This window comes from Eleutherodactylus coqui, chromosome 4 (assembly GCF_035609145.1).
Source record: "Eleutherodactylus coqui strain aEleCoq1 chromosome 4, aEleCoq1.hap1, whole genome shotgun sequence".
Lineage (NCBI taxonomy): Eukaryota > Metazoa > Chordata > Amphibia > Anura > Eleutherodactylidae > Eleutherodactylus > Eleutherodactylus coqui.
The window spans coordinates 77,190,062-77,334,240 of NC_089840.1; the positions used below are offsets into that span (position 1 = coordinate 77,190,062).

Consider the following 144,179-nt stretch of genomic DNA (forward strand, 5'->3'; position numbering starts at 1 on the left):
TTGCAAGGCCTGTTATAAACTTAGCAAGTGATGCTATGGAGGGATTATTTAATGGAACATTTGCATATAATTCTCTCAGGCAGCATTGCATAAGACTCGCTACAACCTTGTAGTATTTTCTCCTGTGGTGCTCTCTATGCAGAGAAACATTATCCCCCTGTTGCAGGTAGTGGGTTGCGATGCAGGTTTCAGGATACAATGCACAAAACGGACATACAAAAAAGTATTTTTAACAAATAAATGAAAAATAAAAGTAGTATAATAACAAAAGAAAAGAAAAACAACTTTTGCAACAAAGTTCCTCAACCCTAACTACAGCTAACTAAATTCTAGAAGTCATACTTGATGCACAATGAGCAACAACAATATTTAGCACTTAGTACAACATAATAACACTGGCAGAATATAGTATCAATAATGCAGTTTCGGACATTAGCACGGTGTAACAAAATAACAATTCATGGATCAGTTCACACAGTTCGTTTCTAGAGAAATCACTCTCTGCTGCTTGCGGATTCAGGAACTCAGTTTGCAGAATCTCTAACAATACTGTCTACAAGCGTCTAGGCTTGATTCTGGTTAATGTTCTGATAGTAGTCCAGTCCTGACTGCTCAAGTCCAGAATTCATCAGTACTATTACTAGCATTCAAATACTCACTGAAATCGCAATACTGGCTCACAACTGGCCTGCTCACCGACCACTTTGTCTTTAGTGGTGTGCATACATACAGCTTTTATTGAGGCTAGCCTCATTTACAGGTTGTTGCCGATAAACTTTACAATGTCCTCCTTGACCTCAATGCAATGCTCTTGAGCACACTCTGCTCTCCCTTTGGTCTTCACAAAGCTCCGGTACCCGGGTCTCCTTGCTCACCCGATCTATCCAGCAACAGCCCCTTAAACAGCCTCCTTGGCAATCTGTGGCACTCTGCATTCTATTACAACCTTCTAGCAGCTCCTTGGTTACAGGCTTACTCTAGTAGCACCTCTGCTATACACACACAAGACCCTGCTGCTCTGCCACACACTGTGGCGTGCCACTGTGTCCTTTACATGGTGCCAGGGACATCCAAAAGTTTCTGGCCGATTCTCTGCACTTTGGGGGCAGCACTTAACACAGGAATGTCACTGGGGCACGGCTTAGCTGTGGCAGCCAGGCCACTTAACTGTAGTAAGTAGGGAGTGGGCAGCGCTCTCTTCTCTCATACCCCACCCCAAGACTCGCAATGACAACCACTCAACTAGCCAAAAAAACCTAAGCAAAACCTCAACTAACATGGGCCAGGATAATGGGGTGGTTAGATATCATCCAACAGGATCTCAGGATCAATATCTCTAGTGTGGCATACTGGAAGGACCCAATTCCACTCTCAAAGACCAGGCTGGATGCTTTTTGTGAGTCCCAGCCACTGTCATGTAATTGTAACAGGTTGTTGGTAATGTCCAGTGTTATGGGATGCAAGATGGTGTGATGGTGATAGATGGCGACTTAGGCAGCACGTGTTTTTAAAAAAATAAACTTTACTTAATATTAGCAGGAAAAACATTATTACGTTCCATAGGAGGACTTGCGTACTTTAACGTTGCATAATAACTTGTGGCGTAAACTCTCTTAAAATGACAGTGCCCTAAATATTGACTGAGACACAAAACATTCCTTTCTGCAACTGATATCTCTTGCCGATATAAACATCTCCTACTTGTCTTTCTTCTGGTAGCGGCAAGGCACATGACTACACACAAGTATCAGTGTCTTCTGCAACTTTTCTTGTCTGCAGCATAGTAATTTCAATACATCAACTTTGGCCATAGGCACCAACCTAAAACGCACTGTAGGAGCAGCATCTTCATATTGCCAGCGGTCATCACAAATTATTCACAACTGAGTCCCCAAGTCACATTTTTACATTAAACCATACTACTGCTCTATGCCATATGTCTCACTATGCCCTTACACATTCTTCGTCATGAACACTCCATATACATTAAACATCAATATACCATTTTACATAACATCACATCACACTGAATCTTTACCAAACAACATTGCTTTCATCAGCCCTCAATTAGCCTGCAGGATCTTGCACTAACCCATGGAACCATGATTAACTCTCTACACTAGCATCACATAATCACAGTCCTGTGAGTCCTTCTCCCCCACCCTGGCATTTGTGGTGGTGCAGGGCAGGGATGGCTTTTTGAGCAAAGAAATGGCAGCTGAGTATCTGGTAGTGTGGGTTAGCATGGAGCATTACTTTGTGGAAGGTGTCTGTTTCCAATAGCCTAAAGGGCAGCATTTCCATTGCAAGCAGCTGTGCAATACGAGTTTTCCTGTATGTATGGCCGTCCGTTAGTAGGATCACCGCACAGAGGTACTTTATTGACTAAGCCTTTTTGAATAAGTGTTCTTGTCAGAGTATATGCGGAATGACCCCCTATCCTCCACCAGAGTGCTCCCAACCCAGGACCAGTGACATATACATAACGTGAACTATAGGGCTGTATTGATCCTGTGTATCCTCCCTACCTCTGAGTTCTAGCCTGTCTTTCTGCTAAAAGTGAATTGTACCTGTAATACCTGTTATTCAAGTTTATTTCAAGTAAAACCATTCCTAAGGACCCGAGGTACTACACACAAGTCTCAGTGCTTATTATTCCGCCACATAGAATAACAGTGTGTGGGAACAGTGGCATCACGAGTGATATCTACTACAACCCCCCTCATCCCCTTTATTGGCACTCCCAGCCAAAGGAATGTCGAAGCCTGCCTTACACTGGCCTTGGCAGCATGTCATCCCTCCGGGACCAGAACATGGTAAGTGCCACCGTGACACGTCAGCACTTAACCCTCCCAGCTCTTGACATTAGCCAGGTGCCCAGGGTCACCCCTCTGGGGTGTTGCAGAGGCAGCTACAACAGTGGAAGAGGGGGCAGGATGAGGCTGACCCTTTGCCCTCTGGCCCAGGTGGGCTCTCCCAGGCAGCGGCTAGTGGGAGTTCAGGTGTCTGTTTAAACATAATATATTAAGGTTGTTTACATTATGAACAATCTTTAAACACTTACCACAGATCTTACAGATGATGTCTCTTCTATCAACCCAAGCGGTTTCAAAGAATACCCAGGCTGCGCAAGTCCTTTGTGCAGACGTAGCTGTGGGCCTGATGTTGGGTATGAGTACTAACATCATTTCTTTGTTATAGGGAAGAGGGAGAAAGAAATTATAGGACTACAGCAGTGAAGGAGCATTACAGTGAGATAGAAAGGGCAGGGGCAAGGACTAGAGATGAGCGAGCACACTCGTCCGAGCTTGATGCTCGTTCCAGCATTAGGGTACTCGAGATGGTTGTTACTCGAGACGAACACCACGCGGTACTCGAGTCAATTGCATTTCCTTCTCCGCATGTTTAGCGCCATTTTCTAGCCAATAGACATGCGGGGAAGACATTACCACTTCCTGCTGTGACGTGCCAGCCCCCCCCCCCCCCCCCCCCCCAGTAGTGAGTGGCTGGCGAGATCAGGTGACCGCCGAGTACCTAAACTGGTCCCGCCTGCAGCTCGCCTCAGACGCATGCTGGCGGAGGTTAGGGAAAGTGCTGCTGCTGATATAGGAAAAGTGTTAGAGTAGGATCCTGTCTTCAAGAACCCCAATGGTGGTTCTTAGGGCTACTCATCATAGTGTGCATTACTGTTGTGGCTGGCTGGGAGCAGTAGTGCACCAATTTTTGTATTACGTATCAAAGCCAGTTCCCAGCCTTTCAGTAATAGCGTTCTCAGGCTGCAGTGCTTTTTTTAAAGCATCTCGGGCTGTGGAGGCCATTTCAGCTATACTGTTCTGTGTCTGCAATGCCATGGGCAGAGTTAAGGGAAAGAGCTGCTTATATAGGGAAAGTGTTAGAGTAGGATCCTGTCTTCAAGAACCCCAACAGTCCTTCTTAGGGCTACATCTGACCCTGTGCATTATAGCTGTGGCTGGCTGGAAGTAGTAATGCATCAATTTTTGTATTACGTATCAAAGCCAGTTCCCAGCCTTTCAGTAATAGCGTTCTCAGCCTGCAGTGCTGTACAACCAGCTCTCACTGTGAAATTGCTCTCTAATATTTCCTAGCCTACTGCAAACGACTTCAGTTATACCGTTCTGTGTCTGCAGTGCATAACACAAAGTGTAGGGACACAGCCACTTCTATAGGGAAAGTTATACACTATACTGTTTTGATCCTCCGTGCAAGAACCCCAACGCTCCTTCTTAGGGCTACATCTGACCATGTGCATTATAGTTGTGCCTGGCTGGGAGTAGTAGTGCATCAATTTTTGTATTACGCATCTAGGCCTGTTCCCAGCCTTTCAGTAATAGCATTCTCAGCCTGGAGTGCCGTACAACCAGCTCTCACCGTGAAACTGCTCTCTAATATTTCCTAGCCTACTGCAAACGACTTCAGTTATACCGTTCTGTGTCTGCAGTGCATTAGAGAGCGGTCTCACCGCTAAACAGTACTGTAATATTACCTGGGCCACGCAAAGTATTTCAGCTCTTTCTCTGTGCAGAGCGTCTCACAATACCCTTTCCTTGGTGGTGTTGAGATAGCCGCAGTTACCAGCACTATCCACTGGCTTTAGAGTCTTCTCCCACTCCATACAGCCTCTCTTATCTACAAGTCTCTGCGAGCATTAAATTACCCCTAGGTATCAGCACAAGACAGCGGGTTAATTTTTTCAAGTCACAGCATAGAGCCTCTGCTATCTACAAGTCTCTGTGTGCTGTGAATTAAGCCACAGTTGTCAGTTCTGTACAGTGGGGTAATTTATTTGGGTCCCGCTCTATTCTTAATCCGCCATAATGAGGAGTAGGGGTAAGGGTCGAGGACGCGGACGTCCAAGTGAGGGTGTGGGCATAGGCCGAGTTCCTGGGCATGGTGAATCACAGCCGGCTGCGGCAGGATTAGGAGAGAGGCAAGTTTCTGGGCTCCCCAGCTTCATATCACAATTTACAGGTCCGCGTGGTAGACCTTATTACAAACAGAGCAGTGCGAGCAGGTCCTGTCTTGGATGGCAGAAAATGCCTCCGGCAATGTATCGACCACCCAGTCTTCTACGCAGTCCACTACTCTCGGCCTAGGGACTGCAACTCTGAATCCTCTGGCTGCTGCTCCTCCTTCCTCCCAGCCTCCTCACTCCATGAAAATGACATATTCTGAGCAGGCAGACTCCCAGGAACTGTTCTCGGGTCCCTGCCATGGGTGTGAAAAAATGGTTCGTCTCTCTCACTTGAGGAGTTTGTCGTGACCGATGCCCAACCTTTGGAAAGTTCCTGGAGTCCGGGTAATGAGACTGGGGACTTCCCGTAACTGTCTCAAGAGCTTTTTGTGGATGAGGATGATGAGACACAGTTGTCTGTCAGTGAGGTAGTAGTAAGAGCAGTAAGTCCGAGGGAGGAGCGCACAGAGGATTCGGGGGAAGAGCAGCTGGATGATGAGCTGACTGACCCCACCTGGTTTGCTAAGCCTACTGAGGACAGGGCTTTAGAGGGGGAGGCAAGTGCTGCAGCAGGACAGGTTGGAAGAGGCAGTGGAGTGGCCAGGGGTAGAGGCAGGGCCAGAGCGAAGAATCCCCCAACTGTTTCCCAAAGCACCCCTCACGGCAAGCCTCTGTGCAGAGGGCTAGGTGTTCAAAGGTGTGGATGTTTTTTAGTGAGAGCACGGACGACCGATGAACAGTGGTGTGCAACCTGTGTCGCACCAAGATCAGCCGGGGAGCCACCACTACCAGCCTCACCACCACCAGCATGCGCAAGCATATGATGCCCAAGCACCCCACAAGGTGGGACGAAGGCCATTCACCGCCTCCGGGTCACACCACTGCCTCGTCCCCTGTGCCCCCAACCTGCCACACAGATCCAATCCCCCTCCCAGGACACAGGCACGAACGCCTCCAGGCCTGCACCCACACCCTCACCTCCACCATCCTCCACTCCATCCAGCAATGTCTCTCAGTGCAGCGTTCAGCTGTGGTTAACACAAGCGTGGGAGCGAAAGCGCAAATACGCCGCCACCCACCCGCATGCACAAGCTTTAAACATGCACATTGCCAAATTAATCAGCCTGGAGATGCTGCCGTACAGGCTTGTGGAAACAGAGGCTTTCAAAACATGATGGCGGCGGCGGTCCCGCGCTACTCGGTCCACAGTCGCCACTATTTTTCCCAGTGTGCCGTCCCAGCCCTACACCAGCACGTCTCCTGCAACATAAATTGTGCCCTCACCAACGCGGTTACTGGGAAGATCCACTTAACCACAGACACATGGACAAGTACTGGCGGGCAGGGCCACTATATCTCCCTGACGGCACATTGGGTGAACTTGGTGGAGGCTGGGACCGAGTCAGAACCTGAGACCGCTCACGTCCTACCCACACCCAGAATAGCGGGTCCTACCTCGGTGCTGGTATCTGCGGCGTTTTATGCCATCTCCTCCAAACCCTCCCCCTCCTCCTCCTCTGCCACCTCTACCTCTCAATTAAGAAGTGTGAGCACGTCGCCAGCAGTCGGTATCGTGCGGCAGCACAGCTTTGGGCAAGCATCAGAAAGCCATGCTGAAACTAATCAGCTTAGGTGACAAGAGACACACGGCCCCTAAACTGTTGCAGGGTCTGACAGAGCAGACCGACCTCTGGCTTTCGCCGCTGAGCCTCCAACCGGGCATGGTCGTGTGTGACAACGGCCGTAACCTGGTGGCGGCTCTGCAGCTCGGCAGCCTCACACACGTGCCATGCCTGGCCCACGTCTTCAATCTGGTGGTTCAGTGGTTTCTGAAAAACTACCCCCACGTGTCTGACCTGCTCGGCAAGGTGCTCCACGTCTGCGCACATTTCCGCAAGTCCACCACGGACGCTGCCACCCTGAGGACCCTGCAACGTCGGTTTCAGCTGCCAGAGCACCGACTGCTGTGCGACGTGCCCACATGCTGGAATTCTATGCTGCATATATTGGCCAGGCTGTACGAGCAGCATAGAGCAATAGTGGAATACCAGCTGCAACATGGGCGGCGGAGTGGTAGTCAGCCTCTGCAATTCTTTACTGAGGAGTGGGCATGGATGGCAGATATCTGCCAGGTCCTCAGAAACTTTGAGGAGTCTACCCAGATGGTGAGCGGTGATGCGGCAATCATTAGCATTACCATCCCGCTGCTTTGCCTGCTGAGAAGTTTGCAGCTAAGCATAAAGGCCGACACTTTGCAGTTGGAACAGGAGACGGGGGATCACAGTATGTCGCTTGATAGCCAGACCACCCTCATGTCTATATCTCAGCGCGTTTTGGATGTGGAGGAGGAGGGGAAAGAGACAGCTGGCCACACTGCAGAGGGTACCCATGCTGCTTGCCTCTCATCTGTTCAGCGTGTATGGGCTGAAGAGGAGGAGCAGGAGGAGGATCCTGAAATCCATCTTTCTAGTGAGGACAGCAAAGTGTTGCGTACTGGTACCCTGGCACACATGGCTGTCTTCATGTTAGGCTGCCTTTCCCGTGACCCTCGCGTTAGACGCATTCTGGCCAACACGGATTACTGGGTGTACACAGTTCTCGACCCACAGTATAGGGAGAACCGTTCCACTCTTATTCCCGAAGAGGAAAGGGGTACGAGAGTGATGCAATACCACAGGGCCCTGGTGGAAAAAGTGATGCTAAGGTTCCCATCTGACAGCGCTAGTGGCAGAAGACGCAGTTCAGAGGGCGAAGCAGCAGGGAAGGAGCGGGGATCAGGCAGCATGTCCAGCGCAGGCAGGGGAACACTCTCCAAGGCCTTTGCCAGCTTTATGGCTCCCCAGCAAGACTGTGTCACCACTCCCCAGTCAAGGCTGAGTCGGAGGGAGCACTGTAAAAAGATGGTGAGGGAGTACGTAGCCAATCGCACCACCGTCCTCCGTGATGCCTCTGCTCCATACAACTATTGGGTGTCAAAGCTGGACACGCTGTACGCCCTGGAGGTGCTGGCCTGCCCTGCCACTAGTGTCTTGTCAGAGAGGGTGCTTAGTTCAGCTGGGGGAATCATCACGGATAAGCGTACCCGCCTGTCAACTGCCGGTGCCGACATGCTTACACTCATAAAGATGAACAGAGGCTGGATTTCCCCAGACTTCTCTTCTCCACCGGCGGAAAGCAGCGGAACCTAATGATTCTTTCCGCTGCAACAGGAGTAAAATGCATCCTCTATCACCACAAAAAAGGGGGAATTAGCTTTGTCAATCACTCTCGGATATTATTACTCCTACTACTACTACTACTCCTCCTAAAACAGCATGTCATCACACTGAACTGCCATTTTTTCTGTGGCCCAAAAGGCTCTGTTTAAAAGTTTTTTAAATTTTTCAACGTTTCAAAAGTATTGATACATTAACAGACCCCAATTTTTTTCACAGGGCTGCCTCCAGGCTCTGTTACAAATTAAGCAACAGTGAACTGTATCTTTAAAAAATGTTTAAGGTTTTCACCTGCCCTCGCGGTTGAGCAATTTTTTAGGGGTGCACTTGTACTCTTGGTACACCAATTTTTCTGGCCCTCGCCTATACTGTTATCTAACTATTTTTTACGGCCTTTGCCTACACTCTTGGTAAACAAATTTGTTCATGGGTTCGCCTATACTCTTGGTACACCAATGTTTCAGGGGTTCACCTACACTCTTGCTACAGAAATTTTACAAAGGTCTGCCTATACTTTTGCTACAGAAATGTTACTGTGGTCCTCCTATACTCTTGGTACACCAATGTTTAAGGGGTTCGCCCACACTCTTGCAACAAAAATGTTACAGGGGTCTGCCTATACTTTTGCTACAGAAATGTTACTGGGGTCCGCCTATGCAGTTTCTACTGAATGCTTTGAGGGGTTCGCCTATACTTTTGCTGCAGAAATGTTACTGGGGTCTGCCTATACTCTTGCTACAGAAATGTTACTGGGGTCCGCCTATACTCTTGCTACAGAAATGTTACTGGGGTCTGCCTATGCAGTTTCAACTGAATGGTTTGGGGGGTTCACCTATACTTTTGCTACGGAAATGTTACTGGGGTCCGCCTATACTCTTGCTACAGAAATGTTACTGGGGTCCGCCTATACTCTTGCTACAGAAATGTTACTGGGGTCTACCTATACCTTTTCTACTGAACGGTTTGAGTTGTTCGCCTATATTCTTGCTACAGAAATGTTACTGGGGTCCGCCTATACGATTGCTACAGAAATGTTACAGGGGTCCGCCTATACTTTTGCTACAGAAATGTAACTGGGGTCCGCCCATGCAGTTTCAACTGAATAGTTTGAGGGGTTCATCTATACTATTGCTACAGAAATGTTACTTGGGTCTGCCTATACTCCTGCTACAGAAATGTTACTGGGGTCTGCCTATACTCTTGCTACAGAAATGTTACTGGGGTCTGCCTATACCTTTTCTACTGAATGGTTTGAGGGGTTCGCCTATTCTTTTGCTACGGAAATGTTACTGGGGTCCGCCTATACTCTTGCTACAGAAATGTTACTGGGGTCCGCCTATACTCTTGCTACAGAAATGTTACTGGCGTCTGCCTATACCTTTTCCACTGAATGGTTTGAGGGGTTCTCCTATACTCTTGCTACGGAAATATTACTGGAGTCCGCCTATACTCTTGCTACAGAAATGTTACAGGGGTCTGCCTATAATTTTGCTACAGAAATGTGCCATGTTTGGGCACTTTGATTTCTTCCAGTGTAATACCTTTTTTGTGCACCCACAGCATAGGCGAGCCCAAGGAACTCAAAGACTTCCCATTGCGTTGTTGAGCTATCTGACACCTACACAGAATGAAGTGTGTGGGTACCCATGGATTTCCCATAGCTATTTAACTCACGGCACCTTGGGTCACACAAGTTGGAGGCTGGGACCGAGCCTGACCCAGGGCCCGCTCACGTACTTCCCACACAGAGTATTGTGGGTCCTACCTCGGTCATGGTTTCTCGGCCTTATTATGCCACCTCCTCCTCCTGCTTGGGGTCTGGGGATCAGCGCTGGGCAACATGTATTTTCTCTCGTGTTACCACAGTTATCTGAGACACTGGTTTGGGCAAAACAAAAGGAGCGTTACTGCATTAATGGAACGTTCACAGCTGCACAAGCATCTGAGTCCACTTTATGCCCATGATTAATAAAAGTGTGAGCCGAGGCCATGGTCCTTGGCAGGGTGAAACTGCCATGTTTGGGCGCTCTGATTTCTTTATGTGTAATACCTTCTTTAAGTTTCTTGGGCCCGCCTATGCTGTGGGTGCACAAAGACTTCTCATTGCGGTGTTTTACCTGTCTGGCACAAATACACTGACTGACTAGGGTAGAAATGTGGGCCGAGGTCCTTGGCGGGGTGAAACTCTGCCATGTTTGGGCGCTCTGATTTTTTTTTGTGTAATACCATCTTTAAGTTCCTTGGGCTCGCCTATGCTGTGGGTGCACAAAGACTTCCCATAGGGGTGTTTTACCTGTCTGGCACAAATACACTGACTGACTAGGGTAGAAATGTGGGCCGAGATCCTTGGCGGGGTGAAACTCGGTCATAGGCGAGCCCAAGGAACTCAAAGACTTGCCATTGCGGTGTTGAGCTATCTGACACCTAAACAGAATGAATTGTGTGGGGACACATGGATTTCCCATTGCTATGTAACTCACGGCACCTTGGGTCACACAAGGTGGAGGCTGCGACCGAGCCTGACCCTGGGCTCGTTCACGTGCTTCCCACACAGAGTATTGCTGCATTGTGGAGATGTGTAGAAGTGCTGGCACCTGAGTCCCCTTTATGCCCCTGTTTGCGGCTCCTGACAATTTTGTGACGCAGGTGGCACGTGATTGGAATGATGATCGTACGTCAATTTATCATCAATTCTCAACAGCATCGTGGGCTATCACCCACACTTTCAAAGAGGGTCGCTGCCTGGCCCTTCCAACCCTCTGCAGTGTGTGCCTCCGGTTCCTTCTTATCCAGTACGCACTAATAAATAGACATGAGGGTGGTGTGGCTATGAAGCGAGCGTGTGGCATGCGGGCAGCTGAACGCTGCACATGGAAACTTTTATGTGCGCTGTGGACACAGGGTCATGCGGGGGGTTTGGACAGCAATGCCAGCATGTAACCCAGAAGAAGAGGCAGCGGTGTCACCCGCAGGCAGTGATTGTCCTTGGTTGCAGGAAGTGTGGTGCTTAGCTAAGATGTGCCAGCGCGTGTGCCCTGCTAATGAGGGTTTGTCCCAAGTAAATTGTTAGGAGGGTGATGCCAGACTCTTGCCCCCATTTTGGCTTAATAGTGGGACCTGGGAGCCTCAGATGCAGCCATGCATGCTGCCCTTCCCTATCCATTTCTGTGGTGTTTCCATAACTTTCTGATGCTTCCTGGTGTTTGACAAGTCATCAGCTATGGTGCCATACAAAAATGCTCGAGTCCCCCATTGACTTCAATGGGGTTTGTTAATCGAAATAAACTTTACGAAAAGTTCTACTCGAACAACGAGCACCCAAGCATTTTGGTGCTCGCTCATCTCTACCAAGGACTAAGCTAATAATATCAGGAATAAAAGAAGGGAAAAAAGAGTAATGTAAATCTGTATTAAGACAAAATCATATAACGTACCCAAGAAAAAGTCAAGTCATTGTCTATATTCATCTTAGAGTTAAGCAAAGTGAATGTGCGGCGTCCTAGCGGAGGCGAGCCAGCTGCGGGGGACACCGCGGGCATAAAACAAAATGGCAGTCACAAGTGGCTCTGCGATCTCTCTCCACAAAATGGCTGTGATGGGGCCTCACCAGGTCATGTGCTATGGCTGTTTAACTCGATTTGGGACTTAGCTCAACTAATGTCGAGGGGTGTTGTCACGGGTGGCGCCAGTACCTTTAGGTTGTGAACTCTTGGCAGGTGAGGCAAAAAAAAACAAGTCCACAGTTTTTCTGTTGCAAATCGAAGGTGCCCAGTTTACTAACAGTCTCTTTTAAGAGCAAATGTGCGAGGCAAAGCAAATACAGGTTTTCTTGTTTTTACATAGGACAATATGCTGAATTTAGTATTTTCCAAGAACAGTTAACAGAGTTCTCTTCAATGCTCTCTCTGTCTGCCTGTTTAAGACTATTTGTAAGCCAGATCCCCATCAGTCCCAGTTATCTGCGGGTGGTGCTCAATGACATCTGTGTCTGTAATGGAGGCTGAGATGAGACTGCGTTTTCCTGTTTTTTTCCAGTGTAACAGGGGCTTGTGACACTGTTTTTGTAGTGGGATCCCAACCTATTCACCTCAATACTGCACTAGTATTGAGAAGCTTCAGGAGGTTCTTTGCTTCCAACTACGTCTCTCCTTCTCCTCAGACTGTGACTATACTTCTCCTCAGACTCTCACAGACTGACTTTCTCTGACTGAACAACTCACTGGCTGAATGCAACTTCTCTGCACCTCACTCTCCCTCTGACTGACTTCCCGCTCAAACTACTGACTGAAAAACGGTCTAACTCCTCCCCGACTTGCACTGATCTCTTTTCCCAGGCTTGGATCCCCTCTACCAATCAGAAGACAGATGACAGTTAAGGACGTTGTCTGTGAGGAAAGGGTATTTCTGACAGACAACCCTAGAAATTTCTCCTAAGGAGTACACAAATGGGAGTTTTTAAGAACCAGTGACTGTGTGACATCCTGTAGGACCTTCTGGGCTACTATAGTTCCCCCCCTGTTTAAAACACAGCTGTCCCTGGCGTGAACTAAGATCCAAAGAATGGAGAAGTATGCCCACTAAGTGTTGTGACAGCACAATATTTTTAGATTAGAACACTTGCAAGTGTTTTTTTAAAAAATACGTTGGGTAAGGCAGAGTCCAAAATCCAAAATGTATGGGGCCCTTTCGTTACTCTTCTCCCCACATTCAGATGACAATTACTTATAAGATTTTAAATACAGAAAATAACATTACATTACTTATGTACCGTGCAGTAGGCAACCTGAAGGGATGGAATTCGCAAGTTGGATGATAAACACACATAATTTTTTTTTCCTGAGTCTTTTTCAAAGTCCATATGCATGAAGTAACCTGAAAGAAAACATGCAATATGACTGTGGTTTTAGGTTTCGCAAACCTTCTGGATAAGTGGTCTGTCACAACAGGTAGAAAACAAGTCCATTGGTACAGATGAGCAAATATCCAAAAGTTCAGGATGTACCCTTAGGTACAAGAGTCCAATGTCTCTGTAAACGACAAGGGGAAGGTAAGCAACAGAATTATGCAAAAACAACTATAAAAATTTTTGTAGAACTCATCAAGTAGTCTCTTGAGGCACTTATGATTGAACGTTACGGAACGTCTCTGAAAAGCCCTTCGGGCCACGAACCTTGGTAATAAATATTGCAATATATAAAAAGTATTTGATGGTCTATAAAGTGTGATGCGGACGTGAATAAATTAATCCTGATAACGAAGAGGAACTTGTCCACGTGTGCTCCTAGTGAAACGTCTTGGGACAGGTATTCCTGGGAATCTTCTTCGTGACAAAGGAGGTGAAGAAATTGGTGGTGAATTCGGTGGTTGTGGAACTGTTGGTGGCGGAACGAATAATAATCTTCAAAAAAGATTCTGATACCACTGTATTTGGTTGTTAAGATCAAAGGGTGATGGGCATTCCGTGATTTTCTTAAATTCCATCTTTTCTGCTTCTTAATCAGAGTCAATGTCCTCAGTTCCTGAGTCTGTACAGATTCTGATGAAGACTGAATGGTTAGGCAAATTTTCAAATGATTACGATGTACTACTTGGGCACGTCCATTAGGCTGTGAAATACGGTACAGTCCTTTTTCTGGCGACAGTACAGCAGTAACAGTATAGGGTTTTAATTATCACCTGGGGTTAATTTTCCAGTACGGTGTTCTGTCTTAAGCCATACTCGTTCTGATTGCAAAATGGTTGCATAGGCATTTTTGTTAAAGTCCTAGCTTTGTTTTTCACGGACTCCTTCTAGGCAAGTTTGGGCTTCTTTTAGGTGATGGTCTTGAACCCATTCAGTGTTAGGCAAAGGGTTTCTGTTGTCAGAGTCTTGTACACCCAGTTTCAAATCTGTGGGTTACTTTCCTTGTCTTCTGAATATGAGGAAGTACGGAGTATAACCAGTGCAGCAGTGTGGAGTGTTATTATACATAAAGATCAATTTGGGCAATAGGTTTGACCAATGAGCACGCTGATGCTGAGGAATGGTCTTTAATAGAGATGAGCGAATGTACTCGTCCGAGCTTGATACTCGTTCGAGTATTAGCGTGTTCGAGATGCTCGTTATTCGAAACGAGCACCACGCGATGTTCGAGTTACTTTCACTTTCATCTCTGAGACGTTAGCGCGCTTTTCTGGCCAATAGAAAGACAGGGAAGGCATTACAACTTCCCCCTGCGACGTTCAAGCCCTATACCACCCCCCTGCAGTGAGTGGCTGGCGAGATCAGGTGTCACCCGAGTATATAAATTGGCCCCTCCCGCGGCTCGCCACAGATGCATTCTGACAGAGATCAGGGAAAGTGCTGCTGATGCCGGAGCTGCTATAGGGAGAGTGTTAGGATTGATTTTAGGCTTCAAGAACCCCAACGGTCCTTCTCAGGGCCACATCTGACCGTGTGCAGTACTGTTGAGGCTGCTTTTCGCAGTGTTGCACTTTTTATTTTATTTTTTGTATATCGGCCGTGCAGAGCATTGCGTCTAGAGCATTGCGTCCTGCAGTAATTTTACATAGTCCAGGGCCAGTAGTGGTGAGGCAGGGACAGTGAAAGTGATTATACAGTCTATATAGGCAGTGGGCTTTTCCAAAAAATTTTGGGAAAAAAAATCTATTTGGGCTGCCTGTGACTGTCCTCAGTGTACTGCGCCTCTGCTGGGGGTAGTTGTCCTAATTCATACGCAGCCAGCTAAGTGTTACAGCAGGCTTGCGCAAAATTCTTTCCTGGCTCTGCTGTGCGTTCCGTAAGCGAAGTCAGCCTCCAACCACAGGCCAATAAGCGGCACATTTAATTACAGCGTTCTGTTTCTGCACTACTGGTAATACACCATGCTGAGGGGTAGGGGTAGGCCTAGAGGACGTGGACGTGGACGAGGACGCTGAGGCCCAAGTGAGGGTGTGGGCACAGGCCGAGCTCCTGATCCAGGTGTATTGCAGCCGACTGCTGCGGGATTAGGAGAGAGGCACGTTTCTGGCGTCCCCACATTCATCTCAGAATTAATGGGTCCACGCGGTAGACCTTTATTAGAAAATGAGCAGTGTGAGCAGGTCCTGTCGTGGATGGCAGAAAGTGCATACAGCAATCTATCGACCACCCAGAGTTCTGCGCTGTCCACTGCTGCAACTCTGAATCCTCTGGCTGCTGCTCCTCCTTCCTCCCAGCCTCCTCACTCCATTACAATGACACATTCTGAGGAGCAGGCAGACTCTCAGGAACTGTTCTCGGGCCCCTGCCCAGAATGGGCAGCAATGGTTCCTCTCCCACCGGAGGAGTTTGTCGTGACCGATGCCCAACCTTTGGAAAGTTCCCGGGGTCCGGGGGATGAGGCTGGGGACTTCCGGAAAGTGTCTCAAGAGCATTCAGTGGGTGAGGAGGACGATGACGATGAGACACAGTTGTCTATCAGTCAGGTAGTAGTAAGGGCAGTAAGTCCGAGGGAGGAGCGCACAGAGGATTTGGAGGAAGAGCAGCTGGACGATGAGGTGACTGACCCCACCTGGTTTGCTAAGCCTACTGAGGACAGGTCTTCAGAGGGGGAGGCAAGTGCAGCAGCAGGGCAGGTTGGAAGAGGCAGTGCGGTGGCCAGGGGTAGAGGCAGGGCCAGACCGAATAATCCACCAACTGTTTCCCAAAGCGCCCCCTCGCGCCATGCCACCCTGCAGAGGCCGAAGTGCTCAAAGGTCTGGCAGTTTTTCACTGAGAGTGCAGACGACCAGCGAACAGTGGTGTGCATACGTTTTCGCGCCAGGATCAGCCGGGGAGCCACCACCACCAGCCTCACCACCACCAGCATGCGCAGGCATATGATGGCCAAGCACCCCACAAGGTGGGACGAAGGCCGTTAAGCGCCTCCGGTTTGCACCACTGCCTCTCCCCCAGTGCCCCAACCTGCCACCGAGATCCAACCCCCCTCTCAGGACACAGGCACTACTGTCTCCTGGCCTGCACCCACACCCTCACCTCCGCTGTCCTCGGCCCCATCCACCAATGTCTGTCAGCGCACCGTCCAGCCGTCGCTAGCACAAGTGTTTGAGCGCAAGCGCAAGTACGCCGCCACGCACCCGCACGCTCAAGCGTTAAACGTGCACATAGCCAAATTTATCAGCCTGGAGATGCTGCCGTAAAGGGTTGTGGAAACGGTGGCTTTCAAACACATGATGGCGGCGGCGGCGGCCCCGCGCTACTCGGTTCCCAGTCGCCACTACTTTTCCCGATGTGCCGTCCCAGCCCTGCACGACCACGTCTCCCGCAACATTGTACGCACCCTCACCAACGCGGTTACTGCCAAGGTCCACTTAACAACGGACACGTGGACAAGCACAGGCAGGCAGGTCATCTCCCTGACAGCACATTGGGTGAATTTAGTGGAGGCTGGGACCGAGTCAGAGCCTGGGACCGCTCACGTCCTACCCACCCCCCAGAATTGCAGGCCCCAGCTCGGTGCTGGTATCTGCGACGGTGTATGCTTCCTCCACTAAACCACCCTCCTCCTCCCCCTCCAACGCAACCTCTGTCTCGCAATCAAGATGTGTCAGCAGCACGTCGCCAGCAGTCGGTGTCGCGCGGCACGGCAGCACAGCGGTGGGCAAGCGTCAGCAGGCCATGCTGAAACTACTCAGCTTAGGAGAGAAGAGGCACACGACCCACGAACTGCTGCAGGGTCTGACAGAGCAGACCCTGCTCTGGCTTGCGCCGCTGAGCCTCCAACCGGGCATGGTCGTGTGTGACAACAGCCGTAACCTGGTGGCGGCTCTGCAGCTCGGCAGCCTCACGCACATGCCATGCCTCGCCCACGTCTTTAATTTGGTGGTTCAGCGGTTTCTGAAAAGCTACCCACGCTTGTCAGACCTGCTCGGAAAGGTGCGCCAGCTCTGCGCACATTTCCGCAAGTCCCACACAGACGCTGCCACCCTGCGCACCCTGCAACATCGGTTTCATCTGCCAGTGCACCGACTGCTGTGCGACGTGCCCACACGGTGGAACTCTACGCTCCACATGTTGGCCAGGCTCTATGAGCAGCGTAGAGCTATAGTGGAATACCAACTCCAACATGGGCTGCGCAGTGGCAGTCAGCCTCCTCAATTCTTTACAGAAGAGTGGGCCTGGTTGGCAGACATCTGCCAGGTCCTTGAAAACTTTGAGGAGTCTACCCAGATGGTGAGCGGCGATGCTGCAATCACTAGCGTCACCATTCCTCTGCTATGCCTCTTGAGAAGTTCCCTGCAAAGCATAAAGGCAGAGGCTTTGCGCTCGGAAACAGAGGCGGGGGAAGACAGTATGTCGCTGGATAGTTAGAGCACCCTCCTGTCTATATCTCAGCGCGTTGAGGAGGAGGAGGAGGAGGAGCATGAGGAGGATGAGGAGGAGGGGGAAGAGACAGCTTGGCCCACTGCTGAGGGTACCCATGCTGCTTGCCTGTCATCCTTTCAGCGTGTATGGCCTGAGGAGGAGGAGGATCCTGAAAGTGATCTTCCTAGTGAGGACAGCCATGTGTTGCGTACAGGTACCCTGGCACACATGGCTGACTTTATGTTAGGATGCCTTTCTCGTGACCCTCGCCTTACACGCATTCTGGCCACTACGGATTACTGGGTGTACACACTGCTCAACCCACGGTATAAGGAGAACCTTTCCTCTCTCATACCCGAAGAGGAAAGGGGTTCGAGAGTGATGCTATACCACAGGACCCTGGCGGACAACCTGATGGTAAAATTCCCATCCGACAGCGCTAGTGGCAGAAGGCGCAGTTCCGAGGGCCAGGTAGCAGGGGAGGCGCGGAGATCAGGCAGCATGTACAGCACAGGCAGGGGAACACTCTCTAAGGCCTTTGACAGCTTTCTGGCTCCCCAGCAAGACTGTGTCACCGCTCCCCAGTCAAGGCTGAGTTGGCGGGAGCACCGTAAAAGGATGGTGAGGGAGTACGTAGCCGATCGCATGACCGTCCTCCGTGACGCCTCTGTCCCCTACAACTACTGGGTGTCGAAGCTGGACACGTGGCCTGAACCCGCGCTGTATGCCCTGGAGGTGCTTGCTTGTCCTGCGGCTAGCGTCTTGTCAGAGAGGGTGTTTAGTGCGGCTGGGGGAATCATCACAGATAAGTGTACCCGCCTGTCAACCGACAGTGCTGAGAGGCTTACACTCATCAAGATGAACAAAGCCTGGATTTCCCCAGACTTCTCTTCTCCACCAGCGGACAGCAGCGATACCTAAACAATACGTAGGCTGCACCCGCGGATGGAAGCATTGTTCTCTATCACCATCAAAAATGTGGACCTTTTAGCTTCATCAATCTGTGTATAATATTCATCCTCCTCCTCCTGCTCCTCCTCCTGAAACCTCACGTAATCACGCCGAACGGGCCCACAAGGCTCAGTCATATAATTTTTGTAAACAATTTTTAGACGTTTCAATGCTCATTAAAGTGTTGAAACTTTCACCTGAACCAATTTTTATTTTAACTGGGCTGCCTCCAGGCCTAATTACAAATTAAGCCACATTAACCAAAGCGATTAATGGGTTTCACCTGCCCTCTTGGTTGGGCATGGGCAATTTTTCTGAGGTACATTAGTACTGTTGGTACACCAATTTTTTGGGGCCCTCGCCTACAGTGTAATCCAATTAATTTTTTGCCCACCTGCATTAAAGCTGACGTTACATCAGCTGTGCTGGGCAATGCAATGGGATATATTTATGTACCGCCGGTGGGTTCCAGGGAGCCACCCATGCTGTCGGTTCACACGGAGTTGTAACTGCATGTGTCCACTTCTAAAGATCCCCAGTCTGACTGGGGCATGCAGTGTGGGCCGAAGCCCACCTGCATTAAACATGACATTACCTCAGCTATGCTGGGCACTGCAATGGGATATATTTATGTACCGCCGGTGGCTTCCTGGGAGCCTCCCATGCTGTCAGTCCACACGGACTTCACAATAGGGAGTTGTACCTGCCTGTGTCTACTTATAAAGAACCCCAGTCTGACTGGGGCATGCAGTGTGGGCCGAAGCCCACCTGCATTTAATCTGACGTTAGCTCTGCTGTCCAGGGCACTGCAATGGGATACATTTATGTACAGCCGGTGGGTTCCAGGGAGCCACCCATGCTGTTGGTCCACACGGAGTTGTAACTGCATGTGTCCACTTCTAAAGAACCCCAGTCTGACTGGGGCATGCAGTGTGGGCCGAAGCCCACCTGCATTAAACATGACATTACCTCAGCTGTGCTGGGCACTGCAATGGGATATATTTATGTACCGCCGGTGGGTTCCAGGGAGCCACCCATGCTGTCGGTCCACACAGAGTTGTAACTGCATGTGTCCACTTCTAAAGAACCTCAGTCTGACTGGGGCATGCAGTGTGGGCCGAAGCCCACCTGCATTAAACATGACATTACCTCAGCTGTGTTGGGCAATGCAATGGGATTTATTTATGTACCGCCGGTAGCTTCCTGGCACCCACCCATGCTGTCGGTCCACAGGGACTTCACAATAGGGAGTTGTACCTGCCTGTGTCTATGAATTAAAAACCCCGGTCAGGTTGGGGCATGCAGTGTGGGCCGAAGCCCACCTGCATTTAATCTGACGTTAGCTCTGCTGTCCAAGGCACTGCAATGGGATACATTTATGTACAGCCGGTGGGTTCCAGGGAGCCACCCATGCTGTGGGTGCACACGGAATTCCCATTGCGGAGTCGTACCTGCCTGTGACTATTTATTAAAAAACGCGGTCTGACTGGGGCATGCAGACACCTTGACAGAATGAATAGTGTGTGGCACATAGGTTCCCCATTGCTATGCCCACGTGTGCAGCTCCTGATGGCGGTGGCACAGGATTATATTTCTCATTGCTTCTGTACAGCATTGTGGGCTATCGCCCCACCCCTTTTAAAGAGGGTCGCTGCCTAGCCGTGCCAACCCTCTGCAGTGTGTGCCTGCGGTTCCTCCTCATGGCAGACGCACTTATAAATAGACATGAGGGTGGTGTGGCATGAGGGCAGCTGAAGGCTGCGCAGGGACACTTTGGTGTGCGCTGTGGACACTGGGTCGTGCGGGGGGGTTGGGCAGCATGTAACCCAGGAGAAGTGGCAGCGGAGTGTCATGCAGGCAGTGATTGTGCTTTGTTGGAGGTAGTGTGGTGCTTAGCTAAGGTATGCATTGCTAATGAGGGCTTTTCAGAAGTAAAAATTGTTGGGAGGGGGGGGGGCATTCTTGCCGCTATTGTGGCTTAATAGTGGGACCTGGGAACTTGAGATGCAGCTCAACATGTAGCCCCTCGCCTGCCCTATCCGTTGCTGTGTCGTTCCCATCACTTTCTTGAATTGCCCAGATTTTCACAAATGGAAACCTTAGTGAGCATCGGCGATATACAAAAATGCTGGGGTCGCCCATTGACTTCAATGGGGTTCGTTATTCGAAACGAACCCTCGAGCATCGCGAAAATTTCGTCCCGAGTAACGAGCACCCGAGCATTTTGGTGCTCGCTCATCTCTAGTCTTTAACAATTTGAGAATTGATTGGCTTTTTCACAAAGTCCATTACTTTGAGGATGATATGCCGTGGTTCTTAGTTTCTTGCAATTATATACATCACACAGTTCACGAAATAATTGCGATTCAATGGCTAAACCTCTATCTGACAAAATCTTGTCGGGGCATCCGTAGGGCAAAATAAATTGTTTCTAGACAATGGCAGCAGTGGTTCGTACATTAAGGTCCTTGACAGGGACTGCTACTGTAAATTTTGTATCATAGTGAAGAACGGTAAGTACATAACTATGGCCCGATAAACTGGTTTCTACTTTTAAATGATCCATGGCCAAAATGTCGAGGGGTTTGGTGGCGACAATTGGATGGATGGCAGCTTTTTGGTTATTTTTAGACTTTCAACGAATTTCGCATATTTGGCATTTCTGACACCACTTTTCTATGTCATTGCACATACCAATCCAATAGAAGCTCTGGCAGATTGTGGCCTCAGTATTGTGCACGCCAAAATGTCCTGGCTGATCGTGGTATGCGGATAGCACTTGATTTGCATCCCTGCAGGGAATTAGGATCTGGTGAACTTGATTTCCAGAAGCAGGGTCAGTAGAACTCCTTAGGCCGCCTGCACACGAGCGGGTCGGATCCGGCAGCGAGAATTCTCGCCGCGGGACCCGACCCGAGAGGCTGCAGGGACGAGCACGTACTCTCCCGCACCTGGCGGCCCCAGCTCTTTCATGTGCCGGCTGCCGCGCAGCCGGCGCATGCGCAGACCGGAGCCGGCGGCCGGGTGAGTGCGTGCCCCGCAGAAAAATAGGACATGCCGCGGTTTGTTTCCCGCCGCGAGACTTCGCGCGGCCAAACCGCGGCCGTCTGCATAGGAGTGCGTATTGTAATGCACTCCTATGCAGACTTTCAGCGGCGGAAATCCCGCGGGAAATCCCGCGGTGGGATTTCCGCCCGTGTGCAGGCGGCCTTTAGATGAGGTTTTTCCTAAGGAATAGTTTTTTTTCTTTGCCTCCATAGACGTTACAATTCTGGATTAGATGATTTGAGCAGGATTCCTTTGGGGATAGCTCCGGACAACAGACGTTCCTGCAGTTCTCTAAATATTCGGCTTTCTTGTTGGAGCAAGAGCCATCTTTGTTGAGTATCATTAGTATCATTCATATTAGAGGGAGAAATGGTGGCAACATAACAGAGTTGTTGAGCCTGACAGACTCAGGCATTTTGATTTCTTCCCATTGTTCCACCTCATGAGAATAGTCTATTGCTTGGGGTAGTTGAGAGAGTGCGTCAGTGTTGGTGTTGGCTTTTCCTGCTCTATACTTGACAGTGAAATTGAAATTGGCAAGTCTAGAGAGCCATCTCTGTTCTAGAGCTTCAGGTTTCGCAGAATTCAGATGTGCCACCGGATTGCTGTCAGTGTAGGCAGTGAACGTGGCAGCAGCCAGGTAGTCTTTGAACTTTTCTGTCTTGGCCCAGACTAGTGCAAGCAATTCAAACTTAAACGAACTATAGTTTTGATTTTTACGCTCTGTGCCTTTCAAGGAGTGGCTAGCATATTCCACTACTCTTTCTTTCCCTTCCTGCACCTGACTGAGTACTGTACCTAGTCCGTTAAAACTAGCGTCTGTGTACAAGTTAAAAGGTAAAGTGTAGTCTGGATAGGCTAAGATTGGACGGGTCACAAGTTTCTCTTTAAGCATTTGAAATGCCTGTACCTGCTCTGTCTCACAGTTGTAAGGCAAGGGCCATTTATGCAATTCCTTAGAGTGCCCTCTTAAAACTTCCTGAAATGGGGCGGCTATACGAGCAAAATTGGGAATGAAGTGCTGATAATAGCCTATGAACCCTAAGAAGCTTTGCACGTCTTTAACAGATTTGGGAATGGGCCAATTCTTTACCGCATCTGTTTTATCAGGATCAGGATACACACCATCGGCACTAACTATGTGACCCAGGTAACGTACCTGTGTTTTCAATAAGTGGAATTTTGAGGGTTTTATCTTTAGACCGTGGTTTATCAGGATTTGGAATACTTCCTTTAGATGTATTAAATGATCTTCCTAGGTTTTTGAATACACAATTACATCGTCCAGATACAGGAGGACACTCTCAAAGTTTCAATGTCCCAAACACCTTTCCATCAATCTTTGAATTGTGCCAGGGCATTACAAAGACCAAAGGGCATACAATTGAATTGAAATAGGCCCATAGGGGTGGTGAATGTTGTCTTTTCCCTATCCAGCATATCCATAGGGACTTGTCAATAGCCGCTGGTTAAATCTAGAGTTGAGAAGTAAGTGGCAGACCCCAGGGCTGTAAGGGACTCCTCTATATGGGGCAAGGGGTAAGCGTCTTTGTGCTTGATATTATGTAGTTTACGGTAATCCACGCAAAATCTTATGCCACCGTCTTTTTCTTTTAGAAGTACAATTTGGGCAGCCCAGGGGCTCTAACTCTCCCTGATGATTTGGTTGTATTTCATTTCTTGTATCATAGCCTTTACTAGGGGGGTATAGGATGGTACCTCTCTTTAATGGGGGCATGGCCATTAGTCGGAATGGAGTGAAAGATGCCTTTTACACGACCAAAATCCATCCTGTGCTTACTAAAGACTTCTTGCTTCTCTGCGGCCACATGTCTAACACCTTGCACCAGTTTTTTAGAGGTCTGATCATCCCCAATATGCAGTTCAGCAACCCAGGACTGCAAACTACCCAGATCAGAACTGACTTGTTGTGCCCCCTGCTGGATGTTATTCTCCTCACAGCCTAACACATCCTCAAGAGCTAACAAAGAGATCTGTGCCACTACTATATATTTTTCTAAGGAGATAGGGACAGTTCCGACATTTATTAAACGGATCAGGACTCTTCAATCCAAAACGGTGACCAAGCTTCTGGCTGCCATGAAAAAGTGGTGACTGTCTATTGGTATGGGCTCTACCAATGCCTCATACTCACGTCCTTGTAAACTGAGACGAGTCTGACACCACAACAAAAATTTGGATTCCGGTGAGATTACTGCGGTCTGGATATGCTTGATCCGAGCTTTTCGGGTTTGCAAACTCACTGAGCTTGTGATACAGTTGGTATGGAGCTCTGTAGTGCTTCCAGCATCTCAGCATAGCAATTGCGGAGAACGTTCATGCTGAAGGTAACCACAGGGGCATTGTGGTTAGTGGTCACCTGTGTCTATCAAGGCAGGCAATGGGACATCGTCCGCATAAATAGTGACCTCGCGACGTGGGCTAACATATTTAGAAAACTTGTCGGTGGTTTGTGGACCTAATCGTTGTCCACCCGGGGGGTGGTCCTTCTGCCCAGGAGACAATAGTTTAAAGCCCAGCATGCATTTTCCTGGTGCCAATACTTGCAGCAATAATTACAGAAGGGGCAGGGTACAGGCGGGCTCAGGCGGCAACCTGCGTCCGGTGGAGACCGGCGGTTGAGGAGTTAGGTGCTGGCTCTCAAGGTCCCCCAATTTTTTACAAAGGGTGGTGACACAACGAGTCAATTCGGCAATCTGTTTTTGCATTTCCAGCATAGGCTTCTCAGCGGGTACGCTGGCCTTTGCAGCCTGTCAGCACATGTCACGTTTACAGGGGTGGGGCAACTGATTCTCCCCGTGAGACTTAGGCAGGATTTTGAATCAGCCAACTCATCGGTCTGGGGCTCTGTATCCAACACTTGGATGGCTAATTCCATAAAGGACAGAAATGTACTATCAGGGCATACTTGCGGAGAGATTTACTGGGTTTTTGCTTTTTTATTAAAAAAAATCTCTTTTTAATTTCTGACATGGTGTGCACCTCAAAGTTTCTTTGCAACCGTTTTCCTGTGTTCTGGCGGCCATGTCTTAACTTCTCTCGCTGCAGCTCTTTCCAGTTGACCTACTAATATGTCAACTTTCTGCTCTACTGCCAACGGATAGAGTCTAAACACCACTCCCATCTTTTCCCTAAAGTCTCTTAAAATGTGCTTTCCCCCATTATATCAGGGTAACCATGGAGCACCTAAACACTAAGGCATCGTTGATGGCGCGAAGCCTGCGGCACTAGTGGTGGACAAAGCAGCATCACCCTGCACAGTGTCAACTGGAGCAGCAGCAAGCGCGGGGTTAGGAGCGACTACTGGAGCTTCGTTGTCAGACATGTTTTCCAAGCGATTAGGAACACTTTTTAAACTTTTTGAATTTTCCCACTTTTTTGGGCGCTGGCTCTTTAAATGTCCGGTGGTAATGCAGCAATGTGTTTGCGGTCACAGAGGCAACTGATCTTGTTCATGACGCCAAGCTTAATGTTACCTTCAGTAACAATTCGGACCAAAGATAAAATGCAACGCGTTTCGACACAATTACATGTCCTTGTGAAGCATAAAACAGAAATAGAAGCACTGAGATAAATAGAGATAACTATCTAATAAACCATCAGCTAGAGTTTGGATTCTATGGAATTCATTCTTTGTTGAAAGACTGTCAAGGCCCACAACACGAGCGCTGGAGGAAGTCTTTTATTTAATTTCCTTGTGCACATTTCCCAATTTTTGGTTATCCAATTTTGGGGTATTCCTGTCTGCTGCTCTTCTGTAACAAGGATCGTTAGAGGACCTAAAGTACCTATTGAAAGCGTGCCAGCATCTCTGGTGCGAGCGTGTACCTGCTCTCTGAGGGGTCTCACTCTGCACCAGGTGAGTCCATTCATTATCATCTTGTGTATAGTACGTATTTGGAAGCATGGATCGCCTTACACTGTTTTTGTAGTGGGATCCCAACCTATTCTCCTCGACACTGCACTGGTATTGAGACATTTCAGGAGCTTCTATCCTTTCAACTACGTCTCCTCTTCTCCTCAGACTCTCACTAACTGACTTTCTCTCACTGACTAAATGCAACTTCTCTTCTCCTCACTCTCCCTCTGAATGATCTCCCGCTCAAACTGCTGACTGAAAAACTGTGTAACTCCACCCCATATCCCAACTTGCACTGATCTATTTTCCTGGGCTTGGATCTCCTCTACCAATTAATGATCTGAGTGACAGTAACCAATCAGGAGACAGACGTTGCTGGTCAGATTAGGATGTCATCTGTGATGAAAGGGGGAAATTGGGGTATTTCTGACAGACAACCCCAGAAATGATTCCTAAGGAGTACATAAATGGAAGTTTTTAAGAACTAGTGACTGTGTGACATCCTGTAGGACTTTCTGGGCCACTACGAATGCATGTTTCTGTCTCAAAATGGAAGAACTCTCCCTTCAATAAAATGTTCATCTGTTTGCACCTACAATCCTGACTCACGAAGTTTCTCCCCACCGACCCAACATCTGCACTGAAGTACCACACTACGCGCTCCAGGAAAAAGGGTCTAAATCCCCTTTCAGTTTATGTCTCCCATTTTTATAATTATTAATTTTGTTGAACCGGGTCCCTACCCATATATGGACGGGCATCACGACAAATCACCATTTTACCCTACCTGACTCCACGATTAGCATTCAACTGGGAATTACCATCTTGCCCTACCTGACTCGATGGGTAGCACCCCAGGGAGCACTGCTAAGGTGTGACCTAAATTTACCACTGTACTACGCAGATGCCAGGCCACATTTCATCTGTTTGCATCGGTATGTTCATTTCTGCATCATCCCACTCCAAGCTGAACTGCTGCTATCTCCCTCTGCTTAAATCCTCTGTGCTGCTTGCTTGCTGTGAATTGTGTATTTTGCATTTCATCTGTTTGCATCGGTAAATGAAACTTTACTTTTAGTCATTTCTGCCATCCACCTCCCCCAAATGGCATCTTTCACCCATCCTTGCTGAGATGCTTTCCTTATCTAAGGAGAGCAATAAATTTCACCGGTAGGTAGGCCACAAACTCTGCCTAAATACTTTACACTTCAAAGGTATCGCTAATGCTGTCATCTCTGTTCTCATTCTTGGTCTCAGTTTCAGAACTTCTTTCAAGTGCCAACCTCTGGGGCGCTCTATTCACATTAGCCCCTCTCTCCTGTCCTCACCTATGCACAGCTCGCATGCACTTTTTACCTTCTTGCTTAGCCTCAAACCCCCCAATGTCACTAACAAAAATAACAGTCATCCTCATAAATCTCCTAGCCATCTGCTAACCCTCTCTATCCTGCTGCTACTAGCTGCTGGGGATATCTCTCCCAATCCTGGCCCACCCTCCACTGCTCCTAGCTATCACCCCCTACCTGACTCACTAAGAAAATCCCCAAGCCCAACTGCTAGCCCATGCATAGCCTCCCCTGACTCCTTTAAATATGCACTCTGGAACTGCCAGTCAGCATGTAACAAACTCCCCACCATCCACGACTTTTTTACTGTTAAATCTTTAAGTCTGCTCGCTCTCACAGAAACGTGGATACAGCAGTCTGACACGGCCTCCCCTGCTGCACTGTCTTACAATGGCCTGCAGTCCTCCCATACCCCGAGACCAGATGACAGGCGTGGCGGAGGAGTAGGTGCTCTTCTTTCCCCGAAATGCACCTACCAGGTCATCCCCCCTGTACCCTCACTCACTTTTCCATAATTTGAAGTACATATGCTACAGCTTTTCCGTCCACTGTCCATGCGAGTGGCAGTTATCTACCGCCCCCCAGGTGCCCTTGGCTGTTTTTGGACCACTTTGCCGCCTGGCTCCCCCACTTTCTATCCTGTGAAATTCCAACCCTCATCTTAGGTGATTTTAACATCCCCACTAATGACCCTATCTCCCCATCTGCCTCTAAGCTTCTTTCGCTCACCTCCTCCCTTGGTCTCTCTCAACTCACAGCCTCTCCCACTCACAGGGATGGCAACACTCTTGATCTGGTCTTCTTCCGTCTCTGCTCTGTTTCCAACTTCACTAACTCCCCTCTCCCGCTCTCAGATCATAACTTCCTCTCTTTCTCTGTCACGCTCCCTAACATCTCTCCAGACCCACCCACCTACCGTACCTACAGGAACCTTAAGGCCATTCACACCCAGGACTTTGCTGAATCCCTACAGTCCTCTCTGTCCCCTATCTCTCTCCTCGCCTGCCCCAACCTGGCTGCCGCTCACTACAACACCGCTCTCAAACAAGCCCTGGATGAAGCGGCGCCCCCCAGAACCCGAGCCATTCGATGTAGAACACGGCAACCCTGGCTCACACCTCAAACGCGCTTCATCCGGCGGTGCTCTAGAAGTGCTGAACGGCTGTGGAGGAAATCGCAAACGTCCGCAGAGTTCCTCCACTACAAATTCATGCTCAGAACCTACAACCTCGCCCTCCACCATGCCAAACAAGTCTACTTCACCTCTCTAGTCTCCTCATTATCGCACAACCCTAAACGGCTCTTTGATACTTTTCACTCCCTTCTCAGCCCAAAACCGCAGCCCCTGTGACGGATCTCAGTGCTGTAGAGTTGGCTGCTTACTTCAAAAAGAAAATAGACGACATCCGTCAGGAAATAACTTCCCAATCCCAGACTAGCCCTGACCCTAGTCTTGTCAGCACTGCATCTAGCTCCTGCTCACTGTCTGTACTCAGACCAGCGACAGAGGAAGAAGTCTCCAAATTGCTCTTCTCTGCTCGCCCCACCACCTGCGCTAGCGACCCTCTCCCCTCACACCTCCTCCGTTCCTTCTCCCCGGTGGTCATCTCCCATCTCACCACTATATTCAACCTCTCACTGACCTCTGGCATCTTTCCCTCTTCTTTCAAACATGTCATCATATCCCCACTGCTAAAGAAGCCGACTCTGGACGCGACCGATGCGGCCAACTACCGTCCCATCTCAAACCTCCCCTTCATCTCCAAACTACTAGAACGCCTGGTTTACTCCCGCCTTGTAAGCTATTTATCAGAGAACTCTCTCCTAGACCCCCTACAGTCTGGCTTCCGACCTCAGCACTCGACAGAAACTGCCCTTACTAGGGTATCCAATGACCTACTGACAGCCAAATCGAGGGGCGATTACTCCCTACTGATCCTCCTCGACCTTTCTGCAGCGTTTGACACTGTTGACTACAAACTCCTCCTTAGTATGCTTTGCTCCATCGGCCTAAAGGACATTGCCCTCTCCTGGTTCTCCTCTTACCTATCTGACCGCTCTTTCAGTGTCTCCTTTGCTGGCTCTACCTCCCCTCCTCTTCCCCTTGCTGTTGGGGTCCCCCAGGGCTCGGTCCTCGGCCCCCTTCTCTTCTCTATCTGCACAGCCCCTATTGGACAAACCATCAGGAGTTTTGGCCTCCAATACCACCTGTACGCTGATGACACCCAGCTATACACCTCTGCCCGTGACATCTCTGCACCCTTCCTCCAAAACATCACCGACTGTCTGTCCGCTGTCTCTAACACCATGTCCTCTCTCTACCTAAAACTAAACCTCTCTAAAATTGACTTACTGGCATTTCCGCCCTCCACTAACCGACCTCATCCTGATATCTCCATCTCAGTGTGTGGCGCCACCATAACTCCTAGACAACACGCCCGCTGCCTTGGGGTCATATTTGACTCTGATCTCTCTTTTGCCCCCTACAGCCAATCTCTGGCCCGAACATGTCAGCTGCACCTCAAGAACATCGCAAGAATCCGCTCTTTTCTCACTGTGGAGACGTTAAAAATGCTTACTGTCGCCCTCATCCACTCCCGGCTCGATTATTGCAACTCGTTGCTGATCAGCCTCCCCTGCACCAGACTCTACCCTCTCCAATCCATCCTGAATGCGGCAGCCAGGCTCATCTTTCTGTCCAGCCGCTACTCGGACGCCTCTGCCCTGTGCCAGTCACTGCACTGGCTGCCCGTTAAATACAGTATTCAATTCAAACTCGCTACCTTCATCCACAAAGCCCTGCACAGCACAGCGCCACCCTATATCGCCTCCCTCATCTCAATCCATCAACCAGCCCGGGCTCTCCGCTCTGCTAATGAAACCAGACTGAGTGCCCCTTTCATTCGAACTTCTCATTCCCGCCTCCACGACTTCTCCAGAGCAGCACCTGTCCTCTGGAACGCACTACCAAAGGCTACCCGAGCAATCCAGGACTCGCAGAACTTCAGGCGTGCTCTAAAAACGCACCTCTTCAAGGAGGCATACCGCATTCCCTAAACAAACCTCTCTGTACTCCGCCTGATAACATGCTCTCTGCCCTAGTGACTGAAATCCCTGCTAGCCATCATAAACCGCTCCTGCAGTCACACCGTTTCTGCCGTCACACGGCTAAATGTCTGACCATTGTCTATGTGTATAACATCGCTCACACTTCGCCATACCATGCATATCTCCAGCCCCTTTATCTTCTGTATCACCCCACCATTCGTAGAATGTAAGCTCGTTGGAGCAGGACCCTCACCCCTATTGTTTCCATCAACTGATTACTATATGTAACCGTGGTTCTGTAATGTTTGTATTTTGTCTTTCTGTATTCCCCCTGTCCATGTAAGCGCTGCGGAATATGTTGGCGCTATACAAATAAAATTTATTATTATTATTATTTTCATTGGAGAGGGGAAGCGGTGCCACTGTGACTACCATCATTTTACAGCCATCGCCCTCTCCGTGGTCTGGCCCGCTGAAGTTTTCTTTGATTGATTCCATCTTTCCCTCCACACACTGCAGGTTTCCAATGCCGGAGAAAGCAAAACAGCTGTAATGCATCACCAAGCCACCGCCATGCTTCGCTGTAGGCAAGGTACTCTTTTCAGCGGATACTTCATTTTTCCTACTTCAGACATAGCGCTAATCCATAGGCCCAAAAATTTACAGTCTTGCTTCACTGCTCCACAGAACAGAATCGCAAAACTTTTGTGGCTCATATGGTTTTGAGTATAGTGAAGCCGACTTTTCTTGTGCTGGAGTTTGGACATACAGATCTTCAGCATTTAGTATGCGCCTTACTGTGCAAATGAAATCTTAGTGCCTGCTGCTACCAAATCTGCAGGTCTTTTGTAGTCACTCAATGGTTTTTAACCACCAGCCTCATCAGGAATCTGGTGGCATCTAATGATATCTGCCTCAGTCTGCCACATCCAGGTAATGTAGCCAGTGTTTCTTTAACTTGTGGACTATGCTTCTAACTGTATCTCCGGGAAGATTCAGTGACTTTGCTATCTTTTTATTTCCTTTTCCTTGCTTGTGCAATGCAGTGATCTATTTTCTTAACTTTTTAGATCACTGTCATATTTCTAGCATGCAATCAAACATCATAGTTAGAAAAAGCCCTAGACAGTCTAGGTATTTGATGTGTTTTATCCCAAGCATACCCATTGCAACTAATCAAGGGTTTCATTAGTTGCACCAGGTGTGCTTGGGATAAAACACATCAAATACCTGGACTGTCAACACCTGATTTGCAAATGTGTGCTGATATGAGGGATTCTATTCAGGGAGTGAATAATTCTAAGGCTGCATTCCCACGTCCGTATATCGGCTCGGTTTTCACGCCGAGACGATATACGTTGTCCTCATGTGCAGGAGGGGGAGGATGGAAGAGCCAGGAGCAGGAACTGAGCTCCCACCCCCTCTCTGCCGCCTCTCCACCCCTCTGAACTATTTGCAATGAAAGGAGGTGGGACGGGGGCGGGGCTAAGTTCCGATAATTAGCCCCACCCCGTTCCGCCTCTCCCCATTGCAAATAGTGCAGAGGGGCGGAGAGGAGGCAGAGAGGGGGCGGGAGCTCAGTTCCTGCTCCTGGCTCTTCCATCCTCCCCCCTGCACATGAGGATGACATATATCGGCTCGGCGTGAAAACCGAGCCGATATACTTCGTGGGAATGCAGCCTAAGACTGCAGTAGTCATTAAAAGTCGCATTTTGTGTTGAATTTGGAGAAACCACTTGTTATATTAGTTATGTTGGGGTATTTAAATTGTTCTTGTTTTTTTTTTTTGCAAAAAGCTGCAATTTTGTTAATTTGGTAAACAAACCTAATTTGCAACAGGGGTTGAGTAATTTTGATTGCAACCAAGAAGCTCAGATGGATAAACAGACAGAGGGATAAAGTATAAGCCCATAGCTTAAATAAACTATGACTCTGTATTCATGTCATCTGTACCTACAGAACATAGATGGAGAGGTTTTGTCTTGTTTGTTTTTTTAGCAAAACATCTTGTTTTATTGCCTCACAGAATTATAACTTTTGCACCCTCATGTCAATGTATACCACAGATCTCCCCAACCAGGACATGCCAATTATAGCACTGTTAACTAGAAAGGCTTTTAGGGGCCCTCGGTCATCTACAGACTTTAGATTGAGTGTGGCAGTTTTTTCTGCCCCCCCCCCCCCCCCCCCCATACTGATACAGCAATGCAGCTAGATTATATTAGGTTCCTAAATTCTCTCTATGGAAATTGCCTTTAATGCTAGCTTACATGGGTAAGCGTTATCCCTTTGCCTTGAATTTTCCAAAGCCTACACAGTGCTGTGCTACATGCAGGGTAATATGGCTGATATGCCATTTTTAAGAGGTTTTTTAAAGCAATTGTTATAAATAAATATCTATTGTATTCGTTCAGCATAATTCAGTAAAACACACAGGACAATATTCAAAATGATTAAAAAGCTGGTTGAGCTAGAATTGTTCTTCAAATCCAGCTATTCATGGAAACAATGCTATGATAATAAAGAAAATCCAATACTCCCTGTAAACTGTAAGTAGAGATACAATAGCAGGAGTCAAAATGGTAAACTCATTGGAGGCTTGTGCTTTGTCAAGATCAGTCCTTGTGCTGCCATCTTGTGGTAACAAGGATTAAGCTCATCATAGAACATAGAAATCCCATAATGACTGTATGGTGTCCTATTTGTAAAATGAGTCCACAATAAAAATATTTAACAGAAATACTTCCAAAAATATACAATATACACAGTGACATAACTATAGCAGATATTTGGGGGCTCAAAGACCTTTCCACTACAAGATAGGCTAAACGTAAATTGGCGTTACAAAGGTGTGATAATTAAAGGAGGGGTTCAATTGGAGCTGTGCCTACAATTACCAACCAAGGCTGAATGATGCTGTCAGATCTGTTTCTGTCCCAACTAACAGCTGGTCAAATATCAGCTGATCACCAGGGGTCCTGGACAGCAGACCCCCGCTAGTCAACTATTGATGATGGATAAATCATTAAAGGGGTTGTCCCGCGGCAGCAAGTGGGTCTATACACTTCTGTATGGCCATAATAATGCACTTTGTAATGTACATTGTGCATTAATTATGAGCCATACAGAAGTTATAAAAAGTTTTTCACTTACCTGCTCCGCTGCTGGCGTCCTCGTCTCCATGGTTGCCGTCTAATTTTCGCTGTCTAAAATGGCCTAATGGCCAAATTAGATGCGCTTGCGCAGTCCAGGTCTTCTCCTGTTCTCTATGGGGCTCCGTGTAGCTCCGTGTAGCTCCGCCCCGTCACGTGCCGATTCCAGCCAATCAGGAGGCTGGAATCGGCAATGGACCGCACAGAAGAGCTGCGGTCCACGGAGGTAGAGGATCCCGGCGGCCATCTTCAACCGGTAAGTATAGAAGTCACCGGAGCGCGGGGATTCAGGTAAGCGCTGTGCTGTTCTTTTTTTCAGTCCCTGCATCGGGGTTGTCTCGCGCCGAACGGGGGGGGTGTTGAAAAAAAAAAAAACCCGTTTCGGCGCGGGACAACCCCTTTAATAGTAAAGTCTCTGAAAATCCCTGAACAGTAAACAAAAGTGTGATATAGAGATATTGATAAAGTGTCCCCCAACTATCCATAGCAACTTGCTGCTCAGGATACTGGGAAAGATTAATTCAATGTTCTACTCCCCCTTTCCTCCCTCACATTCTTGACATGCATTCTTCCTCAGGAAGTCTTTTGATCATGATTGCAATAAAGTTAAGGCAGTGACAGGTAGATGTTAATCAACCCCTTGCCGGTGAGGGTCCACACTCGGATATTTCTCGTAGATGTGCTGGCACTGCGACTGCTAGTGTCTGTATCAAAGGATAATTTAATATTGGAGATTATGGGTCAGACGGAGGCCCCAGCTCAACGTCAGGTACATTTTCACAACCAATAGGAGACTACGGACCTGGTGCAGTTACTCCCATCTGTGCACGACCCACAGAACCCCCAGAATTGCCATTAGGCATAGCCGATCCTCTGTTCCCTGTCATGCTTAATATCTATGGATAGGTAAATTCCTGACATTAAATATAACTGTCCTATCTTCCCCATTGGAGCACCTTCCGGGGAAATATGCCTGAAATATTAAATCGGGGTTTCCTACGGATCTTCCCCGCATATACTCAACCTGCCTTGACGATGTCAGAAAAAAGCTGATCGGGGTGTTGTTCTGTGGAGGCTTAAAACTAAATGGGTTCCTTATCCAAATTGCCAGACCACGGAGGTATGCTGCAGCATATGAACTGTCCTGTTTTGTTTCCAGGAATTCTGCCAATCAGAACCTTGGGCCAGAAATCCCAAATCTGGTATCTTTCATATATTTTTCTCCCTGTCTTATTTTAAAATACTGTTTTGTTGTGTATACCTGTATATCCTTATACTCCCATGTAACAACCTTTTTTGTATATCCTTTATAATATATATATATATATATATATATATATATATGCACTGCTAGTTTTTTAAAGAATATATTTGCAATTTATTAGTCAGCCTTGTCCATTTTAAAACATACCATAACTCTGAAGATTGTGTTCATAATTCACAGTCTTTCCTGAGCAGCTGGTGATGGTAGCGTGTGTGTGCGTGGGTATTGCAGGGCGCTGGGCCATTATAATGAAACATGAGTGGATTTGAGCTTTTGCTCTGCATATGTGCAGGAGCCTGGGACAGTTGGTTACAAGTCCATCTATATTCTAATGACTCTGTGCTAGAGTGATTGATCGAGGCTCTGCTATGACAATTGGTAGTGGCGGGAGCGCTCGGATTAGTCAATCCATAAGAAACAGACGACAGAGGTGGGATCGGATCGGGTGTACTCCCCTCCCTCTCCATTACAAAAAGTATTAAATTATATATGAGTGCAACCATTCCTTATGAGTGCAACCATTCCTTATGTGGGAAGGTTAACACCCCCTCATCTTTCTGCTTCGGAAGGTGGCTACACCCAGGTGTCAACTAAATGGAGCGGTGACTGTGCATATCCTGTAGTTACTGTACATCATAAATACCTAAGACAGGAAGCCACACCGAGTATAATGTAATGTGTAGTGCTCCTTAATATGTTTTATATATAGTATATGTGGTAACAATATTATTAAATTAGCATAGCCAGGTGATTTGTCTCTGTGGGTCTTGTCACAAAATTTCTTCTCGAGTTCAGGTACCTATAAACATAGCATATTTTACTGTGCAGGCGGGAACTGTGCAGAAAAAAAAATTACATTGTTTAAAGTGAGTTGATGAGTTTTTATATGCTTTACCTGCATTGGCTGTGCAGCTGAAAACTACATTGCAAAGCCATGTGTCGTATTTTTTGTTATCAGTCATGAGGCGAACAACTGCTACATGTATGGCCAGCCTAAGACAACTACTGTAGTTGCTTAGCAGAGTTGTCCTCCTCTCTGAGCTCCAGGAGACCAAGACTGACAGTGACCATGGAGCAATAAGGATTTATTCACACATGGTGTTTTTATTGCAGTTTTGAATTGCGGTTCTTCTACTATTAAAAACCACCATTAAAAAAGCAGATGAAGGCCATCGAGTATTAATGAGTCATGTGTTTTGTTAGCATGCTATGGTTGATAAGGATTTGTTTAAAATGTTTATTTCTGAGTTCTGTTTTGAGCCCTGAGTTAGGTACAAGTTAGGTGGTCTAATAAAAGATCATTTTATAATTAAACCCCTTGTGCTGGACTTTTACTGGAAGCTCTTGGATGTTTCTCTACACCTACTCATCCATGAGCAGTCCATGCATTGCCCTTATACCAGTCCACAGCAGCAGATGCAATCTACTCCATGGGTGAGCTGTTTCCTTAGATGTATTTTATGAGAGGGTTAAGGCATTTTCTTAAGTAGTTATTGACGATGTGGTAATGAATTATTTTATTAGGGAACTTGTCTTGGATCATGGCATTGTACTTCAAATTTCTAATGTTATGGTGTGGCCAGAGTGAATGCCCCACCATGGTCCCATTGTAGCCTATGATGTGATGGTCTATGTGAAAAAAATAGCTGCAGGTCCTATTCTCAGACGAGAATAGTGTATCCAATGTACAGTTCCTGTGCAGATCCGACAGCATATGGATAAGACCGTGTGCTGTCTAACGCGAGTTGCACCTTGGGTGTAACTCGCCATTAGGTCATGTGAATCTAGTTTTAGGCCGGCTGCACACGGCGCCCCCCAGAGACCCCAATACTTACCTGCGGATACGGTGTCCTACGTCCCGCATGACGCTTCAGCGTGACGCGCCACAGTGTCATGTGACACGCGGGCCACGTCCCATGACACGCCCACAGCGTCACATGACGCGGCCGGCCGTGTCATATGACGGGCCGGCCGCGTCATATGATGCGGCGTCGGTAGGTGGGGAAGTGGTTTCACGCTATCTTCCGCTGAGCTACAGCGGAAGATAGCGTGACGGACGGCTTCCACTTGTGAGGGTATATGTATATATTGCCATATGTTCTTTATACTTTTATACCTATATGCAAGTTCTATTCAATTCCAAATGAAAAAAACTTATATGTCGCCTTACATCAGATATGCCAAAGGCCTTGCCAGGCGAAGACAAAATGTATTTTAAAACACAGCAAAGAAGAATGTCCAAAGGAACCAGACGAAGGATGAAGGTTAAAGTGGAGAGATATGGAGAATGCATGCTTGGCCGTTTTCTTAGAATTGAGTGGGTGATTCTTTGCACTGGAGTTAATTGAATACGTGATTTTCTGTACATAAGCCAGAGGCGCCGTAGCAAGATAACGACTGTTTTCACTGTCTCAGGCCGGAAATCCAGACTTCCCATATATGGTTATGAGCCCATCACCCCTTGCTGGTGATGAGACAAAGGGTATAAGATCTCATGTAATCTGTAATAAAGCACAGCGAGAGCCATGTCCCGTGTGAGAAACTATACCAGACCTCCGTGTGGTGTTTTCTTCTTATCGCCGGCAGCGGGGCAAGTGGGGTGGGCCTGATTGGTGCTGTACTTAGAATATTTTACCCTGACAAATGGCGCAACCAACTGGGGCGACAAAACCGGAGCCGTACAACGCATTCCACCCGGATCCACGCCGCGGAGAAGCCGTCCTGCTGCAAACCGAGCCTGATCAACTCACTTAGAACTCCAGGTAAGACCAGCATATATTTATGTTGTGTTTTACACTGCGAGTCTTGCAGCAGGACTGACTATCTGTGGTTTGTGACCGGACGGGTTGGGTTAAGAGTTCTACACGGTAACTCGTGTGGGCTCTGCGTTTGTCGTCATGGACCACTGACCGTGATATGCGCACCAATAGGTCACCCAGAAACTAGTCTGTAGTTTATTTGTTGTTGAAGTTCGTAGTGTTTTAACAATAGTGAAAGTTGTTTGTTGTATCTGCAGAAGTTTTTTTTTTTTTTTCTCTTTCTTTTCATTTAGTCTCACAAGAGAAGGGACCCTCGGTTGTTTTTCCAGTATATAAGGGGCTAACAATTTGAAAATTAAGAGGGATGCATTTTGTGAGACAGGCTTCATAGGAGAAGGGACTCTCGGTTGTTTTGCCTTATATATGGGGCTAGCGATTTGATTTCAGAGAGATGCATTTTATGGGGCTGGTTCCATAGGAGAAGGGACCCTCGGTTGTTTTGCCGGTATATAAGGGGCTGACAATTTGAAAATTAAGAGGGATGCATTCTATGGAGCGTGTTATTATTATTATTGTTGTTGTTATTGTAATATGCGTAAGACCTTATTAAAGAAGATAGAGCCCCTCAAGGGCTGCCGCCGTGTGGATGAATTTGTAGACTGTAAGAAAACTTTTATGAAAATGTGTGACATCGACCCGCACGGTAGATTACAAAATGGTGTCTGGGAGGAAGTCTTTAGGACCAAGAGGCGCCTTGAAAGACCAAGGTTTGCTAGGAGGAGAGAGAGAGACAGTCAGAGAAAGTTGTATGTACACATTATTTGTTTAAGAAAGTATCCGTAAGTGAAATGTTGAAAAGTACAGTAAGTGATCAAGAGGGCGTCAGGAGAGTGTCTATTGAAGGTTATATTGGCAGTTAGGTAGGGGAGAGAGAAGTATGAGGAACAAGCAAGTCGAGAAGAAAGTTACAATGCATGTGATTTGTTGGCAAAGAAAGAAGAAAATGTGTATAATACAAGATAGATAATAGATATGGATATATATGTGTGTATATATATGTATATACTGTATGTGCAAATAGTTAACTGAGCTTGCTTTTAGGGGAGAAGGGTTTGTTGACATGTAGCTGCGAGCTTGTGTTCAGTCTTCAAGGTCAAGAGATAACGAAGCGAGAGAAAATGCAATAATAACCCTGGATAATATCTCTGCTTGCTGTAAAGGAATGAAGGCTTGAAATGAATTTAATTAATTATACCGTCTTAGTAGTCAGGAAACCTAGCAATTTCTAAGGTATATTCTTACTTATACAGGGGTTGAAAATGAATGTTGCAAGGTCCCAGCATATGTGTTAATTATGAGTTCAAATGCAGGCAATAGTTTAAGCTAAAACAATTCAGTCTGTGTTTCATATTCGTAGAGAGATAACAGTTTGTTTTGAAAAGGTGGGGGCTTTCAGACTTCACTTTTAGTTCAGGGTCAAATACAGAGAAGTACAGAGAAAGAAAGACAAGGGGGGCTGAAAAATACCCACGTATTTTAAAATACTTCAGCGTTTAATACAGCATACAATAGCTTCAGTAAATAAGAAATATAGAATGTCTCAGTCACTCAGCAAGCTTTTTTCACATAATTTGTCAAAGATAGCGCTCATTCACAATCTCATCTCAATAGAATCATGTACTTTATAAAATTATAGCACTCACCTCGGTGTTTTTCAGCTGATGTATGTATGTTTGTCAAACTTTTTTTGTCTGTGCATCTGCATGTACTGGGACACCTTCAATAGGGGGTGACGGAGCAGACTTGAGAGCATGGATGGATGAGAGTTAGTGACCCGTGTTCGGGCTGTGGTGAGTGTGTGATGCAGGTAATGACTGGGGATAGAAAGTTCCTCCCCATGCATGGGACTTTGCTTGGTTGAGATGTGGACGTGTAGACTGTTAAGCTGAAATGAAGTTCTGAAAAAAGACGCACGGAGCCAATATCGAAGGGGTGGAGCTAGATGATGTAATAGTACGTAATGTTTCATCCCTCTTCTCGACAAGGGAGGGGGTGAGGAGCTTGAGCAGCTAGTAAAAAGTTTTTGTTTTGTTTTTTCTCCTGTCTCAGATTTGATAAGACATTGCAGGCAGGAACAGACTAATAAGGAATTCACTTAAAGGAATATCACATTTCCAATATTAGTAGATGTTTTGTAGATTATTCTGCCCCGGTGTAACTCATGTCTCTGTTTGGTGCTAACATTTTACAGGCCTTATCTGCATCCATCAAATCTTTTTACAATGTTATACTACCTTGAAACCGGGTACTATTGTTCCAATTGCGTACCCGGGTTCAAAGGGGGGGAGGAGAAGGCATAGGTGATCTAGGTATTGCAAATCAGCCATTTTTAAATTTTTTGCAAGCCATTTTTAAATTTTTAAATTTTTTGCAACAAGATTCTGATCTTTTTCAAATAGAATAGCAGCCTGATTGTCTAGCAGTGATGCAACAAGAAAATTTAAGTTTTAAAAAGTTACTGAAAGCCCTTGTTAATAATGCATATTTTGAGTTGTTTTTTATAGATGGTACCCAGGGTGATTGACAACTCCACTCCGGTTATGCAGTCGTAACACAACATGACACGGTAAAAGCAGAACCTCTGCCTCCGCATGTCGCAGTACAAGAAGCGGAACTAAAGGCACTCACTGAGGCGTGTAGAGTGGAGGAAGGTAAGACGGCAAACATTTACACTGACTCCCGGTATGCATTTGGCATAGCTCATGATTACGGCCCAAAATGGAAGGCCAGACAGTTTTTTACCTCAGCAGGACAGCCAATTGAAGAATGATGCAGCGGTGCAGTCTCATGGAGACCCTACTTCTACCTGACAAGGTGGAAAGCTCACACCAATTCCTACACCGGAGAAGCAAGAGGCAATGCCATCACAGGCCACACAGCAAAGGCAGCGGCCCTCAAGCCGTGGAAGAAAAGAAGAAAAGAAGAATTTGATAATAACTTTGGACTTTGATAAAAATTTGGACTTTGATATGCTAAAGACTTTACAGTTACAAGCCAGCAAGGAAGAAAAAGACAAATGGACTAAAAAGGGACGGCGTATGGTGAACAGTCAACAGAACTTGCTTACCATGGTCCCTGTGCCTCATGATGGCCCAGCTGATGCACGGAAAGACACACCTCTCGAAGCAGCAATGATGTCGACGCTTGAACGAGGACGGGTGGCTCCTTGGTTTTCTGTAGCTGCTGCATCATTTGTCCAATTTTGCATGATCTTTGCCGTAAGCAACAGGGCAGAAGTAAATTTGCCACATAACACTTGCCGAGACCACTCTGCCCATTTCAGGGATTGCAAATTGGTTACACTCAGCTCCCACTTGTTGGGAAGCATGAATATGTGCTTGTTGTTGTTGATGTCTTTTCAGGTTGGAGACCTACTCTGTTACCAAAGTAAATAATAAGCAGGTAACCGCACAGAAGCTCATGAATGAGGTAATCTGCAGATACGGGGCACCGGAAGTGATTGAGTCAAACAAAGGTACACACTTTACAGGTGAAATAATGCAACACATCATGTCTGCTTTGGGTATATTTCAGGCTTTTCACATACCCTACCATCCGCGGAGTAGTGGGAAAGTAGATACAAAAGGCAATGAAGGAAATGGGCAAATTTTGAATTGAGTGTCTTCTATTAGTTTTTTTCCCGGAGGGTACATGCCACAGTATCAGAGTTTGGGGAATGATTTTCTTGTTAATTTTGTCATAGGCCTCTCCAAGGAATTGTCAATAATGCATTTTGCAGTCTCTGCTTTTCTCCCAGGTCCTACAGATGAGTGTCACAATCTGAAACCAGGTGACAGGGTCTATGTGAAAAAGTTTGAGCGAGAAACCCAGTTTAAAAGTCCTTACCAGATGTTGCTCACCACCCCAACTGCAGTCAAGCTCGAAGGAAAGCCCACTTGGATCCACACTTCGCACTGAAAAAAATCATGATCCTGCATATCCTTTACATGCTATAATGTGGTACAATTCCTCTAACACACACCTTTGACTACTGTACACTAGCCCCCTGTTTCAGAACAAATTAATACAATCAAATGTGCAATATGAAGACTACACTGAGGGTGAGAATTTGACGCTCCAGGTGACAGGTTTGATCCACATGTATACATAGATGCAATAGGAGTGCCAAGGGGGGTGCCAGATGAATTCAATTCTAGAGATCAGGTTAAAGCAGGTTTTGAGTCCTTATTTGCTATTGTCACTGTTAATAATAATGTAGATTGGATGAATTATATCTATTACAATCAGCAGAGGTTTGTAAACTACACTAGAGATGCTTTTGCAAGGGTTAGCTGACCAGTTAGGGCCCACTGCATCCATGGCGTTCCAAAATAGAGTAGCCCTGGATATGATTTTAGCAGAAAGAGGTGGGGTATGTAATTTCCTGTATGTGTTATTATCCCTTTGATCAAAGAGTATGAGTAAGGGACTGGACAATGTGACACCAACGTTTCCCTTGTTTGAAAAAGATGAAGAGCCAGTTCCGATAATGCCAACCACGTACGTTACCAGAAGAATGGAGAAATGTACTAGTACTGCGCCGCCCCGGTCTCATAAGATGGACTGTCAGTGGAATTCCCATTTGCCTAGGGAAAGTGCAGAAGACCTTAGGTTCCGGCGAGGGCACACCCTGCGGGGTGTTAACTCGTACAGATAGAGGGTATGGATGCCCGGAAATAAGCCCAGGGAATCCATGGCCTCCTTCTGAGGTGAGGTAGGGATCCCTCCCTTTTAGGAGTAGGGACTTACGGGCAGTGGAGAAACCCTGACGCAAGGGAGAGACGACCGAGGAAGAGTGCAAGGTCTGGTACTTGATCTCCATATAAGTTTTTTAGGGGGGTTTGTGAGGGTATATGTATATATTGCCATATGTTCTTTATACTTTTATACCTATATGCAAGTTCTATTCAATTCCAAATGAAAAAAACTTATATGTCGCCTTACATCAGATATGCCAAAGGCCTTGCCAGGCGAAGACAAAATGTATTTTAAAACACAGCAAAGAAGAATGTCCAAAGGAACCAGACGAAGGATGAAGGTTAAAGTGGAGAGATATGGAGAATGCATGCTTGGCCGTTTTCTTAGAATTGAGTGGGTGATTCTTTGCACTGGAGTTAATTGAATACGTGATTTTCTGTACATAAGCCAGAGGCGCCGTAGCAAGATAACGACTGTTTTCACTGTCTCAGGCCGGAAATCCGGACTTCCCATATATGGTTATGAGCCCATCACCCCTTGCTGGTGATGAGACAAAGGGTATAAGATCTCATGTAATCTGTAATAAAGCACAGCGAGAGCCATGTCCCGTGTGAGAAACTATACCAGACCTCCGTGTGGTGTTTTCTTCTTATCGCCGGCAGCGGGGCAAGTGGGGTGGGCCTGATTGGTGCTGTACTTAGAATATTTTACCCTGACACACTGACTGCAATGGAAGCTGTCCGCGCGTACACCCGCGGCAAATAGAGCATGCCGCAGGTGAGGTCGGGTGATTTCACGGTGCAGAATTCCGCGGTGGAATTCCGCACCGTTAGCATTGAGCTATTAGGTTCAATAGAACCTAATAGCTGCGGGCAACACAGCGGATTTCCGCCGCGTAATACGCGGCAGAAATCCGTCCGTGGGAAGGAGCCCTTAGGGTCATAAGAGTTCCAGAGTTTAGCAGAAGGGCTTCTTATAGCCACTAATAATATCCCCCTATGACAATAAACATGCACACCTGACTACCATATTTAGTTAGCAGTTAAAGGAGGCAAATGGAGCTCTGAGCCCTAATAGTAATGTTACTAAAACCAGTTTAATCATCTTATATGCCATATACAATGTACTGCCTTTGACATCCACCCACTCTCTCCTCTGTTTGCATTGGTGCCATGAATGATGAAACTGGACTGCTATGTTGTGGAACCGAGTTGTCTTCAGCGACAAATCCAGGTTTAGTTTGGGCGCTGATGATCACCATGTTTATGTCTGGAGACCAAAGGGTGAGCGCCTCAATCCTGCCTTTGCTGTGGATTGGCACACTGCCTCCTGCTGGTGTGATGGTCTGGGGGACCATCGCATACAGCAGTCAGTCACCCCTAGTAGTGATAAGAGGGACAATGACAGCTCAGCTCATGTGTTCAGGACATCCAGCAGCCACATGTGTTCCTCTCTTAGCAGGGATTCCAAGAGACATTTTCTAGCAGGATAATGCTCAGCCACACACAGCAAGGATGTCACAGGAATGTCTCACAACATTGTCACATTTCTATGGCTGCCTGGTCGGCAGATTTATCGCCACTACAATATGTATGGGACCATCTGGGATGACAACTTCAACAGCCTATCAGTTTGCATGATCTAGAGACTAAGTTACAACAAATGGGGCAATATGTCACAGGATACTATACGGAATCTGTATGCCTCCATGCCCGCCCATATCACATCTTGTATCCAAGCTAGAGGTGGTAAAACATGGTACTAGAGCCTCCATGCCTGCCCATATCAAATTTTGTATCCAAGCTAGAGGCGGTAAAACGGGGTATTAGAGCCTCCATGCCCACTCGTATCACATCTTGCATCCAAATTAGAGGCGGCCCAACAGGGTGGTAGAGCCTACATGCACCGCCCATATCACATCTTGTATCAAAGCTAGACGCGGTACAACAGGGTACTAGAGCCTCCATGCCCACTTATATCACATCTTGTATCCAAGCTAGAGGCAGTACAACAGGGTACTAGAGCTTCCATGCCCACCTGTATCACATCTTGCATCCAAACTAGAGGTGGCCCATCAGGGTACTAGAGCCTCCCTTCCAGTGTTCAGATTTACGCAATAAATTATCCTATTGCTCCGATATTGTAATCACTTACTTATATCAATGTTACAATCACAGAGAAAGTTTAATTTGATTCCGACAACCCTTTCTAAGGGAGACATTATTTTTTTACAATGAGTATATCATAAAAGTTACATTGTTCGAGATATACTTTCTTTTCATGCTGTTCGGAGGGCTTGATGGACATGATTGTTGGAGACCCTAAGACCTTAATTACACTGACAGATGATCGCTCAAAGACGGTTTGAGTGCCAGTTTTGATCGATCATCTTTGTATAATCTATAGTAGCTAAGTAGCTACTAAAGAGCTACGCAGGCAGAGTAGGACACTGCCGCTATCACTCGGTGAACAATACAGCTGTTCTGCATAAGCAAACAGCTGTATTGTTTTTCGTGATTATAACCAGCATCCCACTGTGAACTACCAGCGGGATACGGGCTGTAAGAATCCTATCAGCGCTGCCGACTGTGATAACAGCCTGCACCGCTGATAAGAGTTCATCACTCAATTCAAGAAAACTACAATTGAGCGAGGAACAGCTCGTGCACGCAAACTGCACGATGTCTTCGCATTTAGACCCAACAATTCTCGCTCAAAAGACGGCTTTGAGCGAGAATCGTTGGGTCTAAATGGGCTCTAAGTGGTGGAGGCACCTGAGCAATTGTCCAATTTGTATAATCCCTCCTTGTGTAACATGTTAGCACTTTGCCCTCCCCATTGAGATCAATTTCTCCTGCAAGGTCTATAGTCTACAGACACATTAGATCAGTATTCCACAAAGAAAATAAAACTTCTTACCTACCTGATTTCCTAGATATAGGGTCCCAACCAAAGTGCTTTCCCAGGGGCCTCCAGCAACCTTGATTCCTGCCATGATTTTTTAAATTGATGTTCCTAATAGTAATACCCATTGCTTCTAAATGGATGATAAACCCACAGCCCTTGAAAATGACTATTTCATCTCAAGAAGACAGACAATTAAACTTGGGAAATGTGTGAATAAGCCGCATCCCTGACAGTGCAGGCTGATTTATAGATGCTAGTACTAACCTGCAACTGCTATGAAGCCCTATAATAAAAGCAATGGGTGAGTCATCCTTTGATAAGCACATATTGTTTACATGCAGCATATACAATGTAAAATGCAAATGAGATTACAGGCATAATATTAGCATAACTCACTTATCCACGTCAGCCCATTTATCCAGTAATTACTGATCCTTGAACAAATTAGAAACAAATTGAAAGGTTTGTCATATCTTTCACATCCCTGCACAGTTTTGTGGCTGTATCTTTTCTGTTTTATATGCTTTTCTAACCTGTGGTGATTTTATTAAATAATTGCCTATTATTCAAAGTGCTGTGTGTTGCCAGTAGGGGGCGTTTCATCTGAAGTACCCTCCTATGCTAGCTGTATATAAAATATATTCAGGTCTTCTCTATAAATTTTCTGAACTAATTCAATTGAGTACAATTCATCAAATCTTTGAAGATAAGGGATAGGGAGAAACTCTACAAAGATGCATGCGGCAGTTCCAGCATGCAAGACCATTAATTCCAGCCATAAAATGGAAAAAAATCTATATAGAAAAGGTAACAAATATACCACTCTGTGTTAAAGCTTGAATGTAATGTAACTGTGCAGCTGGGGGCTTGTAATCTTTCTTGCCTGTGCCAATCCTTTGGTATGATGAAAGTTGAAGCACAAGCTTACCCTAGGGCAACAAAAAACAATTTGGTCATGACCCCCACGAATAAAGTATAAAACTTAACCTTTAATTATAATATTACAATCTTTACATGCATCTGAAAGATTAAAACTACAAGATCCCTACTGGCTAGGTATTAGCTTATAATATATACCCAACTGTTGCTGTTTATTGCACCGTTTCCTATACCAACAGGCAGTAGAATGCCAATTATGGTTCTCGTGCAATGATCACGTCTGCAGATTGGGATCCCAATATCAGAAGAGTAATTGGCAATTGGTCTTGACCTAAAACCTAAATCGACCCTTCCCCCCCCCCCCCCCCCCCCCCCCCCCACACACACATGTTACACCCAAGCAGGATAGGATAGGGTTATAACTGTCCTATCTGGTGTAAATGGCCAGATGAAGATGCCGGTCCAGCGTGTTGCCTTGTGTCAACAAACGTGCTGCTGTTTAATACACTACTGGTCCTCCATTCAACGCGCATGGTTTAATTCTTGACTGCTCTTGTTTACTATAAGACTGAGTTTCTTCAGAGAAGACTCCTATTTTCAACCAACATCTGTGGAGCTAATTACCCCTGGCCAGAGGCCGGTTTCACATCTGCATCGGACCCTCCGGATGGAGGGTTCTTCACAGAACCGTCTCAAAATAATGCAGGACAACCCCATGATAGTCAATGGAGTCCGACCAGTGCTGTTCAGTTCCGTCCACAGACAAAACCATTCGGGTGTTGGGATTCCCCTTTCCTGCTCCCTGAACAGAGCAGGAAAGCGGAATTCCCAGTCCTGGTGTGAAAACACCCTAAGCCATTTATTGACTGTGGTAATTCTATTTCTGTGAGGGTATATGTATATATTGTCATATGTTTTTTGTGCTTTTATACCTGTATGCAAGTTCTATGCAATGCTATAATGCAAAAAACTTAATATGTAGCCTTAAAAATCATATCAGATATGCCAAGGCTTTGCAAGGCAGAGAGATATGTGTCCAGGGACTGAGTGATGGTGAAGGAGGACTGGATACAAAGACCGCGTGCTTGGCTGATTTCCCAGAAGCGCCTTATCTAGATAGCGACTGCTTATATGACTAACACTGCCTCAGGCGGAACTGCGGACATCACATATATGGTTATGCGGTGGATTTGTCTCATGATTTTTAGGCAGCTCAAGAGGAACCATAACCAGACCTTCGTGTGTGGTTGTTTTTTCTTTACCGCCGGCAACGGGGCATTGGGGTGGACCTGATTGATGCTGTAAGTGGTGTTACCCTGAGATTTCTAGTTCACAATATTAAGGATACCCTATTCATCAGATACAGACTGAATTATAGCATTGATCCAAAGGTAATAAACATTTTTAATTATATCCAAATAATAGTGTTGTATGTTATTGCCATATTATTCTTTATCATACACGCAGTAAAGCATTGCTTGTTCAACTGCACTGGTATAAAGCTTCTCCATGAATGGTGTCATATTCTGCACCTGCAACCCATTTCAAGTACAGAATTATACACCATGTTTAGGGTTATTGCAAATGACCTTTCTGATTTGAGACCCTTATAACCCATGTTTACTGACACTGATACATGAATTTGATATCAATGGAAACAGAAACCTAAAAAATGTTGTTACATAATATCAAAAATGTTTTCCCCATCAGAGGTGTTCAATGTGAGCCACCTTTATCACTCAACACACAAGCCTGTAGTCAAGTTTCCGCCATACACGTTTTAGCGTATCATGATTGATTGATGCAATGGCTTCAGGGATGTGTACTCACAGATCACGTGTGGTGGCTGGTAGGGGTGGCATGTAGACTCTATCTTTTATACTCCCCCAGAGAAAAAAGTCACAGAGTGTAAGGTCCAGAAACATGGTAGCCAAGGAACAAGTTCACTATTGTTGCGGCCCGCACGACCAATCCATCTGCTTGGTAGTAGCCTTTTGAGCTCACGTCCAACTTCATTATGAAAATGAGGGATCGAGGGGTGGGTACCCCATCCTGTTCCACCTGTGATGGAAGCCATATCTGTAGTGTCCAGGTATGAAATCATCGGGATTGTTTCCTCATGGAGAGAGAAGGAGTTGTACACTTTCCTACAGGTTATAGCGCACAACACATTCATCTTGGAGGAGTCTCACATATGTTCCACGTAGCCATGTGGGTACCGCTTGTAACAACAAATACAGCTCCTATTGATTTCAGTGAGACCCCAGCCTGCAATTACAAGTGCCAGGGGTCAGAGTAGCAGCTTACACTCCAACCACAGTGTATTGGTGGCACTGTCAGTTGGCACACAATTAGCTGATTAGTCGGGGCCCTGAGCACCAGATCCCAGCCAATCAACTATTAATGACCTATCACGAGGATAGGTCATCAATAGCATTATCGCTGGAAAACTCCTTTTAATGTTTTCATCTTGTGCCATTTGCCTGCATGCTGTGCCAAAGTAGCTACTGTACATATGGGGCAGATATAGCAGTGTGGGGCACAGGGAAGCAAAAGGCAATGCAAGCATGTTGGGGAAATAAGAAATGGAACATGGAATCAGTGGTACATTCCCTTGAACTTTACACACAGTTTAGAATAGAATTGCGTCACAATTTAGAACACTTCATCAACTCTGCCACTTCCACAGATATGAAGTCACCTAGCTGCACTGCAACCGGTTTAGTTACATACAGTTTCCTGAACGTTCTTCGGCTTTTTTGAAATATACATACTCTCCGTTTCCCAATAGTTCTCAAGCCTTCTCTCAATACACATTTGTTAGTTACTAGCAGGCCCCACGTGGATCCTTTTGGAACTCTATATGTTAAACAATTGTTGAACTCTCACAGTTCTCATGGCCAAGGGCCGTTTCACCCAATTCAGCAACATAGCGGAAGTGACCAGAGATACCTCAGCTAACAATGGCTGACAGTTTGGCACCCAATACCAGATGGGAGGCTCTAGGAACTTCTTCCATAGCTCACACAACTCTGGTCCAAAACTCTCACACAGGCTTCTAGTGCCTTCACAGCCAACTTTGGTCTGCCCACACATACTGCTCAGACTCCTCACCACCATGGCACTCCACAAAAACAACCAGCTGCTGTAGAAGTTGATGACTACACATTTTCAATAACTCAACTTGGCTCTCCTTGCACGTACACCCCACTTTTATACCTCACTCAGCACCACCCCGCAGGACATAAAGTGTTCTCTAATTGATGCAGGCCATTAAACAAAGCAGGCACCTTATTAGATGATCTTATAAATAGAAGAACTACAGTTCTACAATTATTTGGCTTTTGCTTTTACTGCACCCACCATGCGGCAGAAAATTTATTCTGTGGGTCAGTACGATTACAGCAATATCAAATTTATGTTTTACTACTTTTGCCCATTACCATTTCACTGAGAAATGTATATAATTACTGCTTGTTTCACAGCACTTGACATAATCATTTTGAAGGTCTAGACTTTTTAGACTATTATCAATAAAAGTCATGTTTTAAGTTTCACATTTTTCAGTGATTGTGTAGTTTTGTACATTAAAACAGTTAACAAAATGCTGCCATGTTCTGAGACCCATAACTTTTTTATTTTTCCATTGATGGAGTTGTCTGACAGCTTGATTTCTTGCAATGTGAACTTTGTTTCTTATTTGCACCATTTACATGTTTAGCCTATGTATTAGGCGCGTGTTTCTTGTGTGCATAGTATGATTGCTTTTTGGGAGGTGAGGTAACCAAAAAACAGCAATACTGGCACAGTATTTTTTACAATAATATAGAGTCTAATAAACTTCCTTGCAAGCCGCCATTGCAACCCATTGGCACCCCATGATCTGAAGGAAATTCCCTGCCTCTGTCTAACCACTTAGATGCTGTATCTGCTATCATAAAATTACTTCTGGTCACTGTTTGCGTGACACAGATTACTGCCACTGCGAACTTCATTTATGTATTTTTTGGTTTACTGTGTGTTTGTAAGGGTAAGTAATGCTCGCTCTTCCCCTTATAGTGCAGCGGCTGCACTAGGCTTCGACACCCCGGGCCGAAGACTCAGCCGGGCAGAGGGGGAAAGCAGTGAAGGCACTCAGAGTGCCAGTTGTAAGCCCAGCTTCACTGCCAGAGAGCAGCATCAGGGAGTGGGGAGAAAAAGTATTGTTGAGAAGCACTAGTCAGCGTGAGGATGGAGTCTCCATCCAGCAGCGACATAGTGGGGACACGGCTAGGGTGTCACTGGCCAGTTCAGCCTTAATGTAGGGAACTCCGTCACCAATGAAGCAGCAATGATGCGACTAGTGCGTCAGCACTGTGGAGAAACAGTCCTTTGGTAGGGCTAGTGTGAGAGGAAGGGAGGTCCTGCCTATTTCCTTCAGGAACGAGCCCGAAGGTTTTCATAAAGTGCTTTCAGAGGTGCCATATGAAAGAACTAAAGCTGTGCTACAGGGGTGAACACAACAGTGTGTGCATGAAAGAAGCCTTAATGTCACAGTGGTTGGGAGAGACACAACAGCAGCCAGGAGCTGCTGAAGTGGCGGAGGCCGTTGTCTGCTGATGTAGCACTGTCCCAAAACTGGGGAGTAGTGAGGGATTAATGAACACGCCCTGATGACTAAGGACCAATGGCAGAGGAACAAAAGGACTCTGGTAGTCAGATGTCAAAGTTGGAGCCCAAGAGAAAGCAGAATAACTGTGATCCCAACCTGGAGGGGCAGTTGGAACGTTAGTATGAGGAGGAGCAGCACACGTGTTCAAGGTCATACCTCCTGCCTCGAGATGTGAGTGGGGCCCCCAACATTAGCTGTACACAGCGTTAAGAACTTCTGCAGTTAGTAAGGCCTGCTGAGTGTTAGGACAGAGACAAGTATTTTGGTGTGAGTTGAGCCTGGGGTTTTAGAGACACTGTTAAACTATGCCTAAAGTGCATTTTGGAGCTACTGCAACATTGGGAATTGAGTGTTAATCTTGTGTGATGACATTTAACCCATTGTAGTTATAATGTAATGTTCAGAGAGGAAGCATAGGAACTGCTGATTAATCATGTGTTCGTGATGCAACGTTGCAGCAAGACTACTGTATTTGGAGAGAAAAATTGGTATCGTATGTGAGACCCCACGATTAATGACATCTACAATGACGTGCATCTTGGTGTGAGGACATGGTTCCTACTGGGCAGAGGAGATCGAGTTACTGGAAGTGAGGACAGTGTCAGACTCAGGTTCGGAAGGCCAGAGTAATTTACAGATGTCTTGCTGCTACCAAATACAAGTGTAAAGTATTGCTAATGCTTATAGTGGATGTGAGGGCGCAACAAACGTCTGATGCATCAACAAGAACGTATGCTGTAGCATGGTAGACCTGAGTTGAATTGGTAAATGAACATCAATGACATTAGGCGTCTTCTGAATAAAGACACAGCTCTAACGAGGAGGTATAGGTGGAGGCTAGAGATAGTGAAGTGGGTATTGTACACATGCAGCAAATACCTGAAGTTCGGTCAGGTGACTTGTTGCCGCCAGGTTCGATAGATGATTTAAAGACGATTTACCGAAATATTATTTGTAATGCTGTGCAATGTTTTATGCAACATTCAATTACAAGTGCCGTCATCCCTTATCACCCTGCATCTCGGCTCCTTTTGCAAAGAGCTTTGGCAGATTTGTCGACAGCAGCCTATGCAAATTGTGGTACACGGATGAGGTCTCCTCAAACCTTGGTAAATAGAGGCGCACTGGTCCTCATGCCTAGCAGGGCTTTCAATGGACAACATCATTGTGGCACTTTTCTATGTATGGCACTTGGGTGATAAAAAAACACACACATTTCAATCCCTTGACCAAAAGAAGAAACGGCGTGTCAGTAAACCCCGACTCTATTCACTAATCTTATGTCGTAGGAGCCCTTTATGACCAATTGCTCTTGCTGAAACAATACAAGACTAACTGCTAGAACATCAGCACCCAAACAACATTACAGATTTCCTTTTAGCTATTTACCCATAAGAAGTTATAAGACATATAATTGAAGGACTTGAAGAAAGAAGGTTCAAAGTCCACTTTTACTGAAAATTGATCATTTTAATTTGAAAGTTTCAAAACTCGTCAAGCCCAACGTATACAATGAACAAGAATACTGAACACAGTAATACATGCATGAAACATTTCTAAAGCTGAAAATATGACTGAAAATTATATAAGAAAAAGAAAAACTTTTATCTTTCCCTTATTCATTATCTGGAACATTGCCCGATGGTTGTGGCAAATTGTTATAGTAATCATGGTATTCCAATAGCACAAAAGTCTGCAAATCGTTGTTCTTCCAACAACGGTATTTTCTTCTCTGGATTGGATTATGATCAATTTTAATTTATCTGCTTTCACCAAGACATTCTACAGCATTAACCCTTTCCAATCCCCTGTCTGACCTCTGAAGACATGATTTAAGGCTGTACAGCTCCAATGTTGGAAGTCGTCCGTTGGGGTTCTTATACTGTATATTGCCAGCCTCTCTGCTGTCAGAGCCTATCCACTGTGTCACCTCGTGCAGTATTGGCTTTAGCCAGCAGATAGCGGTTTTGTATAACAGTAAAAGAGTATGCCCCCTAGGAAAACCAGGCTACAAATTGGATTGGAAAGGGTTAATCTTCAAAATGGCAGGTTCTGTGCAAAAACACAAAAAAGTGGACTCTGATCATCCTTTCACTGAGCCCTTCAATGGTACTAAATAATAATCTCAATAACAAGATGTGAAGCTCAAGAAAGGTAGGTGTATGCTCACCTTATTGGTCCAACATAAAAGTGGTCATCCTTTGGAAGACAGATTAGACAGAAAGTATAAAGTCCAAATAGCAAAGTTGGGTCTGTATTCCTTTTCCAAAAACTGAAAATGTAATATATAATAATCACCTAAAATATATTTCCCTTTTGTACAGAAGCACTATGAAATCCATTACATCCAAACCTGTGATTTAGTGCACGTTGAAAGAGACGTCCTCTAACTAAATATTGCATTTAAATGCCTGCATGAGTCACTCAGCTGTCCCACTCGTATAAAGGACACGTCTCTGGGCAACGCATACCTTGCCATTCTCCGCTGTAGGAGAGAAGGCAGAGAAGAAGTCAAAAGCACTGAGATTTTAGAAAAGCAAGTGACAGCTGATGTGTCGGAATAGGGACAATATTAAATAGGTGCGAACACAAATTATAGAGATACGACACCATTGAAATGCATGAAAAGCTTTATCCTGCAGAGTGTATTCACGGGTGTCCAGTTCTTATATAGATGTGATAAGTATAAAATAGGAATTGTACACCTATGAAAAATAAATGCTATTTGCCAATACAAGGTTCAGAGAAGTAGATGATTATCTGATGAGGCAATGTACAGTAAATAAATGGTATATCCATGCAAATGGGAAAATGGCAGTGTATATAAATGATGTGGACCTTCTTGCACATGCTATCCAATGAAACAACAAAAGAAATAACAGGATCAGCCCAAAACTACCTTAAGTGAATCCCCCATAAATATGCATATTCAACTATGCAATTTTGTTTACTGGCATAAGGAGAGAAGTATTAGCTGCTGCCAAACACCTCTAGAGCTGCTTATCTCCTCGGGAAACAAAGAACCGGGCATGTTAAAATCTAGCATACCTGTTCCTTGTTTTCCTTCCAACGGCCGACAGGATTGCCAATCGCCCATAAACTCGCAGTCTGTAGACGTAGAGGACTTTGGCCAGTGGTTACAATAAAACAAAAGCTATACATCCATGATGTTTTCGAAGCTGGAGGAGCTTGTACAGGTTATTATGATTGTACAGTATATCATAGTATACGGAGTCAATGTGCATTAGTATTCTGAGCTGTAGCTATACAATATACTACATATAATCTTTTTGACTTATTTTTGCTTTTTCTTATTCACCAGTAGCACTTTTGGCTTCCCTGATTTACTTGTCTACAACAAAACAGGAGATTGAGAACCTTGCCGGCAGACTCTAAGAACAGTCATATGGCTCCAAGACACATTAGATTGTCGGGAAATCCCAGATTAACAGTCCTGAGTCCTAAAAGAGGACAACAGAATAAAGCATGTCTCTTCGCTGTCCTCATGGAGCAGTGAATGAGAAAGCTTTTCTAGGCTATTATGATTAGAACATCTAGAAGCATGCATCTTGATAAAGTACATCCTAGGCTGTTTAATACATAACCAGTATAATTATTTCTTCATGCAAAAGAATTGAGGTGTTGCAGGGAGCACTACAAAGGAACAGCGGTGCAATAGTGTGTGGGGATAGAGGGAATGATAGTGGGCACTGAACTGAGGAATCAGAGCCTGTCCGCTGTCAGGAGAACAGAAGGAGAGATTGTGCTTCAGAGCCATGGCTGGACACTCGACAGGACACCCAAGAGTTTATTAGTAGCAATGTGTAAGTGAGGCTGGCCTCAGCAAAACTGCGTAGTGTGCACATTACAGCCAAAAAGGCTAGCCAGCAGTCTTGCTTCAAACAAGGACAAAGACATTTGTAGGCAGTTGTGTGATCGCTACAGATTCTGTGCTGGAGCATAAGAGACTGGATTCTAAAAGTAGCATTAAAGGGGTTGTCCAGTTGCAAATGATTGATGGCCTATTCTTAGGACAGACCATCAAAAGTAGAGTGGTGCTCGTCTGCTGCCCAGGAGTCCTCCTGATGAGCTGTACACCACGCTGGTATGTGCATGCACTGAGCTGATTTCTGCAAAAAGTAGACAGCTCCATTCTCACTGCAGTGGCCAGGCTTGGTATTACAGGCATAGTTTCCATTCACTTCAGGGGGAACTTTAGCTGCAATACCAAGCTTGGTCACTGCAGCAAGAACAAAGCCTACAGAAATCAGCTAATTGCACAAGAACACCAACCCAATGAACTGCTGATCAGCAGGGGTTCTTGGCAGCAAAACCCAGCTGAACCCTTTTAAGCAAAGCTGCGTATGAGATTTTATAAACCTAGTTATTAGAGTTCATTCAACCTGCCTTCCTGATTTACGGCATTGTAGGATGTGAAGGATTAACCCCTTTTTGAGATAAACTGTGTATTACACTTCGTGGTTAGTATTTCTTTTTTCTTTAATATGACTAATTCTCATATAGTATTGTTGATAACACTCTGCCAGTATTATTCTGCATTGTGCATAAAGTAATATTGATCCTAGGATTTAGTTAACCGTAGTTAGTGTTAGTAAAAAAATCTACGATACAAGTTGGTACAAGTTAAACTGATTACTTGTTATTATAACATTATCCACTTTTACTGCTTTGTTCATAAATGAATATTGTATTGTAACTCCTTCTGCTGCACCGTATCCTGAATCTACGTCACAATATTACCACCTGCAACAGTTGTTTTACCAAAACTACAGAATTAATTTATAAAAATACAACCTTTTTGCCAAATGACAGATACTGAGTAATGACTAACAGTTACCATGACCATTAGGATGCCAATAGATCCATCAAATAGCAATCCAATAGCTTTCTTTAGGAAAGCAGGAATAAATGAAATATGGTGGATAAGAGGGTGCTAATTTCTAAAAGATATATATAATATTAGGCCGGGCTCACACCAGCGTTTGGTATTACGCTGCATTATACACATAGCACTTTACCGCTATGTGAGCCGGCGGTGAGCAGGCGTATCACCACGTATCACAGCGATTTTTCACTGCGCATGACAGCGTATCTCACACATTATGTCATGTGCAGTCTTCCTGGTTTCCTTTTTTCTTCCAATTTCCTACATACGCGATGTAATTGTGTATGCACAGTGTTTATTACACGCCCATAGAGAACAATAGGGCATTCTTTTTTACGCGATTATTATATGCAAGTGTGAATGGATCCATATAATTTTATGGACTCTATTCACTATGTATTACGCGTGTGTATATCACATGCGTAATATGCAATGGAATAACGCTTGTGTGAGCTTGCCCTTATATTTTTTTTAACCCAAGTTTATTATTTTAACTTGTTTTTGCTTTTCACACATTTTCCAAATCAGACAGAAAATAACAAGTCCTTTATTATAGTTCTTCTCTTGTTATACAAGAAAAGAACAGTGATAAAGCTCCCAGCCAGGAGGGATTGCAAGAATGATTTAAGTCAATACCCATTTATCACTTTCACATATTGCATCCTGAGATACAACTCTGCCCTACGATCCAGTATATTTCTCAAGGAAAAAAGATGTCTACATGTCAGCAGCAACTTCAATAATGTCAGTGCAGGTATATATACTGCATACAGTTCAGATATTCTGCATCTATATCTCTTTACTTTTATTCATTTTATATCCCAAAGAGTAGAGAAAACAGCAGTGCATGGAAATGAATGCCGACATTACACAGCAGCGCCAATTATAGGTGATATATATGGTTTTATATTCAGAAGACTCAAATATCACAACATATGAAGTCCTCGCACTTGCTTATTTTTATCTGTTTTCGAGGACTGGGTGAGAAAAGCTGTAAGATTTTTCATTCTCCATTTTACCTGGTAACCTGCTCTTCCTAGCTGTTTCTCTGTCTCTCCTTTAGCACATATTATTATTTCTATCACAGGAATGTAAGGCCATTTTTCAAGGTCATTTACTGAAGTCTCATGAGAAACAGCTTCAATCGGCATGAGAAAAGTGCTCCCTCTAGACTCTATGGGGCACTTACTGAGTTTATAATAACCAATGACCCTAAATGAATTATAAATTTATAATAAATCATAATTATTACAAGTGAGTTGCATTCTAGCCTTGTTTCCAAAGTCTTTAAATATCTCTTCCTATATACTTCCTATCACAATACTGTGTTTGATTTGTAAGCTTCCTTGTGCTCAAGCATAAACACTTAATCTAGCCACCCGAAAACATACAAAGTAGTGAATATTTTGCTAACAAATTTGGCGCTCAACGTGAAGCATGACCAGAATATCTCACTCCAGATCTCAGGGAAGAATTCAGTGATTTTCTTTTCTCCGGGAAGGACAGACAGAGTGCTCTATAAATAACAGGTAAGAAACTTCATTTCTTACAAAATTATCTGTACTTCCCTGAGACTGTGATTGCCCCTCTTCGCTGGCCAAAGAGGGCACTACTGTCGTTCTTTGAGATCCGTGTCAAAGAATCCAACAGACAGTATATTTTTAGGTAAGAAATCTGAATGTAAATAGTGAACTGGTGTGTGTGTAGTGTCAACCTGTCACAAAAGGAAATTTTTGTGCATTATCGTCCGGACCCTGTAAATGTCCATGATCTTCAGGCTACCACAAAGGCTACAGCAGAAATTGAATGAATCTCGGAGTTAGAGATGGAGGTGCTTGGTAAAAATAATTGTGTATATTGCTGTTTAAAGGTAAGAAAAGTTTGCTGCATCATCAATATTGTTCATCATGGTTTAATGTGTACTAAATCTATGTTATATGTTGTTTTACAAATAGTTTAAAAAGTTTGTGTCTTTGGTTTCTTTTGTCCGTCAAGAGAGGTTGGAAGCATCATTCTACCAGGTGGTAAGGGGGATGGTTTGTTCTTTGTTCAACCAGGGAGATAGAGACATCTCTCTGACCCCTCCCTTTGACATTCCTGAGGAGGGGGCCAAGTGCACTGAATTGTGCTCATTGTCCAAAAAGTAATTTGCCAGATCCAGATGGGAGTTGTAGTAATGCAAAATTGTTTACATAAGAGGTTGTACAAATTGTGTGTGTAGTGTGGTGATCGCTAGTGGGCTATACAGTTATTTTTATTTGCTGGTCAAAGGAAAGATTTCCCTACCGCACATTTCCGCAAAGTACTGTGTGTCCACATTAAAGATGTATACACATTCGACATTCGTTGTGGTATGCATACCTATTCATTGTGGTAAAGGGCTGGCTTAAGAGTTGTTCACCTGCTTATAGTAGGCCAAATGAACTGTTAAAGAGATAAATATCTCTGAGGACAGGACTGTGCTGTAAGGGCAGGTCGTGGAATGCTCAACGATAGTTATGGGAAACTCACAGGGAAATCGTTGGGGGCAGGGCAGAGGCGTAACTTGAAGCTCCCGGGCCCCGATGCAAAACTTGTAACAGGGCCCCCAACTATAATGCTTTACTCATAGTACTGGGTTCCCTATATGGAGAAGAGAGGCCTTATGGGCCCCCTAAGGCACCTGGGCCTGGGTGCAACCGCATCCCCTGCACCCTCTATAGTTACGCCCCTGGGGCAGGGTGTTATTCAGAAAACTGCTAGATAGATTGTTGAAGAGCGTGAAAGCAGTGTGGTTGTTAAAGGATGCCAAGCAATGTTAAAAAGAGCTGGTGTGAATCCAGAAGGATGCTTGGACAGTTCTGCAAGTGGGAATTGGCCATGTGTTGGCTTCTGAGGATCGTCAACAGCATTTGGTGACCAATAGGGGGCAGACATGTCAAACCACATAAGACTTTCTTACCTATGTCTGTACACTGTCGTCCGTACCTTGTAATTACAGACTCAGTTTCTACTTGTAAAGCCATGCTTTTTAGTCTAAGTAAGAATGAATAACTGTTTGTGTAGTGAGGATTTACAGTTTGAAAGCATATTAAGGGAAATACAGTAGATGGAAAGTAAAATGTATAACAGATTGTGATGGAAAAAACTGAAGTGAATTAAAGTGTCTCAGCAAGTGTGTGCAAAAGGTTACAAGAAAGTGGAATTGAAAAAATGTTTATGTACAGTGATTTAAAAGTTGTCTCTGCAATCTGAATTGAAAACGTGTTTTTTTGCTGAACAAGAGAATTACAATGTAATACTTGATTCTGCCCATAAGTACAGTGGATCTGTTTTGTGATTTTGTTTGTGTGTGTGTGTGTGTGTGTGAGTGTCAATGGCCTCTGTATGTGTTATATGTGCACTGCTGGACTGTTAGACTTAGGTGTTTAAAAGGCACTTAAACAGGGAGCCAACCAACAAGGGGTGGAACTAGGTGATGTAAGGAAAGTGAGGGAAAAAAAGAGACGTGTTTGTTATAAACATTAGAGATGAGCTAGCATGCTCGGATAAGTCAGTTACTCAAGCGAGCCTCGCTCTTCTCAAGTAACTGCATTCTTGTCCGAGCGTGCAAGGGGGAGCGCCGGGGGTGAGCAAGGGGCGGCGGGTGGTAGTGGGGGGGGGAGAGAGATCCCTCTCACTCTCTTCCCAGCTACCCACCGCTATCCCTCGTCACTCCCCCCCCCCCCCCGAACACGCTCAGACAAGAATGCAGTTACTCGAGAAGAGCGAGGCTCGCTCGAGTAATTGACCTATCTGAGCGTGCTTGCTTATCTCTAATAAATATATATGTTCTAGATGCGTACAGCATAAGTACACAATTTATTCAAAATATTGGGTTCCAGTTATTTGAATACTATTGGAGTATGATGCTAAAATAGATAATTATGTACTTGACAAACCTGATGAGTGCATTGCAAACAGAATAAAGTATAGAACAAAAATTGACGTAAAGGGTATCATATTTCCAATGGGGGCAGATTTATGATGTCAGAGACCTGCCCAGTAAACCTCTTAGGATAGATATACTTACAGTGATACAAGCAGAAATTCAATATACCTGAAACGTTGTTAGAGTTACTAGGTCTTTAATGAACCAGCAGTTACCCACCATTTGTGCAGTTCTTTTGGTTATAGATTGTGAATTCTTCCCTCTATCTGCAACAAGCTTTTGTGCAGGTACATGAGGTGTTATGGTCTTTCCTGCAGGCATGGGAATACTGCATGCTCAATGCTTAAAAATCCTTCAGCTACCGGACTCACTAAGTATGGGACCGCCCTGCTAGCATACCACCCTCACATCACGATAGTTATGAATACAGCTTCATTTCGTCTGCTTAATTTGGCAAGGGGGGGACAGGGGTGGCAGGGGCAGACCATGACATTGAATTTCAAGCATGTGATTGTCTAGAATTAATAGATGTGAAACTAGGGATTTTGAAAATGTTGTTTAAACTCCCATTCCTAATGCAGATATCAACTGGAGTTTCAAAATTTTCTGCCCCACACATAAGATTCTAACACAATTCCTAGTCAGCAACATTGAACCTGTAAATCTGATTGGGGCAGATGTGCTACAAGCCTTGCAAGCCATTATCCACTTCTCATCCAACAGTACTGTTACCCTCGGTTCTGAGGTGGATGAACAGTTATTTTGTTTGAAAGCTTTTGTCTTCCTCAAAAAAGCTAATAAGTCCATGCCCCCTGCAGATATAGCTCAGTTTACTCAGGTCCCACAGATGCTATGGGCGACTAGCAAGACAAATATTGGGAAGCTTCCGGTCCCACCTGTCTTGGTCCAGCTGAAAGAAGGGCCTGTGCTTCTTTACACACCTCAGTACCCACTGAGCCCCGTACAAGAGGCAGCCATTGAAGTACCAATTCATGACTTACTACAGACCGGGGCCATAAAAGAAACTACGTTGACTCTTGCTATATTACGTTTGCTTGGATTCAAAAGGGTAGAAAAGGATGCAGTAACCATTGAGCAGCTTGAAAATACTCTGTATTTTAAATAACTAGAGCCCACAGAACAACAAGATGCCCTATATTAACATTATTGCACTGCTTTTATGACTCAGAAAACTGTTGGATTTGAGCATCTTAAAAATGGACCAATTGCTAATGCAGATCTTGAGTTTTTTGTAGATTGTTCCAGATATCATGAAGATGGACAAGCAAAAAAGGTTATGCAGTGATAACCAATATTAGTAATTGTAGGAAATAAACAGTCCCTTCCTGGGAAACCTGCTCAGGAGGCTGAAGTTGATGGCACTTGCTACAATATGTAGACTGGCTGAAGATAAGACTTAATGTCTGCACCGACTTGAGGTACTCTCTTGGAATTGTATTCAATTTCACACCCTTGTGGCGAAGTGAAAATTTTGTTGGACCATCAAGTAAACCAATCCAGAATACAGAAGCAGTGTGTTTGTTGTATAAAGCTTTAGCTTTTCCCAAACAGGTAGTTGTCATCAAGGTCCAGGCACATACAAAGGAAGTAATTCCTGAGGCTCTAAAGAAACAGAGAGTAGATGCATCAGCCGACTCCCCTTGACTGAGGTAATGGCTGTTAACCTGGTTAAACCCAAAGCAAGTGTGGATATCTGTATGTTGTTTAAATGGAAGGAACAGGCCTCAAAGGGTACAAAAAGGAAGAGTGGCTAATGAGAAGAGCGGACAGAACACTGACTGGGTCTGTACCTCCCCTGTGCGCTCTACTCCATGATGTTTCACCTGTGCCATGAGCTGTCCCATCAATCCAAGGAGGTAATGTGTGGTATAGTATCTTCTGCTTGGCTTGCCCCACAGTTCAACACTGCTGTGACTCAGTTTGTACAGGGCTGCATGGTATGCACCCATCACAACCCAGGCCCATTGGTCAAGGTACCTCCTCGCTGTTACTTCAAGACCAGGCTATGTGTTTCAGCAACTGCAGAAATGCTATCTTTTCTGCACTGCAGATTGACTGATACAGCCACCAGAGGTAGCATCGACCTCTTCCCACATTAGCTAGAGGTGTGGCTTGTAAAATAAAATAAATAAAAATTCCAGTGGCAAAGCTACAGATAAGAGATGGTCAAATGAAGTAATTTGTATATATATGGTGCACCAGAAGTCATAGAAAATAATAAAGGTACACATTTTATTAGCCCTCTACTCAGTCAGACCTGTGCCTAATCATAAGACTGAGTTGAGCCCCCATGACGTTTTGTTTGGTAGGGCCCCTGTAACAGGCCCATATTTTCTCTAGTCCCAGCATAAGGATCTCACTTCGTACATAAGTGCTTTATATCAGGAGTTAACTGTCACTCATAAATGTGTATTGTTTTTGATTTCAGATCCAGACTGAAAAGAGAAGTTGCAAAGTTTTGCTTTTAGTTGACTGGGTTGTCCTCAAAAGGGCATATCGGAAAAAAAGTTTGCTGGACCCTATCAGATCCAGTTGACGACTGCCATTTCAGTCAGATTGGAAGGAAGAGACAACTGGATACACGCTAGATGCTGCAAGAGACTTTTCGCTCCTGAACCAGAAAAGAAATTGTCACTATTGTTATGTGCTGCCATACACACACAGAATCAATAATGTGTCGAAAGTTGATTGGTCAATAAGTTTGTTAAAAATCATGAAGTTCCTGTAGCATTTGATGATGCAGGAAACTGAATAATTGTGGACTCATGCCCATACAGGGTTCTCCTCTAGAACGTTTGTGTCTATACCCCTCACTGTGGATGAGATCAGGTCATGGTTTAATAAAATTCTAGGTACCCATGTGTTGTAGCAAAAAAAAATCCAGAGCACAACTTCCTGCATAATGGTTGGAGCATGGCTTGGTGATTTCTGGTTAGTTCTTAATTGCTCATGGACTGGGGATCATTATGCCATCTCATTTGCCCAGGAAAATGCCACTATGGACTGTTATTCCTCCTTGATAAAATGTGCATGTGTAGGGGCTCCAAATTATGGGACAATTCTGTTTCTGAAACATACCCTCTTATCAGGATTGCAAGGAGATACCTAATAAGCATGTACAACTTTGTCACACTTAGGTATTCTCTTGCATCAAACACCTAGTTACAATTTAGAGCACAAAGGGAAACCTGTCAGCTGGATAATACCTGTGAGAGACCTCCCACACTGTTAAGTAATACTGAAGTAATAGCTCTAAGAGCATCAATAATGCAGAGTCGGGGGTACTAGCAATAACTAATGGCAGGTAATAAGGTCCTGTATATGTAGAGTGTGCTGCCCATCCATGCCTTTATATGTAGAACATTATTAATATATGAACATGCCTTTAGATCATAAAATGTGATATGTATAGATGGGTCTTCATATGCACAGTGCAGTAAGTATATGCCATATCACAATATGTAGATGCTGCAGTGAGGAATGAGTAATGCATAGCTGAAGGAAGTTACTGTAGGAATGTCATTAATAAACATGTTTATTGTTTAGAAGTTATAGAGATAGATAGTGAGATAGTGTCATAGGCCAAAGCTAGTAGGACTGTAAATAACAGGGCAATGTCATAGTTGCTGGAATATACCTGGGCAGTTATGGTATGGTTAAGGCCTCATGTCCACGGGCAAAAGAAGAATTAAAATCCGCAGCGGATTTTAACTATTCTCCCGCGCGCGGATCCGCACCCCATAGGGATGCATTGACCACCCGCGGGTAGATAAAATACCCGCGGATGGTCAATAAAAGTGATTTTAAAAAAATGGAGCATGAAAAAATCTGGACCATGCTCCATTTTCATGCGGGTCTCCCGCGGGGACGGCTCCCGCGGGCTTCTATTGAAGCCTATGGAAGCCGTCCGGATCCGCGGGAGACCTAAAATATGAATTTAAAAGAATTTACTCATCCGGAGCGGACCGGGAAGGTCTTCTCTTCCTCACGGCTGGATCTTTCTTGCTTCGGCTCGGCGGATGTGCCCGGCGCATGCGCGCGGCACGTCGGCGACGTGCCGGCGACGTGCCGCAGCCGTGACGAGTTCATCCGCCGGCCGAAAAAGAAGATCCGGCCGTGAGGAAGAGAAGACTTTCCCGAACCGCTCCGGATGGGTAAATTCTTTTAAATTCCTATTTTCAGCGCTCATGTCCGCGGGGCAGGAGGGACCCGCTGCAGATTCTCCATGTAGAATCCGTAGCGGGCCTGATTTTCCCCGTGGACATGAGGCCTAATAGGAAATAGTTGCTAGAATATACTCGAGCAGCTAATAGATGTGTGTGAAGACAAGTCTGGGGTTCGCCGGCTGGGGACAACACGTAGCAGAGTAGGGGTATAATGAAGGCCTACCCTCCGGGAGCCATTGGGTTCCATACCTCTCTACAGTAGGGTACATGCTGGCCCAGACCACATCTCACAGTGACTATTGCTCCAAACAATAACTGTAATCTTTATTGCTGACCGTACAGTGGACTTAGACTTCAGCCAACTAAAGACTTAGCATAGGCAGCGATAGATCAGAAAAGCAAACCGATGTGACCATGGGCTCTGATGTACAAAGTTTCTCTTTCTCTCTAAGACCAACAGAACTAGTGTGATTTTCTCTCCAGCAACTTTCTATTCAACTAAACATAGTACAAGAACCCGTAACTCCACTTGCGTCTTACACTGTCTACTAACTTCTGAGTTCTGGATAAAAACCTACGGGATTGTATCTTTATCTGGGCCAGATCTCGGGGGAACATCCGGTCACAGCAGCGCTGCTTCTCCTGCTCCCTCTCACTGTTCTTAAAGAAACAAACCATTATAACTTATTAGCACAACAATTATGAATATTAACGTACACTGCCCCCCCCCCATATATGTGCCAGGATGTAGTTGCTAAAATATACCTGGGCAACTACTGTACAGTAGGTGTAACGCTGTGCAGATATATGACATATATGTGTAGAGTGTGTGGTGATGATGCTTAATGGTGTAATACAGAGATTATAATAGTATCTGTCATGACCAGTGCAGAAGGGTGTGTGAAGCCCCAAACCTAGTCATAGTAACAATTAGTGAATGCCTTGCAAGCCGTCACTGTGTTGGACAGAGCTTGTGTGTGTACGTAAGCGAATCACAAGACACGTCATACCCCGAAGAGTATAGACTGAGTAAGGTATAAAATGCAAGGCATGGCACACATAAGAGAAAGCTTCATTGCAGATGTCATGTTCTATGAAGCTGGTGTTGCGCTGCAGCAGAAGAACACAATAGAGTGTAAGGGAGCAACGTTAGAAGCCTGTGTGAGAGGTTGGGAACCGCCTGTCTGGAACAGAGGGGCCTGAGGGAATATTTCAAGAAACAGGAGAATGTTCTAGAATCTGAGAGTAACTAAAGGGCCTAAATGTATCAGAGTGACTAAACATTTTTGTAATGGTATAATTGAAAATTTCAATGCAACTTGTACTGAGGATTGCAACAGAGTTGCTGGAGTGTTTGGAACCATGAAGCAATGTTCTAAAGAAAGCATAATGTCATGAATAAGAGAGCGGAGACCCGACAGATCCCGCCTCTATCATCGATTTGTTAAAGATCAATTGTTCTGAGCACCTCACCGCTATCACCACGTGTCATGGCAGATTGTGAGTGTGGATTCGCCAGACTATAGGTGGATTTGTAACCAACTTTCATGGGGTCCTTGCAGACCAAAAGCACAAATCACCCTCTGATCCAACCTAACGCACTTAAGCAAGCTACAATGCTGCTCACATACACACACTGCAACCATCAGCTGTTCCGGGAAGCTTGGAACCAGACTATGAGTTATAAGCACAATTTTTGGAGTTTATGGTTCATTTTAAAACAAACAAGGCTTGACTAATAAATTGCAGATTTATTCTGAAAAAAGACTAGCAGTGCATATATATATATATATATATATATATATATATACACACAAAGGATATACAAAAGGGTTGTTGCACGGGAGTATAAGGGTATACAGGTATACACAACATGATAGTATTTTAAAATAAAACAAGGGAAAAAGTATACCAGAATTGGGGTGTCCGGCCCAAGATTCTGATCTGTGCAAAGTCACTGAAGCAATGGGAGCAGCCTTACACCAAAGCAAATCTCTGAAGTCTGACAATAGGGGTCTGTGGAGCCCCAAATTATAAAGGATCCCTCAGGACACACCTTCCCCACCTCCTCTGATGTCATTCAGGAGGGTTGGGGTGGGGCCATGCATCCCTTGTAGAAAAATCATAATTCCCCATTTCAGCCATATCTCTGCATGAGATATTTCAATCGGGAATATGGGCCGGCATATTTCTGGACATGATTTTTACTATTCAGTGATATCAAGCATGACACATAAATTAGCAGGCAACGGATACGCCATTTGGTGGTGATACTGAGCTCATACCACAACATGTGTAGATGCCTTTCATTCAGCTGGCCTGCCCAATTCCAAAAATATAACTCATATCAGGATAGGAGCTTCACACAACCAATAATCTTTATTAAGAGATTTTCCATTAATCTGACTTTCGGTGACTGGAAGTCTGCGAGAACTACCTGAGGTGTTCTATGGATAGTTGGGGGACACTTTATCAATATTTCTATATCACACCTCCCCTTTTTAGATGGGCGACAGTGGTTGATCACTTCCAAAGCTCATCCCTGTCGCCTCATCTTAATAGGACAGTCCATCCGCATCACCATGTTCATTTCCTCTCTTGTGCTGGATAGTGAAGTCGTAGGACTGCAGCCCTAGACTCCAGCGTAGGAGCTTGTTATTTGCTCTGGCCACACGGTTCAACCAGCTATGGGGGTTGTGATCTGTGACTACTGTGAAGTTACGCTTGTATAGCTATGGCTGTAACTTCTGTAGGGCCCAGACTATGGCTAAGCATTTTTTTTTGACTGTGGCATATGCCACCTCTCTAGGCAGGAGCCTCCGGCTGAGGTAAAGCACAGGGTGGTCTTCTCACTTAGCATTTACCTGGCTGAGGCCGGCGTCAAAGCCATAAGCTCTCGCATCAGTCTGCACCACAAACCTCCTGGTGAAGTCAGGGGTTTGCAGGACCGGAATGCTGGAGAGAGCAGTCTTTAGGGCTACGAATGACTGCTTGCATTTTTAGGTCCAGCTTGCCACCTGAGGCAGATTTTTCTTTATCAGGTTAGTGAGGGGCTTGGCTAGGGCACTGTAGCTAGGTACAAACTTACCGTAGTACCCGGTTGTACCCAAGAAAGACATGAGCTGCTTCTTGCCCTTGGGGCTGGGCCAGGCCAAGATAGCGTCTACTTTTCTGGGCTCTGGCTGCAGTGTTCCACTGCCTACACAGTGCCTTAGCTACTGTACCTCTGCATGCCAATCTGGCACTTTTCCAGGCTTGATGGTGAGACCTGCTGCCTGCATCCATCTGAGCACCTGCGACAGGTGTTCCTCTCAAGTGGAGATGAAAACTAATGTCCTCCAGGTAAGCAACAGCACACTCCCTGTGCCCCTCCAGCAGGTGATCCACCAAGCGCTGGAAAGTAGCCAGAGCATTTTTCATGCCAAAGGGCATAACTTTGGACTCGTTGAGTCCAAATGGCGTGATGAACGCTGATCTCTCATGCCTGATTTAAAAACGTCCTTTTCAGATGCTGTGAATGTTCATCTCTGTCTGTTGGGTTAGAGCAAATTCAGTTGTATCTGATGGCCTGGCTATAGACAATGGATTTTTTGATGTGTTTTGGATGGAAACTGTCCCATCTGAGGTATGTGGGCCAATCAATCAGGTTCCGGCATAGGGATTTCTGTATTGAGTTGTTTGAGATTTTTATTGTGGTGTCCAAAAAGTTAATTTCTATATAGTAGTTTAATGTCAGGTTTATGGTGGTGGGAAATGCATTGAATCTCTTATGGAATTTTATTATTTCCAGTTTGGTCCAGGTGATTATGATGTCATTAATGTAGCAGAAGTAGGACAATGGTTTGCTGGAGCAGGAAGCCAGAAAGTCACTCTCCAGTTTTGCCACAAAAAGGTTGGCATATTGAGGTGTTATTTTACTGCCCATGGTGGTTCCTGAGAGTTGCAGGTATATCTCTTTGCCAAAGGAGAAACAATTGTGTGTGAGAATGAATCTTGTGAGCTGTAATACCAATTCAGAGGTGACCTCATTGGCCTCAAGGTTTCTTTTGCACAGAAACATGTTGAAGCCGTGCAGGCTTGAAGGAACACTGCAGCTACCAAAACTCTACTATTACCAGAAGTACCAATGCCCAACCCAGTGACGAACACTGGGGACAAACTGTCAGAAGAGTGTTAGACACGCCAAGAACAACTATGAATCCCGCAGCTATGGATGCAGAAGTCTCTGATAGCAGGCCACCCCCAGAAATGAGAGAAGTGCCAGAAAATAGACAAGCACTTGCCCAACTGGAGGAATATAGCCACACTCTCCGCAGGTCCACAAAGGTTCGCTGATTAATAATTTGTTCAGCTGGTGTATGCCATTACATGACTGTATTGTTATAATGCTCATATGTTCGTGCATTATGGCATTTTCTTGGACGATGATTGGCAAGTGTGGGTGGGGAGGCTTGTAGGGGGTCAGCCAAAAAAGGGCTAACTGGTGGCTGTGGCAATGGACAGACTTGCACTAAACTATGTGCCAAAATTCACCGCCAATGTTCCACATCGCACTGCTGAACATGCCCAGTGTATGAGATTTGATGCCACATAGAGTTCAGGGGCAAATTTCACATCCATTTATATTGAAAGAAGGAAATATGTACTACAAATAATAGGAGCCATTAGCAATTAACAACTTGAGTCTTAAGTGTTAAAAGCTGGGTTCATAAATTACAACAGACAGCAATTCAAATGTACAGAGAAATGTAGAACTTTCCTCAGTTTCTCAGTGGGGTCCCTTTCTATTTTGTTATGCCCGATGCTGGATGCCAAAAACACCTCGCCTAGATCAGACATAATTGTTGTCCAAAAGAACTGATAAATACTCTATTTGAATATTTGGAAAACAAAACAATAAATAATCAAACTAAACAATGGGGAAAAGGGAAATCTCACTCTATCATGCTATGGGAAAATTCTGCCTGCATTTTCCTTGATGAGGGCAGCCCCTCATCCAAAACCTGCGGGCTACCTAGACTGTCCTTAAATGGAAAAAGGGGGTGACAATTAACAGATGTACAAGTCACAACAGTATTAGGGTTCCCACACAATTGCATTTTTTTAACGCGCATGTCTATGGAACTTTCTAATGTTAAAAAAAACCATCGTAAGTTGGTGCTTCTGCAATTTTTATGCGATGCATTTTTAACAATAGAAAGTCCCATTGACATTTGCGTTAAAAAAATGCAAGTGTGTGGGAGCCCTTAGGTAGTAGATGTACAATAGTAATTAAAAAGTAAGAGCATTAGGACTTGTCTAACTGGGATAGCACCAGGAGGATGTGGACCAGACCAGAACTCCACCAGGAAAAAGAAGAGTGTCCTCTGAAAGAAGAGGCTGGAATATATATACTATAGTCAATATGGATGCCGCACACATTGATCCTCTCAATGAGGTGGGAGGTGTACACACATATATGTTTTTGCCAGCTTACCCGGAACCAGGACCAAAGATCCAATAGACATCAGCAGAATATTTGTAGAGAGTAAGCAGCATATGGGGTGGTTATTGAAGCATATACAAGTTGTTGTTAAAGATAAAAATCCATTCTTTATTCTTCAACTCTTTGCATAAAAAACGCCTGCAACGTTTCGACTGCACTCAGTCTTTTTCAAGCCTAGGCTTGAGTGCAGTCGAAACGTTGCAGGTGTTCGCTTTATAAGACACACTGACTTTCCCCATCCCCCCCCCCCCCTCTCCCCACACACACACACACACTTTGGAGGGAAAAAGTGCATCTTATAGAGCGAAAAATACAATAGTTAAAAACTTGAGCCCTGCATGTATTAGGCCAGGACTCCATCAAAGTAAAAGCCAAAAATACAGACAGAGAAAAAACTCAGAGATAAGAGACATTGATACATCATCTTTAACACTGATACATCAAGGCCAAGGTGATGATAAAAGACATTATGTGAGACCAATGTCTGCTAGTAAAATAAAATATGACTCTTCATTGTGAGGAGATAAAGGACCCAAATGTGGCAGAAAAAAAGGACATAGAGATGGATAACTGCTCAACAGTGGACACAGATGTCACGTCAAAAGAATTTCAATAGTGATATCCTCAGTACATCTAGTGATCGGAATCTGCTGGGCGTAGGTTGCAATGATACAAATGACCCTTAGAATGTGATGTGGTTAACGAATAGAATTTCATAAAACAGGAAAAGGAACTGTAGCTGAAAAGAACAATTCTTGGATGCTTGAACAAAGGTCCAGCTGATCTCCTTTATTCTTTAACACGTTAATGTATTGATGATTTGACTAAATAACATGATTTGACTGGATTATAAAACAATCAGGGCAGACGGGAACGACCTTCTACATTGTTGCTATAGCTCTTTTAACTATTTATTTACAAAAATGTAACTATATCCTAAAATGTATACATGGTTGCGTACAAACACATGGAGCTCCGATTTGATGTATGGGCTTGCATCCACATGTGCTTCTTCTCCATGGTGCAATGTGGGATGAGTAAAGTAGTATAAGGTTCTGTTGTCTCCCTCCTCCCCCGGTCTCTCGCCTTGTGTCTTAGTGACTCAGTGTTGAGCTGACTCACAGGTGGGGGAGAGGGAAGCTGTAACCTTGCTACACACACACAGTGCTGCTACCCTCGTACTGGCCTTCTCAGCAGCAGCCCACCTTCAATCCACCCTCGAACAATGCACCCACATCAACTAATTTCCATCACTGCTTAGGATAAAGGTGTCACTCAGAGTTGCTGGCTTCCCACACTACCTCCTCCATATGCTGCTCTTTGCAAAAGCCCCCACAGCACATTCACAAGGTCATCTGCTGATGAATAGACCCTCTCCACTCCCTCCTCCCGATCCCCAGGATACTTTCAAACACTGCTAGGAGATCAAGCACATTTATCAACCAGGCAAAACTTAGCCCTGTGAACACTGTGATATAACAGTGACATGTGTTGGCCTTTTAACACACCCACATAGGTCTCTATCCCCTGTGCTTACCCACTGAGCCATCAGAAGGAGCAGAATAAGGATTATTATCTCTCCAGATGCAATACCGAGGCACGAATTATCTTTATCCACGCACGTACGCCAAATTCAAGAAGTCAATATCCCCTCACAATAAGCTGTTTCATATGTGGGCAGTTTTACAAAGTTTGAAGCAGTCCTTTTCATTCTTCTGTTGCCATAGAACATATTATTGTCATCTCTATTAAAAATTTTGAAAAACATTTTTGCTCAAACGCTTCATTTTTAACGTTTGCTTTTCAAGCGCTTCAACAATTGGAAGGTTTTCCACTGCAAAGAACTACGCTGAATAACAGCCTGCAACTAACTGCTTGCTATTGTTTCCATTTGCAATGTGGTTTTTGTAGAGCTGAAAAGTCTTGAGTTTGCACAGGTGAAAACACATGGACCCGTTATTGATTAACTGTAAAGCCATCAGACTAATTGTAGATGGACAGACTCTGATGTCAAGAAAATCTGCCCATGCAAATTGTCATTGCCTACATGTTTACAGCACATATGCACAGGGAAACATTGATAGGTGAAACCTGGATGTACATATGTGCTGGCTCCCCAAATCTCACCAAATGCAACAATAAAAGCAGTTTATCAGAATATTTAGTTTGGAAATTGGCATATTATTTCCTGCTTAATGGATCCACCTTTTAAACTTGCTTTAATATGCATATTGTTCTCCATATTAGAGCAGGCCTTATACAGCTTGTTATGAATTGGTGCTGTTTATACATTAGCCATAGCCAGGCAACAGAAGCTGACCTAATTACCATTTTTATTGGATATTACATACTAAATGGGAAACCACTGGGTAACACTGACATAGTAAAGAGCTTGGGAATTATAGTTAACTGTAAGCTTAACTGGAGCAACCAGTGTCAGGCAGCTGCTGCCAAGGCAAATAGGATCATGGGGTGCATCAAAAGAGGTCTAGGGGCACAGGATAAGAACATTGTTCTTCATCTTTACAAGTCACTGGTCAGACCACACATGGAATATTGTGGACAGTTTCGGGCACCGGTACTCAAGAAGGACATGTCGGAGCTTGAGCGGGTACAAAGACGAGCAATTAAAGTAATAAATGGAATGGGTGGACTACAATACCGAGAGAGCTTATCAAGATTAGGGTTATTTCGTTTAGAAAAAAATATGTCTGAGAGGTGATCTAATAACTATGAATAAATATATAAATATATGATCTATAGAGATGAGTGAGTATACTCGCTAAAGGCAATTGCTCTAGCGAGCATTGCCTTTAGCGAGTATCTCCCCGCTCGAGACGGAAGGTTTGGGTGCTGGCAGCGGGCAGGGAGCTGCGGGGGAGAGCGGGCTGGAACGGAGGGAACTCACCGCTCCCCCGCACCAGCACCCGAACCTTCCGTCTCGCGCGGGGAGATACTCGATAAAGGCAATGCTCGCTCGAGCAATTGCCTTTAGCGAATATACTCGCTCATCTCTAATCATCTATTTAAGCCCAAAATGATAAAGGTTTGGTACCATGTTGGCCAGTAGAGCAAAATGTGATTGTTCTGAGCAAAGAAAACCAAGTAATCTTGTAGATATGATACCTTTTAATGGCTAGTTATCTGTGCTTTGGATTTCTCATACTTCCAAGTCACGCATGAACCGTCTTGAAGAATTTAGGCCTCTGTTGAAAGTGTCAGAGGTGGTTATAAACTTGTACTCTGAAATTCTTCTATGGTGTTGTAATTCGATATTGCCTTTTAACCCCTTAACGACCAGCCCATTGCCTTTTTACGTCCTGCCCAAATGGGCTTTATTCTCTGAGGACGTAAAAACATGCGTCCTACAGGGAATAAAGCCCCGTGGGCTCTGGACATGACAGCTCCATGCTGTCAGTGCCCGCAGGTAGCCGACAGCATGGAGTTGTCATCCCGGGCTGTGGGCAGTCCCCCTCGGCATTGCTATCCAATAGATAGCACCGATCGCAATAAAGTTTAAAAAAAAGTTTAAAAAGTTAAAGATTCAGCTGCCCTGATGGATCGGATCTATCAGGGCAGCTGAAAGTACTCACCCGGCTTCCCCGATGTCTGCCACGATGAAAGGGTCCTCCGGGACCCGGGACGGCTTTTCTGCGCATGCGCGCCAGACGAATAACGTCACGCGCATGCGCAGAAGACTGGGAACCGTGGTGAGTTTAAAATCTCCTGGTTCCCGGCTCCTGAAGGTAGCCGGGAACCAGGAGATGTCCCCGGGGACTGCGGCGAGCGGTCCCCAGGCCCATGATCGCCGCTATCCAGTGGATAGCGGCGATCGCGAAAAAGTTTTTCAAAAAGTAAAAATAACGTTAATTTCACCTCCCCTCATGGATCGGATCCATGAGGGGAGGTGAAAATACTCACCCCCAGACCTCAGCGGTGTCCCAGTCTTCCAGGACCTGAGCCCCTTCTGCGCATGCTCGCCCGATGATTGACATCGGGCGCGTGAACAGAGGGGCTTAGAACCCGGGAAATTTAAAATCCCTCTGCTTCTGGCTGCCATGTGTAGCCAGGAGCAGAGGAAGGTCACTGCAGAGATGATCACTGTTATCCAACGGATAACAGTGATCATTTAAAGTAAAAAAAAGGTGTAAAAAAGTAATTTTTAAAAAGTGTAAAAAAGTTTAAAAAAAAGTTTGAAAAAGTTAAAAAAAAAAGTTTAAAACGCTTACATTTTATCTCCCCTCACGGATCATATCCGTGAGGGAGGATCAAATTACGTACCTAAGGCCCCCGGATTTATCCGCGGACCTTACCACAGCTTCTGCGCACGCAGCCGTCGCCAAAGCGGCAGACGAATGCGCAAAAGCCGTGGATTGCCAGGATAACTTAAAATCTCGCTGCTCTTGGCTACAAAACTTAGCCAAGAGCCTGGAGATTTCACGGAGGGCCGCGGTGAGCGGTTCCTGATCAGGTGTTCGCCGTTATCCAATGGATAATGGCGATCACGTAAAAGTTTTTTAAAAACTGAAGTTTCATCTCCCCTCACCGATGCGATCAGTGAGAGGAGATGAAACTTTTTACCGGAGGCCTCCGTATTTGCACCCCGACGCGATCCTCCTCTGTGAACTTACCCGGATTCTGCACATGCGACCGCCGTCAAAATGCCAGACACATGCGCAGGAGTTGGGGAGCACAGGAAACTTAAAATCTCCTTGCTCTCAGCGACCAACGGTCGCCGAGAGCCTGGAGCAGTGACAGGTGACCTCGTTGAGCGGTCCCCGGTCACGTAATAAAAAAGTAGCGATCTAACATACACTACCGTTCAAAAGTTTGGGGTCACATTGAAATGTCCTTATTTTTGAAGGAAAAGCACTGTACTTTTCAATGAAGATAACTTTAAACTAGTCCTAACTTTAAACAAATGCACTCTATACATTGCTAATGTGGTAAATGACTATTCTAGCTGCAAATGCCTGGTTTTTTGTGCAAAATCTACAAAGGTGAATAGAGGCCCATTTCCAGCAACTATCACTCCAGTGTTCTAATGGTACAATGTGTTTGCTCATTGGCTCAGAAGGCTAATTGATGATTAGAAAACCCTTGTGCAATCATGTTCACGCATCTGAAAACAGTCTAGCTCGTTACAGAAGCTACAAAACTGACCTTCCTGTGAGCAGATTGAGTTTCTGGAGCATCACATTTGTGGGGTCAATTAAACGCTCAAAATGGCCAGAAAAAGAGAACTTTCATCTGAAACTCGACAGTCTATTCTTGTTCTTAGAAATGAAGGCTATTCCATGCGAGAAATTGCTAAGAAATTGAAGATTTCCTACAACGGTGTGTACTACTCCCTTCAGAGGACAGCACAAACAGGCTCTAACCAGAGTAGAAAAAGAAGTGGGAGGCCGCGTTGCACAACTAAGCAAGAAGATAAGCACATTAGAGTCTCTAGTTTGAGAAACAGACGCCTCACAGGTACCCAACTGGCATCTTCATTAAATAGTACCCGCAAAACACCAGTGTCAACATCTACAGTGAAGAGGCGGCTGCGGGATTTTGGGCTTCAGGGCAGAGTGGCAAAGAAAAAGCCATATCTGAGACTGGCCAATAAAAGAAAAAGATTAAGATGGGCAAAAGAACACAGACATTGGACAGAGGAAGACTGGAAAAAAGTGTTGTGGACGGATGAATCCAAGTTTGAGGTGTTTGGATCACAAAGAAGAACGTTTGTGAGACGCAGAACAAATGAAAAGATGCTGGAAGAATGCCTGACGCCATCTGTTAAGCATGGTGGAGGTAATGTGACGGTCTGGGGTTGCTTTGGTGCTGGTAAGGTGGGAGATTTGTACAGGGTAAAAGGGATTCTGAATAAGGAAGGCTATCACTCCATTTTGCAACGCCATGCCATACCCAGTGGACAGCGCTTGATTGGAACCAATTTCATCCTACAACAGGACAATGACCCTAAACACACCTCCAAATTGTGCAAGAACTATTTACAGCAGAAGCAGGCAGCTGGTATTCTCTCGGTAATGGAGTGGCCAGCGCAGTCACCAGATCTGAACCCCATTGAGCTGTTGTGGGAGCAGCTTGACCGTATGGTACGCCAGAAGTGCCCATCCAACCAATCCAACTTGTGGGAGATGCTTCTAGAAGCGTGGGGTGCAATTTCACAAGCTTACCTCAACAAATTAACAGCCAGAATGTCAAAGGTGTGCAATGCTGGAATTGCTGCAAAAGGAGGATTCTTTGACGAAAGCAAAGTTTGATGTAAAAACAATGTTATTTCAAATACAAATCATTATTTCTAACCTTGTCAATGTCTTGGCTCTATTGTCTATTCATTTCACAACGCATGGTGGTGAATAAGTGTGACTTTTCATGGAAAACACAAAATTGTTTGGGTGACCCCAAACTTTTGAACGGTAGTGTAGGTCGGTCTCACATGACCGGATAGGAATTACGGATTCCGCATGCGTCTGATCCGCGATATTACGCAGATCAATCGCATTGGATTACACAATTCCGCTCACATTAGTGGGTTGGAATTGTGTAATCCACTCGCAGAAAAGAGAACGCAGCAGGATCTATTTTACCGCGGCTATCCGCAGCATAGAGCCTATTGTGCTCCATGGTTGTGGATATACCCGCTGCCCATACGCAACTACATTGTGTACGGGCTGCGGGTACCCGTGTCATTGCTAAGCGACGGTGCGGGAAATACAAACAAAAAAAAAAATTTGTACTGCGAATGACTGCCTGTGTGAGTAGGCAGTTATGCGCAGTACATTACGCGGCCGTACGCAGGGTCACAGCCGGACTCACAGATGGGATCCGCTGCGGGCCTCCACAAGCGAATTCCGCCTACGGCTGCGTGAGCCCGGCGTTATTCAGACCACTACCTGTAATACGTATTTTACAAGAATCCCCAGAAACACTTGCCTTCCTGCAGTTCCAGGAGCAGCTTGTTGAGCGCCTTCTGTGTGAGACCACCGTACCTCCGCAAGCTTACGAAGACTCACGAAACGCTTCTTTTTACACCCCTTACCCGCCACTGAGGTCAAGAAATGACCCCCAAAAAGCATGAGAGGAGGGGGGATACACAGTTTTATTGCCCCATGTGCCCATTCCAACCAGCCTCCGTAATTACCCCTGTCTTCGGAAATACCACACAGTTCACATTATTACTTTTATCTAAGATTTGGGGAAAGCCGAAAAGGGCGCGGAGGGGGGGGGGGGAGATATTTTTAGGGAGTCAATTTTTATTCCGTACAAATGAGCAATGGGGCCTTAAATTTATTCAGTTGTGCCCTGCAATTCAACGGGTGTTCCCTCCATTATAGGCCTTGCCAGGGGCCCTGTAAGTAGATTAGGGCCACAATGGGTATGTTTCTGAACTCGGGACAAACGGGGAGATCCATTTTGGGGGAACGTCTTCATTCCTATGTATCCTGTACAAAAAAAACTTTTTAAATTGAAAAAATTTCCAAAAAAATTGAAAAGCGTAATTTTTTCCTTCTGCTTTGCTTAGATTCATTCAAATACTGTGGGGTCAAAATACGCAGTATAACCCTAGATGAATTCGTTAAGGCGTCTAGTTTTCAAAATGGGGTCATTTTAGGGGGTTCTTTATCGTTTTGGCCGCCCAATGGCTCTATAAGTGGGTGATGGGGCCTGGAATTTATTCAGTTGTACCCTGAAATCCAGCGGGTGTTCCTTTCATTATAGGCCTAGCCATGTGTCCTGTAAGTAGATTAGGGCCACAATGGGTATGTTTCTGAACTCAGGACAAACGGGGGTATCCATTTTGGGGTGAACGTTTTCATTCCTATGTACGCTGTACAAAAAAACTGTTTTTAAATTGAAAAAATTCTCAGAAAAACTGAAAATCGTAATTTTTTCCTTCTGCTTTCATAATATTCAGTCAAATACTGTGGGGTCAAAATACGCAGTATAACCCTAGATGAATTTGTTAAGGGGTCTAGTTTTCAAAATGGGGTCATTTGAGGGGGTTCCTTATCGTTTTAGCTGCTCAATGGCTCGATAAGTGGGCAATGGGACCTTATATTGGAATGGGTATTTATTCAGTTGTACCCTGAAATCCAATGGGTGTTCTTTTCATTATAGGCCTAGCCATGTGTCCTGTAAGTAGATTAGGGACACAATGGGTATGTTTCTGAACACGGGACAAACAGGGGTATCCATTTTGGGGTGAAAGTCTTTATTTATATGTGTGCTGTACAAAAAAAAACTATTTTTAAATTGACACAATTGCCCAAAAAATGAAAATCATAATTTTTTCCTACTGCTTTGCTTAGATCTATTCAAAAATTGTAATTAAAATACACAGTACACCCCTAGATGAACGCGTTAGTTTTCAAAATGAGGTCATTTGTGGGGGTTCTCTATTGTTTTGGGTGCTCAAGAACTCTACAAGTGTGCTATGGGGCGTAACAGGCCTTCAAGCAAAATTTATGTTCTAAAAGCCACCGACTGCTCCTTTCATTTTGGGCCCTGTTGTGCATCCAGACATAAGATTGGGACCACAATGGGTATATTTCTGAAAACAGCACAAACAGGGGTATCCATTTTAGGGTGCAAGTCTTCATTCACATGTGTGCTGTACAAAAAAAGCTGTTTTTAAAGTGACAGAATTGCCAAAAAAAACCAAAATCACAATTTTTTCCCTTTGCTTTGCTTGAATTTATTCAAAAACTGTGGCATCAAAATAGGTAGTACACCCCTAGATAAATTCGTTAAGGCGTCTACTTTTCAAAATGGGGTCATTTGTGGGCGTTCTCTATTGTTTTGGGCGCTCAAGAACTCTACAAGTGTGCTATGGGGCCTAAAAGGTCTTCAAGCAAAATCTATGTTCTGAAAACCACCGATTACTCCTTTCATTTTGGGGCCCGTTGTGCATGCGGACATAAGATTAGGGCCACAATGGGTATATTTCTGAAAACAGCACAAACAGGAGTATCTATATTGGGGTGCAAGTCTTCATTTATATGTGTGCTGTACAAAAAAAGCGGTTTTAAAAATGACAGAATTGCCAAAAAAAACAAAAATCACAATTTTTTCCTTTTGCTTTGCTTGGATTCATTCAAAAACCGTGGGGTCAAAATGGGCAGTACACCCCTAGATAAATTTGCTAAGGGGTCTAGTTTTCAAAACGGGGTCATTTGTGGGGGTTTTCTATGGTTTGGGGCGCTCAAGAACTCTACATGTGTGCTATGGGGCCTAAAACGTCTTCAAGCAAAATTTCTGTTCTGAAAGACACTGTCTACTCCTTTCATTTTGGGCCCCGTTGTGCACTCAGATATAACATTAGGGCCACATTGGGTATATTTCTGAACACAGGACAAACAGCGAAATCCATTTTGAGGTGTAAATCCTCATTTTCATGTAAACTATAGAAAAAAATATGTCATTAAAATGACATATTTGCAAAAATATGAAATTTTAATTTTTCTCCTCTAAATTGAATTAAGGGCTCCCACCCACTGGCGATATTTTGTCCACTGCGATGCGATTCTAAAGTTAAAGTCTCGCATCGCAGTGCGAGAAAAAAATCAGCATGACGCCGGGATATCGGCATCACCCCGATATATCGACAGTCTTTTCAATGGGGCCAGCGGCAGCAGCGCTAGCCCCATTGAAAAGAGAAGCAGAATGCTGGGGACTTCTGCCACAGCTGTGACAGCTGGGACAGGAGTTTCCTTCATCCCCGTGGGGACCGCGGGGATGAAGGCATGCTCTGCCACAGCTGTCACAGCTGTCACAGCTGCGGCAGAAGTCCCCGGCATTCTATTCCCTTGGTTTCAATGGGATCGGCACTGCTGCCGATCCCATTGAAAGCACTGCTTTCTGCAAGTTACACTGAATGATTATCGGGGAAGGGCTTGAAATATAAGCCCTTCCCCGATAATCTGCCAAAAGTGTGAAAATTTTTTTTTAAAAATCATACTCACCTCTCCTCACCTCTCTCATGAATGAATAGCTAAGAGCTATGTGTGATTGGCTGAGCGCTCAGCCAATAGCTAAGCAGTAGCTGCTATTGGCTGAGCCCTTAGCCAATCTCCACAGCTCTTTCAGGAGGCGGGGATTTTAAAATCCCCGACTGCTGAAAGAGCTTCATAGCAGTGCCGGGAAGCCAACAGGAGGACGCGGCTGAGCGCAGGAGAGGTGAGTATGATTTTTTTTTTTTAAATTTTTCACACTTATTGATGATTATCGGGGAAGGGCTTATATTTCAAGCCCTTGCCCAATAATCCTTCTGCGGGGCTTGGCTGAAACCATTGACTTTAATGGGATTGGCAGTTGTGCCGATCCCATTGAAAGCAAAAGAATAGAATGCCGCGGACTTCTGCCACAGCTGTAACAGCTGTGACAGCTGTGGCAGAAGTCCGCGGCATTCTCCCTATGCTTTCAAATAGGGCTAGCGCTGCTGTCGCTAGCCCCATTGAAAGCACTTGCGATATGCCGGTTCTATACCGCCCTCTTTCTTGCGCTGCGATGCGAGATTTTTCACGTGCTCTCGCAGCGTAAGAAAGAAAATATCGCCAGTGGGTGGGAGCCCTAATTCCTGAAAAAAAACTGTGGGGTCAAAATACTCATGACACCCCTCAGTGAAAACATTAAGGGGTGTAGTTTTTAAAATGGGGTCATTTGTGGGGGTATCTATTATTCTGACACCTATGAGCCTTTGCTATCTTGGCTTGGTGCAGGAAAATAAAGTGTTCCTCAAAATGCTGAAAAGTAATGTTAAATTTGTACGTCTCCTAAATGGTTAAAAAAACAAAAGTTTTTCAAATGTGCAGGCAGCATAAAGTAAATAGATGGAAATATATATCTTAGAAAAAGTTTGTACAGTATGTTTGCACATATTTGATATATTACAATTGAAAATGTGAAAAAAAGATATTTTTTCAAAATGTTCCCAATATTGGCACTTTTAATAAATATACACAAATTATATCGGACTATTTTCACCACCTAAATGAAGTACAACATGTGGCGAAAAAACAATGTCAGAATCACTTGGATATGCAAAACCTTTACAGAGCTATTCTATGTTAAAGTACACATGTCAGATTTCCAAAATTTGGCCTGGTCATTAAGGCGCAAACAGGCTTGGTCACTAAGGGGTTAATATAGTAACTTTCATATATTCTATGCTGTGCCTGTGACTAAAAAAATGCTCCGCCACAGGTAATTCTGTCCTACTTTAATAATATGGCGATCAGACCTCATCCTGGCTTTGAGTTTTTGTCCTCTCTGCCCAACATAAAGGCCCCCAACAGGACATTTACTGCACAGGATCAAGTATACAACATTGGATGTGGAACATGTGAATGTCCAAGGGATCTTTCAGTCCTGCTGTGTGTTGGGAATCCGTATCCCTCGAACACCAATTCAAAGACCATAAAACATTTACATCCTTATCAGTGGACTAATTAAAGGGGTTGTCCCGAGAAAGCAAGTGGGGGTAAGCACTTCTGTATGGCCATATTAATGCACTTTGTAATATACATCGTGCATTAAATATGAGCCATACAGAAGTTATTCACTTACCTGCTCCGTTGCTGGCGTCCCCGTCTCCATAGTGCCATCTAATTTTAGCGTCTAATCTCCCGATTAGACGCGCTTGCGCAGAAGGGTCTTCTCCCTTCTCTTGGGTCTCGGCACGAGCGGAGTTCTGGCTCCGCCCCCTTCTACGCGTCATCGCGTAGCTCCGCCCCGTCACGTGTGCCGATTCCAGCCAATCAGGAGGCTGGAATCGGCAATGGACCGCACAGAGCCCACGGTGCACCATGGGAGAAGACCCGCGGTGCATCGTGGGTGAAGATCCCGGCGGCCATCTTGGTAAGGCAAGTAAGAGGTCGCCGCAGAGCGGGGATTCGGGTAAGTACTAAACGTTTTTTTTTTTTAACCCATGCATTGGGTTTGTCTCGCGCCGAACGGGGGGCCTATTGAATTAAAAAAAAAACGTTTCGGCGTGGGACAACCCCTTTAAGTATTTACTCCTTTACTCATCCTCTCGTATTGTTTTTAAGTGCAAGTTAATCACACCATGTCTGTGCTTTCTCATATGTACGTACTGTATATATAAATGCACGTGTCTTCAGATCTATTCTATAAGCCTGAAGAAGAACCCTGAGTAGGTTGGAAAGCTCACTATAACATCATGTATTTTTGTTAGCCATTAAAAGGTATCATATCTACAAGATTACTTGGTTTCCCTTGTTGAGAACAATCACATTCTATTTATATGCAGGACTGTGACTGTAACAAGGGGGCACCTTCTACATCTAGAGGAAAGAAGGTTTCTACACCGACATAGAAAGGGGTTCTTTACTGTAAGAGCAGTGAGACTATGTAACTCTCTGCCTGAGGATGTGGTGATGGTGAACCCACTTAAAGAGTGGATGGACATATCTCTTTTTGTTACTTTACACACTATGTTACTATGACCAGTATGAGAATCCTATTGCACAGCTGTCCCTCAATGTGTTGGAAGGAGATAAAGGTGAATAACATTCTTCCTGTCCTTCGATGACTTAACATGTTAACCAGCAATATAATATAAACCCATTTTATTCGGTTTTTCCCTATGGGCCCCCTACCCCTTTATATGATCATTTGCTCTTTCTGAATGTTGATGTCACAATAATCTAAAAAAATCAGTTTCACATGAGCCTTTGCGCAAAAAGTTTTTGGGCCTTAACGAGGCTGTTGAGATAGATTTGCATGCGTGTCAGCGCATATTACTGTACTTTTTACATGCGCAGGGCAGTTCACATGCATACGTGACATACCCTTTCCATGGATTTATTGGTTATTTAAGCCTAATAAGGTACAGATATGCATTTGCACAGTGTCACACCATTCCCCCTGCGTATTTATGCACTTCCCATAGACTTCCTTGTAAAATCTTCCTCTCATCTTTCAGCCTGTAAATTGCTTTTATGCATCACATTTCCCAAAAGGTTGGCTGATCAGACACCAGTTCCCATGCTCAGTTCCTCCGATGTCACATTCACTACTTTCCATTTTTGCCGGTGGTGGTACCTAAGGCCCTGTTACTTTAAGGTTGGACTGCATTAAACAACAGTGCACTTGATTAAGATAATTATATTCTATTATATTGATTAGCATAATTCATGTTTTTGTTTTTTTCCAATACATATATAACTCTAAAAAAAAACCTGAGGACTTACCGGTAACTTATATTATTCCTTAGTTTATCGTTGCTTTACAGATCTACTTATTTTATATGCCAAGAGTTTCAAACATTCTCTGTTTCAAGCATTTATGTCTGAGGTTCTATCCACCTGAGTGTTTTTATGTGGCTATTTAGCCACATTTTCACGCCAGTCGAAAATCGCAACCATCTGAGGCATTGGATTCCAATGTATTCGTTCACATGGACCGAAAAATATAGCACATAAGCGACCGAAATCGGCAAGCAAAATTATGTACTGCCGGAAAAGACAGGTCTTGCTCTATCTTTTGACTAATATGCGCTGCCGGCTCCTATACACTCCTATAGGAGCTAGAAAAATAGGGAGGGGGGGGGCAGTTTAGCAGCGTCCCACACAGGGAAAAGCTTACAGATGCCTCTATTTAGGCATTTGAAGTCATTCCGAGGATTTGTGCAGAGCAAGGGATTTCCTTACTGCGGCGTATTTTTTTGCTAATACAGTCATGTGAATCGACGAGAAAACGCTAATTAACCCATTTAGGACCAGCCACTGTATATATACGGCGGCTGGTCCTGGGCTTAGAGGACCACCGACAGTAAAAATACGGCGGTGATTTAAGTCTCCTGTCTCTGCAATCAGTCAGAGGCAGGAACGGGTTATCCGCTGTTAGTGACAGCTGATAACCCGGGGCAGAAGGCAGGAGGGGTTTTTAATCCTTCCTGCCTTCTGCTTCCCCGATATCCAGTGCTCAATGAGCACTGTATGGGGAAACTGAAAGTAACATTTACTTTCAGTACGGGAGCCTCGGGGGGTCATGTGACCTCCCGGGATTCCCTGCTATGCAGAGCTGGAGTCTCAGACTAGAACCTGGCAGCTCTACAAGTGACTAATGTCACCACAGGGGTTGCTTTCCCCTGTAACTAGGGCTCCTATGGACGCCCTAGCTATAGTGGGAAAGTGTCAAATAAAGTTAAAAAAAAAAAATGTGAATGTCCCCCAGAGGTCTTACATGACATCATGGGGGACATAGATAGTAAAAAACATAATTACATACATCAGTAAGACAAAATAACACAATAAAATAACAATACATACAAAAGAAAGAGAATAACACAAAGCAGACGCCAACAAAAACCGTCGCCGTATGCGCCCTGTAAACCAAAAACATACATACTATATATCAAAACGTCCGAAACAAATAGAGGAATAGAGGAACCCATCCCCATACTTTATTTTAGTGTAAATATAAAAATAATTTTTTTAAAAACTATAAATGTTAAAAAAATAATTTTTTTTAGCATTTTACCCCCAATAAAACTAAAAAACGGGAAAAAAAGTCAGTGAAAAAGATATTAAAAAAATAGTCCTATATGTCACGGGAAAAAAAAGCAGCAAAAATAATTTTGGTAGCTAAAGGAAAAAAAATGGAGCAGTAAAACCGCCACATGGGTAAAATCCCTTAAAAGTTTCTGGTCCTTAAGGTACAAAACAACCTGGTCCTTAAGGGGATAAGCTCAGGAATTGATCGCGTCTTTTCATCATTCACATGATTTAACAGCGCATGCAGGCGACCATCAAAACGCATATGCTCGTGTGAAGTAGCCCTAAGTCTGGCGTCAACAATCAGTGGCTTGTAACCCCAGCAGTGTGGCTCGCCATAGGAGCTCTCAGTTATGGCAATTTGTACAGGTTACAATACAACATCCACCCTGACAATATTTCACACAAGTCATATGTAAGGACCGGCGGTTCGTGGGTCCCTCATGCCCTCACTGCCGGTCCTGTCACACGTGCTGCTGCTGTGCGGCGCAGGGGAGCCGCGGTCCTCATCCCCTCCCCTGGCCGCCGAGCTCCTCCTCGCCGCCGGGTTGCTAGGGACGCGGTGAGTGTTGCTCCACGTCGCGTCCTCGGTATTATGGCAACCAGGCATGTGTCTCCTTCCCTGCCTCCTGCAGGGCTGGGGGCGGTTCCCCAGTGCTGCTGGGTGCACTCAGCTGCTGTCAGACTCCCCGCCCCAATCAGCTGCTGGGGCAGGAGTTCTGACAGCATTGAAACCTGCTTGTGTCTGCAGACCAGTGCCAGTGTTAGTTTGGTCTTCCTGCTACACCAGCGTACTTCGTGTTTTGACTCCTGATATTGACTTTCTACTTTTGACCTGACGTTGCCTTTGCCTGACCCTCTTGTACCGCGTACCCTCTCGTTGCCGACCCGGATAGTCTGACTCTCCTTGCTGTTGTTTGTTCCAGTGTCTGTCCGTTTGTTAGTCCCAGTGTTCCCCTTCCTTAGTGAGTGTAGGGACCATCGCCAAGTTCTCGCCCTGGGGCTTAGCCTCGGGGGCAAGTAGGTAGGGACAGGGGTTGCGGGTATTTTCAGGGACTTCCAGTTTCCCGGACCCAGAGTCCTGACAGTAACACTGGCCGAAAGGAAGTCGGATCCCTACATCCGACCAGCAACCTTGAACCCCGCTATGGAGGCTGTGGCGGCCTTAGCCAACCAGGTCCAGGTTTTGACGGACCTGGTCCAGGACCTGACTTCTCACCTGCAGCATCAGGAGCAACGAGGGGCTTATAATATTGTGCAGCTCCCTCCCACTCCTGGTACAGTGTCTGAACCCCGAGCAACACCTCCTGACTTCTTTTCCGGGGAGAGAAGTCAGTTTTTTGCATTCAGAGAAGGCTGCAAGCTTTATTTTGACCTCCGACCCCACACCTCTGATACAGAATACCAGAAGGTGGGTTTTGTGATAACTCGCCTGAGGGGAGAACCCCAAAATTGGGCCTTCTCCTTACCAGCTGACTCCCCCACCCGACAGTCACTAGACGCCTTTTTTGCTGCTTTGGGCCAGCTGTATGACGAACCTGACTGTGCTGCCTTCGCAGTGTCTAAACTCCTGGCTTTGCGACAGGGGCGGAAGGTGGCTGAGGAGTATTGCTCACAATTTCGCCAACACTGCACGGAGTCTGGGTGGAATGATGCTGCCTTAAAGCATCTGTTTTTGGATGGTCTGTCGGAGGGCCTCAAGGACCTCTTGCTGGCACACCCAGCAAGCCATGTCCCTGGCCATCCGGGCTGACCGACGCTTGAGGGCCAGACGCTCGACTCAGACCAGCCCTGTCTGTACGTCTACATCTTCGGTGATTTCCGACCTTAACCCCTCCCTCCGCAGAACCCATGGAGCTGAGAACCATGACCCCGAAGCAACGTTGGGAATATCGTCTCAGGATGAACCTCTGTCTCTACTGTGGGGAGCCGGGTCATCGCATTGTGAACTGCGAGAAAAAGCGCGGCAGGAAAACTTCTGCTCCTAGGCAGTTGTCAGGAGGATTGTCTAGGAGCTAAGGTACTCCCTGTAAGATCTAAAATGTTGTTGCCTTGCACCTTAGAATTCCGGTCTTTCTACCGTGCCGGGCAAGCGTTTCTTGATTCTGGAGCTGCTGCTAATTTTGTTCATTTCGATTTTGTGGCTAAACTGTCTGGGTATTTTTTCCGTTTAGACCCCCCAATTCTGGTCTCTGGTGTCGACTCTACTCCCTTGCAGGCTGGTCTTGTAAATCTGGTTACCCCGGAGTTACAGTTCACTATTGGGGCCTTACATACGGAGTCCTGTACATTTCTGGTGATGAAGAACCTGTCTGTGGACGTTGTGCTAGGGCTACCCTGGCTAAGGGAACACAACCCTGTAATTAACTGGGACATGTTGGAACTGGTCAAGTGGGGTTCTCGCTGTGACAGCCACATGCGCCTAGTGGAGGTGGATGTCTCCATCTGCGAGGGAATTGAACTACCTGACTACCTCTCCGAGTTTTCGGACGTCTTTTTAAACAGCTATCAGAAGCCTTGCCTCCCCATAGAGAATGGGATTGTAAGATAGAGTTGATTCCGGGGGCCAAACTTCCTAAAGGCCGCATCTATAATATTACGGTTCCGGAGAGGGAGTCTATGAAGGATTATATCCAGGATAGTTTAGCCCAGGGGCACATCCGGCCCTCTGAGTCTCCAGTAGGGGCTGTTTTCTTCTTTGTGGAGAAAAAGGATGGGGGTCTCAGACCCTGTATTGATTACAGGGAGCTAAACAAAATCACTGTCAGGAACCAGTACGCCCTTCCGCTCATCCCTGACCTCCTCAACCAGGTCACTGGTGCCCAGTGGTTCTCTAAGCTCGACCTAAGAGGAGATTACAACCTCATTCGTATTCAGGAGGGGGATGAGTGGAAGACGGCGTTCAATACGCCACTCGGTCACTTTGAGTACCTGGTCATGCCTTTTGGGTTGTGTAACGCCCCTGCTATTTTTCAAGGTTTCATGAACTCAGTTTTTCAGGATATCATGGGTGTGTTCGTCGTAGTGTATCTAGATGATATTCTGATTTTTTCCTCCGACTGGGCGACACACCAGGTACATATTCAAACGGTCCTGACTCGACTCAGGGCTAACCAGCTGTTTGCTAAGATTGAAAAATGTGTTTTTGGGGTGCAGAAGATAACCTTTTTAGGGTATTTCCTTACTCCATGGGATATCCAGATGGATCCGGGGAAGGTGAAAGCCATTACAGAGTGGGCCCAACCAGTCACTCTAAAGGCCCTCCAGCGCTTCTTGGGCTTCGCTAATTATTATCGGAAGTTCATTAAAAACTTCTCTGTGGTGGCTAAACCCTTAACTGATCTCACCAGGAAAGGGGCGGATGTGAGTACCTGGTCTCCAGATGCGCTGGCGGCCTTCGCTACCCTGAAGGCTGCCTTTTCCTCTGCGCCCATTCTTGTCCAACCAGACCTGTCTTGCCCATTTGTGGTGGAGGTGGATGCCTCCGAGTTTGGAGTACGGGCAGTACTTTCTAAGGGGCTGTCTACACTCACAAATCTTAGACCGTGCGCTTACTTTTCTAGAAAATTTTCCCCTGTACAAAATTACGATATAGGCAATCGTGAGTTACTTGCTATAAAATGGGTGTTCGAGGAGTAGAGGCATTTTTTGGAGGGAGCACGCCATTAGATCATGGTACTCACAGACCATAAGAACCTTATATATTTAGATTCTGCTAAGAGGTTGAATGCTCGACAAGCTCGTTGGGCTCTTTTCTTTTCTCGTTTTAACTTTCTGGTTACCTACCGACACGGTTCAAAGAATGTTAAGGCGGATGCCCTCTCTAGGAGTTTTGGTATTCCGGAACCTCCTGAGTTGGAGCCTGAGACTATCCCTTTCCCCTGGGGTGATTATCACAGCTGTCTCCTCTGACCTCTAATTCAGGCTGCGCAGCAATCAGCCCCTGAAGCACTTCCAGAAGGCAAACTGTTTGTTCTTTTACCATTAAGGTTGAAGGTGTTAGAAGAGACACATGCCTCGGTCCTTACTGGTCATCCCGGTATCCGGGGAACTCAGGAATTACTTTCCAGAACTTATTGGTGGCCTCATATGAGTAGGGATGTTCGGGCATTTGTCACTGCTTGTCCGGTGTGCCCCAGGGGGAAGAGTGTCAGGAGACGTCCTGAGGGGCCTCTTCTTCCCTTGCCCATTCCGTTCAGGCCCTGGGCACATCTGTCCATGGACTTCATCACAGATTTGCCGCCGTCACAGGGGAATACAGTCATTTGGGTCATTTTAGATCGGTTCTAGATCGGTTCTCCAAAATGGCACATTTCGTTCCTCTGAGTAAGTTACCCAATGCCAAACTGTTATCTGACATGTTTATTAAGGAGGTGGTGCGGTTGCATGGGGTTCCTGAGGACGTGGTCTCAGATAGAGGTGTACAGTTTGTCGCTCGCTTCTGGCGAGCTTTCTGCAGGAAATTGAATATTGGTTTGTCCTGTTCGTCGACTTTTCATCCCGAGTCGAATGGGCAAACTGAGAGGATGAAGCAAGATCTAATTCAATACCTGTGACTGTTCGTTTCAGACAATCAACATCTGTGGGTTAACTTTCTACCTCTCGCCGAGTTTGCCATTAACAACCATGTAAATTCGTCTTCTCATGTGTCACCGTTCTTTTGTAATTATGGTTTCCATCCTCGATATTCTTTTTCTGCGCCCTCCGTTTCTGACACGCCGTCTGCGGACTCTGCCATTAATGAACTGTGCACAGTTTGGGCCCAGGTTCGTAAGAACCTTTAGGGTTCCCAGGATAAACTTCTTGGTCAAGCTAATAAAAGACGCACTATCTGCACCATTCATGGTTGGGGAGCAGGTGTTACTGGCCTCAAAAAATTTGAGACTCAAGGTTCCATCCCTAAAGCTGGCTCCCCGCTTTGTTGGTCCGTTCACCATCTCCCAGGTGGTGAATCCTGTTGCGTACAGACTATCTCTTCCGCAGTCATGGAAGATTCATGACCTTCCACAAGGGGCTGCTGAAGAAATATGTAACCCCAGTTCTGCCCGCCCAGAGCCGCCCTCTCCTACTCTTGTACAGGGGGAACTGGAGTACGAGGTAGAGCGTTTGATTGATGCTCAGCGTGTGAGAGGTATTTTACAATATCTGGTACATTGGAAGGGTTTTGGCCCTGAGGACCGTACATGGAGTCCCGCCCGGGACGTACATGCACCACTGTTGGTTCGACGGTTCTACGGGGCCTTTCCCCTCAAGCCTGCTTCGGGCCGTGGAGGTCCAGTGTCCCCCCGTAGAAGGGGGGGTACTGTAAGGACCGGCGGTTCGTGGGTCCCTCGTGCCCTCACTGCCGGTCCTGTCACACGTGCTGCTGCTGTGCGGCGCAGCGGAGCCCCGGTCCTCATCACCTCCCCTGGCTGCCGAGCTCCTCCTCGCCGCCGGGTTGCTAGGGATGCGGTGGGTGTTGCCCTGCGTTGCGTCCTCGGTATGGCAACCAGGCATGTGTCTCCTTCCCTGCCTCCTGCAGGGCTGGGGGCGGGTTCCCCAGTGCTGCTGGGTGCACTCAGCTGCTGTCAGACTCCCCGCCACAATCAGCATTTAAACCTGCTTGTGTCTGCAGACCAGTGCCAGTGTTAGTTTGGTCTTCCTGCTACACCAGCGTATTTCGTGTTTTGACTACTGATATTGACTCCCTGTTTTTGAACCTGACGTTGCCTTTGCCTGACCCTCTTGTACCGCGTACCCTCTCGTTGCCGACCAGGATAGTCTGACTCTCCTTGTTGTTGTTTGTTCTAGTGTCTGTCCGTTTGTTAGTCCCAGTGTTCCCCTTCCTTAGTGAGTGTAGGGACCATCGCCCAGTTGTCGCCCTGGGGCTTAGCCTAGGGGGCAAGTAGGTAGGGACAGGAGTTGCGGGTATTTTCAGGGACTTCCAGTTTCCCGGACCCCGAGTCCTGGCATCGTAGCAGTGAACAGTGCCAATTTGGATAATAGCAGTATGTTGGATTTCACACTAAAATATCTGCAAATGTTGGAGATTTGAAGGTTTCTCATTTCTTCATGTTCATTACTACTCGCCAAGACGAACAATGCTTTTTTTTTTGCACGCACATTGGCATATTTTACTGTACTCTTTACACCCGCAAGGCATGTTGATTCGCGTGCGGCAAACAAAGATGCACCAATTAAAATGGCTAATTAGTCTAATGAGTTCCAGATGTGTTCTCTTTCCAGTGGAATTACACAGCGTTTCACGCATATCCTAGGAATGTTGTGCGCGCATTTGCTCACCCCCCGCATTGACTTCTGTGGGGACCTTTGGTGTGCAAATGCGCAGGAAATGGAGCGTGCCTTTTTTTGCACGACCGAAATGCACAGGAAAATATGCGCTAGTGAACAAATCCATTGAAATCAATGGGTTCTATTCTCTGCATGTTGCACATGTGCAGGGTGCCTTAAGATTCTGGGTTTAGTCTTAGCGCTCTATATACAGTATGTACGGTATATCTTTAGTTTGGATTTATTCACCTCTTTATTTTACTGCTATTCATTTAGTCACTGCATCAATGTGTCAAGTTTAGAGATGCAGAAAATGCCAATTATTGATAACATTCTGGGATTCTACATTATTGGGGTTACAGTTTCTGCTTGACACTGTGAGTGCTATATACAGGAGTAGTATATACAGGAAAGGGTACTACATTATGAAGAATTATACAGCTTGTTCGCATCCTTTGCATTTCATTCCTCGTTTTAAGAACTTTTCTTTTTGCTGCTTATTTTCAGAATATCTCTTAATTGAGGTCAGGGTTCTCTCCACATCTCTCTCTAATTACTTTACAAACCTACTTTCCAGTTTATTCCATGCCCTGGAACACAGGACATATTAAATGAAACAACTGAGGACACATTGTGGGAGACGTAACAAGAAAACTGCTCCAAGATGACAATTAGAAGTAGATCTTCTTTACATGCAGAGCATCATTTTGGTTTTAGGAATGTCTTGCAATAATTCACACCTCCGGCCTGAAGCGCTGCTGCACTCTCTGCATCCCCTAAAACAGCATAGATGATGCCCAAAGTCATTGCCTTATACATCCATTACTTGTATATAAGTTGAATATCATGTATATACTTCTTTATTCTTTTGTGCTTTGAATGAATAAATGTATGTTAAGACAATTTTCCTGATCGCGGTTTTGACTGCTCCTCAAACGTATTGTGTGATTACAGCTTTATTGAAGCTCCTTAATTTATAGAACATTCATGTAATAACACGCCATTAATTAAAAAAAAATTGTAATAATGATAATTCTAATCATATAGAAAATATAATGCAGAAAAAGCATATTTCAGGTATTGGTATACCATGTTTTTCTCCCTCAGAACTTCTCACATCACATACAGCTTCCCAGGCTTAACTAGTGTGTTAGCTTAGCATTAAAATAAGGGATTTTCAGTGTATGTTTTGTATGATACGTTACTAGGCATTCGTAAATGAGTCACGTATCTATATATATAAAATTGAATGTATGTCTGTGTGTCTGTGTGCGTGTCTGTTTGTCCTTTATGCGTTACTACACCATTCATCCGATCGCCATGAAACTTTGGGAAGTTGTTGAGTACACTCCTGGGAAGATTATAGGCATAGTACAAATATTCTATGATAAATGGCGCGTGCGCGAGCGTCGTCGACGGTTACGACCCCCCACATAGATCGTTCGATTTCCATCATTGAAACTAATTCTCTCACTTCCCGATGTCGTAGAAACATGAAATTTGGCACGAGCATTGACTATGTCATAAATAGGAAACGGTAATGGGTCCCAACTCGATTATTCAATTCTATGCGCAAAAGAATTAGCGTCCAAATTTTACATACGGAATCTAATTTTCTCGCTTCCCAATGTCATAAAAACTCGAAATTTGGCACGAGCATTGATTATGTCATAAATAGGAAAAGTTAATGAGTCCCAACTCGATTATTCAATTTTAAGCGCAAAAGAATTAGCATCCAAATTTTACGTACAGAATCTAATTCTCTCGCTTCCCAATGTAATAGAAACTCGAAATTTGGCAGGAGCATTGATTATGTCATAAATAGGAAAGGTTAATGGGTCCCAAATCGATTATTCAATTCTAAGCGCCAAAGAATTAGCGTCCAAATTTTATGTACGGAATCTAATTTTCTCGCTTCCCAATGTCATAAAAACTCGAAATTTGGCACGAGCATTGATTATATCATAAATAGGAAAAGTTAATAGGTCCCAACTTGATTATTCAATTCTATGCGCAAAAGAATTAGCGTCCAAATTTTACGTACGGAATCTAATTCTCTCTCTTCACGGTGTCATAGAAACTCGAAATTTGGCAGGAGCATTGATTATGTCATAAGTAGGAAAAGCTAATGGGTCCCAACTCCATTATTCAATTCTATGCGCAAAAGAATTAGCGTCCAAATTTTACGTACGGAATGTTATTTTCTCACTTTCCGGTGTCATAGAAACGGGAAATTTGGCACGAGCATTGATTATGTCATAAATAGGAAAAGTTAATGGGTCCCAACTCGATTATTCAATTCTATGCGCAAAATTTGGCACGAGCATTGATTATGTCATAAATAGGATATTGAGAATGCTGAGGTAAAATAAAAGCTGTGCTGTGATTGGTTGCTATATATTATACCGCTGAGGTAAAATGAATGCTGCGCTGTGATTGGTCGCTATTTTTTATATTGCTGAGGCAGAATAAAAGTTGCGCTGTGATTGGTTGTTATTTCTCTTACTGCTGACATAACATGAAAGCTGCACTGTGATTGGTTGTTATATTTTATACTGCTGAGGTAACATATAAGCTGCGCTGTGATTGGGTGTTATATATTATAAAGCTGAGGTAACATGTAAGCTGCGCTGCGATTGGTTGTTATATATTATACCACTGAGGTAACCTAAAAAAGCTGCGCTGTGATTGGTTGTTATCTAGATATATAAAAACGAATGTATGTATGTATGTCTGTCTTCGCAGCAACGCGCGACGGGTAAGCTAGTCTTATATAAAATAAATCTTGTTATTTGTATACCGCCAACTTATTTATTTATTTATTACCCCCAGCAAGCTGGGTACTCATTTTACCGACCTCAGAAGGATGAGTTGACCTTGAGCCAGCTACCTGAATCATGCAGGGATTGAACTCGCAACCTTCAGGTCATGAGCGAGAGATCATTTCTATATTGTATGTTAGCTGATTATCTATCTTTGTACGCTATTCCAAGAAAAATAATTAGCTTTCTATAGAATAATAATTTAATGCTGGCTATTTTATTTTCTCGCCCATATTACCATGGTAAATATTTCTCTTCAAATGGTCCACCCCAGATTGTACTTGTGTACTAGCATGCTAAAGTTTGGAAAAATTAAATCAAAGCTTTATTTTACCCATAATGGAATTATTGGTACTGACAGGGTCCTGAAGTCTACTATGGTGGGAAAAGCTGAAATCACACCCTGAGGGCCACCGGTGACCACATAAAGTTCAGTGAGGGTCAAGGTGTGCCTCGTGCCCAGGCTTTAGCATAGCGGTAGTTGGCAGAGGGAATCACTTCTCACTACTCGACATCTTGGATGCTTAAATAAAACTTAACTTTTAATATAAATGTCCACTTGAAGAGCAGCAATTCAACTTGTGTGCTTCCAGTGCATAGTTGACAGCACTGTTAGGTGCAGCACTTGGAGGAGGCCATGGCAGGGATTCAGTCAATGGAAGAGGCTAGTTTTAGCTAGTCCCATACCAACGCTTATGTTTTCTTCAAATGTACAGGTTCTCATTTATGCTGTAGGCTCTTGCTCTCTCTACCATGTAGACATAGTATTCTCTCATACTGTGCATCCGCCTCGTAGGCGCTGAGTGGGACTACACGGCGCTCTCTTGCTTCCCTCTCAAGAACACTGCTGCATCACTTCCACTTCCTCCTTCACATGACCTGCCCCTGCATTAAAGAGAGAGTATAGAACAATATTAAAGAACAACCAGCATAAAACCGATTACTCCAGGGGATCACCCAATACAATAGCATTATAGGTTTAGCCATACGGCGGGGAGGATTTTCTGCAGTAGATTTTCCGCTGTGGATTTTGCTGCAATTCAGCACAAAAATCTGTGAGGCATCCACAGCAAAAATTTACATGTGTTACAATTTTGCTGGTGATTTAATAGTGCTCACTGAAATCAGCAGCAAAAATTATCATACTACAGATTTTAGGTATGCAAGGCAGGTTGATTTCCATGCAGCTTAGCCACATAAGAGGTCAGTAGCGTTATAAGTAGCACATGGTAGGTGGGGACCCAGGAGCTTCACGTTGTGCCTCTGTATAGCACAAGACCTCTTCCCAGAAGTCACTACATCTGGCTGACATAACAGGCAGTGTGTTTCCTCCCTAATTTCATGTATACCACCATTATCTCTCTCACACCATTATACAGTATAACTTTCTTTTCTTACTCGCCAGTAAAGCATGTGCTATATTCATAAGTGTCCCCTTTCCAGTATCGGACTGGGTTGTCTAGGGGCCACCGGTAAAATTCATTCTGAGGCCACTGAACAGTTACATTAATATAGGACATGCTCCAATTTATGGCACCTGAATCACAAATTGCGACTATATCCAACTTCATCACACCCCATCCGTATGTTGTGTAGTGGGTGTACTGAACTGTACAGCATTGATGTTGCAGGTGGAGGGCTGGGGTCCCATTCCTGGCTCAGGTCCCATCAGGGAATCCCCCTGTTACCTTGTGACACAATCTAAGCCCACTCCTTTAAAGGTCCATCTACTGAATAAGTTCCTCTTCCAGTACTATGATCACATGACTGATCTGCACAGACTGGGACCTAACATACATGCCCGGTTATTTTTACTGCAGGGCTTGTCAGGGTAAGAACTGCATGAGCAGCAACAAAAACAAATTGCGTATAAACGCGTATGTGTACAGTATGGACAGCGTATCAACCGCACGAAGAAATATCGCAGATAGGGAATGACATCAGGAAGTATGTCAACACCACTCAGGCGACCGTTATTCATTCTCATTCTCTCTCTCTCTCTCTCTCTCTCTCTCTCTCTCTAGTGGAGCGGCAAGTGACAGTCAGAGGGAGACGTGGGACCCCCATTCTTGGGATCAGTGCAGGTCTCAGTGGTTTCCTGTGGATAGAGGATAATTTGTGATTCTGGTGCAAACCTTTTAAGGGGATCTGGGGTTCTGTATTTATTTAAGGGGTCTGTATTAAATGGTCAGCATATAGATGATCATGGATTCTGCATTTAATAAAATTGGGGTGTGTGATTAGGGGATCTGGTCTATAGTCTGTATTTTATTGAGGGTTCTGGTCTGTATTTGTTTAGGTGGTCTGATGTCTATATTATTTTAGGGTGTCTAGTCTTGGGACTATATTCATTTTGGGGTGTGATGAAGGTGGTTATAGTCACAATTTGTGATTCAGGTGCCATAAGTTGGAGCGTGTCCTATATTGATGGGCAGGGCTAATTCAGTCACTTTCCATACTGTCCCTGATGTCCTTTCTCAAAAGGGCAAGATGGCTACAAGCTGTTTTTATACAAAAAAAAAACAAAACTATTGTTTAAATCAGTAGGTAGATGAGCCAACCAGAGGGGTTGCTTTGCTGAATCTGTTCTTGTATATAAGGCCAAATTCAAGGGTATCTTGGTACAAGTAAGCTACGTAGCAGCACCTAAAGGCAAGAAGCAGGTAGGATGAATAACAGTACAGCAGCAAGGACAGGTAAGTATTTTTTTAGCTGGCTGTGGCACTTCATTTTCAGGGACATTATGCAGGGACACTAATATCATTCATGTGCCTTACATGTGGTACTTATTTTTCAGGGGTCACTGTGTGGGGCATTTTATGTGAGGCATTCTTTTTAGGGTGTAGTACTATATGTACACTGTTATTTTCAGAGAACACAATATATGGCACTTAGGCACAAGGGGCATAGTGTAGCACTCCTCAGTTCAGAGGCCTGGCTTTCAGGAGACACTGTGCATGATGCTATTATATTCAGGTGGCATAGTTTGTGTGTTACGTTCATACAGCGCACTAAAGCCCCACGCCTCAGCATGGACGCAAGATGGTGTCCTAATAAAATGGCAACAACTCTCATAATGTTGCATAGACCAATTACACCTCTCCAGGTAAAGATGAAAGGACACCTGTCTCTTACTAATCAGGTAAAGTGGGGAACCCCTGCCTAAAAGCTGGGTGATTGTTCTGATAAGGTCGGCCGCACTGTCTTCATCTGGGACCTGGCTATTCCCGATTAGGAATCTGGTGATATGCACAAACACAGAACATGACACTGTTCAAACACTGAACATAGAACATGACTGTTCACACCTCATGTCTCACCTGCACAGACATACAGAACATGTCGCTGTTCACACCAACACACAAGGTTATGCATACCACACAGAACAGGACTGCACATACAGCACATGTCTGGCCACCTGCACAGACATACAAAACACTTTGCTGTTCACACTAACACACAAGGTTATGCATACCACATAGAACAGGAATAGAGAGTCAGCCACCATACTGATATAATAGGGAATAGGGTCAGTCATCACCTATCTGACACACTCATAAGACATCAAACGTCTGGAAGTCATACCTATAAAGGTATAGGGAGAAACCTGCAGGTGTATGCACCTGTGTGGTCACCATACCACACACTACTCGATGCACGCACCCCAGAACACAAGGAGGCAAGGGACAACAGGTATCCAGACCGTCCTCAGGGAAGGTGAGAGAGAAACTTCAGACAAGCATACAAAACACCAGCTCTGAGTGGGTTTACAATATGGTAAACCACTAAAACACTAAAATGAGTAAAATGACCAGCATCTTCTACCAAGAGATGCTGGTATTTAAGTGCAGCAGACCAGAGGGGACTGGCTTGAGAAACACCACACCCAGCCAGCTCAATTAATCCTCACCTGTGAAGCTGTGCTCATGGAAACCTGTAGAACCTCAGGCCCCAGACACACAACCTAACAGTGTGGCTTCATTGTCAGGGGAACAGCGTGGAGCACAATGTATCGCACTATTATATTCAGGAGAGACTTTATGTGGCTCTATTAAGAGTTTGTTTTAATATAGGAATTAAGGATCTGAAAAAGTGAAGAGCCAAAGACATCTGTGTGGCAAACTCTGCATCAAGCAGCCCAGACCAAAGAAGGCATCGTGGCAGTCTGCATGTCTATCATAAGTTCGGTTCTGGTGTTGTATTTATGAACTGAGCTTAATTTTGATTACGTATTTATGTACTGAGCTGGGTTCTTTTGCTGTGTTTGTGGTATGTGCTTAGTTATAGTGCTGCATTTATAGCATGAGCTTAGCTCTGGTGCCGTTTTTATGGAATGAGCTTTGGTTCTGGTGCCATATTTATGTTTTTAGTTTAGTTCTGGTGCTGTATTTATTTGAAGTCCTCCATGAGCGCACCTTAAATTATTAGTTAGGGGTAATTTTTTGTGGGCACCTCGTGCACATATTTTAGTGAGTCTAATAGGTAACATGCTAAAAATCTGAACCCCATCCATGAAGGTATGTTGTCCAAGAGTTAGCTAGGGAACTGGTATATTGCTTCGCTTTAGGTCAAACATCTCCTCTAAAGAAGGCTGAACTTTTTATGGTTGTGTGTCTTTTTTCAACCTTACTATTAAAATGAGAAAGAATAATGTTGTTATACTTAATAATGACCACTAGATGTCAGGAGACACTGTGAAAAGATATAACAAAAGGTTTAACTCTTTTGATACTATGAATTGTAAAATAAGGAAGCAGTCGAAATTTAGTATTTATGGGAATGTTAAAATCAAGGTTGGCCATATTGGGGTTTAATCCTGACTTTAACCAAACACATTGAAAAGTATGATTTTACCTGATCAAACAATCGCTATTATATTACTACAAAGGTGAAAATTACAATTAATTAACAGTATTTGAAAATAACCAAGATGGAGCTGTTTTCTTGTGATTTTGCCTAATCCTATTTACACAATTGTAGATGATCTTTTTTTAGTGCAACCTAAACGTTTTTTGAGGTGTGGCACCTACTGAAGGCGAGACATACACTTCCCTAATCTTCCTTCATAGGAGATACTCAATTTTAGAAACTCTAGCCAGGTTCACATGCAGATTTTGATACAGCTTTTTAAAACTTATAGTAAGATAAGATATACTACATCACATCTGCACTGCCATTTATAGTAGTGCTGTACTTTTATGTGATCCTTTGGGCTCACCCAGGCACCAGGACTGGCATGACTGCAACCAATAGACTCCCAAACGCTACACCAGTGCTGACTGAGGGGCCTGTGAAGTTGGTGCATCCCTGTGCACCATTGTAGATCAGGCTGATCTGTGCATATGTGTACATGAGCTGACACAGACCAAGAAAAGCAAACAGCAGGAAGTGGCAGATTGGCCACAAAACCTTAACTTCAAGATTGGGTTCTGACGTCTTTACTGAAACTGCACTGCAGAACAAAGGTAAGAGATGGTATTAATATAGCCTTAGATCATACTTTCACACTCACGTAGGGCATGAGGGTGTACAGAGTCTACAAGTTATACTTGCAACAACCGTCACACAATGTCATGCTAAGGCTGGATTCCCATGTAATGGATACTTTCCTGCAGACCCTACATGTGTATTCAGAATATTGTAAGGATGCTTTCACATGTAGCTGATTTACTGAAATTTGGGTTCAGATCTGCAGCGGATTTCACCATTTAAATTGAAGAGTTGAAATTTACTGTAGATTTGCACCACAATTGGTGACAAAATCTGCAACATGCAACGCTTTTTCTTTTGATAAAATGCTGGGCAGCTGAGCGGAAACCAATCGGACTCCATTATAGTCAATGGGGTCTGTTTGGCCCTGTTCGGTGACTACTCCCTACTGATTCTTTTCGATCTCTCTGCAGCATTTGACACTGTTGACCACAAATTCCTCCTCAGTATGTTTTGCTCCATCGGACTAAAAGACACTGCTTTCTCCTGGTTCTCCTCCTACCTATCTGACTGCTCCTTCAGCATCTCCTTTGCTGGCTCTACCTCCCCCCTCTCCCCCTTGCTGTTGGGGTCCCCCAGGGCTCGGCCCCCTCCTCATCTCCATCCACACAGCCCCTATTGGACAAATGATAGTGGATACATGGGAATACGGACACATCAGATGATTTTTCTTTGCTTTATTCCTTCGTTATGCTTGTACAATCAGGTACATAATACAAACAAGAACGCGTTTCGGCGCAATGCCTTGTTCACCTCAATCTGTGTTGTATAAGTTCCTGATTTATAAGTTAAAAACAATTATCTTTGATTCAAGCTACCTGATTCATTAACTCCTTCATCACATTTGGTTCGTTACTAGTTCTCTTCCCTCAGAACCTGTTACTTAAAGGGGTTGTCCCGCGGCAGCAAGTGGGTCTATACACTTCTGTATGGCCATAATAATGCACTTTGTAATATACATTGTGCATTAATTATGAGCCATACAGAAGTTATAAAAAGTTTTTTACTTACCTGCTCTGTTGCTAGCGTCCTCGTTCCCATGGAGCCGACTAATTTTCGCCCTCCGATGGCCAAATTAGCCGCGCTCGCGCAGTCCGGGTCTTCTGCAGTCTTCTATGGAGCCGCTCGTGCCAGAGAGCGGCTCCGTGTAGCTCCGCCCCGTCACGTGCCGATTCCAGCCAATCAGGAGGCTGGAATCGGCAATGGACCGCACAGAAGAGCTGCGGTCCACGGAGACAGAGGATCCCGGCGGCCATCTTCAGCGGTAAGTATTGAAGTCACCGGAGCGCGGGGATTAAGGTAAGCGCTCCGGTAAGCTTTCTTTACTTCCCTGCATCGGGGTTGTCTCGCGCCGAACGGGGGGGGGGTTGAAAAAAAAAAAAACCCTTTTCGGCGCGGGACAACCCCTTTAACCCTTACTAGATAATTGATCTGTACAGATCATTATATATCAGTCATAAGACCCTTGCGGCACTTATAAATCTTCCATTAATATATTATTATTATGCACCAAAAATCCTACATAATATAGTATATATTCATCAATAGTTTATACCTAAAACCATCTTATAAGATTCCGCTGTATGCGATAGTAATGCGATTTTCATTAACAAACTTTCATAGTACATAAGTGTGTTTTACACACTCATATTGTATGTTATGATTTCCTTACGACCTATTGGACAAACCATCAGGAGTTTTGGCCTCCAATACCACCTGTATGCTGGCTTTTAATTCAAACCTTTTATTCCTGCCTCCTAGACTTCTCCAGAGCAGCACGAGTGCTCTGGAACGTGATACCCCAAACTACCCAAGCAATCCCTGACACAAAACTTCAGGCGTGCTCTAAAAACGCACCTCTTCAGGGAGGCATACCATATCCCCTAAACCAAACCCTTGTTACTCCACCTGATAACATGCTCCCTGTCCTACTGACTGCAATCCCTGCTAGCCGCAATCACCCACCCCTTTCAGTCATAGCAATTCAGCCACTATACGGCCTGACCATCATCTATGTATATAGCATCTCATACTCTCCACCTCGCCATACCTTGCAAATCTCCAGCCCCTTTACCTTCTGTATCACCCCATTATTTGCAGTATGTAAGCTCGTTGGAGCAGGACCCTCACCCCTACTGTCTCCATCAATTGATTACTACATGTAACTCTGTCATTCTGTATCCCCCTGTTTTTGGTAAGCGCTGTGGAATATGTTGGCGCTATATAAAGATTATTATTATTATTACTACGCGCCGATATGCACACAGATGTACCTCAACAAACCTCATTCACGGCGAAAATACACTATGTGTAATTGCGCATACGGCTATTTGAAGCCACCCTTAACAAAACTTATCAAAATGTTCCCATTTGTGCCTGTTTGTAGACGCTTTTTGTTCTTTCAGATTTGTCCTCCTGACCTTAAACGACCTCCGCTCCCAGACTCCTTGATCTCATTTAATTGACAGTTTATATGGTCTCTATATGAGTCCCAAAACTCTTTATATTTGTGACATTGTCATTTTATATCATGTTACCTTTATAGAAAATCAATAAAACCCTTGAAATAGAAAAAAATTGATGTAGAATAATATACAATATATAAGTAAAACTCGGATCGTGCGGCCTGTTTGCTGAGGAGTAAATAATGGACAATAATTCCGAAAATATATATTTAATTTCCCAAAATTTCCAGCAATTTTTTTTTCCGAGCTAAGTGTTTCCATGTTCAGTCATCGCTCAGTCATTGGGCCAGAGGGTGTCATCCGCAGGTCGAGGCAGCTGGGAGGGACCCGGCACATCTCATGCTGAAAGCGTTGTGGCTCTGTTTTGTGTCTGTTCTTGATGTGCAGCAGATGTGTACAGCTGGGGTTTGGCTCTCAGTTCACATCCCATGATCTTCAACCAGCCTGGGTGGCACCAGGGTACCAATATTGTGCAACCATTCACTCCCAAGATAATTGTATGACATTCCAGCACTGAGAATATAAAAACCATATTAACAGGAAGAGACGGGAACACATGCACATAGACAGGGAGGAGAGATTGGGATCTGCACCGCAAGGAGCAATGAAAAGAGCCAGAGAGGGTGAGACACTGCGATGACAGAAGGGGCAGGGAGGGAGTCATCGTCAATCTGGACAGTATATTATGTCTTGGACACAGTGAGCTTTCATGTCAATTAATATTAATGAGCAGATAAACTAAGCACATACATGTCTGCTATCATCCGCACATGCTTATTGTTTATCCTTTATATTGGTGATATACTGTGTAACTCATGTATATGAATTTTTCATGAAGGGCTTCAAGAAAGTGATAGAGGAAATGGAGGGAAATTCCATTAATCTGGAGGAAATATCCTTATTTTACAACTATGATAGTCTGGCTTTGGCAGCTTTATGGTAACAGCTCCGACATGTCCGCATTGTATCACCGTGCCATCATTGGCGCCGCACTGACAGCAGGAGCGTTTTAGATTTGCAGAACTATGGCAACGTCCAGAAACAGAGAGATACACCATCCTACCAAAAGTAATTACACACCTGAAAAAGAACAAAAAGTAGTATTTATATACGTAGGGTAATTCTTAGTGGGGCTCTTTTGTCCCTAATGACATTGGATACTCTCCGTAGGATACTGTCTACTAATGTCTGATACAGTTCAGCTGGTATTTCCCTCCATGCACCCTGCAAAAGTGGGGTGAGTTCTCTCAAAGAAGATGGGCATTGTTCATATTTCCTGACCCGATGTTCGAGTTTATCCCAAAGATGTTTAGCAGGTCGGGACTCTGTGCAAACCAGTCCAATTGTCAAACATCCATATCTTCAAACCAACATAAAAAAGAGCTTTGGATTTGTGAAAAAGGCGCGTTGTCTTGTTGGAAATATTGCCGACCATTCCCAGAGTATTGTTACATTGTCGGCAGTACATCATTGTTTAGAATGTCAAGGTAACGTCCATGGTCATGGTTCTTGCCCCTATAATTAGTGGACCAAGAACATGTGAAGTAAAACATTCCTAAACCATAACGGGACCACTGCCATACTTAACTGTTGGCACAACACACTCAAGCAAAAGGTGTTCCCCAGGCATCCTCCACACCCAGATACCTCCATCTGATTTGAAGATGGAGCAGTGTGATTCATCACTCCATGGAATGTTCTTCCATTGCTCAACTGTCCAATTTCAACACTCAATCCACCACTGTAGATGGGGCAATATATTTGGTTTTATGATATACAGGTTGCATAACCTGTATATCCAATAGCATGCAGTTCCATCCCAAACTAAAGCTGATACCTCCAATGGTCTGCATCTTATGTAGCATGGTTTAGGACACATGATATGCTAATAAGACACAATCCATTCTACTTATAGGGGTGTGCAAATACGCTTCCTAGGATAATGTCGATATATAGTGCTTATTGCTTTGGAAATATATTCAACCCTAAAAAAACCCAACAGAGTTCTTTGGATTATAATTGACATACATGTGGCATGTTACAGCTCTGTTTTGTACCGAACCTTAATATGGCACCCATGGAGGTGCATGAAGCCTTACATAGCCTCCGTATACTATCCCATACCAAATGTACAGAGCTTCTTACCCCTGGAAACATTGATTCTAAGAGAGAATAGATCTGTCTATACCACAACAGAGCACAGTATAGCGGGACTGTAGTGCTCCAAGTTCCAGACACTATTTTCCTTGTACTTGTTTCCAGTTTCTTATATAGGGCTAGCATATTCTTCTGTGTTGTACAGATATGATCATCATTCACTTTCCTATGTCAAGGATTTCTCAATAAAACCAGTTACATGAGGAGCTGATTAAGCAACAAGTAGATTTGTTATTTTGGAGGCAAAAACAGAGTACCCGGAGGAACTGACGCAAACCTCATACAGATGTTGCATTTAGTTGAATTCAATTTTAGGACCTCCGGCTACAGTGCACCAGTGCCAATATCTGCGCCACCATGCTGAGCACAGCAGTATCATCTATAAGTCAGTTTTACAACTCATAATTCATTATTTCTGCAGTGATAAAAACTTAAATACTGTTTGCATGATGATTCAACCCTGTGAAGAAGAAGCTCCAGGTTTGTACAGATGATATATAATGCCCTAAGAATTGGCGTAGAATTGGTCTTTACCTGTCAGTCATTTATATAGTAAAATAAAACAGGTTATACGGTATGCTTTATGTATTTGTTTGGGAGCTACATGAGATCCCCACTTGCCTATCTTACGAGATGGGAGCACTAATTGGAGGACATTCTCCATGTCAAGCTTTGCTGGTAGCTCAGATGGATTCTAGCTTTTGTAAACTATAGAAAAAGTTATAAATCCTTACTAGATGGTAGAAAACCCCAGTATGGTTAATCTCAGGTTTCCCATTCCACCTTGATATGTGTTGGAGCTGTAAGGCTGCCTGGGGAATAACTGAACATATGTTCAAGTTGCCCCAAAATCAAGCCTTTATGAGAATTACTGATACCTTCAGTTAACCATCCTTACTATGTAGATAGTTAACTCACCATTGATATGGCTTTCTTGCCCATGCTACATGGCCCCATGAGGCTAATTAATCGTCATGTGCTCCATCATTTCCTAACTGCGTAGCGGTTAATCATTCCAAGAGGCATGGAAATGTACCTAATGGGCAAAGGTATTGCATTATGCAATGGAATATATGCTGATAGCTGAAACCTGGTCCCCGTGGTTGAGTTTTTTGGACTCCCCGTCTTACCCAAACATGCTTCTCCTAAGGTTCATTTCCTGTAAGAGCTACTTAAACTCTTTATACATCTATTTTTCTTTAGCACTTCCATTAGGGTGCTGACTACTAGCACAACATAGGACCATCTCTGATTTCCACACCAACCCCTACCTAATCTCCCTTTATTTCTTATTTAACATACCTTTACATAGGAAACTATTGGCTGAATAATTGCTGGAAAGAGCGAATTCAGAGGATGGTTGTTCAGTGTAAACATGGCCACCGCCTGGATGACCAGCAATAAGTTGCTAGCTGTTTCATTTCAGCTAGCCAAAAAAATAGTCGCTGATTGATCAGAATTCGCCTGGTGTAGAGTCATAGTTGTTCATGTTTGAATGACTTGTGAACGAATTTGCATGGAGATCCTCTATATGAATGATATCTTGGCAAACAACGAATGAGCAATCATCACTGTGATGGCTTTTTTGAGCGAATATCTGATCAATAGTTGCTCAATGTAAAGGTATCTTTATCTGTCGTGTCGTCATGGTTTGTCTAGTCTCATGTTGTTGTTTGATTCATGTCTTTTAAATATCTGGACCCTGCTGGGTAGAAAAATGTCAAACCAAGTTCAATTTTGATAAATGTAAGATTATGCACATGAGCAGGAGAAACGGATGTCACCAATACACACTAAATGGGGTACTGCTAGGGAAAAGTGATATGGAAAAGGATCTGGGGGTACTTGTGGACTGTAGATTTAACTGGAGCAATCAATGCCAATCAACTGCTGCAAAAGCAAATAAAGTCTTGGAGTGCATTAAAAGAGGTATAGGGGCGAGGGACGAGAATATTATCCTCACACTATATAAGGCACTTGTCAGGCCTCACATGGAGTACTGTGTACAGTTCTGGACACCGGTGCTCAGGAAAGATGTTACAGTGCTTGAGGGTGTTCAAAAAAGGACAACTAAATTAATAAACGGAATGGGAGGACTGGAATAGATAATATATAGATTGCTAAGAAATAGGTAATAGATAGATAGACAGATAGATAGATATGGGAGGATTTGAATACCCAGAGAGGCTAACAAAATTGGTAAAAAAGACAGTTGTGGGGTGATCAAATAACTATGTATAAATACATCAGGGGACAATACAAGGATCTCTCCCAGGATCTGTTTATACCCAGGACTGCGACGGTAACAAGAGGACATCCGCTACGTCTAGAAGAAAGCGGGTTTCATCACCAACACAGAAGGGGGTTCTTTACTGTAAGAGCTGTTAGACTGTAGAACTCTCTGAGCCTTCCTCTGGACCAACAAGGTGGGGGTGGAAACAGGCTGAACTAGATGGACATTGTCTTCATTCAGCCTTACATACTACGTTACTACACAACACATTGTGGTTATTTCTGTACAACTGTGTTTTCTTTAACTTTTATTGTAGCAAATTGTAAACATGACTATAATGTGTTTTATGTGAGTGTCTAACAAAGATAAAGAAGGCTTTAACTGAAAATGGTCAGCTTTTCTGGAAAGAAGATCCAACTCAAGTACCAGCTGACAGACTATGAGTCTGAAGGAAAAGTGTAAAAATGAAGACCAAAGGGCATTCTAAGGAAATTTAAACATAAAGTTATATACATTTACAGGATGGAAAATTGGTAAAAAAATAATATGCAAGAGTTTGGATGTGCCAGTGAGCTCAGTTAAATCCACTGGGAAGAAATAGAAGCTGCATCATAATACCCAGGCACTGCCAAGACAAGGCTGTTCCTCAAATTTCAGCATCAGAGCAGGGAGGAGACTTGTGCAGAAGGTCACTGAAATGCCAGAAATCCCCTTGAAGGTGCACCACCAATCTTCAATATCAAGAGCTTTGTGTACAGTGCATGCTTCGCGTTTCCTAGAAAGCAAACCAAAACCTTAAGGGTGTTGTTGTAACTTGTCTCCACCAAGAAGAATGGGTGGAGACAAGATGAACACCCACAAGCAACACCCACAATTTGATTGGCTGCAGCTGCTGATGGGACTGTGTTCTGCAGGAAAGCCCATCATCAGCACCACCATGGAGGGCATGGGACCAGAGCAGCACTTTCAGTGCGAGGCGTCAGTGCTCCACAGCTGAGCGCCGCAGGAGAAGGCAGCTGTGCAAGGGGGCTGCAGAACAGTGGGTGGTACGTGGGAGCAGCGTCGAAAGAGGACGAGAAGGCACGACGTGGCAAGGCATCGGCACTCCCACAGGCTTTCCGTCCGACTCAGTAGCAGAGCGGTACAAAGTGCCGACCCTCCATAACCTGAGCTGGGTTTACGGAGGAGCGGTTCCCATTGCCGGCACCGCTGTCACAGTCCCACCGCTGCAGGGCTGTCTTCCTCTGTGCTGCCAATGGCTGGATGGGTATCCGGCTCACAGCTCCTTGTCCCTGCCGGGTCTCAGGTTTTGTGGTCTGCTGCTGCTGCAATTAACTTTCGCAAGTAAGTGTGGGGACTGAACAGCTGAGGGAACGGGACAGCCAATTGAAAGCTAGGGGCTTCACAGGGGGTGTTACCTCCACCAAAGTCAGGTCTGCCCCTAGCTTCCGGTGTCGACAAGGTACAACAGTACCCAATTTAAGACCCGATGGCTAGCATTTGTTTGGCACTACACATTTTGAGTTTGCACCAAAAATCTCTATTTTTATAACAGTAAAACCCATTCCTGCAGTTAAGTATCGGATGGCGTCATAAGTGGGGCACCTTGTTTAAAGAATGCATGGATGGTAAATAATGCAGGCACTCAAGACAACCAACCTTAGGGCTCAATCACATCTGCGTTAGGAATTTCCATTTAAAATCAGTTTGCCTGTTACATTTTTAAAGCCAAAAAAACCTGAATTTTAGTGGTTTTCGACAACCTAGAATGCTTTCCATTTGATTCTGTTCCGTTATGATTTCGTTTTTTTAATGGAACAAATAGCACTGAAAACTTTTGACAAATTCAAATGGGTTGTTCAAGTTATTTAATTTGTATGTAAACAGTTACCCTGTGCTAAAAAATAATACACAAGCTAATATTCACCTCTCCTGGCTCCCTGTAGATCCCCTGTCGGCAGCTCCATGTCTGCTCTCTGATGTATTATATACAGCCGCCAATTACATAGCTCAGCGATCAATTGTTCCATACGCAGTCTGTAAATAATACATCAGAATGGAGACCGGGAGCTGTCGACGGCGGACTTGCGGGGAGCTGGGAGAGGTGAGTATCAGCTGGTTTATTACTTTTTACCATGAGAGACTTGTTTACCTACAAATTAAATAACTCAGACAACTCTTTTAAGTGAATAATAGAAAAACTGATTCTGCTGTCACAGTGTTCAATGATAAGGGGACTCCCTGTGATGATATTTTACATGCAGCACGGACCTTCCCAGCACACGGATGTCCTATCTTTTGCAGGTGCGAGTATTTTGCGCCCGTAAAAGACGGACATCTGAACACTACATAGAGAACCAATAGTTCTATCAGACGTGCTTCTTTTTGCGCATATAAGTGCGCACAAAAAACGCTCATCTGACTTCGCCCTAAAGATATAAAGGTGCTATGGCTGTGAAAATTATTGTAACAAACACATGATTCAGCACTCATACACTCTTAATATCTGCATAAAAATGCAAGGTTGTTAGCGCATAATTTGATCAAAATATGGAGGCCCATCCGCCACGTCCAGGCTAACCTCAATAGATGGGTTCCTAACTCTATAGACACTTCTCTTTACTGCTAAAACGCCTTCACATGAATCAGAAAGCTGAACTAACAGGCTATATACTATCAGTTAATGACCTGGGACAGATGGGTTAATAATTTCATGTCATGAGCCACAAAACACATTTAATGCCTTATGAATATGAATTTTAGTTCCTTAATCATATTTGCCATATTTTATTAACTAAAACATAATCATTTTAGGGTACTATATTATATGTATGAATGGGAATAGGGAGCTGACCCTTCAGCCAACCCATCACGTTGGATTATTATTATTTAGGATTCTTTCCGCAGAAATTGCTCCAGAGGGAATATATCTATCTGATACATGGTTATTATTAACCAAATTACGGCTGATCATGGTGAGACATAGTATTTACACAGGTGGGCAGGAGGTTAACTTAATCTGCTCATTCTCACCATTTAAGAGGTCCACAAAAAGATGACATTCACTCAGATATCACTACAGTTGCCTGCCTGCAACTTATTAGACAGGAATTCTAGCTGAGGATATTATAAATATTTCCGGGGGATATCCCTCTTCCTCAATACATGTCCCATTGAGTCTTTAAATCCCAAGTTGAGCTTTCTGCCTTTTGAAGTGGGATTGGACAGGGTGTGAGAGGACAGAAGAGCAAATCTGTACAGCTTCATGGAGTAGAATCATAAAACATTGTGTACTCCAAATCTTACTCAGCAGAAGCCAGGAGCTGCTAATATGATTGAAACATCTGTCCTCAAGTTGGAGCAATAAGTCTGCATCTTTACTTGAATGTACAGTTACTGCATTGCTGAGCTTTTCTTTGTAGGTCAATTACAGGTGTAGTGACCCAGTACTTCATCCTGGTCCCCTCCATAAATGTCATACATGTATGTCTTATGTTGATGCACTGTGCAAAGCTGTCTTGTCATTTCCAGTATGTGTGCTGCACAGCTGCAGTGCTGGAGAGCTTAATGTCTACAAAAATCTAGAACCTGCATGTAAATGTATCAGTTATGTCATGTCAAGTGGTATGAGAGAAGATAGAAAAGTGAGTGCTTGAAAGTGGGAAGGGGCTTCCATCTTGTCTGCCACCTGAGTTCCACCTAACACAGAGCCACATGGAGGCACCTTCAGCCCTCCTGTGGTGAAGATTAAAGAGGAGGAGAGATTTTCCATGCTGCTTGTGAGCCGGATGTTAAGAGAGTGAGCCCCCAAGAGTGAAAGAGAGCATCTGTGCGTAACTACTTTCTTTCAAGGCCAGTGCAGAGGTACTATCTCATCTTCTAATTTTCCTACGTGGCCATCTGAAGTCTGGATCACTGTGTAGAGGTACACCCTTCAATTGTCATACCCAAGCATGTCCAAGTCTGGGTGGAGGTACTACAAGATAATAATCTCTGTTTACATATGTTCTTCTTTGAGCCTGTAAGATCCGTATAGAGGTATTAAGTTCCTAAGACTATTCATTTGCCTGCACTGTGAAGTCTTCAATTAAACTGCCTTGTATTATCTGTTTTCAAGTTTCAAGTAAAATTTATGCCGAGCTCTAACCCTTCCTAAAGACCCGTGGTACTAAGAACTGTCTGTGGCTGAATTTCTTATCCACCGAAGGTCGTACCGGTGTGTGAAGGAACGGTGGCGTCCTCGTGATAACTAATCCCCTGTTATCCTGTTTAGTGGGCATTCCCTATCCTAGAGGTGTCCTAGGTGGCCTGTAGTGCCACTCTGGCCTTGACTGCGTGTGTCCCTCCGGGAAGGAGCATGGTTAGTGCCACCGTGACAAGACAGCACTCTACCCTCCCAGCTACTCCCATATGTCCAGGGTCCCCCTATGGGACGCTGCACAGGTGTTGAAGCAAGAAATTCATTGATTGTATAACTCTTCCCATAATATCCTGTAAAAGGTTTTGTTGAGTGTGAATATGTTGATGCTGCATGGGCTGTAAACCTACAGATGCATACTTATTATGCTAGGATAAAGGCAAATACAAGTTCTTTCCTATCTCCTGATGAGTTTATGTACTGCAGGCGGTAATATATGAAGCAAGCCTGGGCACTGCATATAGAATGTAGCATGTCAATCATTTTTCAGGACTATATACATCATGGTTCAAAAAATGAAACTTCCTAACCAGAGGGGCTTATTATTATTCAGAAATACTTCATACCCGCAGACAGTGTCAAACATGTCTGTTAGTCTAACTAAGATACATGTTGTTGTGGCTCTACAAACATTTATATAAGAAACCTCAAAACATGTTACCAATGTATAATAAATTTTATCACTTCAAGCGTTCTAATGCCTATGTAACTTTTATCAACAAGGGAGGAAAAAGAAAAACTATCTTATAGCGGGGTGAATGTGGCACAATCTTCAGACATGGTATAAATTCAAAATTGCTGAAAGAACTCTGCGTCAGATACACGGTCAGCATCTTTAGATGTGTAACCCCAGTGAATACTGAGGAAGAGGTTCCCATACCTCGAAACATGTATACAAGCTAGTTTTAGGCCTCCTTCCCACGAGCGTGACGGGCTCCGCCGCGTAATATTACGCAGTGAAGCCCGTCACGGCGCCCCCCAGAGCCCCTATACTTACCTGCGGGAGATAGCGTGAAAACGCTTCCCCGCCCACCGCCACCGCGTCACCGCCCACCGCCGCCGCGTCACCGGCCGTGTCACGTGCGCGGCCGGCCGTGTCACGTGACGCGGCCGGCCGCGTCATATGGCGTCATATGACGCGCGGCGGTGGGCGGGAAAGCATTTTTTCACGCTATCTCCCGCTGGTTACAGCGGGAGATAGCGTGAACGGACGGCTTCCATTGACTGCAATGGAAGCCGTCAGTGCGTACAGCCCGTCCTCACCCGCAGAAAATAGAGCATGCTGCGGGTGAGGACGGGAGAAATCGCGGTGCGTAATTCCGCGGTGGAATTACGCATCGTGAGCATTGTGCTATTAGGTTCAATAGAACCTAATAGCAGGGTGCAACGCAGCGGATTTTTGCCGCGAATTTACGCGGCGTAAATCCGTTCGTGGGAAGGAGGCCTTAGGGCTCCCACCCACTAGCGTTTTTTTCTCCACTGCGCTGCGAGAGTAAGTGAAAACTCTCACAGAGCAGTGCGAGAAATCGCAGCGATATCGCTGCGACAGTCTTTTCAATAGGGCCAGCAGCAGCAGCGCTAGCCCCATTGAAAAGATATGGAGAATGCCGCAGACTTCTGCCACAGCTGTGACAGCTGTGACAGCTGTGGTGGAAGTCAGCGGCATGCTATCCCATTGCTTTCAATGGGATCGGCACAGCTGCCGATCCCATTGAAAACAGTGGTTTCTGACAAGCCCTGCAGAATGTATATCGGAGAAGGGCTTGAAATATAAGCCCTTCCCCGATAATCATAAAAAAGTGGTTAAAAAATAAATAAAAAAGCTACTCAGCTCTCCAGCTGTCAGCTGCGTCCTCCGGCTGGCTCCCCGGCACTACTACTGAGCTCTTTCAGCAGACGGGGATTTAAAAATCCCCGCCTCCTGAAAGGGCTGTGCAGATTGGCTGAGGGCTCAGCCAATAGCAGCTACTGCTTAGCTATTGGCTGAGCGCTCAGCCAATGGCAGATAGCTCTTAGCTATTCATTCATGAATAGCAATATCTTAGCTGTAGCTGTAGCTGCTATTGGCTGAGCCCTCAGCCAATCTGCACAGCCCTTTCAGGAGGCGGGGATTTTTACTGATGTGTGAAGGAATGGTCGCATCACCTGTGATAACTACAACCCCCATCATCCTGTGTAATTGTCATTCCCTATCCTAGGGATGCCTTTGGTGGCCTGCAGTGATACTCTGGCCTTGGCTGCGTGCGTCCCTCTAGGAAGGAGCCTGGTAAGTGCACCCGTGACAAGCCAACACTTTACCCTCCCAGCTCCCCACGTATGTCAGTTGTCTGGGGTATCCCTGTGGGACGCTGCACTCGGGTTCTTACAGAAACCGGTTAAAGTATGGGAGCATGGATCCAGTTAGACAAGGTGGTAAGATGTTACAGATGGTGTTCATTGCCACATGGTAGCTTATCTTTATTTCAACAAACGAAACAAAGATTGTAAACGGTCATAAATTTCTTGAGCACTTCACCACCATGGCAAACACAACATTTTGCATGCCACACCCCACACCACTCAATGGAGCAAGACAGGTCCTACCATTCATGCATTAGATGCACATGTCCCTCTCAGAGGATGTACACCTTACAATGGCCAATGTAAATGAGGCTCCTCATACAATATCCACACGAGCCATGACGGAATACTCAGCCTTTCCAAATATTATAAGCATATTATCTGCATAGAGTGTAGTTTCCTCCTCTACCTAAACCTCTCATGCCTAGATATAATATAGGCTGCCAAAGGTTATACCAACAGAGCAAAAGTTAGTGGAGACAATGGACTGCCTTGCTTTGTACTGAATTGAAGACAGAAGGATACCGTATCTCTGCCATTAATACTGAGTCTAACTTTAACATCATGATATAACATTAGGACTGCCTGAAAAAGTTCCTCTCAACACAGTCATAAGTCTTGATTGTGTTGAGTGAGCCCACTGCATCCCGACCATGATCAAAACGTATCTTCATATCCCAGCAAAAACTGTCAACTGCTGCCCTACAAGGCATAAACCCTTTATGTTCCTTATACAACAAACAGGGGCAATTGCTAACTAAGGGTACATGTACATGGGTGTTTTAAAAGTTACACCTGTGACTTGCGGGCGCAATTCGTATCAGCTAGCACTCAGACATCCCGTCCATATGCTGTCCCATATGCTGAACACAGCACATTATTAAGTACTATTCTTATCCAAAAATCAGACAAGAATAGGACATGCTGTGATTTTTATACTCACATCCCTTCAAATGAATGGGTGTTTATCTGTCCGATTTTTGGTCCAAAATTTGGACAGAAATATGGTCTGTGTGCATGTACCCTAAATGCTCTGCAAGGATCTTAGCCAGCAACGCGCAGTCTGAATTGTGCAAGGTGAATGGGAAATGTGAACTAATATCTGCAGGGTCTTTCCCTTTTTTAAATTAAAGCTATTAAAGCCTCTTGCATAGATAAATGCAGAGCCCCCTACTGGAAAGAATAATAAAAAACCTCCAACATCAAGATGTCGTCATACTTAGAGGAGAAGTGAAGATAGAATCCTGCCCGTGCCCGGGAAATTTCCCTAAGGCAGTCGTTTTACTACTTTCCGCAGCTCCGCCAAAGTAATTGGAGATTCCAATTCCTCCATCTGAGCTACTGTCAACCTAGGCAAATTGACTCTTTCCGAAAACATCAAAGTGGCATCTACTGAATAAGCACTTTCACAGGAATAAAGGCTTTTTAAACTGCTACTAGTTTTATTACTTCTCCAAGTTTAGAAACCATCATTCTGTTCTATTACTTCTAATAATTACCATTATAGCAGCATTATCTGTCTGTTCCTTCATTAGACCGTATTTACACAGCTGACAGAGAGTTGCGCCAAAGGTTCTCAGATACAACTTGCATCGCACAGCTCATGGGGAACTCGTCTGTGTGCTGTGCGATGTGTGAGACACCACACATTGCAAGTCCTAATCTCACCCCAGAATCACACGAAATAGGACCTACTACAGTTTTTCTGTCTACCACTACTGGTGCGAAAGAAAAAACGCCCTTCAGAAATAATGGGTTATTACAATGTGCAAGTTCTGAGCATTGCGCAATCACGCTTTTTTCTTGCCCGTGTAAATATGGGCTTAATCTAGCAAGCCATAAGTTCTGTACCCCCCTTCCCTATTGTTTTGTGATTGGTTGAATAAAGATTGGCTTTTGGGTCTTCTGATGAAGAGTGTTCTTTAAGATATCCTGTTGTATTTCTCAAACTACTTTATTTTACTTTGAGGGAGATGCAATATAGGCCCTCTCAAACTCCTGCATTTTTAGAATTGCTCTAAAATTTCTTAATATTTTGAATAAAAATTCCCCTTACATACACTTTAAGGGTGAATTCCCACGAACGTATATCGGCTCGGTTTTCACGCCGAGCCGGTAAACATTGTCCTCGTGTGCAGGGGGGGAGGATGGAAGAGCCAGGAGCAGGAACTGAGCTCCCGCCCGCTCTCTGCCTCCTCTCCGCCCCTCTGCACTATTTGCAATGGAGAGAGGCGGGGCGGGGACGGGGCTAATTCTCGGAACTTAGCCCCGCCCCACCTCCTTTTATTGCAAATAGTGCACAGGGGTGGAGAGGAGTCAGAAAGGGGGGCGGGAGCTCAGTTCCTGCTCCTGGCTCTTCCATCCTCCCCCCCTACACATGAGGACAACGTATATCGGCTTGGCGTGAAAACCGAGCCGATATACGTTCGTGGGAATGCAGCCTACAACTGTTGCATACAACTCTTAAGGCCCATTTAGACACAACGATTATCGCTCAAAGGCAATCTTTTGAGCGATAATCATTGTGTGCATTTACACGGCAAGATGATCGCTCAGAATTCGCTCTAACAGCAGTTTGAGTGGCAGTTTTGAGCGTTCACTTTGCATAAGCTCTTAAGTAGCTAATTAGCCACTTAAGAGCTTCTTAGTGTTTAACCCTTTGCAATCCTTTTGGATTCAGGGTTTCCTAGGGGGCTTTCTCTTTCTGCCATTATACAATAACACCATCTGCTGGTTAGAGCCAGTACTGCGGTATGAGACATGCTGGAGAGGCCCCAGACAACAGAGCGGCCAGTAATCTACAGTAAGAATACCCTGCCGGACGTCTTCCCACATTAGAGCTGTACAGCCTTCAATCTGAATGTCTTCAGACATCAGACAGTGGATTGGAAAGGGTTAAATGAAGGCTCCCATTGTATACAGAATATTAGCAGTGTAGGTCTGCTCCACAGAGAAATTGCTAAGAATGCCACAGTGGTAGTCAGTACAGTTTCTTATACCATCAAAAGGCACTTAGAAACTGGAGGAAACTCTGACAGGAAAGGGTCTGGCAGACCAAAGGCCACTACAAAATCAGGTGATAAGTTTTTAAGACTCAACAGTTTGTGTGATCGGCGCCTCACAGCAAAAAATCGTCAAGCACAGCTTAATGTTGAAAAATGACATAAGTTTCATTTAAACTGTGAGAAGAAGACATTTATCTGCAGGTTTGACAGATAGAGTATCAGTACCAAAGCCACTGCTAAGTTTGAAAAAAAAAAAGACTTGCCTGGGCCAAGCATCACCTCCAGTGGACTACGGAAGAGCAGAAGAAGGTTTTATGGACTCATGAATCAAGATTTGATATCTTTGTTGCATCATGCAGGGTTTTTGTACGCCGTTGATTGGGTGAAAGGATGGTTCCTGAGTGTGTGACACCAACTGTCAAACATAGAGGAGGAAGCGTGATGGTATGGGGCTCTTTTGCTGGACCCAGAGTTGGCAACTTGCACAGGGTGACTGGCACACTGTACAAAAAGGACTACCACAGCATTTTGGCATGCCATGTAATACCCTCTAGTCTACGCCTAGTTGGTCAGGGGTTCATATTATAGCAAGACAATGATCCAAAATATACTTCTAGGTTATGTCAGAACTAATTAATAAGACAAGAGGAAACTGGCAAGCTTCAAAGAATGAAATGACCTGCACAGTATCCAGACTTAAACCCCATTGAGCTTGTTTGTGATGAACTAGACAGAAGGGTGAAAGCAACCTACAGGTGCAGCACATTTGTGAGAAATTCTGCAAAAATGTTTGGATTTCTGAACAACTTCTGAATGCAGTTATAGAAAGAATGCCTCGATGCTGTAAAGCTGTTATGCTTAACCAATTTTTATTGAAACAATGTTTGTTTTAACAAAACCAGAAATAGACAATTTCCAATAGCTAGCATTTAACATATCACCTATTACATCAGAACCCAGTCTATTGATTAGATACCTGAGGTTATAAATTCCGCATTAGATTGGTAAATCTCAATCAATTTCAACCTCCATTGAATAAACCAAAAATTATACTTTTCTAAACCCAACTCTGAGCTTTCCTACATATCCTAGCTCCTAGTACAACTACCCAAATTAAAATATCCTAATAGGGAGGGGGGAAAAATCAATCTTGGACATTCCAGGGATCACTGGAAATGTATCCAGCGACTCCAAATGTGTATAAATTTCTCCCGACCATCCCATTCCTCCACCACCAATTCCTCCGTAGTCAAAAATTCGTTAACCTCCTGCATCCATTTGACCATTGTCGGGTTCTTTTGTTCTTTCCAATATCTAGGTATCACTGAGTGTACGGCTGTTAGAAAGAAACGCAACAGATCTTTTTTGATGGTAGACACTAAGCCAGGCAGCATAGACAGGAGCGCTATCTGTGGAGAGGGAGTAATAGAGTGTTTCGTAATCTCCTTGTAAGTAGAGAACACCATATCCTAAAAAGGTGCAATGTTAGGACACTTCCACCAAATATGCAGCATTGTTCCTATTTCCCTATTACACCTCCAGCAATTCGGGGAGACCACAGGGAAAATGCGATGCAACAGAGCCAGACACCTATACCATCTAGTTATGCCTTTCTTGACCTCTAAAGACCATTGGCCGCTTGTGAGCCAGTAAAAAGACCTTCTCCCAATCCCCGGCTTCATCTGCACATTCAAGAACCCTTTCCCACTTTTTCAGAAAGGCAGGGTCCCAATCAAGGGCATTCTCCATAATTTCTTAGTAAATCTTAGATAGACATCTAGGGAGGGACGATTCCTTGGTAAACAATGTTTCAAAAGGAGTAAATAGAGTCGTGAAGTTTGAGTAATTGGATTTAATGAAGTGCGTTAATTGTATATATGAGAACCATGACCGCGATTTCTCGGGTTGTGCTGCTCTTAGCTCCTCGCATGTTGGTACCCCTGAATTTCTCTAAATCTGATACATTTTACTGTCATTTATTATTGACCAACCCAGGAGTGTAAAACTGTTATATCAACCAGAAGTGGCTACTTTGAAGAGTCAAAAATCTAGATTTAATTTGGCGAAACAAAGTTAATCCATTATTTTATTCATCTTAACTTGTTTATTCGTTCTATGCTTAAATTTAAAAATACATTTCAGACATTAAACTGTGTAACTATCAATAAAAACTGGAAAAATGTAGGTGTTCTAAAACGTTTGACCAGTAGTGTATGTTATATTTCACAATTTCTGCATACAGTTCCTGTTTTTCATGCACTTTCAGGCTTGCAGCAATCAAGGGTCCTCGTATATGGCAGCTTTCTGTCATTTTTTTTCTGCCTGTTTTATACTTCCCTTTCTGTGATTTTAACTAATGTTAGTGTAGGGACTCACAATAAGTGAGGACCCGGGAGGTGGGTTGCAAGCTCACGTATTTTGGCCAAAATATCAACTAATACCTTGCATCTATCAGTATCAGAAACATGCAGTGCAGCTTTGAATGTTGGGGAAGCCCAGGGTGCCAGTACCAGTGTGGTTCAGCTGTGAGGTGCAGCGCAACTCGCTGGACTCAAATATGGTGTTATTAATAGGTTGCAAGCCTGCATGGTGCACTACACTTACCATGTGGCCTGACACTCTGTATTTACCCTTTTGTGCAGGAATAAGCACTAAGCAGCCACTCCCCCCCCCCCCCAGTATAAGGTGGGTTTGTGAGTGGCTGCTCATCAGTGTCCTGAACATGTGTTACTTGCTCCTCCATTTAGCAGTCTGGCTGTCAGCATGTTGGTAGCTAAGTGAACAGATTGGGTTGATGGAAGTATATTTTTATATATATGTATGTATTTAGTTTTCTAATTTGCTGTTTAAGTTGTTTTTTTCTTGTTTTAGTTCTTTTAGCCTATCCGCAAATACAATTTCACAGTAGGCCATGTGATTTTATTTTACATTTCTATGATTGTCTGATAACCCAGAACCTATCAAGTCAGACGCTTACCACGGATTCCACAGCAAATATCCGCCCTGTGAGCAAGAGGCCTTAGGGAAAAATCATTAAAAGTATACAATAGGCTAGTTTTGCATTCTATTCATTTTGAATATTGGTCTTAGAGTACTTCTAAATCGGCCGGCAGTCATCTGAGGAATTGCTCAAAAGAGGGCAAAGTGGACGAGAATTGCTCACCTATTGGAGTTGTTTGATCTTCATTGATAAACAGCTGATCATTTATTCTGAATGGAGGCAGGTGGCTGAAAGATATCTGCGGCTCACTCCACCTCCATTTAGGAGGCTCGCAGGCGGTCATACGCAGTACATTTTTTTATTGTTTGTTTGTACTTCCCGCGCCGTCGATAAGTGATGACGTGGGTACCCGCAGCCCATACGCAATGTTAATTGCATATGGGCTACGGGTTGGACACCACCATTGACGTCAATGAAGGCCGTCCACGTAGATTCTGTGGTAAAATAGAGCATGCAGTGACCTTTCTTTTGCTAGTGGAATACGCAATGCATGAAGGAAAATTTAAAAATGCATGCCTTTCAATGCCCATGTTTTACCGCAGAAAGTCCCTGTGGACGCCAATCATGAAATCCACAATTCAAATCCAGTCGTGTGAGTCGGGCCTCAAGAGGACCTGTTACCACTGCTGACATGTCTGTTTTAGTAAATACTTGTATTACCCATTAATTAACCATTCTGAAGCAGCTTATTTACTAAGGCCCATTTAGACACAACGATGCTTTTGAGCAATAATCGTTGTGTCATTTACATCGTAAGATGATCACTCAAACATTGAGCGATCAGCTTGCGCTCCGGAGGATACAAAAAACAAGCGGGGGGGGCGCTTATTCTCTGCTTCCAGCTGTCAAGCACTCCCAGTGGGTGATGCAGAGGACAAGCGGGGGGCCGCTTGTTCTCTGCATCCAGCTGTCATACAGCCGAGCGCTCTCAGCGGAGGATGCAGAAGACAAGCAGGGTGTCCCCGCTTGCCTTCTGCATCCAGCTGCCCCCCGCTCCAAGCGCCCCAGCTGTTTTTATATACATATATATATATATATATATATATATATATATATGCGCAGCAGATCAATGGGGATTGACTGACAGGAAGAACATCACACCCAGCCAGCTCAATCGTGCCACACCTGTAGAAATGTGCTCCTAGAACCCATAGTACTACAGGTCCCCGAAGCACAATCTAACAGTATACCTACAAGTTGCACATGGAGGAATGTAGTACCCCAGCATGTTCTTTGACCATTATATCCTTACAATCAGGTCTTGAGGTGATCTTTGATAAGTGTGAAGTTATGATGCTATTGTTCATATTTCTCCACTGTAATATGTGTTCTGGCAATATTCTCCAGCCCCTGGTGTGTACAGGTCTTCTAGCAACAGTCAGGGGAGTGTTTAGCCAGGCTCAGCAAAGAGTAGATAGCCTGGGACTGGTAGATTAGATTCCCATCACAGGTTTAGCTAGTTTGGGGGTATAAAAGAAAGACAGTGGGTGGAGTTAGAGTAATATGACCCCAGAGTATGATCCAGGATCCCAGTCCAAGAGAGGCCTGAGGTACAGGCAGGAACAAGGAGAAAAGCCAGTGCCGTGTGAAGATAAACATCTAAAGTGTGAGTACTCAAAAGCAAGAATGTTATAGTAAGAGAGAAGAGATACAAGAGAAGAGTAAAAAGAGAGGAGAAGCAAGAAAGGAGAGCAAGTCGGTCAGAGTCAGGCCCAGCCAGCGAACAGAACTAAAATGCAACACACAGAGGATAAATGTATTTCCCTGTATCAGGTCCCTGAGGATCTGGAGAGGTAATCAATGCCTGTAGCTGTACCCGTTTCTACTAAAATCTGTCAATGTGAACTATATGCAACAAGTCAAGTTTATCTCTCAACTGCCTTTGAAGAATAAAACAGTTTTGGTTTGCTTTACGACCCGACTCCTGGAGTCCCTTTCCACCATCTATCCTATCTTCAACATCTGCACTGAGGTACCACACGAAGCACTCCAGGCAAGACAGAGGTTTATTCCCCATTTTTGTTTAGTTCTCTACTTTTTTATAATTATTATTTTGTTGGGAACGGGTCCCTACCCATACATGGACTGGCGTCACGACAAAAAAACATATTCCCCTACCTGACTCTGTGGGTAGCGCCCAGCTGTGGTATCGCCATCTTACCCTGCCCGACCCCGTGGGCAGCACGCAGTGACAACTGTCAATATAATTTTCACCTGCACTAGTACCAGACCCAGATCTCATTTACCATCTGGTCAGAGGGAGCAGCAGAGCCACCGTGAATACTATCTTAATCGTTCATCGGCGCAGCAGGTATACTGGCATTTCATGCTCATCTGGTGCACCAGTAGTGCCAAATCTCCACCAATATTCCTCCATAGAATGAAATCAGAGCTATACTCTTTAAAATCTTGTAATTTGGATCTGTAGAGTAAACTAAAGCCACCTATAGATCTATGGTACTTAAAAGGAACCTGTTACTGGGTTCACACTGCCCGAAGCACAGACAGCATGAAACCAGGACATGTATGCTCATTGTTCCCGTGTATGATCTCGCATTTCAGAGTAAATACACTTTGAAGTTTATCTCAGAACTGAGCTCCGAGTCAAAGAGGTGGGCAGCACCAGCCTCCCCCTGCCCACATTATATAGAGTGACAGCTCTTTCCACTCTTGTGCATAGGGCTGCCCGTCTTCACCCTGTGGTTGGGGAGTGGCCGCCTCTTTGACTTGGAGCTCTGTTCCAAGTAAAATTTAAAAGTGTGTTTTTTTCTGAAACGCCCCAACATTTCAAAATAACAAATATTTGAGGCCAATGGGCGTTCCTGTCCCAGGCTCATGCCTTTATTTCACACAGTTCAATAAATTAAAGAGAGTACAGGTCCATCAACTTCAATAGTTTTTAATCCATTTTACATCATTATTTGCTAGATTATTTATAACCCCGATATTAATTATTGAATAAAAATCTAAACCACCTTTTTCTATACCAGTTAATAATGTTCCCTCCTCCTATAGTACTGCGCAAAAGTTTTAGACAGGTATAGAAATAATGCTGCAAAATTAGAATTTTTTTCAAAAATAAAAGGCATTTATTTGATTGGACTCCAAATGTATTCTGCAGCAGGACAACAACCCCCAAAAATACAGCCAATGTCATTAACAACTACCTTCGGTGTAAAGAAGAACAAGGAGTCCTGGAAGTGATAATTTGGTCAACCACAGAGCCCTGATCTCAACATTATCCAGTATGTCTGGGATTACATGAAGAGACAGAAGGATTTGAGCAAGCCGATATCCCCAAAAGATCTGGGGTTAGCTCTCCAAGATGTTTGTAACAACCTTCCTGCCGAGTACCATCAAAAACTGTGTGCAAGTGTACCTAGAAGAATTGATGTTGTGTGAAGGCAATGGGTGATCATACCAAATACTGATTTGATTTACATTTTTTTGGTTCATTCACTTTGCATTATATTGTTTGACAAAAATAAACTGTTAACACTTCTATTGCCTGCCTAAAATTTGTATACAGTACACTTGTCACCATGTACTTAAAATTCACAAGCGGAATGTTGCCTGTGTCTCATGGTTAATGATCCTTCATCAATTTCCAGAGCCTTAATGATAATGTGATTATAATTTATTATCTAACAAAATGTTAACATTTGCACACGCTGGATTGCATCTGATCATCATTTCTAGACCTGTAGATGCATCAGATTTCATTATGTCTTTGGCCAGTTTAAGTGGAAGGAATGACATAGGATGATTAGACACATATGAAGCACATATGGGCTACATGGCAGAAAGTTCTTAATTGCACAGAGAGATTGCATCTGTTGTACCCCATAACGTTTTATCCTTAGTGTCTATGTGGCAGGTCTCTTCTGAACATAGACCCCTTTTGGAATGCCTCCTGCCTCCTGATTCAGGGATCTGGCATCATCAACCATTTCCTGACTGGCTCTGGTATTCCGCCCATCCATGAGAAGATGTTTCAGTTAAAAACTTGCATTTAATTATGGGGTCTCTGCAGTGGGGATGGTATACAGTTCAGCCTGGGTTGTATATCCACCTCCGAGGGCTCCTAATTGAATACAAATTTTGAATTAATTAAAAGTCAGGCAGCTAAATTGCAGCAAGCTGGATCCCCTGATCCTCTCCCTGTAATTCAGAGCTGGGATAATCTGACAAATGAAGTTGGCACATCATCTTGTGGTTTGGAGAATGGAAAGATGAACAGCTGGAATTCAACTCCAGAATCTGTCCAAAGGCCGCCTCTATCTCTAGGCCCCTCTCCCCCTCTTCTAGTCAGTCTGAAGTCATCCTGTTCACAAACTCATTTCCCTGCTGTTTAGTTAGAAAGTATTTGAAACAACAACATCATTAAAGAACATCTTGCTGATGACTTCAGCGGGTCCCTCTCTCCATATATACAGGCATTACAAGACTGGATCCTCCCTGGTGTCTTCAGGGATAGAACCTGGATGCAGCTGTTAGTTGTTGAAGATTACTATTATACCTTAGAAATAGATGATAGATAGAAGGATAAATGGATAGATAGATAGTTAGATAGATAGATAGATAGATAGATAGATAGATAGATAGATAGATAGATAGATAGATAGATAGATATGAAATAGGTAATGGATGGATGGATGGTTGGATAGATAGATAGATAGATAGATAGATAGATAGATAGATAGATAGATAGATAGATAGATAGATAGATAGATAGATAGATAGATAGATAGATAGATATGAAATAGGTAATGGATGTATGGATGGAAAGATAAATAAAAAAATAGATAATTAGATATGAAATAGGTGATGGATGGATGTATAGATATGAAACAGGTAACAGATGGACATATAGAAAGATGTGAAATAAGTAATGGATAGATGGATAGATATAAAAAATCAAGCACAAAGAAGGAGTTGTTGTTTTACTGCAAAACTTGGCATGCAGTTAGATCTCAGGCAGATATATAAATGACTAACTGATATACTCGGCTTTGCTTGAGTTAATATGGTACAGATGTTTACCTGTTGTTCGCACAGAAAGTTTTATGATGATGTGGTTACTTTTGAAGAACCCAGGAATTAAATATTTACACATAGAGAAGTGTTAGATTCTCCTCAGGCTGCATGTACCGTTGTCCCTCTGCAGAATGTGCCGCCCCTACCACTCTCCTCACTTTTTACCCTTAAAGGCACTCTCCTCACTTTTTACCCTTTTTATTCAGATTTAACCCCACACTGGAGGTTGAAGCGCCTTTCTAAGCACCATCCCTGCAGTCCATGGCCGTTTTCAGTATATGCACCCAGAGGTCAGTTAGATTCTCCTCAGTATTTACACATAGAGAAGTGTTAAACTCTCCTCAGTATATAAACATAAAGTTGAGGTAGATTCTCCTCAGTATATACACATAGAGAAGTGTTAGACTCTCCTCAGTATATACACATAGAGGTATGGTAGATTCTCAGTATACAGTAGATTCTGAGATTCAGTCTACAAATCATTTCCCTAGGCTTAATGGTTTCTGAGAAAAGAACTATCTCATGTATCGCAGATTTTCACAGATTTTCATGCATAAAATTGAATATTTAGGTTGCGATCCCTTTACTTTTCCTATTTAGGACATAAAGAATAGTGGTGGCAAATTTCATGCTTGTGCGGTACAGATGTGTGGTATTAGTTACATTACATAGCGGGTCACTTACTTCGGCGCTTAGAATTGAATAATCAAGTTATGACCCCTTTACTTTTCCTGTGTAGGACCTAAAAATGGTCATGCCAAATTTCAAGTTTTACGACATCACGAAGTTAGAGAATTAGATTAGGCATATAACATAGGGGGTCACTTATTTTTGTACTTAGAATGTAATAATCAAGTTGTGACCCCTTTACTTTTCCTATTTACGACCTAAACAATGGTCTTGCGAAATTTGAAGTTTGTGCGGTACAGATATATGTTATTAGGTATATTACATAGGACGTCACTTACTTTTACACTTAAATTGAAAAATCAAGTTGCGACCCCTTTACTTTTCCTATTCACAACCTAAAGAATGGTTGTGCCAAATTTCAAGTTTTTACAACACTGGGAAGTTAGAGAATTAGATTAGGTACATTACATAGTTGAGGCTCCCTTTATTTTTCCTATATAGGATCTAAAGAATGTTCATGCCAAATTTCAAGTTTGTATGGTACTGATGTGTATTAGTTACATTACATAGGGGGTCACTTACTTTGGCACTTAGAATTGAATAGTCAAGTTGCGACCCCTTTGCTTTTCCTATTTATGACCTAAAGAATGGTCGTACCAAATTTCCAAGTTTGTACGACGTCCGGAAGTTGGATAATAAGATTAGGTACGTTACTAGGGAGTTACTTACTTTTGCACTTAACATTGAATAATCAAGTTGTGATCCATTATTTATTCTCTGATGCTTGAGAAAGGCTCTTTGTCGAAGCTGAAACGCGTCGCATGTTATGGACTAATAAACATTACTTCTTAGCTACGCCTGTGATATTATCTGCCATCTGGGATTCAGGGGTGCCATGTGACATGGCACCCCTGTAAAGTAAGTGCTTTATCTTGTCACTTTTTTTCTGTTGGTTGCATTGGAGCGCTGGTAACTTTTTTCTTATCTTTGGTATTTATCCCTATTCCATGGTTGATTTTTTTTCACTTCGGGAATCATGCCATGATGCTTTCCTGAGGATGTTCTAATTAACCAATGCAATCCTAATTTAATTTCAACCATATCTGGGGCTTGGATCATCCTGAACTATCCAGTGATTATCTGGAATTGTATGCTATCCTGGATCGTGATGTACCGGTGCCTTCCAGTACGGCCCGGTAACGTTGGGTGAGTCATTTTCCAATTTTTCTCACCCTCATATTCCCAATACACCTAACCTCCGGAGAGCTGTTCACGTCACACTGTAATTAGGTAACAGAGTTTGAGAGAGGAACATTATTGGAAAGCAAGAGGCTCGATGGTTGTTTAAACGAAAAGCGGCCCACCTGGACCGTTCTGACCAGACTGTTAGAAGGTGTTGGGACCAGTGGATGTGTGAGGGCATGCACACTCAGCCAGGCTCAGGATGCCCTCAACAGACCACCAGAAAAGAGGATCATCTGATTGTCTAACAAGCACTAGCAGCTCCAAGTATTTCATTGTCTGCCATCCAGAGACAGGTAACAACCATACCCTGTGTCTGCCAGAAACATTTCCAGGTACTTGGCTGAAGGACATTTGGTCTCAAGGAGGTCATAATATTTACTGCCTTTGACACCCACCAACTGTTGCCTCTGTTTGCACTGGTATTGTGAATGACGAAACTGGTCTACTATAGAGTGGAACCGGGTTGTTTTCAGTGACTAATCAAGGTTTAGATGTCGACAGACGTGTTCGTGTCTGGACACCTAGGTGTGAGTGCCTCGATCCTGCCTTTGCTGTGGAGCAGCACACTTCCCGCACTGCTTGTGTGATAGGCTGGGGAGCCATTGCATACAACAGTTGGTCATGCCTAGTAGTGGTACAAGGGACAATGACTGCTCATTGATATGTTCAGGACATCCTGTAGCCACAAGTGTTGTCTCTCGTGGCAGGGCCTTCAGGAGGCATTTTCCTGGGTGTCACAGGAATGTCTCCACAATGTTGCCACACTTCCATGGCCTGCCCGCTCGCTAGATATATAGCCAAGAGAACGTGTATAGGACTATCTGGGACGCCAACTTTGACAGCCTACGAGTTTGCACGATCTAGAGGCTCAGTTACAGTAAATGTGGAATGATATGCCTAACAATACAATACAGAACCTGTGTGCCTCCATGCCTGTCCATATCACATCTTACATCCAAACTAGAGGCGCCACAACATGGTACTAGAGCCTCCATGCCCACCCGTATCACATCTTGTATCCAAGCTAGAGGTGGTACAACAGGGCAGTAGAGCCTCCATGCCCTCCCATATCACATCTTGTATCCAAGCTAGAGGTGGTACAACAGTGTAGTAAAGCGTCTATGCCCACCCATATCACATTTTACATCCAAGCTAGAGGCGATACAACAGAGTAGTAAAGCCTCCTTGCCTGCCCATATCACATCTTGTATCGAAGCTCGAGGCGGTACAACAGGGTACTAAGGCCTCTATGCCCGCCCATATAACATCTTGCATCCAAGCTAGAGGCGGCACAACAGGGTACTAGATCCTCCTTGCCTGCCCATATCACATCTTACATACAAGCTAGAGGCGGTACAACAGGGTACTAGAGCCTCCCTTCAAGGGTTCAATATTTCACAATAAATGATCCTTTTGCTCTGATATTGTTATCACTTAATCGTTCATATTTCCGCGCTCAAGCAGGAATCTGAACGATATTGTTCAGTGTAAATGCATGCACTGACTGAAAGACAAACGAGAAGTCTTTCACTTCTCATTTGTCGTTCAATTTCTGCATGCAGAAAACTGAACAACGTATCGTTCCATGTGAACAGACACTTATGAACAACTGGCTGCTTACTGTGAATGGAGATGAGTGGGCCAGAACGATCCCCGGCCCGCTCCGCCTTCATTCATTAGTGATGCTCCTTCCTGTGTAGAAGTGCAGGAATGATTATAGCTGGGACAGCTTGTCAGGCATCTGTTGCCCGACGGATCTTCCCATGTAAAAGCAGCGTCAGGGCAGCTTCAGACAAGCGTTAGCGCAAATATGCTCACCGCAGTGCAACGTATTTGCACATAAATAATATTTGAAGAGCCCAGTAATAAGGGTGTTGCGCAGGTGTCAGCTCTTACTACTGAACTTTTTACGTGCGCAGGAACAGTTTACAGGCGCGTGCCACTCTCTTTCCATGGATTTGATTGGCTATTAAAAGCTAAATAAGGTCCAGCTGTCTTCTATTTCTGCATTTTACGCAGTGTCACACACTTCCTTTGTGTAATTTAGCCCCTGCCATAAACATCTATGGCAGTTTCGCTGTGCAAAACGCAGCAGAATACAGCATGTCCTATTTTTTTCCACCCGCAAAAGATGTGCATGCAAAATGCACTTATGTGAACGAACCCATTGAAATCAATCGGTTCTACTCTGTGTTTTGGGCACACAGATTTTGCGTGCGCAAAAGCGTGCACAAGCACACCAGTCTGGAGGAGCCCTTACTTATAGCAATATTACAATTACACATAAAAAGTTTAATTCAATTCCAAGAACTCCTTCTAGGGGCTTGCTTTTAAAAAATGAGGGTAGATAGATAAATATATATGAAACAGGTAAGAAGCAGATAGGCCGCTTTCACATCTGTGGTGGGGATTTTATTTTCCTGGTTGGAAAGGGGATTTTCCTGGTCGGAAATGGGGTGCCCTGGCCGAATGGATCCCTCTTATGATGGAACCGAACAGCGCTGAACAGGCCCCATGGGCTATAATAGGGCCCGTTCAGTTTCCGTTCAGCTGCCCAACATTGTACCAGAAGAAAAAGCCCTACGTGCAGTGCTATTTCTTCCAGTATTTTGTGCCAGATCTGCAAAGGAACCTCCGAATTGAGGAAGATAGATAGATAGATAGATAGAAATTAGGTAACAGATGGATAGATAGATATGGAATAGGTATCAGATAGATAGAAATTAGGTAACAGATGGATAGATAGATATGGAATAGGTATCAGATAGATAGAAAATAGGTAACGGATAGATAGATAGATAGATAGATAGATAGATAGATAGATAGATAGATAGATAGATAGATAGATAGATAGATAGATAGTAAAGAGTCGGTTGCTTAGGTCCTCTGAAGCAACTCCCTGTGGTCTGTGACAAAGCCACAATGGCCTCTTCATGGCGTTATTGAGATTTTATTTATTTTATTAGTTAATCGTGACGCCAGCTCTACATTAGCACAAGAATGTTAAATGTGATGCAATTAAGAAAGCACAAGAACCAGGGTTTAAAACGTAATAACTTTTCTTTTCCATTTCTTTGTTGAGGTCAGTAGCGATCATATATCATTGTACACATACAAGTCTTTCATTAAAAGTGGTTATTTTTTAGACCATGCTCCAGGTAACATATGACAGTGCTGTTAGTTTGCCTTGAGCCGGTTTAACGGCCCTTCAGTGGCGTGAACTGTGAGCAGTATTCACCTTCATTTTGGCCCAGGTTATGATGGTATTCCATGGCTCTGGTGTCCGCAATTAGAACTCGGCTCTGTATTTGGGGCCCTCTCCTCATGGTAAAATGAATACTTCTGTGTTTTACCTCTCGTGTCTCAGCCACCTTGCAGGGACTCTCCTGTGACAGGCTACAACTATGCTATGCCTCTGGATCACACAACTCTTCTGGTAGCTTCCCGCAGCTGCCTGACTGACAGGGATCTTTCCTCTCCCAGTAATCCTAACTCACTCTCTATACAAACTAACACTGCCCCTCTCTCTCTGTCTCTGATGGACACCCAAAGATTTTTACTTTCTAACACTCTCACTTGCCTGAATAACTCTACTCAACTACACACATAGTCACACTGGCTAACTAAACGGTTCACTTGTTTATCAGCCTACTTACTGACAAAATCTCTGTGCACTTTACTGTTCTGATCTGACTGAAATCTCACTGACTTTTACTACGACACGACTCCTCTCCTACCTCTCTTTCTTCACTCCTCAGCCCTGCACGATCAACTGCCTCCCAATTGTCACTCCACTGGCTTGCAGCAATCAGAGATCAATCTGCTGGCAACCAATCAAAATTAACTGTCCACCTGGCAGATTTTAGCTCTGACGGAGGGCAAATTAAGTAGCGGTTAACCACTGCTGGCTATACATGAACTGAGCGCTGCCATTTAAAGGCAAGGCGCTTTTGTAGGACCCATTTGGGCCACCACAGATAGATAGATAGATAGATAGATAGATAGATAGATAGATAGATAGATAGATAGATAGATAGATAGATAGATAGATAGATAGATAGATATGAGATGAAATTGATGATAGATAGCTATGAAATAGGTGATAGACAGATAGATAGATTTTAAATAGGTAATAGATGAAGAGATAGATGGATAGATATGAAATACTGGATGGATGGATGGCTAATAGATAGATAGCTATGAAATAGATAATAGATAGATAAATAGATAGATATGAAATAGGTAACAGATAGAGATAGATAAGTAGCTATGAAATAGGTAATGGATATGAAATAGGTAACAAATAGAGATAAATAGATAGATAGATAGATAGATAGATAGATAGATAGATAGATAGATAGATAGATAGATAGAAAATAGGTAACAGAGAGAGAGATATATAATAGATAACAGATGGAGATATAAAATAGGTAACAGATAGACAGAAGTAATGATAGATTAACAGATAGATATGAGATAAAATAGGTGATAGATAGCTAAAAAATATGCAATACATAGATAGGCAGATAATAGAAAACAGATAAGAGGTGGATAGATAGACAAATAGATATGAAACAGGAGATAGACGGTTGGATAGATAGATAGATAGATAGATAGATAGATAGATAGATAGATAGATAGATAGATAGATAGATAGATAGATAGATAGATAGGAGATCGATAGATAGGAGATATGGTAACAGAGAGATACATAGATAGATATAATGACAGATATGAGATTAAATAGATTATAGAGAGACAGCTATGAAATAGATAATAGATAGATAAATAGATATAAAATATAGATAAATAATAGGAGATAGATAGATAGATAATAGGTACCTGTCTATAATGGAAGACTTTAATTATCCGGATATAATATGGGAAGAGAAAACCTGCAAATCTCACAAGGGTGATAAGTTCTTGAGAACAATTAAAGATATCTATCTTCCCAACCTGTGCAGGAGCCAACTAGAGGGAGGGCCACTCTTGACATATTATTAACTAACAAACCGGACCAAATAATGCGGGTGTAGGTTGAGGAACAATTGGGAAATAGTGACCACAGTATAATTAATTTCCAGCAGTCATTCAATAAAAAGCCCTATAAGGGAGCGACGAAAAACGAAACTTTAGTAAAGCAAAATTTGAGCAGCTTAGAACTACTATCGGTAACATTAATTGGGACAACATCCTCAAAAATAACAGCACAGACAACAAATAGGAGAAGTTTAAAAACACCCTAATTACCTCATGTCAGCAGTAGAGATGAGTGAGCACACTCGTCCGAGCTTGATGCTCGTTCGAGCATTAGGGTGTTCGAGATGCTCGTTACTCGAGACGAGCACCACGCTCGAGTCAATTCCATTTCCTTCCCTGCATGTTTAGCGCCATTCTTTAGCCAATAGACATGCAGGGAAGGCATTACCACTTCCTCTTGTGATGTGCCAGCTATCCTGCAGTGAGTGGCTGGCGAGATCAAGTGACCGCCAAGTACTTAAAGCGGTCCCGACCGCGGCTCGCCTCAGACACACACTGGAAGAGCATAGGGAGCATAGGGAAAGTGCTGCTGACGAGATAGGGACAGTGTTAGTGTAAAATCCTGTCCTCAAGAATCCCAACGGTCCTTCTTAGGGCCACATCTGACCATGTGCATAACTGTGGGGCTGGCTGGGAGTAGTTTTGCACAATTTTTTATTTTTTTTTATCTCGGGCTGTGCAGGCTATTACAGCTATAGCGTTCTAAGTCTGCAGTCTGAAATACAGAGTATAGGGAAAGTGCTGCTGAGATAGGGACAGTGGTAGTGTAGGATTCTGTCTACAAGAACCCCAATGGTCCTTCTTAGGGCTACCTCTGACCATGTGCATTTTGCAGGTTGTCTGGTGGGAGTTGTAGTGCATCACTATTGCACAGCTAGCCCTTTTTGCAGCCTTCCGTATAATTTTTTTCTACCTGGAGTTTGCGTTACAATACCGCTCTCAGCCTCAAACTGTACGCCAATAATTCCATAATTTTTTACACCAGTCTGTGTCTGCTGTGAACTTAGCTTAACGCACAGCGTACGGCCACAGCCACTGATAGAGGGAAAGTGATATACACACTAGATAGCCTGTATTCTTTTTAAAAAAAAAAAGCTCCATCGTTGGGCTACCTCTCACCGTCTGAAATTTACAGGGTGTCTGGTGGGAGTTGTAGTGCATCACTATTGCACAGCTAGTAGAGATGAGCGAGCGCACTCGTCCGAGCTTGATGCTCGTTCGAGTATTAGGGTGTTCAATATGCTCTTTACTCGAGACGAGCATCACGCGGCACTCTACTCCATTACATTTCCTTCCCTGAGAAATTTGCGCCCTTTTCTGGCCAATAGAAACACAGGGAAGGCATTACAACTTCCTCCTGTGACGTTCCAACCCTATCCCACCCCCCTGCAGTGAGTGGCTGGTGAGATCAAGTGACCCCCGAGTATTTAAATCAGCCCCGCCCGCGGCTCGCCACAGACACACACTGGGAGAGATCAGGGAAAGTGCTGCTGATGCTGCTGCTGCTATAGGGATAGTGTTCGCGTCTTCAAGAACCACAACGGCCCTTCTTAGGGCCACAGCTCACCTAGTGCATTACTGTTGTGACTGCTGTGAGCAGTTTTGCACAATTTTTTTTTTTTTATGTATATCGGGCGTGCAGGCTGTAGCGTTCTCAGGCTGCAGTCTGTACTTCAGTATAGGGGCACTATTGGTCAGGCAGGGACAGTGGTAGTGTAGAATCCTGTCTACAAGTACCCCAACGGTTCTTCTTAGGGCAACCTGTGACCGTGTGCATTTAATTCCGTGGTTGCTGGGAGTTGTAGTACCTGTAGTGGGTGCTGTGATCACTTTTGCACCAATTTTTTTTTTATGTATATCGGGCGTGCAGGCTGTAGCGTTCTCAGGCTGCAGTCTGTACTTCAGTATAGGGGCACTATTGGTCAGGCAGGGACAGTGGTAGTGTAGAATCCTGTCTACAAGTACCCCAATGGTTCTTCTTAGGGCAACCTGTGACCATGTGCATTTAACTCCGTGGTTGCTGGGAGTTGTAGTACCTCTGCATTGCACAGCCTAGCCTGCGTGCAGCCTTCATTTAGAAATATTTTTCTGTCCGCACTTCGCGTAGCCTCACTGCAGTGTGCCTCTAAGTGTACGCCAAGAAACCACACATTTTCTACAACGCTCTGTTATACGTGTGCTGTCTCAGACGTTCACGGTCTGCCCGACGCCCATAGATTGAAAGTGCAATACACACTGCATAGCCTCAGCCTGCATTGCAGAGTAAAATAAGGAGTTTTTTTTTTTTAATTCCTTTTTACGGCTAACGGTTACCCAGTGCATGTGCCTGCGTGGCCTGTGGGACTTCACGTCCATCCAAACTGCATAGTTCACAGCCTAGCCTGCGTGCAGCCTTCCTTATAATTTAACTCCGGCTTAATTTAGCGTTATATTACCGCTGGCAGCCAGCAACTGCGCTGCAATAATTCACAAACATTTTTACACCGCTCTATGTCTGCTCGATTCTTAACTCAGCATGCTGAGGGGTAGGGGTAGGGGCAGAGGACGTGGACGTGGTCACGGTCGAGGACGCGGAGTCCCAAGTGACGGTGTGGGCATAGGACGAGTTCCTGGTCCAGGTGAATCACAGCCGGCTGCTGCGGGAGTAGGAGAGAGGACAGTTTCTGGGGTCCCCAGCTTCATATCGCAATTTTTGGGTCCACGTCGTAGACCTTTATTAAAAACCGAGCAGTGTGAGCAGGTCCTGTCGTGGATGGCAGAAAGTGCATCCAGCAATCTATCGACCACCCAGTTTTCTATGTCGTCCACTGCTGCAACTCTAAATCCTCTGGCTGCTGCTCCTCCTTCCTCCCAGCCTCCTCACTCCATGAAAATGACACATTCTGAGGAGCAGGCAGACTCCCAGGAACTGTTCTCGGGCCCCTGCCCAGATTGGGCAGCAATGGTTCCTCTCCCACCGGAGGAGTTTGTCGTGACCGATGCCCAACCTTTGGAAAGTTCCCGGGGTCCGGGGGATGAGGCTGGGGACTTCCGGCAACTGTCTCAAGAGCTTTCAGTGGGTGAGGAGCACGATGACGATGAGACACAGTTGTCTATCAGTGAGGTAGTAGTAAGGGCAGTAAGTCCGAGGGAGGCGCGCACAGAGGATTCGGAGGAAGAGCCGCTGGACGATGAGGTGACTGACCCCACCTGGTGTGATAAGCCAACTGAGGATCGGTCTTCAGAGGGGGAGGCAATTGCAGCTGCAGGACAGGTTGGAAGAGGCAGTGGGGTGGCCAGGGGTAGAGGCAGGGCACGAGCAAATAATCCACCAGCTGTTTCCCAAAGCACCCCCTCGCACCAAGCCACCGTGCAGAGGCCAAGGTGCTCTAAGGTGTGGCAGTTTTTCACGGAGACGCCGAACGACCGACGAACAGTGGTGTGCAACCTTTGTCGCACCAAGATCAGCCGGGGAGCCACCACCACCAGCATGCGCAGGCATATGATGGCCAAGCATCCCACAAGGTGAGACGAAGGCTGTTCACCGGCTCCAGCTTGCGCCACTGCCTCTCCCGCTGGGCCCCAACCTGCCACTGAGATCCAACCCCCCTCTCAGGACGCAGGCACGACCGTCTCCTGTCCTGGACCCACACCCTCACCTCCACTGTCCTCGGCCCCATCCAGCAATGTCTCTCAACGCAGCGTCCAGCTGTCGCTAAGAGAATCGTTGGAGCGAAAGCGCAAATACGCTGCCACGCACCCGCACGCTCAAGCTTTAAATGTCCACATAGCCAAATTGATCAGCCTGGAGATGCTCCCCTACAGGCTGGTGGAAACTGAGGCGTTCAAAAACATGATGGCGGCGGCAGCCCCGCGCTACTCTGTCCCCAGTCGCCACTATTTTTCACGGTGTGCCGTCCCAGCCCTGCACGACCACGTCTCACGCAACATGGTACGCGCCCTCACCAACTCGGTTACTGCCAAGGTCCACTTTACAACGGACACGTGGACAAGCACAGGCGGGCAGGGCCACTATCTCCCTTACGGCACATTGGGTGAATTTAGTGGAGGCTGGGACCGAGTCAGAGCCTGGGACTGCTCATGTACTACCCACCCCCAGAATTGTGGGCCCGAGATCGGTGCTGGTATCTGCGGCGGTGTATGCCACCTCCACTAAACCTTCCTCCTCCTCCTCCTCCTCCTCCAACGCAACCTCTACCTCGCAATCAAGACTTGTCACCAGCAGCACGTCGCTAGCAGTCGGTGTCACGCGGCGTGGCAGCACAGCGGTGGGCAAGTGTCAGCAGGCCGTGCTGAAACTACTCAGCTTAGGAGAGAAGAGGCACACGGCCCACGAACTGTTGCACGGTCTGACAGAGCAGACCGACCGCTGGCTTTCGCCACTGAGCCCCCAACCGGGCATGGTCGTGTGTGACAACGGCCGTAACCTTGTGGTGGCTCTGCAGCTCGGCAGCCTCACGCACGTGCCATGCCTGGCCCACGTCTTTAATTTGGTGGTTCAGCGGTTTCTGAAAGGCTGCCCACACTTGTCAGACCTCCTCGGCAAGGTGCGCCGGGTGAGCGCACATTTCCGCAAGTCCAACACGGACGCTGCCACCCTGCGCATCCTGCAACATCGCTTTAATCTGCCAGTGCACCGACTGCTTTGCGACGTGCCCACATGGTGGAACTCTACGCTTCACATGTTGTCCCGGCTGTATGAGCAGCGTAGAGCTATAGTGGAATACCAACTCCAACACGGGCGGCGAAGTGGGAGTCAGCCTCCTCAATTCTTTACAGAGGAGTGGGCCTGGATGGCAGATATCTGCCAGGTCCTTGGAAACTTTGAGGAGTCCACCCTGATGGTGAGCAGCGATGCTGCAATCATTAGCGTCACCATTCCCCTGCTATGCCTGTTGAGAAGTTCCCTGCAAAGCATAAAGGCTGATGCTTTGCGGGCGGAAACGGAGGCGGGGGAAGACAGTATGTCGCTGGATAGTCAGAGCACCCTCATGTCTATATCTCAGCACGTGGAGGAGGGGGAGGAGCCTGAGGAGGGGGAGGAGCCTGAGGAGGAAGAGACAGCTGGGCCCACTGCAGAGGGTGCCCATGCAGCTTGCCTCTCATCCATTCAGCGTGTATGGCCTGAGGAGGAGGAGGAAGATACTCAAAGTGATCTTCCTAGTGAGGACAGCCATATGTTGCGTACAGGTACCCTGGCACACATGGCTGACTTTATGTTAGCATGCCTTTCTTGTGACCCTCGTGTTAGACGCATTCTGGCCACTACGGATTACTGGGTGTACACACTGCTTGACCCACGGTATAAGGAGAACCTTTCCACTCTCATTCCCGAAGAGGAAAGGGGTTTGAGAGTGATGCAATACCACAGGGCCTTGGTGGACAAACTGATGGTAACATTCCCATCCGACAGCACTAGTGGCAGAAGGCGCAGTTCCGAGGGCCAGGTAGCAGGGGAGGCGCGGAGATCAGGCAGCATGTTCAGCGCAGGCAGGGGAACACTCTCCAAGGCCTTTGCCAGCTTTATGGCTCCCCAGCAAGACTGTCTCTCACCTCCCCAGTCCAGGCTGAGTCGGACGGAGCACTGTAAGAAGATGGTGAGGGAGTACGCAGCCGATCGTACCACCGTCCTCCGTGACGCCTCTGCTCCGTACAACTACTGGGTGTCAAAGCTGGACACGTGGCCCGAACTCGCGCTGTATGCCCTGGAGGTGTTGGCGTGCCCTGCGGCTAGCGTCTTGTCAGAGAGGGTGTTTAGTGCAGCTGGGGGAATCATCACGGATAAGCGTACCCGCCTGTCAACTGACAGCGCCGACAGGCTTACACTCATAAAGATGAACAAAGCCTGGATTTCCCCAGACTTCTCTTCTCCACCAGCGGACAGCAGCACTACCTAAAGAACTTTGTCAATCTGTGTATGGTATTTGTCCTCCTCCGGCTCCTCCTCCTGAAACCTCTCATAATCACCGCGAATGGGCAATTTTTCTGTGGGCCAAAAGGCTCATATAACTTTTCTAAATAATATTTATCTGTTTCAATTCTCATTAAAGCATTGAAACTTCCACCTGAACCAATTGTTTTTTAGACTGGGCTGCCTCCAGGCCTAGTTAAAAATTAAGCCACAGTACGCTAAGCGATTAATGGGTTTCACCTGCCCTCTGGGTTGGGCATGGGCAATTTTTCTGGGGTACATTTGTACTGTCGGTGCAACAATTTTTCGGGCCCTCACCTACAATGCAATCCAAGTAATTTTTATGGGCTTCGCCTGCACTCATGGTACACCACTGTGTCTGGGGTTGGCCTACACTTTTGCTACAGAAATGTAACTCTGTTCTGCCTACCTATACTTTTGCCACAGTAATGCTACAGGGGTCTGACTATACTTCAGCAACAGAAATGTTACTTCGGTCTGCCGATACTTCTGCTCCTGCAATGTTACCTTGGTTGGTGTTTGCTGTTACTACTGTAATTTTACTAGTACTGGGCTCTGCCCATAATGCTTCAACAGAAATGTTACTGGGGCAGGTCTATATTGCTATAACAGAAATGTAACTAATAGTGGGCTTTGCCCATACTGCTTCTACGTTAATGTTACAGGGGCCTGTCTATACTCCTACTACTGAAATCTTACCAATACTACGCTCTCCCTACACTGCTGCCAGGGAAATGTGAATCTGCTGCTTTGCCCATACTGCTTCTACGTTAATGTTACTGGGGCCTATCTATACTCCTACTACTGAAATCTTACCAATACTACGCTCTCCCTACACTGCTGCCAGGGAAATGTGAATCTGCTGTTTTGCCCATACTGCTTCTACGTTATTGTTGCTAGGGCCTGTCTATACTCCTACTACTGAAATCTTACCAATACTATGCTCTCCCTACACTGCTGCCAGGGAAATGTGAATCTGCTGCTTTGCCCATACTGCTTCTACGTTACTGTTACTGGGGTCTGTCTATACTGATATTACTGAAATGTTACTGGGGTCTGTGTATACTGCTGCAAATGAAATGTTAGTGGGGTCTGTCCTCACTGCTGCCAATGAAATGTTACAGGGGTTTGTGCATACTCTTACCGCTGAAATGTTACTAATTCTCGGCTCTACCTATACTGCTGCTACTGCAATGTTACAGGGTAGTGGAAACGGAGGCATCCCAAAGACATGATGGTGGCGAGGCCACGCTACTAGGTTCCACAGGCGCGACAACTTTTCAACGACGCGGTCACTGGGAAGGTGCATATAACCACGGACACGGGGACAGGACACGTACTGCCTCAAAAACTTTCCCGTCCTCCTCCTCCAACAATGAAAACATTCTTGGCCGAAGCCCACCTGCATTTACTCTGACGTTAGCTCTGCTGTCCAGGGCACTGCAATGGGATATATTTATGTACCGCCGGTGGCTTCCCGGGACCCACCCATGCTGTCGGTCCACACGGAGTTATAACTGCATGTGTCTACTTATAAAGAACCCCAGTCTGACTGGGGCATGCAGTGTGGGCCGAAGCCCACCTGCATCTAATCTGACGTTATCTCAGCTGTGCTGGGCACTGCAATGGGATATATTTATGTACCGCCGGTGGGTTCCAGGGAGCCACCCATGCTGTGGGTCCACAGGGACTTCACATAGGGGATTTGTACCTGCCTGTGTCTATGAATTAAAAACCCCGGTCAGGTTGGGGCATGCAGTGTGGGCCGAAGCCCACCTGCATTTAATCTGACGTTACCTCAGCTGTGCTGGGCAATGCAATGGGATTTATTTATGTACCGCCGGTGGCTTCCTGGGACCCACCCATGCTGTCGGTCCACACGGAGTTGTAACTGCATGTGTCTACTTATAAAGAACCCCAGTGTGACTGGGGCATGCAGTGTGGGCCGAAGCCAAACTGCATTAAATCTGACGTTACCTCAGCTGTGCTGGGCACTGCAATGGGATATATTTATGTACCGCCAGTGGGTTCCAGGGAGCCACCCATGCTGTGGGTCCACAGGGACTTCACATAGGGGATTTGTACCTGCCTGCGTCTATGAACTAAAAACCCCGGTCAGGTTGGGGCATGCAGTGTGGGCTGAAGCCCACCTGCATTTAATCTGACGTTACCTCAGCTGTGCTGGGCACTGCAATGGGATATATTTATGTACCGCCGGTGGGTTCCAGGGAGCCACCCATGCTGTGGGTCCACAGGGACTTCACATAGGGGATTTGTACCTGCCTGCGTCTATGAACTAAAAACCCCGGTCAGGTTGGGGCATGCAGTGTGGGCTGAAGCCCACCTGCATTTAATCTGACGTTACCTCAGCTGTGCTGGGCACTGCAATGGGATATATTTATGTACCGCCGGTGGGTTCCAGGGAGCCACCCATGCTGTGGGTCCACAGGGACTTCACATAGGGGATTTGTACCTGCCTGTGTCTATGAACTAAAAACCCCGGTCAGGTTGGGGCATGCAGTGTGGGCCGAAGCCCACCTGCATTTAATCTGACGTTACCTCAGCTGTGCTGGGCAATGCAATGGGATTTATTTATGTACCACCAGTGGCTTCCTGGGACCCTCCCATGCTGTCGGTCCACACGGACTTCACAATAGGGAGTTGTACCTGCCTGTGTCTACTTATAAAAAACCCCAGTCTGACTGGGGCATGCAGTGTGGGCCGAAACCCACCTGCATTTAATCTGACATTAGCTCTGCTGTCCAGGGCACTGCAATGGGATATATTAATGTACCGCCGGTGGGTTCCAGGGAGCCACCCATGCTGTGGGTGCACACGGAATTCCCATTGCGGAGTTGTACCTGCCTGTGACTATTTATAAAAAACCCCGGTCAGACTGGGGCATGCAGTGTGGGCCAAAGCCCACCTGTATTTAATCTGACATTAGCTCTACTATCCGTGACACTGCATTGGGACAAACTACAGGAGCAATACAGCGCTAATGAGACGTGCACAGCTACGCTAGCATAGGAGTCCGCTGTAGGCCCGCAATTGCTGAGGGTTTGTGCAGAGGCCTATGTCCTGGGTGCAGTGAAAGTCCGCTTCCTGCCTAGGATTGCTGAAGCTTGTTCATGTCTTGGGCTTCCTAGGACCCACCTATGCTGTTGGTGCAAACTTAGTTCGCATCGCGGTGTTTGACCTGTCTGGCACAAAGACACTGACTGACTTGGGTAGAGGGCAGAGCGCTGACGGCTTTCCCCTTGCAGTGTGGATTGAGCTATGTGACACCTTGACAGAATGAATACTGTGTGGCACATGGATTCCCCATTGCTATGCCCACGTTTGCAGCTCCTGACGGAGGTGGCACAGGATTGGATGTCTCATTGCTTCTGTACAGCATTGTAAGCTATCGCCCCACCCCTTTTAAAGAGGGTTGCTGCCTGGCCCTGCCAACCCTCTGCAGTTTGTGCCTCCGGTTCCTCCTCATGGCAGACGCACTTATAAATAGACATGAGGGTGGTGTAGCTATGAGGCCAGCCTGTGGCATGAGGGCAGCTGAAGGCTGCGCAGGGACACTTTGGTGTGCACTGTGGACACTGGGTCGTGCGGGGGGGTTGGGCAGCATGTAACCCAGGAGAAGAGGCAGGGGTGTGTCCCGCAGGCAGTGTGTGTGCTTAGTTGGAGGTAGTGTGGTGCTTAGCTAAGGTGTGGCTTACTAATGAGGGTTTGTCCGAAGTAAAAATTGTTAGGGGGGGGGCTCTCTTGCCGCTATTGTGGCTGAATAGTGGGACTTGGAAACCTGAAATGCAGCCCAGCATGTTGCCCCTCGCCTGCCCTATCCGTTTCTGTGTCGTTTTCATCACTTTCTTGGGTTTTGCAGATTTTCACCAATGAAAACCTTAGCGGAGCATGGCTGATATACAAAAATGCTCGAGTCGCCCATTGACTTCAATGGGGTTCGTTACTCGAAACGAACCCTTGAGCATCGCGGAAAGTTCCACTCGAGCAACGAGCACCCGAGCATTTTGGTGCTCGCTCATCTCTAACAGCTAGGCCTGTTTGCAGCCTTTCGTATAATTTTTTTGTGGCTGACGTTTGCGTTACAATACCGCTCTCAGCCTCAAACTGTACGCCAATAATTCCATAATTTTTTACACCGGTCTGTGTCTGCAGTGAACTTAACGCACAGTGTATGGCCATAGCCACTGATAGAGGGAAAGTCATATACACACTATATAGCCTGTATTCTTTTTCAAAAAGAAAAAAAACTCTATCGTTGGGCTACCTCTGACTGTCTGCCTATACTTCTGCCACATAAATGTTAGAGGGGTCTGCCTATACTGCTGCCATGTAAATGTTACAGGGGTCTGCCTATACTGCTGCTACAGAAATGTTACTGGGGTCTGCCTATACTTCTACTACAGAAATGGTGCTGGGGTCTGCCTATACTGCTGCCACTTAAATGTTACAGGGGTCTGCCTATACTTCTTCTACAAGAATGTTACTGGGGTCTGCCTATACTGCTGCCACGTAAATGTTACAGGGGTCTGCCCATACTTCTACTACAGAAATGTTACTGGAGTCTGCCTATACTTCTACTACAGAAATGGTGCTGGGGTCTGCCTATACTGCTGCTACATAAATGTTACTGGGGTCTGCCTATACATCTGCCACGTAAATGTTACAGGGGTCTGCCTATACTGCTGCCACTTAATTGTTACAGGGGTCTGCCTATACTGCTGCCACTTAATTGTTACAGGGGTCTGCCTATACTTCTACAACAGAAATGGTACTGGGGTCTGCCTATACTCCTGCTACCGAAATGTTACAGGGATCTGCCTATACTCCTGCTACCAAAATGTTACAGGGGTCTGCCTATACTTCTACTACAGAAATGGTACTGGGGTCTGCCTATACTACTGTAACCAAAATGTCACTGGGGTCTGCTTATACCTTTTCTACTGAAATTTTACAGGGGTCTGTTTATACTATGGGTGCACACAGACTTCCCATTGCGGTGTTTTACCTATCTGGCCCAAAAACACTCACTGACTAGGGCATCAATTGTGGGCCGAGGCCAATATGTATTTTCTCTCGTGTTACCACAGTTATCTGAGAAACTCGTTTGGGCCACAGAAGAGGAGCGTTACTGTCTTAATGAGACATTCACAGCTGAACTAGCATCGAAGTCCGCTTCATGCCCACGATTGCTGAGGGATTGTGCAGAGGCCTATGTCCTCGGCGCAGTGAAAGTCTGCCATGTTTGGGCACTCTGATTTCTTCATGGTTCATGTCTTGGGTCGCCTAGGACCCACCTATGCTGTGGGTGCACATAAACTTCCCATAGCGGTGCTTTACCTGTCTGGCACAAAGTCACTGACTGACTTGGGTAGGGTGCAGAGTGCAGATGGCTTTCCCCTTGCGGTGTTGATTGAGCTATCCAACACCAACACAGAATGAATAGTGTGAGGGGACCCGGATTGCCCATTGTTATGTAACTCGCGGCACCTTGGGTACCACAGTGTGTTTGCTGGGACCGAGCCGGACCAAGGGCCCGCTCACATACTTCCCACACAGGCTACAGCGGGTCCTGGTCATGGTTTCTTGGCTTTGTAAGGCCACCTCCTCCTCCTGCTTGGGGTCAGGGGATCAGCACTGGGCATCATATATTTGCTCTCGTGTTACCACAGTTATCTGATACACTGGTTTGGGCCAAAGAAGAGGAGCGTTACTGCATTAATGAGACGTTCAATGCTGTACTAGCATCGAAGTCCGCTTCATGCCCGTGATTGCTGAGGGTGTGGGCTGAGGCCTATGTCCCGGGGGAACTGCAACTGGCTAATCCAGTCATTGGAGCGGTGAAAGAAAACGTAGGCCGAGGCCAATATGTATTTTCTCTCGTGTTACCACAGTTATTTGAGAAACTCGTTTGGGCCACAGAAGAGGAGCGTTACTGCATTGATGAGACCTTCGCAGCTGAACTAGCATCGAAGTCCGCTTCATGCCCGCAATTGCTGAGGGTTTGTGCAGAGGCCTATGTCCCCGGCGCAGTGAAAGTCTGCCATGTTTGGGCACTCTGATTTCTTAATGGTTCATGTCTTGGGTTGCCTAGTACCCACCTATGCTGTGGGTGCACACAGACTTCCCATTGTGGTGATTTACCTGTCTGGCACAAAGACACTGACTGACTTGGGTAGGGGGCAGAGTGCAGATGGCTTTCCCTTTGTGGTGTCGATTGAGCTATCCGACACCAACACAGAATGAATCGTGTGTGGGCACATGGATTCCTCATTGCTATGTAACTCGCGGCACCTTGGGTCACACAAGATGGAGGCTGGGAACGAGCTTGACCCTGGGCCCGCACACGTGAAGATCGAACATTCATTTCTCATCAATTCTCAACAGCATTGTGGGCTATTGCCCACCCCTATCAAAAAGGGTCGCTGCCTGGCCATGCCAACCCTCTGCAGTGTGTGCCTCCGGTTCCTCCTCATCGCAGACGCACTTGGAAATAGACATGAGGGTGGTGTAGCTATGAAGCGAGCATGTGGCATGAGGGCAGCTGAAGGCTGGGCAGGGAAACATTTGTGTGCGCTGTGGACGCAGGGTCCTGCGGGGGGTTGGGCAGCATGTAACCCAGGAGAAGAGGCAGCGGTGTGACCCCCAGGCAGTGATTGTGCTTGGTTGGAGGTAGTGTGGTGCTCTGCTAAGGTGTGCCTTGCTAATGAGGGTTTGTCCAAAGTAAAAATTGGGGGGGGGGGCAGACTCTTGCCCCTATTGTGGCTTAATAGTGGGACCTGGGAGCCTGAGATGCAGCCCTGCATGCTGCCCCTGCCCTATCTGTTTCTGTGGTGTTTCCATGGATTTCGGATGTTTTCTGGTTTTTCACAAGTGAAGACCTATCCGGAGCATTGGTCATATACAAAAATGCTCGAGTCGCCCGTTGACTTCAATGGGGTTCGTTACTCAAAACGAGCTTTCGAGCATCGCGGAAAGTTCGACTCGAGCAACGAGCACCCGAGCATTTTGGTGCTCGCTCATCTCTAGTCAGCAGTTCAAAACCCTTAAAAACTAACGAACTACAAGTAGAAGGAAACCAATGTGGCTCGACAAGACTATAAGGGGGGCAATAAACAAAAAAAGAAAGTGTTTAAACTACTAAAACAAGAAGGTAGCAAAGAAGCACTAGAATCATACAGGAAAAAAAAATTATGTAAAGAAAAAAATCTAAATCGTTAAGGGGGAAACAGAAAGACTGATTGCCATAGAGAGCAAAAATTACCTCCAACTATTCTTCAATTATATAAACAGTAAATAGGTTTGCACTGAGAGCACTTGCCCTTTAACAAATAATGCAGGTGAAATCATAGCAGATGATGGAGGGAAGGCAAATCTATTAAATAGTTCCTTTTCAAGTGTATTCACAAATGAAAACGAAATGTCACACGAGATGCAGGGGAATAAAATGAACCCCCTGCTACATATTGCATGTCTATCACAGGAGGAAGTGCAGAGCTGGTCAAAGAGGATTAAAATCAAAAAATCGCCGGGCCCAGATAGAATACACCCAAGCGTTCTAAGGGAACTAAGTGACTTGATAGCTAGACCGCTATTTCTTATATTTATGGACACTGGGGCTGTACCATTGGATTGGCGCATTGCCAATGTGGTTCCAATATACAAAAAGGGGTCCAAAAGAGAGCCTGGTAACTACAGGCCGGTAAGTCTCACTTCAATAATTGGAAAAATATTCGAGGGGTTTCTGAGAGACACCATCCTAGAATACCTCAAGGAAAAAAACGGTATAACTCCTCATCAGCATGAGTTCATGAGGGGTCGATCATGTCAGACCAATTTGATCAGCTTCTATGATGAAGTAAGCTCTAGTCTGGACCTGGAAGAGTCTATTGATCTCGTATATCTGGATTTCTCTAAAGCATTTGACACCGTGACGCATAATAGGTTGATATATAAAATGCTTGATAAAGACCCCATGAGGGTCGAAACGTAGCATGTTTTTGGAGGAATAAAATATATGTTTTTGCACTATGCCCTGGATGCTGCCACTATCCTTTTGTGAGAGATTGTGATATATAAAATGAGACAGCTCGGTCTGTGCGAAAACGTGTGTACAGAACTGGATCAAAGATAGAAAACAGAGGGTGGTAATAAATGGTTCGTACTCTGATTGGGTCACAGTTGCTAGTGGGGTACCACAGTGTTCAGCATAAGGACGCATTCTGTTCAATATATTTATCAATGCCCCGATAGAGGGGCTGCACAGTAAAACATCAATATTTGCAGATGATACAAAATTATACAAGATAATTAATACAACAGAGGACAATATACGGCTACAAACGGACCTGGATGAACTGGCAGCTTGGGTAGAAAAACGGCAAATGAAGTTCAATATTGATAAATGTAAGGTTATGCACATGGGCAGGAGAAACGGATGTCACCAATATACACTAAATGGAGTACTGCTAGGGAAAAGGGATATGGAAAAGGATCTGGGGGTACTAGTGGATTATAGACTAAACTGGAGTAACCAATACCAGAAATAGTTGATGGAAAGATAGATAGATAGATAGATAGATAGATGGATATGAAATAGATGATAGATAGCTATGCAATAAGTAATAGATAGATAGTTAGGCCTCATGCCCACGACCGTGGCAGACTCCACTGGCGGAATATCGCAGGGGACTCCGCCACGGCGCCCCCCAAAACCCTCAAACTCACTTCCCAGGTCCACAGCGTTATGCCCGCCCCTCAACGGGCCGGCAGTTCAGGATGACACAGACGGTAGGCGAGGACGCATATTGACGCGATACTTCCGCTATGCTACAGCGGAAGTATAGCGTGACAGCCGGCTTCCGTTGACTACAATGGAATACACGCAGCAATTAGAGCATGCCGCGGTTCCTTACACAGCGGAATTCCGCGGTGGAATTTCACAGCGTGAACATTGAGCTATTAGGTTAAATAGAACCTAATAGCTGTGGCCTAACGTCACAGATTTCCGCCACATAAAACGTGGCAGAATTCCGGTCGTGGGCATTAGCCCTTAGATAGATATGAAATAGATAATAGATGGAGAGATAGGATAGAAAGATATAAAATAGGTAACAGATAGATATAAC

The 144,179-nt window shown here is 45.0% G+C and overlaps 1 long non-coding RNA gene across 1 annotated transcript; it reads left to right on the top strand.

The window, feature by feature from the left end:
• The first annotated feature begins 3,115 nt into the window (after positions 1-3,115).
• Positions 3,116-61,439, top strand: LOC136624659 (uncharacterized). Its single transcript, XR_010792374.1, has 3 exons — positions 3,116-3,169; positions 30,305-30,377; positions 61,421-61,439. It is a non-coding gene; the product is annotated as an uncharacterized lncRNA (long non-coding RNA).
• Positions 61,440-144,179: the final 82,740 nt, after the last annotated feature.